The following is a 107986-nucleotide window of genomic DNA, read 5'->3' on the forward strand; positions in this document are numbered from 1 at the left end:
CATGTGATCTATATAGTTAATAATGTCATTTGTACTTGGATGATCGGAAAACATAATATTATACTGATTGAAAACTTTTGTGGCCATAAATCTTATTTTAACTATCAACATTCTTGGAATAGTTTAGTAGGAAGTTTCTCTGGAACTTTGGTGGAGCCTACTATGATTTTCGTGAGAAATCTACTCATATGTATATTTTGTGAACTCATTTTTAGACATATATCTAAAAATGAGCCGGATCCACTACTCAAATGGGATGAAAATGTGAGTATTAAACATCCATGTTAAATTATTTGTGTGGCTACATAAGTTTTGAATCAAGATAATATTTGTGTTTTCAGTTCATCTCGGCAGAAATGAATGGCATGTAGATATAATTGTCAACCCTAGAAAGGTTTCAAAACTAGAAATTTTCCCACGCACCTTTTCCTTTAATGCGGTGCATTTGAATCTTTGATCTGCTCAACTTTAAACTCAAGTCCTAAAATGAGCTCACAAAATGGATGACGGGTGAATGTACGATGTATATCAAGTAAAACATGTTGTATTTGATATCTTAAATCTAATTAAATTCTGTGTAGATTTTTTTGCAAAACTATGAAAGTGTAGATTTGTTTTCGATTTTGTTTGGAATTCTTTCTACCACTATATATATGGGTGTAAACGGGATTGGGAAGTATTCTTAGGAATTCTAAGACTTTCTAAAAGGATTTTAGGATTTCTAAAAGAGTAGAGCAATAGAGATATTAGAGGATTGCTCAAGTTTGATAAGTCCTTCCTCTGTATAATATCTTGTGTCTGTTTGATGATTTTAAATTGCTATCCTAAATCCATAGCTGTGTAATTCTACAGTCTAAAACTCAACAAAACATAAACATTGAGTCTTGTATACCGCTCACTTTCGGTCTCAGCTCCTGAAATGGGTTCACGATATGGATGGTCCGGGTGGACTTCTCGCAAACATCAGTGCGGACAGCGGGGATAAAATGCACGCATCATGGTAAAGCTTTTTCAACTCCAGCCACCACCAGCGTGGTACTGCAGGGGTCACTACTGACTTCCGAGTCAGCATGCTCGACCTCAGGCTCTGTGTTCGCTCGTGTTTAGCTTTTCAGACCGTCGATCTGTTCTTCCTAAAGTGGATGGACGACCAGAAATCTTTTTCAAAGCAATCTTCGGAACTTTTCAGTTGATTGGACCGTTCATGTATTTCTCATATTAACCATCCATTTGATGGACAGAAATCGAAAGGTTAGGATTCTCCCATACAGGAAGGCTTTCGAGTATCCTACATCCATGGCAGAGTACAGCATATACGCGTGGTCTGGATTACCAAGCCATGGGCCCCACTTACTGGAGCCGAAAAACCGTGTATAAGCCTCTGGTCGAGGATCCTAACAAGTCCTGAAAAACCTCTAGACTCTAGTCGTCATCAGTGTCTCGTCATTTCATACCTAAAACGGGGAAAGGGCACGATAGGAATTTAACGTTTCCTAGACACGAGTATGTCCTCGAGTCTTTTGTTCTTACCTTGTTCTTACAAATAACGCCCATGGTTAGGTGATCCACTCCGTTGATCTGTTTTTACTCATCATGGATGGACGAGATTCACTTTCAAATGGACGGTTAGCAAAATATTGCAGCAATGGTCCCAAAATTGAAGATGAGAAGGCTAGGATCTTCAAAAGCTCCGTACACCATGAGGATCCCCAGTCGTGGTCATTCCTGATCGTCGAAAATCATGGGGCCCACCATGTATGGGCCACATCCCACAAACTACTCAGACCACACGTCCCGCGAATTGAATTCCGAAATATCGACGCGACTTGCCTCTAGCCCCACGTCACAGACTTGCCTCTAGCCCCACGTCACAGGAAGTTCCTGTGGTCCGAAGCTACGTGGGCCCCACAGAGATGCCCGTGAAAAATCCACTCCGTCCATCAATTTCGTAAGACCAGAATAGAGCATGGTTTCAATATCAGGCAAATCCGAAAGTCAGGTGGACCGCACTACACGAAACAGGTAGATTTGAAACGTCCACCGTTTAAACCTTCCTGGAGCCGACCATGATGTTTATATGCCTTTCATAGTTACAAATATTATACTAATACAAAACTTCTGTGGACCCCACAAAGTTTCCAATGATTTCGTGAGGTGTGGTCCACCTGAGTTTTTGATCTGTATAAATTTTGTACCAATATACTATTATGGTCTTGTGAAAATGATGGACGGGAGTGGATTCCTCGCCCACATAGCCTCCGACCACAGGAGCTCCATGTCGCCGGCGGGCAAAGGCATGTCGCGTCCCCAAAAAGGAAGCGGATTGGCCGGTGTACCATACATCAGCTATGCAGCTGGTGTATTGACGGGTTCCATCATGAGCTATGCATTATATCCAAACCGTCCATCCATTTTTCGAGCTCGTCGTAAGGCTTGTAACAAGAAAAGATAAGACAGATCTAAAGATAAAGTGGACCACGCTGCAAAAAGCAGTGTGGGATTTAACTTCTACTATTAAAACCCTTTCGGGGGTCACAGAGGTTTTCGATCAACATGAATTCTTTTTTTTTTTTCCCCTTTCAGAAAGGTATTTTTGACGTTATGAACAGATTGGATGTAAAATAAACGTTACGGTGGGCCATATGAATATTTTAACGGTGAAAATCATTATCCTGCTTCTTTTTTTTGGTGTGGTCCATTTGAACTTTGGATATGATTCATTTTTTTTTGGCTAATTCTCTAAAATGATCTCAAAAATGGATGAACAGTGTGGATATAATAAATACATCATTGTGGGTCCCATGTAACTTTGATCTACTTTGAACCGTTCGTACAACTCGGAGCTCGAGGAGCGTCGGCGCTCGTCTGCGCACGACACGTATCTACACCAGCAATATAGCTGGTGTGCGGTACACCAGCCAATCCGCTTCCTCCAAAACATGGACTCTTGTCGGTGGAGACCACAAGATGGACGGTCCAGATCTCGTCATGCCAACTGAATCTTAAGATCAGGGACAGCTTTCCTTATCTATCAAAGGACACGGCGATCAACCGCTTTCAATGAAACAAAATCCCTTCCTCTCACCACCACCCGTCAGAGGTGAATACCACAAGCCCTATTGAAGTGTCATGTGAACCTCAACCAATATACTTTTTTTCCCAGAAACTGCCTCTCACACGTGTATTTAAGATAGATCCAAGCCATTCAATGAACGGCCCTAACCATTCACCTTCATTTAACAAAATCATTCATCAGACGGGCCACAAAATAATAGTAGTACTAGAAATCAACAGCAATCAATAATCAAATGCAAATACGGTCAACCCAATAAAATTACAGATACTGATTTTTCTTTTTAAATTTTTATTATCCTACGAACGTCTCAGATCTGTGACACGTGTTCCAAGTCCAATCATATCCCGCGTCGCGTTCAGTTCAATTCACGCGTGCGACGAAACATATAGATAACCGTACTTAGTAACAGGGAACTCAGCGGCACTGTTGTAAATAAAGACATGTCCAGTGTCATTTCCCTTTCTCGCCCCTTAACCCAGCCCCAAACCCGCGTCCCGTGGCAAGATTTCCCACACATGATGATACGTCCGTACAACCCCAACTCCCCGTCATACGGCTGTCTGGCACCTGTGGTCCCAAACTGGGACAATAACGACTGGGCAGCCCCTCAGCCAATCACCTGTCGACAGCGCTTCAAATCAAAACCACCTGGTTTTAAAAAACCACCTATTCCCATCTAAAACCACCGTACCTCTTCCCACCCCGGTTTTCCCCTCCGCATATATACCCCAACGTCTCAAAAATATCCTCCCTCCCTCCCTCCCTTGCTTGCATTCCCACCTCCAAAATCCCAAAAAACAAAAATCCATTTTCGAAATTTCCACAGGATTCGTGTCATGGGGAGAGGCAGGGTCCAGCTGAAACGGATCGAGAACAAGATCAATCGCCAGGTGACCTTCTCCAAGCGTCGTATGGGCCTCCTCAAGAAAGCTCACGAGATCTCCGTCCTCTGCGACGCTGAGGTCGCTGTCATCGTCTTTTCCACCAAAGGAAAGCTCTACGAATACTCCACTGATTCCAGGTACTTTTCTCTCTCTCTCTCTCTCTCTCTCTCTCTCTCTCTCTCTCTCTCTCGCTTTCTTCGTTTTTCTCATCGAATTCGATCCGATTCTGTTTGCGTTTGGCTGTCCCGAAATCGCGTTTTGGAAGGATCGCGATTCGCAATTTAGATGATTTGAGGAGAATGTTAGATAATTCGTTTAGATCGGTAATTATATAATTAGAATGCAAGATAAGTACTATTGCTTATCAGTTTGTGGGATTTTTATTTATTTTTTGTTATTTAAGTCAGTAGTATTTATAAATTGGCATTTTATTTATTTATTTTGTAAATTTGATAAGTTATCTTTTTTCTGATAAGTCGAAGTGAATATCAATTTTTTTTTTTTTTGGTGATTTTTGGTATTGTTTGTAGAGTGTTGGCTGGTTGTTTTATGATTTTTTTCTTGTTTCCGTTGATCGGGATATGTCTGGGGGTGTAGATTGCACGCGGTTCACGTTAGCGGTTGGATTCATTGTGCGCCGTTCTTTTTAGCATGCTTTTCTCTCAGTTTTAACCCGTGGGCCCGGGGTGCGTAGGTTAAGGCTTGGTGTTGAGCTGTGCGTAGGATAGAGACTGTGTCTCGTCTAAGTACTTCAGTAATCGCATGTGACGCGGAGTGCGATCGTGTGAGATTGTTTCATGGGTCCGTAGTTCTCGCGCGGTGCAGGTTAGCTATCGCTGGTAGCTGCAGCATTATGGTGCGCTCTTATCATCATCCATGATTTTCACTTTCTTGTTTGCTACTTTGCTTCCATTGATGCGCGTACGTATAGTAAATCTGGTGAACCGTGCTTACGATAGCGTACTAAGTTCAAATCTGCTTCTTTCTTTCTATCTTTCTTATTTTTCATTCTTTTTCGTTTCTCCTCGCAGTTCCCGCCATGGGGGACACGTCAGGGTGCGTAGGATAAGCCTTTGGTAAGCCCAGTGCTTGTGATATCATAGCCGAGTCAGGCGGTTGCTAATCATCACGTCTATTTCATTTCATGTTGCCAACTTGCAGGCATTTGTATTGATCTAGTGGTCTGAGTGTATCACCATGCATACAATTGTATGTGGACTCGTTTCAATCCGCATCATTTATCTGGACCGTCCAATGGGTCTAGTCATACATAGGAACTCTATACGAATTAAACTAATCACATGATCCAAACCGTCAATTCAGTGACAGGCAGGAATTGATGGAAAGGATTGTTTAGGTCAAGTCATGGTTGTTTGAACCGTTTGATTGCTTTGTTTTGTGCTCAGTAATTAAAGAATATTAGATTAGGTCTTACGTACGGACCAGATAAGTGTGTGAATGATGAAAAGTCCAAATGCCAACTATCCTGCTAGAGTAGGTTCACACGTGCTGGCCATTGTTCTATAATGCGGGTACCCGCGTTATTGCTCCCGTTCAGTTGTTGGTCCCCAGTTCGGGATGGCACACGTGTTGAAGTTCCAGACCATTCAGTAGGCATTGAGGATATGCGCAGCTTGCTTTGATCGCCTCACTTATTACATGGATGTTTGATTGTTAACATACAAAGTTGGATATGATTGATGAATTTAGTGGTCGTTTGGAAGCTTATAAATGAGGTTAATTGTAAATGATTTATAGGTAAATGGTTTATAAATGAGGTTAATTGTAAATGATTTATAGTATGTGTTTAAATGCTAAAAAATGGCTTACCCGGCAAAAAGCTGGGATTTGATTTATATGTTCTTCATTTACAGCGTAATAGTTATAAATAATAGGATTAGTTCTCCATTTACTAGACTCAAATAATTTATAGGCTCTCCAAACATAGAAAATCATTTATGTTTTATTAATTAATTATGATTAGATTCTAAGTTTTATAATTAGTAATTGTACAAATTTACTTGTAAATCATTTACCACTTATAGTCAAATAGGACCGGTTATAAATGATTTACAAGTGTAAATCATTTACCATTTAAACCATTTACAAGCATCCAAATAGAAACATTTATTCATGTTATGTTAATTAATTGTGATTGGATTCTAGACTCTATAATTAGCAATTGTACAAATTTACAATTGAATAATTTACTTGTAAATCATTTACAACTTATAGCCAAATAGGACATGTTATAAGTGATTTATAGGTATAAATCATTTACCACTTAAAATATTTATAGGCATCCAAATGACCCCTTAGGAACTAAGTTGTAAAATTTTGTGCAATATGTCAACATGAGGATCATCAAGATACTATGTATTGTGAGTTACATCAGATAAATGGGTTTGATGAAAGATACATGCCATGGTGGCCTAGCACGCAAATCTTTGTTTTGCACTCCATCCTCATTATTAATGTGTCCCACCTAGGTTGTGGACGTGGCTGATTTTGTCTTAAGTCCTATAGTCAAAGATAGAACCTGATGGATGAAGTGGATTTTACATCTACAACACCAACAAGGGTGTTTTAGGAACTGCTTAAAACATGTGTGGAGGATTGGGATCCCTCTCTCTACACCTGTTTTACCTGGTTAAACACCCAATAATGTAGGGTCCACTATATTGTATATGTAAATCCACTCCATCCATCAGTGGCAATCTTGTTTGAACCATTCATACAAAATATTAGTTGGATAAAAAACTCTGATGGTCCACACCAATGGAAACACTATAAAAATACTCCTAAAACCTTAAAATTCACTTGGTGTGGCCCACTTGAGTTTTAGAGTAGGTTGATTTTATTTTTTATTTTTATTTTTTTTCTTATCTTTATCTTGTTGAGTTATATGTAATTAACAGTTTTGAATCATTTGATCAGTACCATTCTTGCATACCCCCTGCCCCACCCACCCACCCACACACTATATTGTATACTGTTAACAACATCCGTCTTACTTGGGTAAACACCCAACAATGTAGGGTCCCACTATATTATATATGTAAATCCACTCCATCCATCAGTGAGAATCTTATTTGAAAGATTCATACAAAATATTAGTTGGTTTAAAAAACTCTGATGGACCACACATGGAAACAATATAAAAATGTTCTTAAAACCTTAAAAACCCTAAACCTTAAACAATATAAAAATGTTCTTAAAACCTTAAAGTTTTCTTGGTGTGGCCCACTTGAGTTTTGGCCCCCAAAAAAAAAAAAAAAAAAAAACCACCGCATGCACATGCATATTAGAGGTTTTGTGATATTATTTATCTTTATCATACCAATCTTGTAAAAGATTATACTAATCTACTCCAATAATTATTTTCTCTTACACTGGTTTGTTTCTAGGAATTAATGCTTGCACTCACTTATTTAATATACACATCCAACCATTCCATATTTGGTAGCTCAATCGAATTCTCTTGTCGTATTTCATTGCCCAATGTTGAAAAATGGTGCATGTGTCAACATAGGTGGGCGTATAACATAATGATGTTTTTATAGTATTCATGCAGTAGATGGATCATCCATGTGGTGTAATTGTGGCATGAGTTATGGATCTCACTAACTGATCACCGTCGATTGCGTACGCGTCTGGCATGTGTGATAGTGATCTCTCTTTAATGGTTGGATGTGGACTCAAATGGAGTTTCTATTAGCAAACATAGAGAATCACATGTATTTATTTAAAATAATATTTATTTTAATAATGCATTTTTTACACTGAGCAAAGCCTCGTTTATGCAGGAGTTGATCTTACTTTCTTTTATTACTTTCTTATGTGAGACTAAATAACAAAGCAAAGCATCCTAAACTGAACTGAACCTAAGCAAAATGGGACCCACTCGAGTAACCAATAACACTTCAAAGGTTTTTTCCGTTCTTCTATTGTGCATGTGGGATGCACGACAGACAGTATCTACGTGTAGTCTTTTGCATGATATTCACGTTCACGTTGCATGTGCCATGAAACAATACAAAATGGTTATAGGGTTACATGCAATCTAATTCTCCATGTGCATGATACTAGTACTATTCATTTGAGGGCTTCTATTGTGCATGTGGGATGCACGACAGACAGTATCTACGTGTAGTCTTTTGCATGATATTCACGTTCATGTTGCGTGTGCCATGACACAATACAAAATGGTTATATGGTTACATGTAATCTAATTCTCCATGTGCATGATACTAGTACTATTCATTTGAGGATACCTGACCCTAGACATCCTGGATGAAATAAGCCCATTTGTACGGCAGTGGATGTGCCAACGTGGCACACCTGTTTGAGATCCAAGCGGCCCATCAGGTATGCCCCGCCATAGATATGTCTACTCTATGGGGTCTAGAAACAAATAGATGGTAAAAATTTGGCCTTTTTCTTTGTTGCATGTTTATTCAATAAAGCACGCAATTTGATGTAGAGCAGGCGGCAGAAACTTTCATGGCAAAGATGGACCAGAGAAAGTACGAAGGTGGAAACGATCCAGATCATTAAAACCTTAAATCAATCATATCTCATAAATCAGGATAAGTTTTTCGACATATTATGTATGATTTTGGGGTAGGAGAACCTACTTAAGCCAACCAACCTCACTATGCTGCGTTACCCACGCTAGATTTGCAAGATTCCATCATATCGACAATCTAAAATCGTAGGAGAACCTACTTAAGCCAACTAACCCTGCTGTGCCAGGTTGCCCATGCTGGATTTACAAGATTCCATCATATCGATAATAAAATGTCCTATTTAGTTTCATTTTTACTATAAATACTAAATTTTAGTTGGAGTATAACTTTTGATCCTTTGAGTTGTAGAAGTCGTGCCCAACCTAAAAATGGCTTAGAAAAGTTAGGAGGATAACGTGCTTGGGCCAAACTAGACTTACTATTTTTGGCCAAAAACCATAAAATTTAGTAGGAATAGAGGTCGTTATAAATAGTAAATTTACTATATATAGTAAGTCACATTTTTAGGGTGTTTGAGTTGGAGTCTAAGTCTAAAACTTCGTCATAGGTTTGAGTTCCTTTTTTAAAGAGTTGTAATTTCATTTTTTTATTATCAATCAAATTATTAAGAATTATTCATGCTTTTATCCCTCGTAGTCCAAAGAGCTCTATGAGTTCAAAGTAGTTATCTACCGAGGAATACGGTGATCGACCTCATCACGTCCCTCCTTACGCCACAATCTGATGTTGGGATTTGGGCTGCGAAATCACATAGATATATATGGATCTAGGATAGCAATCTCAGAGCACCAAGCAATCACAAGAAACATAGAGATTCCACTATGAAAGCACAGATTACAAAGATGGAGGACTTACCTGGCTTGAACAATCCTTAAACATCACCTTTCTTTACCTTGCTTCACCCCATTAAAACCCTAGAGCCCCTTTAGAAACCCTAGAACCCTTTTAGAAATACTTAGAACCTCTTAGAATACCTCATAGTCCCGTATCCACCCCTATTTATAGACTTAGAAACAAGTGGAAACGAAACAGGAAGTAAAATTCACAAAATCTGCCTTTCCGCAAACAAATCTGCCTAAACCTTCGCTGACATCAACCAACCTCCGATGTCATCGAACAAGGACCAAAATTGTTCGGCGATCGGGGCCTAAAATTATTGAAAAATTCAATTTCATAGAGTTTACTTCGATGACATCGAACTGGCTACGATGACATCGAAGCTGGTTCAATGACGAAAAAGCTGGTTCGATGCCATCGAACCATGATTTACAAATTTAAGACATCTGTCAGTAACAATCTCCACCATGTCTTCAATCTCCAACCGTATAGTTTCTTGTCCCATTCTCTTATCTCTGCCTCGCATCATAGCTTCATAAACGCTTCTCGTGCACACTCCGTCCTTCTATTATGCCATCGTCAAGCACAGAGAAGTTACACAAAACTTGAACTTCTCTGTAGAAACAACCTTGGTGAGCATATCAGCTGGATTCACGCTGGTGTAAATCTTTTCCAGAGTCACTCCTTCTTCAAGCATCTGTCGGATAAAATGGTGACAAACATCAATATGTTTACTACGTAAGTGATAAACAGAATTCTTAACCAAATTGATAACACTCTTGCTATCATAGTTAACTGGCACGGCCTCCTGCTGAAGTCCCAATTGATTTATCATGCTTCTGATCCAAACCTTATTTAAATGCTTCCGTCACTGTCATATATTCTGCTTCGGTCATGTAAAGAACCACCACGGATTGAAGCTTCGACATCCACCTGATTGCTCCACCTGCTAATACAAACGAGTAACTTGAAGTTGACTTTTTTGAATCCACATTGCCTACGTAGTTTGAATCCACATACCCTACCAACTTTGCCCATTTTCTCAAAAGTTAAGACGTAGTCATTCGTACCTCGAATGTATCGAAGTAACCATTTCACCGCTTTCCAATGTTGATTACTGGGGTTTGACATGTATCTGCTAACAACACCAATTGCTTGTGAAGTATATAGTCTCGTACAGACCATGACATACATTAAACTACCAACCGCATTCGAATAAGACACATGAGACACTGTTTTTCCTCATTTGATTTAGTACATTATTCTGAGGAAAGCTTGAAGTGAACCGCGTGGGGAACGCTCACTGGCTTTGCCTGGTCTATCCCATACTTAATCAGCATCTTTTCAAGGTATTCTGCCTGTGATAACCAAAGCCTGCTCCTCTTCCTGTCTCTATGAATATCTATGCCAAGAACCCTCTTTGCAGCCCCCAGATTTTTCATCTTAAATGTCCCTCATAACTGAGTTTTCAGTATGTTGATTTCAGATATATAATGATTGGCAATCAACGTATCATCAACATACAATATTAGGATGATGAATTTGCCATCACTCAGTGTCTTGTAATAGACATAGTGATCATATTCACTTCGAGTAAATTTCTGACTCACCATGAAATAATTAAATTTTTAATACCACTACCTAGGCGACTTTTTCAGGTTGTACAACGACCTCATTAGCCTGCAAACTTTTTTCTCTACCCCTTTAATTTTGTAGCCCTCTGCTTGCTTCATGTAGATCTGCTCTTCCAACTCTCCGTGCAGGAATGCAATCTTGACATCCATTTATTCTAGATCGAGATCGTATTAGGCAAGCAATGCCAACACGAATCTGATAGACACTTGCTTAACCACCGGCGTGAAAATCTCTGTGAAGTCGATTCCTTCTCTCTGACTATAACCCTTCACTACCAATCTAGCTTTGTATCTATCATGTTTTCTTTTGAATAACCACTTGCATCCGATCGCTTTTCGGCCCACTAGAAGCTCCACCAGCTCCCATGTGTGATTTTTGTGCAACGAGTCCATATCATCGTCCATAGCCGCCTTCCACTGTTTTGCATCAGGCTCACTGAGAGCCTCCTGAATAGTAGACGAGTCTCCCTCATCTATAACAAGGGCATATGCAATATTAAAGTTGTCTCTTTATCTTGCCGGTAACCTGCGATCATGCGGTGGGTTCCTTCTCACGGGTGGCTACTCCACCTGATCATGTACCTCTGTCTGCGTATCTGTCTTTGCCTGAGTATCATCTGTGTCAATCTAGACGTCTACGATCAACCTTTCTGGTTCCTCTTGCTCCTCTTGTTCATTCTTGCGGAATAGAGAGCTTTTATTGAATCCGACGTCATGACTAGTGATGACCTTGCGTGTAACCTTGTCGAATAACCTGTAACCTTTCACACCAGCACCATAGCCAACAAAAATATACTTTTTAGCTTTATAGTTTAGCTTATCTTTCTCAACTAACGGTACATGAGAGTAAGCCTCACAACCAAATATGCGCAAATCTGAGTAGTCCAGCTTATGACCACTCCATGCTTCCTCTGAAATTTTACATTCAATTGCCATAGAAGGAGACTAGTTTACCAAATAGCAAGCTGTGTTGACTGCCTCAGTCCATATGTCCTTGCCCAACACAACATTACTTAACATGCATCGAGCCCTTTCCAAGAGAGTTCGATTCATTCGCTTACCCACACCATTTTGTTCAGGCGCATGGTGCACTATGTTATGCCTAATGATCCCTTCATCCTTCCAATATTCATTAAACTCAGTGGAAGAAAATTTTTCACCATTGTCAGTCCTTAAAACTTTTATTTTTCGCCCTTATTGTTTTTCCATCATTGCCTTCCATTGTTTGAATATGGTGAAAACATCGGATTTACGTTTCATGAAGTAAACCCAAACTTTCCTGGAGTAGTCGTAAATGAATGAAACAAACTATGACGACCCTCCAATGGAAACTTCTGGCGATGGCCCCCATACGTCAGAGTGCACATAATCAAGCACTCCCTTACATACATGTTTTTCAGTTTTAAAAGATAATCTAGATTGTTTACCATATATACAATGCTCGCATATATCTAAATCAGAATTTTTAAAAGCCAGAATCAAACATCGATTAGAAAGTACATTCATGCCCTACTCGCTCATGTGGCCTAGATGAGTATGCCACATACGTAGAGATGTAGAATCTACAATAGCAGTTGCCGCTCCATCTGATGAAATACTCCCGATCAACCTGTAAAGGTTTTTGTACTTTTGTACTCTCATAATCACGAGTGCCCCTTTTGAAACTTTGAGGACACCATCATTACCAGTGAACCTGCACCCTATAGCCTCTAGTGCACCGAGAGAAATCAGACTTTTCTTCATATCAGGAATGTGGCTGACATCAGTCAAGGTATGCTCCATCCCATCAAACATCTTGATGCTCACCGTACCAATAGCCACAACATTACAGGCATTGTCATTACCCATAAAAACCTGTCCACTATCGCATTCCTTGTAACTAGCGAACCAACTCCGATAAGGAGTCATGTGATATGATGCTCCTGTGTTAAGTATCCACTCATCTTTATGATTGTCGTGTAAGTGACTAATCATGGAAACAGACAGAACATCACCACCACTTATCTCTTCATAAGATGTGACAACATTGGCCTCATTGGAAGAAGCCACTGAATTTTCTTTCTTCGCTTTAGGATTTTTACAATCCTTCTTCATGTGTCCAGACATCCCACAATTCTAGCACTTTAATTTTCCTTTACCCTTGCCCTTGGATTTGGATCTAGGTCCAAAAGATCCTGTACTTCGCTCAGAATCTCTGTCCCTCATAATCAGTGCATCGGAAGATGTCCCCATGTCGTCATTTAGCTTTCTCATGGCCTTCCCTTTAAAGGCTGAGATAACAGTGTCAACACTAAGGGTTTTATTTGCGGTGCACATCGTGTCCTTGAATGACTCATAAGATGCAGGAAGAGAATTCAACAATATATATGCATGTTCCTCATCTTTGACCACTTCCTCCATATTCAGCAATTTACACGTCAATTTATTAAAGTTGTTGATGTGAGCATCTCCACCCTCTGCTATCTTGAAGGTATAGCACTGTAGCTTCAAGTGTAGGTGATTTTCGGAGGACTTTTTCTCATAGATGTTCTTTAACTTTGCCCACAAACTACTCATAGTTTTCTCTCTCAAAACATTATAGAGAACCTCATCCGTGAGACATAAACGGATGGAAGCTAAAGCATTACTATCAAGAGTTTCCCATTCTTCGTCTTTCATAGTAGATTTCTGCTCCTCAAGAGCCTTAATCTCGCCTTGCTTGGTTAATAGGCTAATCATCTTAACCTTCCATAACTCAAAATTATTTTTGCCTGAGTACTTTTCAATATCAAAGTTGGCATTACCCATTATTGCTAATCCTTTAGATTCAGATTTGTGCCCCAATGATTGCTCTGATACCACTTGTTAGGATTTGGGCTATGGAATCACACAGATATACATGGATCTACAATAGCAATCCAAGAGCACCAAGCAATCACAAGAAACACAAATTTAACATGGAAAACCCTTACGGGAAAAAACCACGGCACAAAGCGACAGAAAATTCCACTATGAAAGTATAGATTACAAAGATGGAGGACTTACCCGGCTTGAGCAATCCTCAAACCTCACCTTTCTCTACCTTGCTTCACCTCTTTAAAACCCTAGATCCCCTTTAGAAACCCTAGAACCCTTTTAGAGATACTTAGAACCTCTTAGAATACCTCTTAGTCCCGTATCCACCTCTATTTATAGACTTAGAAACAAGTAGAAACAAAACAGGAAATAAAATTCGCAGAATTTGCGTTTCCGCAAACGAATCTACGTAAACCTTCAATGACATCGAGCAACCTTCGATGTCATCGAAGAAGGACCAAAACTGTCCAGCGATTGGGGCCTAAAATTATTGAAAAATTCAATTTCATCGAGTTTGCTTCGATGACATCGAACTGGCTTTGATGACATTGAAGCTGGTTCGATGCCATCGAACCATGATTTACAGATTTAAGACATCTGTCAGTAACATCTGATGGATATTCACATGTTGGTTTTTCAGTTGGGTATATCAACACTGGGACTAACACGATGGAAGCTTGTATAGCATCTTTCTATTTTTGGTTTTCATTAAGCTTCGATATGATGTGGAGATTTGAATTATGAGTACGGACACCCTCTTACATGGGTCTCACATGCAAAATAATTAACTCTCTATTTTTTCTTTTTCTTCTTCTTCCTTTTTTATTTTTATTTTTTTTAAACCATCCAACCAACATATTACTGTTCGCATGGCACTTTCAAACTGTCCGAGAGGTCGGTCCCACCAATGGGGATGCTTGAATAAAATCTCCAATTTAAAATTTCAACCATTTGATTGTACAAAGTTTACAATAACATTTTATGTTTAAAGTAAGAGCTAAATTATTGAGGGCTAAAAAAAATCCAATTGAGAGCTTTATTTACTGTCTATCCATCATACAAAGTCACAAATCATAAAAATGATTTGGATCATTAAAGAAGGCCCGAGTTAGAAGACTAAAGTCCTAAGGTATAATACGTCGGGATGATTGTATCCAACTTTTAGAATGTATGTGCATTGTAACAATGTCGCTCTGCCTATGGAAATGAAGATGGTAAGCTAGGTCTGAAGGGACCAAAAGGTAGTGGAGCTAGGGTGTCCAATATTACGTAACGATAACGGTCGACACCATTTTGAGATACGCCCTCGCGATTCTATGACCGTAACGGCCGTTACGCCCCTTATGGGCCTAAAAAAAAAAAAAATACCTTTTTTCTTTCTTTCTTTCTTTTCTTCTTCTTCTTCTTCTTCTTCTTCTTCTTCTTCTTCTCTCTCTCTCTCTCTCTCTCTCTCTCTCTCTCTCTCTCTCTCTCTCTCTTCTTTTTCATTTGGTTTCGGAAAAAGAAATCGGAAGCGGATTGGCTGGTGTACCATACACCAGCTATATAGCTGTTGTAGGTACGTGTCATGCTAAGACGAGCGCTTACACTCCTCAAGCTCCAAGTTGTACGAACGGTTCAAAGGAGATCAAAGTTACATGGGCTCCACAGTGATGTATTTATTATATCTACACCGTTCATCTATTTTTAGAGATCATTTTAGAGCATTACCCAAAAAATGAATCATATCCAAAGATCGTCTGGACCACACTAAAAATAGCAGCGGAGATAATGATTTTCACCGTTAAACAATTCGTAGGGCCCACCATAATGTGTATTTTCCATCCAATCTGTTCCTAAGGTCAAAAAGACCTGAATGAAGAGGAAAAACAAATTTTATATTGATCCAAAACTTCTGTGATCCCAAAAAGGGTTTTAATGGTTGACGTTCAATCCCCCACTGCCTTTTGCAGTGTGGTCCACTTGATAATTAGATCTGTATTAGACGAGCTCATCAAATGAATGGACGGTTTCGATATAACACATACCTCATGATCAGACCCACAGGACTTGTTGACGTCAATACAGTAGCTATATAGCTGGTGTGAGGTACACCAACCAATCCGCTTTCAAAGAAATCGGACTGCGTACGAGTTACGCCCACGTGCCGCATGGGCCCCACCATGATGTATGTATTTTATCCATGTCGTCCATCCATTTTCCCACATCATTTTAGGTCATGATCCAAAAAATTAGTAAGATCCAAATCTCAGGTGGACCACACCATAGGAAACAGTGGTTATAGAATGCTCACCACTAAAAATTTCTTAGGGTCCACTGTAATGTTTATTTTCCATCTAACCTGTTAATTGGGTCACACTGACATGGATGAAGGGAAAACACGCATGTCAGCTTGATCTAAAACTTTTGTAGCCCCTAATAAATTTTTAATAGTGGACGTTTAATTATTGTTGTTTCTTATGGTGCGGTTATGGTGCGGTCCACCTAAGCTTTGGATCTGCCTCATTTTTGGGCTCATGCCCTAAAATTATTTGGCAAAATGGATGGACGGTGTGGATATAACACATTCGTCACGAGTGGGGCCCAAGAAACTTTGACACTCGTGTGCTACACTTCACAACCCGAGTCCCGCCTAATTAGGGCCCTTAAAAAATTTGTACATGAGACATGTATTAACTTAAAATTTACCAATTAAATTATGAACTGTAATTGTTAACTCACAATGCCAAAATCAAATTATTTGAATAATTTTAATTGTTAATTTGTGTACGCTTATTTTTTAAAATAGGACCTTTTGATTTTTTTTCACGATTTACTATCCAATAAATGTCCACCAATTCATAAGTGGGATAATGACAATAAATTGCATGAATTTGAGGCTGATTTGGGGCATGGATTGGTCCTCCAAGTCAGCCCCAAATTGGCATCGCCATCTACCTGAATTTAATTTCATTTTTTTAAAGAACTATTGGGAGAAATGATATCAAATTGTTGAGTATATAAATTAGATATTAAAAAAATTAAATATATGAATTTTGTAGTCAAATTCAGGTTATCCGGTTCATAAATTCATCAGACAGTTTAATACTTCTCACCAAAGAGTGGACCGTTACACCACCATAAACATGTTCCAATTTATAAATGAATGCATATTTGGAATGCTTAGAATATTCCGGATTTAATCCATATTTTTTCATATTTTTTTGGCAAAAAAAAATTGCATCGTTATGGACCGTTACGCCCCTGTATCGCCGTTACACCCCTGTATCCGTATCGGTATCGAAGGGCACCGTTACGCCAACCGATACCGATACGGGATACCTTGAGTAGAGCCATCATTTCACTATATATTGTGGAATGATGTGTTGACCGAATCTTCTCATCTAGTGATACCTATCTTTGATAATTGTGTAAAAAATTATTAGGAAATTCAATAAGAACGATTTGATTTTTCTTTTATATTTTTTATTTGATATCTTTTGTATATTCTTCCTTTAATTTTAGCTTAGATTTAATTAGACATAATTGATTGTGATTGATTATAATCTTCCTGATTAGGATCGTGCTCAATGAAATACACAGAAAATTCTCTCAAATTTATTTTTATCATGGTATTAGAGATAGGTTGCCTGGGCTTTACGCATTTAAGCACATTTATCTTTATCATTTTGGAGGAAATGCATTTTGACTACTACTTACCTCATCAATCGTATACCCACTCACAATCCGAATGGTAAAACTCCAAATGAAATACTTTTCAAAATTAAACCATCACATAATCATCTTAGGATCTTTGGATGTTTGTGTTATGCATATATTCTTACTTCTCTTTGACACAAATTTGTACTACGTGCCTCTAAATGTATATTTTTTGGTTATCCTTTTGGACAACAGGATTATTGAATTTATGATCTTGACCGAAAATGTATATGCACCTCTCGAGATGCCATATTCGTTGAGAACACATTTCCATTCAAGCCCTGATGCAAGGATGGGCGTGATGAGGTCAATTATCATCTTCCTCATGGGGATAATTACTCCGAATCCACGGAGCTTCTTTGGACTCCTCGTAGAGATTCCTCGAATCCATGAGGGAAAATAAGAAAATAGAAATTCAAAATTTGATTGATAGATGATAAAAACAAATTTACAACCCTTTAAATAGTGATACCAAACCTTGGAAGAAGTTTCAGAATCAAACTCCAACTCAAACTCCCTAAAATTCGTGACTTACTATAAATAGTAAACTTATTATTTATAGATGGCCATGATTCCTAATACATGGTTTTTGTCCAGAAATAGTAAGTGGAATATTTGGCTTAACCATGTTATTCTCCTAATTTTTCTAAGAACTTTTCATGTTGGACACAACTCCTAAAGCTCAAAGGATGAAGAGTTATAATCAAACTAAAACTTCCAATAAATAGTAAAGGAAATAAATTGGATTTTAAATCGTCGATCTGATTGAATCTCACAAATTGGCTAAAGTAGCTTCTCCTGCCCCAAAATCATATATGACACATCTAATAACTCATTCCGGTTTGCGAGATACACTTGTTTTAAGGTTTTAACGGTCCGGATCACTTCCGTCTCCAATCGGACCTTCTCTAGTCCATCTTGGACATGAATGTGTCCACGACCCGCTCTACATCAAGCTCCCAGTATCCATCTTTGACACATCCACTCCTGTCATTTCCATGCCAATCCTTGAGCCAACCCTTGATCATCCTTCATCACTACCAATCCACATAAGCCCTGATCTCGACTCTCTATCCTCCACTGTTCCAACTTCCTCTAGCCTTCATTGTTCTCATTGTCCATTCACTCGACTTGTCCGCCTTAAAGATTATGTTTATCCCACTCTACCACCAATCTCCTCTTCTACTTCACCCTCTTCACAACCCTCTTTGGGTACTCGTTATTCCTTATCAACTTCCTTTCATATAATTATTTTTCTACTAATCATGTTGCCTTTCTCTCCTCCATTTCTTATCATGATGAGCATACATTATTTTCTCAAGTTGTTAAACTTCCTCATTAGTGTAATGCAATGGCACTATAAATTACGGCATTAGAGCATAATCGAGCATGAATCTTACAACATTTATCACTAGGAAAAAATCTAATGGTAGTAAATGGGTGTATAAAGTCAAACATCATGTTGATGGTATAGTTGAACAATTCAAAGCACGCTTGGTAGCAAAATGGTATAATCAGGTTGAAGGTTTGGACTATCATGAGACATTTGCTCCCGTTGCAAAACTTGTCACATTGTCTCTTGGCCATCGCTGATATTCACCATTGGACAATAGATCAACTAGAGATGTCAACAACACTTTCCTCCATAGGTTTTGCACGAAAAAGTTTATATGACCATTCCACCCACTTTTGCGAAATAGGGGAGCAACATATTTGTCAACTGGACAAATCTCTTTATAGTCTCAAACAAGCATCAAGAAACCGGTTTAACAAGTTTTCCTTTGCTCTCAAAGAGGCTGGATATTGTCAATCCTTAGCATATTATTCCCTCTTCACTCATTCTACTGACACTTCCTTCATTACGGTCCTTGTTTATGTGGATAATATTATTGTCACTGGGAACAATTAATCTGCCATTACTAATTTGAAAGAATTTCTCCATGCCAAGTTTCACATTAAATATCTTAGTCCACTGAAATAATTTTTTAGGCATTAAGATGGATTGTTCTAGAATGAGAATTTTCTCAAGTCAACGCAAATATAGCCTTGGCATCCTTAAGGATAGAGGTCTTCTCAGAGCTCAACTTGCCACTTTTCTTATGGAACAAAATTTACATTTAACTATTGAACAAAGTGCCCTTCTTCTAGATCCTACTATGTATCGGTGACTTGATGGGCGTCTCATCTACTTAACCATCACAATACCCAATATTACTTATTTGGGCTCCAAGATACACACATTTTTGTATCTTATACCTTATGGGGTAATGTTTATAGGGAAACTGTAAGTTATTGATTGATGCACCCCGATGTGGTCGAACAAGACTGCAAAGGATAACTTAAATACACTAATTTTGAACTAATAAATCTTCTTGAATATAACTTTGATTAAGGTGATTCAAATGCAAAATTGAACCTTAATGAGTCTAATTTCAGGAAAAAAATAAATAAATTGAAAATAAACCCCAAACTCGAATGAGGTTGATTTTAAGATGATTGGAAGTGGCCTAAAAAATAGTCAATTTTAGGTATTTTGGAGTTCAAGAATTTTAATAATTTTTCCGAAAACTAAAATGTAATGAAATTTGTAAGATGAAAGTAAACTTGATAATGAATAACCATAAAATTTATAAAAATCAGCCTTGAATTAGAAATGCTAAAAACGTTGCAAGCAACAAACCTGTCGACATGGCAGATTTCTCCAACCACAGTGGTGCTGATGAACTGGGAATCACTCCACTGGTATGGATTAGATTCACTCATAACCAAAGAGAAATCACTCAACTCTTTTTGAAAATTTGTTGAAAATAATATATATTTTTTGTAGAACTCGAAAATGGATTCTCTTCTCATTGTAAAATAAGCCCTTATATAGATCAATAACACCAACCTCTAATAATTAAATTTAATGGTTTCATACAAATTGGTTGCAACAACCATGCGTCCTAATGTATTACTATATATGTCTAAAAAAAAGACCCACTTTCAATGTAAACAAAGTAAAAACAATGAAGGCTTTGAGGAAAATGATTTTCCGTTGCTTTTCTGTATTTGAGACAACCCTGAAGGGTTGAATTTATAGAGTTCTACAACGACTATACAAGGTAAAATGATAAATACAAAATATTCTATTTATACATTGTCTATCTATAGAATCGGCTATACAAGGCAAGGCATGTGGCCTGTCTAACATCCCCCCTCAAACTAATGCGGGTAATCGACAAGTAATAGTTTGCTAACTAAAAATGAGTGTCGTGCAGAAGTGAGGGACTTCGTGAGAATGTCGGCAAGCTGATCATGGGAAACGACATGTAGTAGCGAAATGAGCCGAGACTGAAACTTCTTGCGGATGAAGTGACAGTCAACTTCAATATGCTTTGTCCGTTCATGGAAAACCAAATTAGAGGCAATCTGAATGGCACTTAGATTATCTACATGGAGTGGAGTAGGATCTTGTAGATGACCGCCCAAGTCAGAAAGAAGCCCATGTAACCAGATAATCTCACTACAAGCTGCTAACATTGCTCTATACTTGGCCTCCGTGCTTGATTTGGAAACAGTGGCCTGCTTCTTATACTTCCAAGAAATGAGAGAAGTGCCAAGAAAAACACAGTAACCAGTGGTAGATCTGCGGGTGAGAGTACAACCGGCCCAGTCAGCATCTGAATAAGCACGAGGATCCAGAGAGGCCGTGGAGGAGAAGAACAAAGATCGATCCAGAGTTCCACATAGGTACCGTAAGATGCGCAATACTGTAGTCATATGAAGAGTTCGAGGAGCAGAAACAAATTGGCTGACAACTTGGACCGCATAGGCAATATCAGGACGAGTCATTGTTAAGTAAACCAGACTCCCAACCAAACGGCGGTATAATGTGAGATCTGCAAGGAGTTCACCATCGTCACGGCCATATTGAACGTTAAGTTCCAAGGGAGTCTGAACTGTCTTCTGATCCGTTAAGGAAGACAAGGCGAGAAGATCCTTGGTATATTTATGCTGGCTGACCAGGATTCCACGTATAGAACGTGAAAATTCAAGTCCAAGAAAGTATGTTAGATGACCCAGGTCCTTCATCTTGAAGGATGACTTCAGAACGTCCTTTAATACCGAGATGCCAATATCATCGCTACCAGTCAGAAGTAGGTCATCAACATAAACGAGAACAATGATGATTCCATGCTCAGTTGTGCGTAAGAATAAGGATGGATCATGACCACTTTGAGTAAAGCCAGCTCCTATAACAACATCATGAAAATGTTGGAACCATGCCCGAGGGGCCTGTTTGAGACCGTATAGAGCTTTCTTCAGGCGACAGACTTTATCTGCAGGGATTAAAGAACCAGGAGGAGGTTTTAAATATACTGTTTCTTGGAGGTCTCCATGAAGAAAAGCATTTTTCACATCCATCTAAGTGAGTGGCCAAGAGCGAACTAATGATACTGCTAGAAGAGTGCGAACAGTTTTCATCTTGGCCACAGGAGCGAATGTCTCATCATAATCAATTCCGTGTTCCTGTTTATATCCCTGAGCGACAAGTCGAGCTTTGTATCGATCCAATGATCCATCAGACTTGAGCTTCACAGAATAAATCCATTTACTGCCAATTAATTGGTGGTCAGGAGGTCGAGTAATAATGTCCCACGTATGATTATCATCTAATGCTGCAAGTTCTTATACCATAGCCTTCTTCCAACAATCATGACTGGCTGCCTGATAGTATGAAGTAAGAATAGATACAGTATCCAGGGTAGTATTCATGGCAGATATAGAGTATATCAAGCGATCAAGCTGTCGATGTTCACGAGTGGAACGACGTACCAAGATAGCATCCGGATCAGTTACGGGTACAGTAGGGAGAGTAGTAGGTGATGGATCTGTACGTGGTCATCATGGATAAACCTGCAATGTATAAGGAGGTGGACTCGACGCAACCAGAATGTCAGGAAAAATAGTAAGACCAGGAGAGTCTAGTGTGGGCAAAGGAGGACCAGATGAATGGAAGGCAATATGCTCAAGAAAAACAACATGTCGTGATACCCGTACACGACGAGAGACCAGGTCATAGCAATGAAAACCCTTCTGAGTTTTTCCAAATCCCAAGTACATACATTTTACTGATTTTGGGAAAAGTTTGTTACGTTCACGTGATGCCAAATGAACATAACATGCACAACCAAAAATATGAAATGTGGAATATGTAGGAAGAGAACTAGTGAGAACAAAGTAGGGAGATTTACTATTTAGAACTGGGGTTGGCAACCGATTAATTAAGTAGATTGAATGCATCATAGCTTCCGCCCAGAAGGAACGAGGAACATCATAGCTGTCATTAAGGTATTGATAATTTCAACAATATGACGATTTTTGCGTTCAGCCACCCCATTCTGTTGTGGAGTATCAGAATAGGTGGTCTTATGAGTAATCCCATGACCCTGAAGATATGTACGAAAATTTGTGGAGAGATACTCTCCCCCTGAGTCAGAGCGGAGAGTTTGAATTTTTACTCGAAATTGAGTGTCTACCATAGAATAAAATATTTTCAATTTTTCAAACACCTGTGACTTAGAGTGCAAAAAGTAAATCCAGGTGTAACGGGTGAAATCATTAATGAATATAACATAATATCGTAGTCGAGAGAGAGACATAATTGGGGAAGGACCCCAAACATCCGTAGGCACCAGTTCAAACATAGATGATGATTTTGTAGTACTTAGAGGAAAGAGAATACACTTACTTTTTGAAAGGCAACAAAAAGAACAAGAATAATCCAAATCACTTTTATTAAGATAAATATTCCCTAACATGCCAGAAGAAAAGAGCTGAATCAAATGATCAGAATGTGGATGACCCCAGCGAAAGTGCCAAAGTTTTCACATTTTATTTGCCGAACAAATATCCGAGCAAGAATGAGAGAAGAAACAACGAGCTGGAGTAATGGATGGGTGAAAGTCTGGCACGTATAAACATCCATGCCGTCTACCCTTCCCAAGTACCTTCCCCATTGCCAGATCCTACACAAAATAACAATTTGGAAGAAAGATGACCAAACAGTTATTGGATGTAAGTTGACCAACATAAATTAAATTTGAGGAGAGTTTAGGGACATGAAACACATCACGAAGGGTAAACTGGCGATGGTCAGAAGGAGAGAAAGTTAAGGAACCAACGGACTGTATGGGTAGTTTAGTACCATCTGTAGTAAAAATAGCCTAATTGTCAGTGTAAGGACGAGTATTGTGGAGATGTGATACATCACCAGTCATATGATTTGAAGCACCAGAATCGAAGAACCATGGAGAAGATGAGGTGATACCTGACATACCAGTTGCAGAAAGGGCCTGCACGATCTGCTGGAGCATCGCAGGAGTCAAAGGTGAGGAAAGACCTTCAACAGAACCAGTGGATGCAGTATCACTAACAGAAGGCTCGGAAGAAGTAGTCGCAGAAGTAGCAGAAAGAGCACGACCACGGCCACGACCTCGACCACCACGTCCACAGCCGAATGAGGATGCATAGGCACGTGAACGACAGTCCTAAATACCATGACCAGTCCTTCGACAATACGCGCACCAATCTTTGCACTGAGCAACGACATGTCCTACTTTATTACACCTGCGACAAGTTAAAGTAGTGGAACCAAGGTTTGGTGCATAAATGAATACAGTAAGTGCCAGGTCAGATGGTCCCTGAGATGTCCCCTGAGAGAGGACCTGCAGTCGTTGTTCCTCGGCTAATAAATCATTAATAACCGAATTCATTAAAGGAGTTGGGCGACGGTTCAGAAGAGCAGCCCTGCAATGCTCAAATTCCAGACACAGTTTCATAAGAAACTGTCTAACTTGCTCACTCTCGCGCATTGTATGGAATATTTTAAAGTCATTTGGGAATTCTAGATCCATCATAGCCATCTCTGTCCAAATTGTAACCATTGTAGAGTAGAAAGTTTGAATACTTTTGTCACCCTGAGTAAGGTGAACCAGATCTTGTTCCAGATGGTATAACCGAGCCGCATTATTCTGTTGATATATTGTCTGGAGATGATCTCACATAGCCTTAGCAGTGCGATGTGGCGTGAGGCCAACAGCTATTGATCGATCGACCGAATCAAGAATCCAGGTAATAATCCGTCCATTTTTCATTTCCCAATCAGCTATTTTGTCGGCATCGGTGGAAGCGGGGATAGTAACAGATCCATCAATTAGTCCCCACAAACCTCGACCCTTGAGAAAACTTTGAAAGTGGATGGCCCATAGATTGTAGTTGGTGCCATCAAAACTACATCGTGGGGCCTATATACAGGAGTCTTTGTCCATGTTAGGGAATGATATAAACCACGCCAAAGAAGAAGGTACCTTGCAACAGGAGGTAGCAGGGACGTGCGCAGCAGACAGCAGGGCCGAACGCAGTAGATAGCAGGGCCAACAGGGCTGTTGACGCAACAGACAGTAGCAGGGCATGTGCAGCAAGGACGTGCGCAGCCTGGGGATAATTGGACGAGCTTGGGGTGCGATCGGACGGGCCTGAAGATGGTCGGACGGAGCTGTTGATGCAGCAGGAGCGTACGCAGGGACATGTAGCAGGTGCGTATACATGATCGTGCACAGGGGACGTGTAGCAGGGGCGTGCGGACAAGCCTGGGACGATTGGACAGAGCTTGGGACGATCGGACGAGCTTCGTGAGGGCCGGATCTAACAGAGGAGGAGCTGGATCTGACAGGGGAGTGCCGGATCTGACAGACGGTGGTGCCGGTGATGAAGAAGATGCCGGATTAGGATCGGTATTGCTTTGATACCATGTAAACAAAGTAAAAACAATGAAGGCTTTTAGGAAAATGATTTTCCTTTGCTTTTCTGTATTTGAGACAACCCTGAAGGGCTGAATTTATAGAGTTCTACAACGACTATACAAGGTAAAATGATAAATACAAAATCTTCTATTTATACATTGTCTATCTATAGAATCGGCTATACAAGGCAAGGCATGTGGCTTGTCTAACATTCAAATCATGCCAAAGACTTTCCCAATACATACTTCAATTTCATATTCTTTCCTTTCCTATGCAGGCAACATGGTCACAAAGCCATGCATCATGAATGTATTTGGGTTGAAAATGATGGGCTGGATTTTCAAGCTTTGGCTTGATTCATGAATTGGGCTTTCCTCTTGAGTTAGGCTAGGAAAGTGTGCATTATTCTCCCATTCTTTGAAAAAACTCATCCTCGAGTTCAAGTTCGAAGTGTGATGCCTTTTGGAATTGGCTTCTTCTTTGATAGTTGATGATATAGTCTGGCAATTCTTCTTGATTTGCCTTCCTTGAATGTCCAATTTGATGTAGATCATTTGATATCATATTGTTGAACCCAATATGTAATTTCCTCTTTGTAGAAAAAATTTCATCTACTTCAATTACATTGTACAAACCTTCACTTAGGAGGTTGTTGGGGGACAATATGGTGGTGATTTCTTTATCATGCATTGAAAATTCTTTGTCACATCAAACCCTCTTATCTTTCAAAACCATAGCATTGTTGTCGTATATCTTCAAAACTTTACAATCTTCGATAAAAATACCGTGTCCAAATATTTCTCCAACTTTCTTTTCGTATGCAATATTATAATTAACCTTTTCATCAAAGGTGGGTGGCTTACTCTAATCAACAAAACTTTCTCCCACGATATTGGAGAAAGAGAACAAGAATTCCACCTCTTCACTATGAAATTCAAAGATGTTTAAATGTTGGCCCAAATTTGATGAGATAAGTATTTGATTGTTTTTAGATTCTTCCATTATGAATCGAACTTGCTCAAATACCACTTTGATGTAGTACGATGTAGTCGTAATGGATTGTCAAAATTGATAATTTTGGCAACCACAAAGTCATGTCGATGAACTGGGAATCACTTATGGGTTGGATTCACTCACAACCAAAGAGCAATTACTCGAGTCTTTCTTTTGCTAGAAATTTGCAAGAAATTATATATATATATATATATATATATATAAAATTTTAAAACTCAAAAATGGATTCTCTTCTCATTACAAAATAGGTTTTTATTTAGACCAATTACTCCAATCCCTCATAATTAAACTTGATCAAATCCCTACAAATTCATTGCAACAACCATGAGTTCCAAAGCATTGCTGCATATTTCCAAAAAAAAAAAAAAAAAAAAAAACTTATAGAATCATGCCAAGACTTTCCCAAGACATACTTCAATTTCAAATTCTTTCCTTTCCTATGCATGAGACATAGTCCTGAAGCCATGCATCGTGATGCATTTAGGCTGGCCTGGGCTTTCCCCTTGAACCAAGAAAGAAAATGTGCATCTTTGATACATTGACCTTTTTTTCCCCTACTTCTGGCATTGCGTGAGAAAGAGAGGGTGCACTCAAACCATTGTTTATTTGAGGTCAGATTCCCTATAACTGTTGTAGACCAAGTTTACCTACAACACTTTATCATATGCACATAAAACATATTCATGTGCATTTAGAACTTATTCATATTCTGTATATTATTGATGCAGGACAATTAACCAATTGCTCTAAAAGCTCAAACTGTTAGAGTATGGCGAATTAATCCCTTTTATCTCATAGCCCAGGCCCCACATCTCATGGGTTAGGACCTCGGCCGAACCCTCCTCGTGGGCTCATGGACCTCAAATCACATGGGCCGCCTACCCTAAGTGTGTCCCCGCATCCCACAGGCTACCCCACTCGAGCCCGGTGTGAAATGTGCATTAATCACTCCCGGTGAGGAGTCTCGAACACGAGACCTCCCCCGTGAGCCCCAAGTCACATGGGTCACCCACCTCGAGTGTGTCCTCGCATCCCTGGGTCACCCACCCCGAGTGTGCCCCTGCATCCCACACAGGCAACCCCACTCGAGCCCGGTGTAAAAATGCCCCTGCATTAATTATCATGTAAAACTTATTTATATGTTGTTAGGCTTATTCATTTTCCTTGCCTTGCCCCACACAAACACATACTGGCAGTATGGCACACTTCTGCAAGAACTGAGCGCAACATTGGGTAGGACTTCATGGTTCAAATTTGTTGGCCTAAAAATAAGGCCACTTTGCCCCTCGGGTGGGCCCAGTGCATAAAACAAAGGGATAGTTAGAAAAACTTTTTCCACTTTTTGTTGGCTTTGTGCACTCAACTTGATTAGATTTAAATCAAGATGATGTAAACAATGTCCTATTTAATGGAATGCTTGGTTGTTGCCTAGTGTGCCGTGCTATATTGCCACGTGCTTGTGGGTGGATCATGAATGGGTAGGGTTCCACATCTGTATGGGTTTGGCACACCTCTATGTTTCCGTATCACAATGTCAAAGGCCTTTGTAGTAATGCCAATTCATTTTATATAAAAAGGATGTAGTTGCAGAATTCTTCGAACTAGGTGTTGCTGCCACTCCAAGTCACACTTTGGAATCTCACTCCCATTCACACTTTCTGTGTATTTATACTTGTCTATATTTTAAAATAGATGCTTACACACTCCTTGGTGGTTGCTTTGTTTCTTAGGCCTCATTGAAGGGAAACTTATTATTTAATTCTTAAATATGTAACTATGCGCCTTTTCGATAATATTTGATTATTAAATATGCAAATAAATGCATTTTAGCATCTCTTGAAGTATCATTGAAAAATCCACAATGTTCCCATGTTTCTCTAATGTTTCCCTGAGTCAGCATTACATGCTCTTAAACCTCCATTAAAGAGAAACTTATTATGCATGCATCTTTTTCGCAATCATTTGATTCATAAATATGCAAATATGTGCATTTTAGCATACCCTGAAGTTTCATTGAGAAATTCCCCAATGTTTCCCTCTGTTAGCGATATATTTCCATATATGAACAATAATATCGGTGATATCAATACATGTTTCCATATCCCCATCCAGCAACATATGTAATGATACCGATACTAGAAACACTAGTTAGTGGAAAATGTCTTTCTTTTGTGAGTAATGCTGTAGTGCTTTCAGAGCACTATATATTATAGTGCTCCTTCCTACATCGGTTCGCGTAGGCAATCTAATTGATCGATCTTGTTAAATAGCTAAATTGTGCTAATGTTGCTTCAATGAGAAGAAGAAGAAAAAAGGAGATGAAAGATGGAAATAGAAATAATGAGAGAGAGAGAGAGAGAGAGAGAGAGAGAGAGAGGAGATGAAGAATGTAAGATGCTTAGGGCATATTAAAACCCTAGCCTTCTACTCTTATTTATAATAGTAAAAATGGCAATCTAATTGATCGATCTTGTTAAACAGCTATATTGTGCTAATGTTGCTACAATGAGAAGAAGAAGAAAAAAGGAGACTAAAATAGAAATAATGAGAGAGAGAGAGAGAGAGAGAGAGAGGAGGAGAAGAATGTAAGACGCTTAGGACGTATTAAAACCCTAGCCTTCTACTCTTATTTATAATAGTAAAAACGTGAATGATGCCTATGAGCCTTATTATATGAACTTGGGCAAAATGGGCATTATTTAACTATTAATGTTTCAATACTCCCCCTCAAGCTGGAGCATCCTAATGAGGCTAGCTTGGAACAAGGGCTAATATAATCAAACCTAAGAAAGAATGAAATTCTTCTCTAATATAATCAAACTTAAGAAAGAAAGAAATTCTTCTATTACATAATCAAACTTCAGAAAGAAATAAATTCTTCTCTAATATAATCAAACTTAAGAAATAAAGAAATAAAATTGCTCTGAAAATAGAAACTTGAGTTTGGAGAGGCACATAGAAAATTTCGTAAAAAATAAAATAAAAACATAGTGCAATGATGGAGATGATAGTGTTAGCTATGACAAGGGGCGAATAAGCAGATGAGATGTGGAGGAGATCAGGCCACCAATACCTTCAGGCGAATAAGCACTTCTATAACCTTCCTGATGTGAGCAACTGGAACAACCATTCAGCACAAATGAGTTCGGATCAACTATCTAGCTCAACCAAGGCTAGGTCAACTGTGCCCAACACATTTATTAGTCTGGACAACTATCCGAAACAAATAAGATTAGATCAATTGTCCAATAAACAACTAGTCGAAGCCAATTGCTTAGAGTAAACAAGCCTCATATAATCATAAGTTTGAACCAAAGTTGGGACAATCATCCTATCCAAACAAGCTCGAACAAACGATCTGGTATATAAACAAGAACGGGCCAACTTTCTAGTATAAATACTAGTCATATCACAAATATTAGCATGGAGCCTGAAACGAAGAAATTGCTAGGTCGTCAAAGGAAGTGGAGAAGAGACCAGCATATGTCACACAACCAGAGATAATCCAATCAAAACCTCCAAGCAAGCAGAGGAAAAATCAGTAAAGTCTTCAACCACTCATCAAAGAGGTTTAAAATCCAGTAATACATCAACCAGACTACCAAAAACTTATGGCGATCAACAAAGGTAATTCAAATCCAACAACACATAATTTAACATTTAAAAAATTCCACCTGCAAGCCACACCCTCTCATGAATCACAGCAAGTTGGTGAGAAAATATCACGCTCCTAATCCGACACCCTGGTATGCTCAACCCTGATCCCACACCCAAGGACATGACATGCATTATTCACTCATAAACCATAATCCACAAACCAACACATAACATTATTCCATAAAATATACACTTTCTTAAAATGAATCCAATGATCATTAATTAAAATATTCAAGTCTTAATCACTCTTACACTATAAGTCCTTTACAATTAAATCCAATGTTCTAAAGAAACTCAAATGAAAGTAATGATAGCTAGACACCTTCCCTCCACATGCTCCCTGACCACCCTTCTCCTAAAATTCATTATCCACAATAAAGAATGAGCTCGACAGCTAGTGAGTACATCTTGTACAAGTTTTTTGAAATAAAAACAGATCTAATCTGAATAAAACATATTTACCAAACTTTGTGAAATCTAATACAATACTTGAAAATCTAAGGACTAAATAAAGGAAGTTCTCAATGCCAACTCACATGAGATATAATCATGAATGAATAGATGCAAACTATGCAAGAGTATCCACGTGCATGATTTAAAATTCACTAACCATGATATCCAAAGAAATTCACATACGGCAAAAACAATGGATGAATGAGTAACTATGTAGAAAGTATTCACAATAATCAGATATTTAATCCCTTTGAACACCAAGGTCGTTTCACAGCAGTCAGATAACACTTTTCCAAAACAACTAACCTGGCTTGCATAGGTGGCCTGTTGCAAATCAACTATGCTCATTCACCTGACCTTGATCAATGGGTGAGTAATTTGTACATTAGTTGGTTAGACTGCTACTACACTTAGCCTACATAAGTGGTCTGTTGTAATCCTCATACGCTCATCCACCTAGCCTCAATCAATGGAGGTTATAATGATATGCACAAGATACATAATACAGTAATTCTAAAATAATATAAACTCATGAAAGATTCATAACCTTTTCCTACATACTTTCAAGTATCATAAACTCATTTTCCAACATCAAAATATAGCACTAATAAGAATGCAATGCAAATAGTTCGTCCTGAAATTTTGAAAAATTACACCTGAAACCTTGTATAGTCTGTAAATTGCAATTTAGTACAGGGGTATGCAGTAAACTAGAAATTGTAAATTTGTGCAGAAAAGCCCATGTAGAATTTCACAGAGGTCTCTGAAATTTTACACAACGGTGTTGGAAATCCATGGGTAGCGCAGACTCATGCTGTAACTTAAAATAATTACACCAAAACTCAGAATTTTCAATAGGTAATGTTACTAGTACATGAATTTCAGAAGAACTGGTTAAAAACTTTTAGGATCTCATTAAGAATTTTGAGTCAAGATAATAATTAAATGGTAGAAACAAGATAATAATTCTCAAGTACTACTTTGCTACCCAAGAAAGTTTAAGGGGCATGTAAGAATTGAGTCAAATTTCAAGAAAAAAAAATTGTGTAGGGAATTAAACCTTGGGGTAATCCTACAATTCACAGAGAAGAATTTTAAAATATAATTAACACTAAAAAAGAAAAGGAAACAAGGAAACAAGGTTCTCGTGCACAAAGAAAAAGAAAAGGCAATACCGAAAGGGAAAAAGCGAAGTAAATGAATGGACATGATCATGTCCAGCTAACAATTTGTGTTATACATTTTTTTGGGGGGCAAGACAAGGTAATAAAATCAACACTAGATCGCTTCTGCATTTTGGCAGAATGGGGAGACAAATATCCCCTTGACTTCGGATAATTGGCAATTTGCATTGAAAGTGGAGGAAGAAAATTGGGGCATGTGCCCCTTTCAGATTTTAACATTCATGGTTGGATGTGGAAGGCATTTTGAAGCTGATAGAAGAATGCTGGCATCCTTCGTGTTAGATGGCTTTGTGGGAATTGTTCTATTCCAAAGACTCAAGATGCGTAAGGTTAAGCTCAAGATATGGACGTTGCAGTAGCCGTGACGATTTCCTTTGTTTGAGTATGATATCAATCAACTCTCCTTCTCTTAAGTTCGTGGGGAAAAAGCTATCTATATAGTTTTCTTACAGCCCATTCCAAAATCTTATTCACCTTGACTGCAATGCTTGATGTCGAGGGATCTGAACTTGCTCATGGACAGCTTGATCATGCACTACTCATCTTCCCAAAGAAGTCTGCATTTCAAAAGCCATCTCAAATGTTTCGGTGAAGAGCATTTCCTAATGATAAGACATTTTATCCAGCTCTTTTATGATGAAGGATGGGTAGAGAATGACTCAATGGAGGGCCATCATCGCACAAATTTGTACCCACAACTTTATGACTGGTATCCATTTCTTGCTTACAAACACACACCTATTAGAAAGCTATTGATGAGTGTACAATGGAAAAATCAACAAATGGATTACTCACAAATGGCATTTTCTGTTAGACATGCCACATGCCTTGCCTTGTATAGCCGATTCTATAGATAGACGACGTATAAATAGAAGATTTTGTATTCATCATTTTACCTTGTATAGTCATTGTAGAACTTTATATATTCAACCCTTCAAGGTTGTCTCAAATACACAGAAAAGCAAAGGAGAATCATTTTCTTCAAAGCCTTCATTATTTTTGCTTTGTTTACATGGTATCAGAGCAATACTGATCCTAATCCGGCATCTTCTTCATCACTGTTACCACCGTCTATCAGATCCGGCACTCCCCTGTCAAATCCGGCTCCTTCCCTGTCAGATCCGGCCCTCATGAAGCTCGTCCGATCGTCCCAAGCTCTGTCCGCACCAAGCTCTATCCGATCGTCCCCTGCACACCAAGCTTGTCCGATCGTCTTAGGCTTGTCCGCACGCCCCTGCTACACGTCCCCTGCATACGCACCTGCGCACGCATATCCCTGCTGCATCATCTCCTTCTACATCTGATCCCTACTCCCTCTTCTTCTCCTGCTGCATTCGCATCATCTCCTGCTGCATCCGATCCCTGCTGCATCTGATCTCTGCTGCATCATCTTCTACTACATCCGCTCCCTACTGCCGCATCTCCTGCTACACCTACTACTGCACGTCCTGATCTGTTGGTCTGTTGCTCTTTTGCTGGTTGCTGTTCTAATTTATGGCTGCAAGGTACTTTCTTCTTTAGCATCGTTTTTATCTCGTCCTATCTATGGATAAAGACTCCCGTACAGAGGCCCCACGATGTAGTTTCGATGGCATCAACTACAATCTATGGGCCATCCACTTTCAAACTTTCTCAAGGGTCGAGGTTTGTGGGGACTAATTGATGGATCTGTTACTATCCCCGCTTCCACCGATGCCGACAAAATGGCTGATTGGGAAATGAAAAATAGATGGATTATTACCTGAATTCTTGATTCGGTCGATCGATCAATAGTTGTTGGCCTCACGTCACATCGCAATGCTAAGGCTATGTGAGATCATCTCCAGACAATATATCAACAGAGTAATGCGGCTTGGTTATACCGCCTGGAGCAGGATCTAGTTCACTTTACTCAGGGTGACAAAAGTATTCAAACTTTCTACTCTACATTGGTTACAATTTGGACAGAGATGGCTATGATGGATCCAGAATTCCCAAATGACTTTAAAATATTCCACACAATGCGCAAGAGTACGCAAGTTAGACAGTTTCTTATGAAACCGTGTCCGGAATTTGAGCATTGCAGGGCTGCTCTTCTGAACCGTAGCCCAACTCCTTCAATGAATTCGGTTATTAGTGATTTATTAGCCGAGGAACAACGCCTACAGGTCCTCTCTCAGGGGACATCTCAGGGACCATCTGACCTGGCACTTACTGTATCCACCTCTGCACCAAACCGTGGTTCCACTACTTTAACTTGTCACGGCTGTAACAAAGTAGGACATGTCGTCGCTCAATGCAAAGATTGGTGCGCGTATTGTTGAAGGACTGGTCATGGTATTCAAGACTGTTGTTCACGTGCCTACGCATCCTCATTCGGTCGTGGACGTGGTGGTCGAGGTCGTGGCCGTGATCGTGCTCTTTCTGCTACTTTTGCGCCTACTTCTTCCGAGCCTTCTGTTAGTGATACTTCTTTCACTGGTTCTGTTGAAGGTCTTTCCTCACCTTTGACTCCTGCGATGCTCTAGCAAATCGTGCAGGCCCTTTCTGCGGTCGGTATGTCAGGTATCACCTCATCTTCTCCATGGTTCTTCGATTCCGGTGCTTCAAATCATATGACTGGTGAAGTATCACATCTCCGCAATATTTGTCCATACACTGGCAATCGGGCTATTTCTACTGCAGATGGCACTAAACTACCCATACAGTCCATTGGTTCCTTAACTTTATCTTCTTCTGACCATCGCCGGTTTACCCTTCGTGATGTGTTTCATGTCCCTAAACTCTCCTCAAATTTAATTTCTGTTAGTCAACTTATATCCAATAACTGCTTGGTCATCTTTCTTCCAAGTTGTTGTTTTGTGCAGGATTTGGCAATAGGAAAGGTACTTGGGAAGGGTAGGCGGCATGGATGTTTGTACATGCTGGACTTTCACCCATCTGTTACCCAGCTCGTTGTTTCTTCTCTCTCTTCCTCGGATATTTGTTAGGCAAATAAAATGTGGAAACTCTGGCACTTTCGCCTGGGTCATCCACATTCTGATCGTTTGATTCAGCACTTTTTTCTGGCATGTTAGGGAATATTTATCTTAATAAAAGTGATTTGGATTATCCTTGTTCTTCCTGTTACCTTTCAAAAAGTAAGTGTATTTCCTTTCCTCTAAGTACTACAAAATCATCATCTATGTTCGAACTAGTGCATATGGATGTCTGGGGTCCTTCCCCAATATTCTCTTTCTGAACTACGATATTATGTTATATTCATTGATGATTTCACCTGTTACACCTGGATTTATTTTTTGCACTCTAAGTCACAGGTGTTTGAAAAATTCAAAATATTTCATTCTATGGTGGACACTCAATTTTGAGTAAAAATTCAAACTCTCCGCTCTGACTCAAGGGGAGAGTATCTCTCCACAAATTTTCGTACATATCTTCAGGGTCATGGGATTACTCATCAGACTACTTGTTTGGATACTCCACAACAGAATAGGGTGGCTGAATGAAAAAATCGTCATATTGTTGAAACTACCAATACCTTAATAACAGCTATGAGTATTCTTCGTTCCTTCTGGGCGGAAGTTATGATGCATTCAGTCTGCTTGATTAATCGGTTGCCAACCACAGTCCTGAATAGTAAATCTCCCCCTACTTTGTTCTCACCGGTTCTCTTCCTACATATTACACATTTCATTTTTTTGGTTGTGTATGTTATGTTCATCTGGCATCATGTGAATGTAACAAACTTTCCCCAAAATCAGTAAAATGTATGTACTTGGGATTTGGAGAAACTCAGAAGGGTTTTCATTGCTATAACCTGGTCTCTCATCGTATACGGGTATCACAATATGTTGTTTTTCTTGAGCATATTGCCTTCAATTCATCTGTTCCTCCTTCGCCCACACCAGTCTCTCCTGGTCTTACTATTTTTCCTGACATTGCAGTTGCGTCGAGTACACCTTGTCCATTGCAAGTTTATTTCCAACGACCACGTATAGATCCATCACCTACCACTCTCCCTATTGTACCTGTAACTGATCCAGATCCTATCTTGGTACATCGTTCCACTTGTGAACATTAACAGCCTAATCGCTTGATATTCTCTGTCTGTCATGAATACTACCCTGGATACTATATCTATTCCTACTTCATACCATCAGGCAACCAGTCATGATTGTTGGAATAAGGCTATGGCAGAAGAACTTGCAGCATTGGATGATAACCATACGTGAGACATTGTTACTCGACCTCCTGACCACCAATTGATTGGCAGTAAATGGATTTATTCTGTGAAGCTCAAGTCTAACGGATCATAGTTAGATCGCTCGTCTTGATTCACCGGCTTGCTCCAACAATTAGATGCATAGTTCCCAAGCTTGTTGCAATTATAGCACTAGATGTGCTTTGTACTTCGTCGTTCACACATCGATCTGCCTCTACCATTTCCTCTTCCATGGAAATTGGTATTTTTCTACTGGTTTTGGCCATGGCTTTATTGGTATTCGCGCTGTCTTAAATACACAGAAAAGTAAAGGAGAATCATTTTCCTCAAAGCCTTCATTGTTTTTGCTTTGTTTACATTTTCTGTGTCAAAATCAAGTTTTTGTCCAAAATTTACTATTTTCAATGAGTTGCCTTTTTTGCTATTTTAAAGGTTTTAAGAGTCCTGATGTGTCCATAGTCTTTGTTTTAATCATCAATGGGTTTTTACAAGTTTGCTTAGGATTAGACATCTTTTTACTATTTTTTAAATTTTTTATTATTTTATGAAAGTTTCTTATTTCAAATAAAAAGGGTCTAGGATTTCTTTTGCTTAAGCTCATTAGATATGTTGTGAGTAGTTGTTTCTATCAATAATATCATTTGTATTTTTATTTTTTTTATGGAGATTTTTCTTTTCTTATGGATTCAAGGTTATTTTTGAGAAGAAAACGGTTATATCTTCTCTTTATCCCATGCTCCCGCTGCATTATCATCTATACTTGGTTGAAGAAAGCAACAATTCTACCATCCTTGTGAATGTTAGACAGACCACATTCCTTGTATAGAAGATTTTGTATTTATCATCTTACCTTATATAGTCGTTGTAAAACTCTATATATTCAACCCTTTAGGGTTGTCTGAAATACAGAAAAAAGAAAAGGAGAATTATTCTCACCAAAGCCTTCATTGTTTTTTGGTTTGTTTACAAGGTGACCCCCTATCCCCTTTCCGGCCCTCCCTACGCTCGTCCGATCTTCCCCAAGCCTGTCCGCACGTCCCTGCGCACATCCGATCCCTGCTACACCTGTTGCGCTCGCACCTGCTGCATTCGACCCCCCTGCTGCGCTCGCCCCTGCTGCATCCGATCACTTCCGTCCGCACGTACGTCTGTACCTACTGCGTCCGCACGTACATCCAATCCCCATTACACCTCCTGCTGCATCCGATCACCTCCTACTGCGAACGTCCTACTGTCTTTGTCCAAACCCCTTTGCTATTCTGATCTGTTGCCGTTTGCTACTTGTTGTTCTGCTCTATTGCTGTTTGCTGATTGCTGTTCTGATCTGTTGGTGGTGATGTAAACCCTTTTGCTGATTGTTGTTCTGATCTGTTGCGGTTCTATTGCCTGCAACCAACTCTCCTGCTGCAAGGTACCTTCTTCTTTGGCTTAGTTTATATCTCTTCTTATCTATGGACAAAGACTCGTACAGAGGCCCCACAATGTAGTTTCAGTGGCACCAACTACAATTTATGGGCCATCCACTTTCAAAATTTTCTCAAGGGTCGTGGTTTGTCGGGACTGATTGATGGATCTGTTACTGTTCCCGCTTCCACTGATGCCGATAGAATGGCTGATTGGGAAATGAAAAATGGACGGATTATTACCTGGATTCTTGATTCCGTCGATCGATCAATAGTTGTTGGCCTCACGCCACATCGCACTGCTAAGGCTATGTGGTAGCATCTCCAGAGAATATATCAATGGAGTAATGCGGCTAGGTTATACCGCCTGGAACAAGATCTGATTCACCTTACTTAGGGTGACAAAAGTATTCAATCTTTCTACTCTACAATGGTTACAATTTGGACAGAAATGGCTATGATGGATCCTGACTTCCCCAATGACTTTAAAATATTCCACACAATGCGCGAGAGTGCGCAAGTTAGACAGTTTCTTATGAAACTGCGTCCGGAATTTGAGCATTGCAGGGCTGCTCTCCTGAACCGTAACCCAACTCCTTCAATGAATTCGGTTATTAATGATTTATTAGCCGAGGAACAATGACTGCAGGTCCTCTCTCAGGGGACATCTCAGGGACCATCTGACCTGGCACTTACTGTATCCACCTCTGCATCAAACCGTAGTTCCACTCCTTTAACTTGTCGCGGCTATAACAAAGTGGGACATGTCGTCGCTCAGTGCAAAGATTGGTGCGCGTATTGTTGAAGGACTGGTTATGGTCTTCAGGACTGTCGTTCACGTGCCTACACATCCTCATTCGGCCGTGGACGTGGTGGTCGAGGTCATGGTCGTGGTCGTGATCTTTCTACTACTTTTGTGCCTACTTCTTCTAAGCCTTCTGTTATTGATACTGCATCCACTGGTTCTGTTAAAGGTCTTTCATCACCTTTAACTCCTGCGATGCTCCAGCAGATCGTGCAGGCCCTTTCTGCGGCCGGTATGTTAGGTATAACCGCATCTTCTCCATGGTTCTTCGATTCTGGTGATTCAAATCATATGACTGGTGATGTATCCCATCTTCGCAATATTCGTCCCTACACTAGCAATCAGGCTAGTTCTACTGCAGATGGAACTAAACTACCAATTCAGTCCATTGGTTCCTTAACTTTCTCTCCTTCTAACCATCACCATTTTACCCTTCGTGATGTTTTTCATGTCCCTAAACTCTCCTTAAATTTAATTTCAGTTGGTCAACTTACATCCAATAACTGCCTAGTCATATTTCTTCCAAATTGTTGTTTTGTGCAGGATCTGGCAATGGGGAAGGTACTTGGGAAGGGTAGGCGGCATGGATGTTTGTACGTGCTGGACTTCACTCATCAGTTACTCCAGCTCATTATTTCTTCTCTCCCTCTTCCTCGGATATTTGTTCGACAAATAAAATGTGGAAACTCTGGCACTTTCGCCTGGGTCATCCACATTCTAATCGTTTGATTCAGCTCTTTTCTTCTGGCATGTTAGGGAATATTTCTCTTAATAAAAGTGGTTTGGATTATTCTTATTCTTCTTGTTGCCTTTCAAAAAGTGTTCCCTTTTCTCTAAGTACTGCAAAATCGTCATCTATGTTTGAACTGGTGCATACGGATGTCTGGGGCCCTTCACCAATTATGTCTCTCTCTCTGGACTACGATATTATGTTATATTCATTGATGATTTCACCCGTTATACCTGGATTTACTTTCTGCACTCTAAGTCACAGATGTTAGAAAAATTCAAAATATTTCATTCTATGGTGGACACACAATTTCAAGTAAAAATCCAAACTCTCCACTCTGACTCAGGGGGAGAGTATCTCTCCACAAATTTTCGTACATATCTGCAGGGTCATGGGATTACTCATCAGACCACTTGTTCTGATACTCCACAACAGAATGGGGTAGCTGAACGAAAAAATCGTCATATTGTCGAAACTGCCAATACCTTAATGACAACTATGAGTGTTCTTCGTTCCTTTTGGGCGAAAGTTATGATGCATTCAGTCTACTTGATTAATCGGTTGCCAACCACAGTCCTGAATAGTAAATCTCCCTACCTTGTTCTCACCGGTTCTCTTCCTACATATTCCATATTTCGTGTTTTTGGTTGTGTATGTTATGTTTATCTGCATCACGTGAACGTAACAAACTTTCCCCAAAATCAGTCATGTATGTATTTAGGATTTGGAGAAACTCAAAAGGGTTTTCGTTGCTATGATCCGGTCTCTCGTCATGTATGGGTATCACAACATGTTATTTTTCTTGAGCATATTGCCTTCCATTCATCTGTTCCTCCTTCACCCACACTATACTCTCCTGGTCTTACTATTTTTCCTGACATTCCAGTTGCCTCGAGTACCCCTCCTTGTCCATTGCAGGTTTATTCACGATGACCACGTACAGATCCATCACCTACTACTCTCCCTACTGCACCCGTAACCGATCCGGATCCTATCTTGGTACGTCGTTCCACTCGTGTACATCGACAGCCTGATCAATTGATATATTCTATGTCTGCCATGCATACTACCTTGGATACTGTATATATTCCCACTTCATACCATCAGGTAGCCAATCATGATTGTTGGAAGAAGGCTAGGGCAGAAGAACTAACAACATTGGATGATAACCATACGTGGGATATTGTTACTTGACCTATTGACCAACAATTAATTGGCAGTAAATGGATTTATTCTGTGAAGCTCAAGTCTGACGGCTCATTAGATCGATACAAAGCTCTGCTTGTCGCTCAAGGATACAAACAGGAACATAGAATTTATTATGATGAGACATTTGCTCCTATGGCCAAGATGAAAACTGTTCGCACTCTTCTGGCAGTATCATCAGTTCGCTCTTGGCCCCTCACTCAAATGGACGTGAAAAATGCTTTTCTTCATGGAGACCTCCAAGAAACAGTCTATTTGAAGCCTTCTCCTGGATCTTTAATCCCTGCTAATAAAGTCTGTCGCCTGAAGAAAGCTCTATACGGTCTCAAACAAGCCCCTCGGGCATGGTTCTAACATTTTCATGATGTTGTTACAGGAGTTGGCTTTACTCAAAGTGGTCATGATCCATCATTATTCTTGCGCACCTCTGAGCATGGAATCGTCATTATTCTCGTATATGTTGATGACTTACTTCTGACTGGTAGCGATGATACTGGCATCTCGGCTTTAAAGGAAGTTCTGAAGTCATCCTTCAAGGTGAAGGACTTAGGTCATCTGACATATTTTCTTAGACTTGAATTTTCGCGTTCTATACGTGGAATCCTGGTCAGCCAACATAAATATACCAAGGATCTTCTTGCTTTGGCCTTCTTAACGGATCAGAAGACAGTTCAGACTCCCTTGGAACTTAACGTTCAATATGGCCGTGACGAGGGTGAACTCCCTGCGGATCCCACCTTATACCGTCGTTTGGTTGAGAGTCTAGTTTACTTAACAATGAATCTTCCTGATATTACCTACGCGGTCCAAGTTGTCAGCCAATTTGTTTCTGCTCCTCGAACCCTTTATATGACTGCAGTATTGCGCATCTTACGGTATCTACGTGAAACTCTGGATTGATCTCTGTTCTTCTCCTCCATGGCTCCTCTAGACCTTTGTGCTTATTCAGATGCTGACTGGGCCGGTTGTACTCTCACACGCAGATCTACTACCGGCTACTGTGCTTTTCTTGGCACTTCTCTCATCTCTTGGAAAAGTAAGAAGCAGGCCACTGTTTCCAAATCAAGCACGGAAGCCGAGTATAAAGCAATGTCGGCAGCTTGTAGTGAGATTATCTGGTTACGTGGACTTCTTTCTGACTTGGGCGTTCATCTGCAAGATCCTACTCCACTCCATGTAGATAATCTGAGTGTCATTCAGATTACCTCAAATCCGGTTTTTCATGAACGGACAAAGCATATTGAAGTTGATTGTCACTTCATCCGTAAGAAGTTTCAGTCTCGGATCATTTCGCTACCACATGTCGCATCCCATGATTAGCTTGCCGACATTCTCATGAAGTCCCTCACGTCTGCACGCCACTCATTTCTAGTTAGCAAACTATTACTTGTTGATGACAAGCATTAGTTTGAGGGGGGATGTTAGACAGACCACATTCCTTATATAGAAGATTTTGTATTTATCATCTTACCTTATATAGTCATTGTAAAACTCTATATATTTAACCCTTTAGGGTTGTCTAAAATACAGAAAAAAGAAAAGGAGAATCATTCTCCCCAATGCCTTGCCTTCATTGATTTTGGATTGTTTACAGTGAATACCATGCTTAGCAACACCAACTGTTTCCATAAGAAACCGTCTTCTGTCCAAAATTGCCATAACCATGTTCTTAATATTTCTTGGTTCATCAATTTGAGAAATTTATCACCACCCAAATTACTTTTCTGATCGGGACGCATATCTCATTCCAGTCCAACAAATGATATTTTCGTTTTCTTCTGCACAATAAATACTATCCAATTTTCCAGCTTGCGAATCAGATGACATAATAAATTTCCACAAATGACAGTTTCTATATTAAGAGTAATATGTCCCAACAATCTAAGGTAATTTACCTTTCCCAGCTGATTGGGTGTGATGTCATCTTAGTACAGGTGCCTGTAATTCATTGGGTGTGATGTCATCTTAGTACTAGGATTTTGCGGAGCAGATATGTAGTAGTGCTTTCCATGGTGATTTTTTCAAGAAAACCAAGTACAATTTCTTCTTGAATCTTCAATTCCATCACCTCCCCACATCAAACCCTCTTGATGGAACCCACAACAGCAGTAGTAACGTACTAGAAGAAGAAGACAAGCAGAGACGGACATAAAGAGGCTTGAAGTGAAGGGTTTCAAATCAAGCCATGGGGATTGGACGTATGAGCATAATATTCAAGAAAATTTTGAATTTGTCTCTTCCCATCTTCCCTCATCAATAGATATTCATCTAAGTATTCAACCTTGTGATTTATCAAAATCAATTATATGGTGGTCCAAGCATTATGTCCAAAGGGCTAAAAGTAGTATCGAAGAAACAACGGATCATTTTTTGGGAATTTTGTATGTTTTCAAGGCAATCTGTGATGTAGAGCGGGTTGCGGACACTTTCATGTCCAAGATGGACCAAAGAAGGCCCGATCGGAGGCGAAAGTGATCAAGACCGTCGGAACATTAAAACAGGCATATCTCGCAAACCAAAATGACTTACTCGACATACCGTATATGATTTTGGGGTAGGACGAGCTACTTTAGCTAACCAACCCAGCATAGCAGGGTTGACCATGCCGAATTTGCGAGATTCCATCAGAATGACCGTTGAATTCCCTATTTATTTCCATTTTTACTATTTTTAGTAAGTTTTAGTTTTGTTATAGCTCTTCATCCTTTGAAATTTAGAAGTTCTATCCAACATGAAATTTTCTTAGAAAAATTAGGAGAATAAATAGGACACTTATTATAAATAGTAAATTTACTATTTATAGTAAGTTACGAATTTTAGGGAGTTTTAGTTGTAGTTTAATTCCAAAATTTCTTCCAAGGCTTGGTATCCCTATTTAAAGGGTTGTAGACAAGTTTATTTCAATCATCAATCAATTTACGAATTTTCATGGATACTATTTCTATTTTCTTGCTTTTTCCTCGTGGATTTGAGAAGTCTCTATGAGGAGGCTAGAGAAGCTTCGTGGATTTGAAGAAGTTATCCTTAAGGAAGACAGTGATCGACCTCATCACGTTCATCCCTGCGTCAATTGGTATCAGAGCGAGTACTCCTCTCGGACCAATGGCAAACAACGAAGGTATCAACTACAAACAACGAAGGTATCAACTAAAATCTTGTGGACGATGTTCCAAGGATTTGTTATCTTTCGGAAAGAATGGAAGCTTTCCACCAGGAGAGTCAGTTGACCATGCAAGGGCTGTAGGCAACCCTCAATTGTATTGCGGATGCGCTAATTCCGCCCCAAGCTCAAAGCGATGCTCAACCACCCGTAGTTGTTATATAGCATAACCCTGATTTCTATAGAGCACTTCTAGTGGTGAATTGTCGGACTACACCAGATAATTTGATCTTTAGTGACGAGAACCTTAATGAATGATTTGCCCGATGACCAATCTATGAGGGCGATCGTCTAGATCGTGCTAAAAGAGACTATTGAGGTAAGACCGAACTTCTTAGTTTTAACGGTTTATTATGTATAGAAGATTTTCTCGATTGACTAGCTGAAGTAGAAAGATATTTTGATTACATGGACGTGCCAGAGTATAAAAAGGTGAAACTAGTAGCGTTTAAATTAAAATCTGATGATTCTGCATGGTGGGAGCAATTACAACTCTCACATGCCCGACAGAACAAAGCACCCATCTCATCATGGCCACGGATGTAACGCCTTCTTCGATCATGATTCCTCCCTAGTTATTACGAGCAGGTACTATTCCAATAATATCAAAATTACCAACAAAGGAATCGAACCGTCATAGATTACACCGAAGAATTTTAGCAGTTGGAAACACGAAATGATCTGTCAGAAACAAAATCGCAGAAGGTAGCACGATTTATAGGTAGGTTGCGATCGGTGATTCAGGACCGAATTCAGATACACCTAGCGAGACTGGATGAAGCAGTTCAGTTGGCAGGTAGGGTAGAAACACAGCTTGCAAGAGTTCTTATTCAACCTTACCCTTCAACTCAGCCCCCCATGACGGGTCCCACACAGGATTCAATACTGACACGAGGAAAAGAACCAGTAGGAGAGCATCCTCAGCCTTCTGCAACCAGTGAGAGCGGCCCATCTAGGGCTCAATGCCTCGCAACCGAGCACTGAAGGTGAGGTTGCAGAAGAAGACCCTGGCTTTGATGAACATGAATAAGCCACTAAGGAATAAGCAGATGGCCATGAATGGACTGGCAAGGATCGTGGCGAATCTCTAGTCGTGAGGTGATTACTATACACCCTACAAGAGAAATTACATCCACAACGACACAATATATTTCGTACGTGGTGCATCGTCAACTGCAAAGTCTGTGATGTAATCATTGACAGTGGCAGTAGCGAGAACATCGTCTTAAAAGTGATGGTGGACAAGTTACAACTACCAACGACAAAACATCCTTCCCCGTACTCAATTAGTTGGATAAAAAAAGGTGAATGAGACCAATGTAACTGAACAATATACTGTCTCATTTTCAATTGGTAAAACTTATAAGGATCAAATACTTTGTGACGTGTTCAACATGTAAGCATGTCATATGTTACTCGGTCGACCGTGGCAGTCGGACCGTGATGCGACCCACTGAGGACAAGACAATGTTTACGTCTTGATCGAGGATGGTCGAAGGATAATCCTTGTCCTTATGGTACCAGAGAAACATCCTGAAGCTTCTAAAGTAGAGGAGAGCTCCCTCTTGACCATTTGAGATTTCTTGGAGGAATCCAAGGAAGCTAGCGAGGTTTACGCCGTAGTGGTAAAGGGTGAGGAATCGAAGCCCTTAAACATTCCTCCATGTTGAAGTTCATTACTGAACGAATTTAAAGAAGTCTGGCTCGAAGATTTACTCGATAGATTGCCCCCCATGAGGGACATCCAACATCACTTAAGCCTTGTCCCTGAGGGTAGCTTGCCCAACCATCCTCACTAACAGGTGAGTCAGAAAGAATGTCAAATCTTGCAAGCACAAGCAAATGAATTGATCTACACTAGTCAAGTCAAGGAGAGTAAGAGTCGAGTCAAAGAGAGCACAAGTACATGTATTCTTTTAGTTGAAGAACCTTATGTCAAGTACAAGAGAATGGATAATAAACATCAACGTTAGAAGTTATCTCAAGATCACAAGCCAAGTCCCTTGAGTAACTCGAGGACGAGTTTTTTCCAAGTGGAGGGGTCTAATGTAGAACGTGTCACAGATACATTCCTAGCATGGTTGGATCAAAAGAAGGTGGATTGTAAATTGATCATAACTTTTAATCCGGGTATCATTACGGTGCACCAGACCGAGTATCAAGAACCGAAACAGCACGAGAACTTGAGGACGAGTTCTTTTGAAGTGGAGGGGACTGATGTAGAGTGGGTCTCGGACACTTTCATGTCCAAGATGGACCAAAGAAGGCCCGATCGAATGCGGAAGTCATCAAGACTGTCAGAACCTTAAAACAGGCATATCCCTCAAACCATAATGAGTTTCTCGACATACCATATATGTTTTTTGGGTAGGACGAGCTACTTTAGCCAAACAATCTGGCATAGCCAAGTTTCGCACGCTAAATTTGCGAGATTCCATTAGATCGACGGTCGAATTCCCTGTTTATTTCCGTTTTTACTATTTTTATTAATTTTTAGTTTTATTACAACTTTTCATCCTTTGAGATTTAGGAGTTGTGTCCAACATGAAAAGTTCTTAGAAAAATTAGGAGAATAACATGGTTAAGCCACATAGGACACTTACTATTAGTAAATTATGAATTTTAGGGAGTTTTAGTTGTAGTTTAATTCCGAAATTTCTTCCAAGGCTTGGTATCCCTATTGAAAGGGTTATAGACTCGTTTATTTCAATCATTAATCAATTTACGAATTTTCATGAATACTATTTCTATTTTCTTGCTTTTTCCTCATGGATTCGAGAAGTCTCTATGAGAAATCCGGAGAAGTTTCGTGGATTCGAAGTAGTTATCCTTGAGGAAGACGGTGATCAACCTCATCACGTTCATCCCTGTGTCAATTTGGTATGTATTGTGCCAATTAATTCACCTTTTTAAGGTCAATTGATTTCAAATTTTGTTAGCGATAATTCATTCTGATAATGTCAAAGATGTTAATCATCATAATTATGGAGAAGTTAATGCTAACTAATTGCAGGGCTGAGAGAACCAAAGTAGGTGCATATCTCATAAGTTGTGGTCTTTTGGAAAGTTATTGGTGGAAATGAGATCGAAATGCCAAGGAATGATCGATAACATAAGATATGGATAAGGAAAACTGAAAAGCCACGTGTCGTTTTGAAAAAAAAAAAAAAAAGAGGAAGAAGAAGAAGAAGAAGAAGAAAAAAGATGTGCCACGAGGTGTGTACACAAGTTTGGAATCCATTTTAAGTCTGGAATAAATTTAAGGTAGTTTCTTCAAAAGGTGTCGTTTTACAAGTTCCTATGAATTAATGGATAAATGATCTTGAATAAGATATTGACGAGGTTAAAAAGGTTTATATGACACAAGAAATATGCTTAACAATGTTGAATCTACAAAAGTAGAGTATGATCAAGACATTGACATTGAAAATTCTATTTTCCTTTCTGAAGACGGAAAAAAATGTAGAATATTGAAAATTTGGAGAAGTTGATTGGAGAAGATTTTAAAGACACAAAAGGTAGGTTCCATTGAGCTCAAAATATCAAAGGTGTGTTTCACTTAGTTAGAATCTGCATATTTTGATCTCTTGAGTTTCAACTACTATATTATGTTCGGGAAAAGAACGAAAAATAAAAAGAAAAAAAAAAGAAAGAAGAGTAACAACAGGTTTAGTAAAGAGAATTTCATGATCAATGAAGAGAAGGATGCGAAAAGAAATATTTGAATTAACTTGAAGAGCTCCATGGACACAGAGGAAGCTATTGATGATTTTTACGTGATTGTATGGATGGAACACCATATGTCTTAACTATCAACACGTGGTGTTGGAGAATATCCAATAAGATCCATTGGTTGGAAGTTGTAGCAAACAGGACTTTCCTCATCCTATATTTGCATGTGTGTACTTGAATAGGAATTTACGGATTCCTGTGCACATACATTTAGTGGTACATCTTATAGCTATTTGGAGTTTATTGTGTCTATTTACAAGTTGTGTAAGGACATTTGTAATGTTGTCATCGGTTAGAGTTTGGTGTTACTCATTCATTGGTTTTGATGTCATATTAGTACGAGGGCTTTGTACAGGAGATACACATATTGTAATTGGTGATTAAAGGCATGGGTATAATATTCATTAAAATTGCCAATTTTTCTCCGCCCATCTTCTATCCTCAATAGATATTCATTACGCTGAATACAAAGCCACTTGCTCCTATGTCTTACATAGTTCACCAATCCCAAAAACTTCTCGAAGTTCTGGTCTTGATTCATCGGCAAATGAGCCCTACTCATGCTGTTAATTATTTTTGCCCAGCAGTTGCTCGTCGATTTTCTGACATTACTCAATGAGTCAGTCTATTCTACTAGTGAGTTGCTCCATCTCCGTTGGACTAATACACCTATCAAGAGGTGTGGTTAGCAATCCTTGCATTTTGTGGTTTGTCAAACTGGGCCATCAAGTGGTCCACGCATTGGATTCAAAGGGCCAATATCACAAACTGTCTTTAGGTTTTATTGGAATTGTGGTAATCCAATACAAGTGGAAGAAGAACTTGTCTTCACCCAAGAACTTATGCTAGCTTCGTAGCTTCTTTGTTACCCATGTTGATTTCCAAGAGATCACTTTTAAAAGGTTAATTGAGCTCCTCAAAACACTAAAGAATGAATTTTAGATTTATTATCTTTTGCCTGTTTGGGTTACAAAGGATAACTGTATATGTCTACTCGCATTGCAAAGGTTGGGAGTATCATCTACAAATTGCGAATGGGAGATTGATTCCCTCTGAATCCCCTATGAGACCCTCATTTCTTGTTGATGCAACCAAATGGCCATACGTGCCGATTGATCAAGATTTGAAGAAAAGGCTCGCATCTCACGCTTCACACGTGTGTACAAGAAAAGGACCACCTTCCCTTTTTAGCCATCATCACTTTCGATTTTTCTCAAATCTCTAAATTAGGAAATCTGCTCTTTCTTTCATATCTTTATTTTATTTTTAAGCAGGGAATAATCTTAAATATTTTCTTATCTAAGTATCTTCTATTTTAGGTATTTTCTTAATTATAGAATGCTTTGTTACTTAAGTGCTTTCCTATTTCATAGATTTTTAGATTTTATATTGTTTATTACAGATTGTAAGGTTGATTATAAATATGACCTATGTCCTATGGAATAACACAACTTGATCAATATTCTCTTTATGAAATTTTCTTCTTTTCTCTATGGTGGTTGTTGAAGGGAAGGAAAGTGATCTCTAGTTCTAGACTAGAGGACTGTTGAGCTTGCTCATAGTCTTGCATTTGTGATCTCTAGCGTCCGGCTATAGGATTGTTGGATCTTTTCCACAATTTTTTTATTTTCTTATTGATTTATTTGCTTTCCCTTTCGGGTTTGCATCAAATTGGTATTAAAGCAAGCTCTACTATTGGGAAACTGGAAAAAATAAAATAAATGTCATGGATAGGAAGATGTCCTCATGTGTCGTGCAAGACTCCAATGCCTTTCCATATCCATCGCGCTATTCTTATCCGAATTACTTCGATGATTAAGATCGCCATTCATATCATCTTGAGTCATACCCATTTTCATATGTGCCTTATGGGGATTCCTTTCAACACCCCTCCCTACATGTTGGTTATCCAAAAGCATCCTATCGCACGGAAATGTTAGTGACGCCTACGCATATTCAAAAGATACCGAAGGAGAGCTTGCAGGAGGTCAAGAAGGAGCTTAAAGCATCTAAGGAAGATATTGCAAATAAATTCAAGGAACTCAAGGAGTTTGTGAGAGCTTGCTTTGAGCCCTTGATTGAACGGGAAAATCTTTATAGGCTTCAATATATTTTATCTAGCATTCCAAGGAATGACATGGTTATGGATAGTGTGGCAACTCAAAAGGAATCTTCCTTTAGATTGGTTGATGGATCAATGGTCAGATCGGAGGAAATTCAAGTAAAACCAAAAGATCAACTGATGGATGATCCAATTGAGGAGATTTAAGGTTTGGCATATATGGACGATCCGATGGTCAAAGAGATATATAGTGCTATAATCATAGTGGCAAAATCCATATAGGTCAACATGATAGTACCATCTCAACATCAATCAAGGTATGCAAATCGAAAGCGGACTATGACGAATAGGTCACAATCGACGTCTAGAATGTGGAGGACCAACAAGAAACAAAAGAAAAGATGGTTCATGTTTCAATACCATATTATGCACCAGCTACTCATTAAGCATGTTGGTCTCCACCATCAACTACTAGCAAAGCCGAAGAAGACACGCTACAAACGAGGATCTTCGCAAGTGATTATGACTACCAATTTAAACTCGAGGATGAGTTGTTTTCGAAGCCGGGTGGAATTGATGCAACCAAACGGCCACACGTGCCGATTGATCAAGATTTGAAGAAAAGGCTCGCATCTCACACTTCGCACGTGTGTACAAGAAAATGACCACCTTCCTTTTTTAGCCATCATCACTTTCCATTTTTCTCAAATCTCTAAATTAGGAAATCTTCTCTTTCTTTCATATCTTTATTTTTAGGCAGGGAATAATCTTATATATTTTCTTATCTAAGTGTCTTTCTATTTTAGGTATTTTCTTAATTTTAGAATGCTTTGTTACTTAAGTGCTTTTCGATTTCATATTAAGATTTTATATCTTTTATTACAGATTGTAAGGTTGATTATAAATATGACCTATGTCCTATGGAATAACACAACTTGATCAATATTCTCTTTATGAAATTTTCTTCTTTTCTCTACGGTGGTTGTTGAAAGGAGGGAAAGTGATCTCTAATTCTAGACTAGAGGACTGTTGAGCTTGCTCACAGTCTTGCATTTGTGATCTCTAGCATCCGGTTAGAGGATTGTTGGATCTTTTCCACAATCTCTTTATTTTCTTATTGATTTATTTGCTTTTCCTTTCGGGTTTGCATCACTTGCCTATCCAACTTTTTAATCAAAGCCTCTGCCACAACTACGAAGAAGAACGGGGACAAGGGACCCCCTTCCCTTGGAACTTTAATCCCCCAAAGACGCCTTTCCTGTGATTCGTTCATGATCGTTGAGAATTTTACAAATGAAATTCACTCCATCAATATCTACACTTGCATCTAAATCCTAAGCTAGTGAAAATGCTTTTCCAAGAACTCCCAACTAACATAACTCTAGGTTTTTCTAAGTGTATTTTCTGTAGCACACCTTAAAATCTTCCTTTTCACTTCAAATCAATGTTTTCAATATCGATGATATCGACCAATATATCCCACAATATAATTTGTATTCCAAATGTGCGATACGAAATGCATAGGTAGCGTTAATATATCTCACATGTTCGATCCGTTGAGTATTTTTTATTTTATTTTTTGGTAAATCATATAAAATTAGTGTCAAATGGCTACAAATTCATGATTCTTCATGGTTTGCATGAAAAATCATGGATTTGGAGTTTTGATTTTAAGATTTGGGGGAGATGTGTTGAGTTACTGAAAATTGTGAAAAATAAAAAATTTCTAATTTCTCTCACATCAGCTATAATCCTTGTGTCCAAACATAATCAAACATGTAACTTGATTTAGTGATTCTTGATAATTTTGGGATTTTTCGGGGGAAAAAAAAAAAAAAAAAAAAAACCCTATTGCACTACGTTGGCACATTTAATATTGGTGTGGCCCATGCATTGTGTGGATTGACATGACTTACGTACTAGGTGATGGCCATGGCTTGGCCCTCCTTTTTCGTGAATGAGAAGTTGTACAAATGTGACAAATTAGTGGGAAAGAAACAGCGAACCTTCGCTTATCTAGATTTATCTTTTCCCAAAAACATTTATTAGGACCAACCTGATGGATGAGTTGTATCTTGCACCTGTCATTTATAGTGTGAACATGAGCTTTATACTCAACATGCTTACATCCCAGTGCCTTTTCCTCCTGAAATGGTGGGGCCCTGTTTGTGTGCCCCATTGTGATCTTTTGGACGAAATCTAACCCTTCGTTTTTATTCTTGATTTACTTGCCAGAATGTCAAGGATTCTGGAGCGCTATGAAAGATATTCCTATGCAGAGAGAGAGCTTGTTTTGTCGGGTCCTGAATCAGAGGTATACACCATAATCCACTCTCAAACCAGACCGTCCATCTAGTTGGCCTTGCCATGGATGGAAAATTATGAAACTTAATTACGTTCAACATTTAGTTTTTGAACTGTGGGCCACCCATGATAGGTCTGACTAGATGAGTGGTCCCTGTTGATGCATACCCTCACTAAAAGCTGCTTTTCTTCCCTGCTCTTTCATATGATCTTATATGGCCCACTAACTTTTCGTTGATCTAGAACATGCACTGTCCATTCCAAGCTAGAATCCGTACCATCCATTACAATCTTGGGTGGTTGCAATTTCGAAAATGAAATGCGCAATGGACATAATGAATGGTCTAGATCATTGATTAGGATGTCCAAGAGTACTGCTATAAATTATATAAATTATAGTGTTGACAGAAAAAGATTGCTTATCTTCTTAAAATGAGGGAGTTTGAAAAGGATACGGGTTGGATATCGCCGTTGCCCTGTATCAAAGTGAGTATAGGCATGACATGATTGGATTTAATTGGATGGTAGGCTGCCACCATAAATTGATGAAATCATGTTTGAAAGTTGTTTGGGTGGAGTGCATACCCAACTGACTGGATCTCATCTCTGAGAGCTGGTTTTTTTTTTTTTTTGTTAGCTTGTTAGTACAACTATTGTCATTTCACACTGCACTGTTAGCCACCCCCTCTAGGGAATTGATACCAAGGTATCTTTCACACAATCTACCACTTGAGCTATTGATCTGGGTGTTCTGAGAGCTGGTTATTGTCCAATCAAATCCCACCACAATGTGCTTGTACTAATGTAGGTACATACAGGGCAGGACTCAGTTGGCATTCTAATAATAGCAGGGTGACCAGTATCTACATTTCTCTCGCCACATATTGCTATGATGTCCTCCAAACAGAACCATATTTTATAACTTTTTTGACTTTTGTATGCCAGACAAAAATCGCCTTTAAAATCCCAGGACACCGACCCTAGGATCTAGTTCCTCGACAAGTCCCTCTCGAATAATTTCAATAAGAGTATTCTACCACTTATTGATTTGTGTATATATATTATATACTATAGTTGATGTGGGGTCCGCCGTGTTGTGTGCACAGGATCCTACCTGTGCATTAAGTGAGCCGGACCATCATTATTTGGTTCTCATAAAATCAGTTATATCTAAACATCAAATGGGCCACATCATGGAAAACTATGGACAACTATCCATTAACTATCAAATTCACGTGATGGCTCTCAAGATTGTTGGATCGGCCTGATTTTTAAAGCTCGTGTCCTAACATGAGCTGGACCAAGATGGACGGAGTGGACGTCTCATCATGGTGGGCTCAACACCTTTTGGGGGAACGGGCTCCCTGCAACACCTATGAAGTTGTAGGAAATTTCTCACGTATCACAGCTGGCGTTTTGTCGTTTGAGAAAAGCTTTGATACTCTGCTGGCACAAGTGAATGGATGATATGCAGCACTGAGAAATTGCATATTAAACTGTCAAAATTACTGCCCAACGTACATATGTCGTGAACTAAAGTTTTCACTTATATATCTAATCTAACTATTGGACAGTTTTTTTTTTCTTCTGCTGAAAGGTTATTTAACTATTGGACAGTTGAAAAATAAAAATAAAAATTAAAATTAATGATCTTATTTCAATAAACAAATGTTAGTAAATCGGAGGTTAATATTTTTCAACCAATCTAATTTTGAGACTTGTATGACATGGTAATAGTGGGTTTTACTATTTAGTCATTTTAGTTTTAGTTAACACATGTTACGTGGTCATTTTCAAAGTGCATGCCTGCCAAGCATCGTAACGTTTTGTTGCAATGCACCCTGACTTTTCTTCTTTTTTTACACACGCACTCGCACCCCACATACACCCTTGGACTCACATCACAATGTGATTTCACCATAATAGATACTCAAACTCATGACCTCATATTGAAACTCTTGTTAATCTACCACTGAAGCATGAGTAAGGACCCACCCTGAGACTTTATTGCAATAATATGTGCCACGACTTGGCCATTAGATTTTATTTTTTGAAGGACCCAAACTATTTATTTGATAAGACCAAGTGACTTAACAAATTCTCGGATTCAACATTTCAACTAGGGCTGGCAACGGCCAGGTTAGGGCTTAAATTTGAAATGGTGAGAGCTAAGTTTTCAGGCCAAGTTTAAAATTTAAATTTTAGGCCCAATTCATTGCCAACCTTATTTCCACCCTTTGACTATGTTGTATTTAAAAGGTTTTTAAATAAAAATTGTGTTTCAAACTTTTTCCATTGTTTTTTTTTTTTTTTTTTATTGCAAAACATGTTGTCTTTTAGTAACTTTCTTTGTCCCACATAAAAAATGAACATTGGAAATTTCAAATATATAAGTAAAGTGAGCTGTATAAGGCTTGAGTGTACACCAAGCCTAGCCAAGATGAGCTAGGTCCAAGTGTGGGTGCGGGTCTGGGTTAATGTGCCGACTGTGAGACTACACTCGCATCTTCAATTTTACACTTTTTTCATCCAGAGACGTAACTATTCAGGTGGTCGCATCGGTTGAGTATAAATCCAATTGACTTGAACATTTGAAACAGTGCTTTAAACACCTAATCAAAGTCTTTAAATAAGCTTTTAATCCTAATTAGTTTCCATTGCATAAAAAATCTCTACCCCTCTACCTTCTAAAAAGTTTTTGGTTCATTGTTGTTTCTACAATTGAGTTTGCCGCTGAGATAACTCATTTTGGGTTTGAGTTCTGCATGCCGGTTCGAGCCCATATACAGTGCGTGCACCACTTAGACCGAATCATAGTTGTATCCTGGAGGCTAATTGTTGCCCATGACTTTTGTTGCACTTGGAACGCGGTTCGAGGAGGGAAAGTTTGGTTTCAAGCCTTGTGACTCAATCACGCATCGACTTAAAACAATTAGTCTTCTTTACTTTCATTTTTTTCCTAATTCATTTATGTTTTCTATTTTCTAAAAATCCATCTATTGTTTTCAACACGTATCTAACAGATTATACAATGGTTATGGTCTCCTTTCTGGTTAAAAGCAAAAGAGCCAAATTCTCAAAGGATTTGGATTCTCAAAACATTTTTAGAAGGTGCAATGGCCTAAGTCGCACACAGTGTTACATGGAAGAAGAATAGAGGACAGAGAGAAATTTGAAATAAAAATAACGGGTTCAATTTTGACTTAAATAGTCAATATCTCAAGGTGTATTTGTTACCATTTTTTGAATATTATATACTAAATATAAAAGAAAGGAGATGACAAATTATCTTCACGGTAAAATAAACTCACTTGTCCTTAATTCAACACGAAGGTTTGTACCAGTATTTAATAGATATCCAATAGTTAATGCTGGTATGCCTCGTAAAAACATTTCAAAAGGACAAGTACAGGAGGGCAGACAAAAGTACATGAGGCTATAGATGGCTTGATTTGGAAATGTTATCTTCTCTCTTAACTATAATGTCCAGGAATATAGAACCTATAGGTGAATGGTGTCTTTCCTGGAGAGACTCTTGTCTCTTCTGGACATCCACACACCAATTCACATAATACAGTCATTTTGTCATGAATAGACATTACTTATTTCTTATGATAGTTATTTTTATCTCTTTTGAATACAATAATAACATAATAGTAAAGAATTGTTATCATATGTGACACATGTAACTACCACGTAGATCCTAATCAACCCAACTACCACCATGTATACGATATGTGGCAGACAACACCATGTGTACAGTCATGTGTTAGTGCTCAATCAATACTCTAGATAGAACCGTAAACACTATTGGGTCAAATTTCTGGCTAGACCTTAGTCAACTCCCTATTACACTATAATTCTGATGTGTTCGTACCAAGTGCACAAAAAAACAAAAAAAAAGCCCAAAGATACCCAAGCAACCCTGCACCAACATTAAGCATACGTAATATATATATTTATTTACTTTCTAAAAAAATATTTTTATTGTTGAAATTTTATTCTTCTTATACACCGTTTAAAATTTTGGGGCCCAATTTTTATTAAACAGAGTCCAAATATAATTTTTATCGAATATTTCTAGCCTTTGATTTGTGGAGGCATTTTTACTAAAATATAACCATTGTACACTTGTGAGAGAAATGCTCTAGTGCTCCTAATTGCTTTAGTTTAATTATATAATCCAATCAATTGATCTAAATTATCTGCTAAGTTTAGAACAAAAAATTACATTGATGAGATGATCCAATCCATCCTTGATTTGGAATTATTTTCTATGGCCATACTTTTTCCAAACCATGGATGGGATGGCTAGGGTTGCCTAACAAAAGTGATTATTAGAATCATAAGCAATCCATGGCTGCAATTAGATGGATCAAATTGTTGACCGAACCAAAAAATAATGTGTCAGTGATCAAGTGATGTTGACCGTTCAATTAAAGACCATTGATTGAATGGTTAATATTTATCAGATTAGTGTAATTCTTGCATGGTTGCCCATTAAATGCATGTTGGACCTAACGAGCAGTCTAGATCAATGGATTGGATATCCCAATGCAACTAAATGCAACCAGGAGCACCATAATTTGTAGTGTCCTGAGAGCACATAACTTTATAGTGCTATGAGAGAAATAGGGCGTGTCTCTATTTTTAATTCAACCATCCAATAAATGCATTTTGGGTGACTAAATTAGTCTTTAAACCTTTATGCCCGGACCCATAACATGAAAGGTTCCATCTGATTAAGTGGTAGGAGGGAACTGGATTTCGTGTGACCCAGAAAAACCCAAGTTCGGTGAGGCCCTGACATGAGTAGATTTGATTGAGCTACGGGGCTGTCAAAGGTTAGCCACAAAACCAGATCTTGTGAGGCTGGGAAACACCGAGCCTAGTGAGGTGAGGCTCTGATTCGGCAAGATCTGATTGACCTGCATGCTACTGTTGGAGAATGGGTCATGCAAAGTATATTTGAAAGTGATTTGGCAGGGTGTCACATAGCGATGTACCAATCCAATATAAGGCTGCCGTCACACGTGAGGTGGACCAATCACCTCACGTATCACTACTCACTGAATCCGGTTCTGACAGAAACGGAGAAAGGTTAAGACACCAGAAAGACGGGGAAGGGTATGCCAGTTTCCTGCAACAGGAAGAAGATACAGATATCCCTCGAGGCATGCGCTGTTGGGACACCATAATGTTACACGTGTTTTATATCCACGTTGTTCATCCATTTTGACTAGTTTGTGGGTCCCACTGTCGTTAGATCACAGTCAGTTGCCATTGGATATTTTTAATATCCGTCCTTCCAATACTGTCAACCAATCCCAATACTGTCAACCAATCTAATGGTTGGATTACCATAATTTGTGTCGAGTTTTATAGAGTACGTGCATCATTCCTCCAGTCGGAGTATCAAATAAATTTTTGAGAGATGTAGTGCTATACCAGCTGCATTTGGACAACTAAGACGGTCCAATCGATTGATACAGGCTGTTCATTTAGTTCAGGGGGACATTTCATGGACTACCATCCAAAACAGTATATGGTTCTAAAAAAAATATTAACCATTTGATCAAACTGTATCGAATTTGAGCGGTTGATATCACTTACACAAAATCGGTCCAATCAACAATTTCATCCGTCTATTCGTTGGTGCCCATCCTGGATTATTTGTGATCACTTCTGTTAGGCAATTGTAACCATCCCATCTACGGCTTCCAAAACAGATGGCTGTAGAAAATATGCCCAAGTCAGAGATGGATTGGATCATCCAATCAGTATGAATTCTGTAACGTTGTCTGTGAATTGTATTATGTATTTAATGGACTGATGAGATGCTATCGTTGAACTGTCCAAATGAACTGATGCAATTAGGAGTACTGTATAACTTATAAGTGTTCTGAGACACCGGAGCAATTCTCTAATTTTAAAACAATGGAATTTTATTGTTGAAAGTGTTACCAAAAAGTGCCTGGCGATTTCGAAATTATGAGAAGATGCTTCATAGAAGTTGAAATGACCAAAATATCCTCATTTCCCTTTTCTGCTACAGAGCAGTCGGGTTAAGGATTGTGAAGTGACGTTTGCATGACATACAAACCTTCCAACAGGCAACAGGTGTGCCAATTACGATGATAGCATGCTGGGTGTTTTTAGGCGACAAAGTAATGAGGGTGATTCGGTCATTTCATCCGCTGAAAAAGCACGTTGATGCTTGCCAAACGTGCAGGAACTTTTTGGTAAACTCCGAACTCATGAGGTATTATGCCGTAAAAGTCCCTTTAAACAGAGGAGTCGCTTTTCCAGTTGCCAGGGCCACTTTCCAGCTACCGCTGATGAGATGCGGGTGCTGGAAAAGTTCTCTGGGCCCCACTATGATGTATATGTTTTATCCACCCAATACATACATTTTGCCAGCTCATTATCCATGTGTGAATCAACTCACAAGATCTACCTTGTTAAGTGCTGGATTTAAATGAAATTATTATCATATTAGAATATGGTAACGTAAAGGCCGATGCATAACGGTAACAATGATTATTATACATTATGGAAAAGATATTCATCATATGATCACGCAGTTTTTTTTTTTATGAAATAAGTTGCAATAGGTTCGTTTAAGCCTACATTAGGATATGAATAGGTTTGACGATTTAGATCTTTTCTATAAAAGTAGCTAAAAGAACTTTCATCCCTAAAAGAATAAGGCCCTTAAATATCCTAGCATAGGACGTGGGTTAGTTGGACGTATGATTGGATTTTACCCATTTGATCATGGTAATTTTTCAATGGTCCAAACTGTTTAAAAGATGGGCCTTACCATGGACTGTGATTTCGATTTGTCATTTTTTTCTCTTATAATTTAAATTCTCTCTAACCATGGATGAGCAAAGACTTGAAGAAGTTCTAATGTATCCCATGATAATAATTGTTCGGAGTATCCCCAATGTTATCCATATCTCTAGCTTAATATCAATGATATTGATAGTATAAAAAATTCTAAGCATCTACAATATATCACTAAGTATCAGCAATACTTTTTACTATATAAATTTTAGGTGTCCCATGTATTACCAATCAACGATATATCGATCATATCACCAATGTATCGATATCGTCAAAAATATGTTTATTAATTTCATTTCAATTTTTTTACGGGTACACGGTTGTATGATAAAAGGCATGGTTGTGTGTGTGTGTGTGGATGGGTGGATGGATGGATGGATGGATGTGTGTACCCTAGTGGTCTCCTACACACCAGATCGTAAATAGCTTGTTTACAATCTTGAGGTCTAGCTAGTTCAGGTGGGCCCTAACGTGATGTGTATGTGAATTTCACTCGGTATATTACATGCATTACCCCACATTAAGCCTACGACCCAAAAATCATGATGATTTGTGATTCATGTGTGCCACACTTAAAGAAAAAGTTGAGAGAGACATTTTTCAATGTTTTTTATCAGGGTCCACCATGATGATTTTGTGAAATCTATAAAAATTGTCAGATGCCAAATAAAAATTCAGGCCTATTCATGATTCAAATCAGCAATGCTAAGGAAATAGTTTGGAGGGTGGGCGTCTCCCTCTACACTATTTCCAAACGTGTGGTCAGCCTAAATCAGGGACGAATGTTGTTTTTTTAGCTTTAGAACAAAAATTAGGTTAAACACATGATGGAAGGCGCTGATTTTTGAAAAGCATTAAGTCGGGGCCACTGGCAGCCAACCCCTTGGGCGTGTAAGGCCATTTATGTGTAATGCCATTTCTGTTTTCATCCTAACATTCATTTACTTAAATTTTAAGAGGTGGGCCAAAAATCAGGTTCATCCATGATTCATTTGGCACACATGATTGGAAACATTGTACAAGGCGACAATCACCCTTTAAACCGTTTCTATTGTTGTGGCTCACCTGAATCACGGATAGCCTATTTTTTGCCTTTTGTCCTAAATTTATTTATGGCATCTAACAGTTTGAGGTGATTTTAGATAATCATCACAATGGACATTGCAAAAAATCAACTAGGGCCGCCAAAATAATGTATCAGCCTACTTTTTTGGTCCCCATGTAACAATTGGAGTGGACTTCACTTGCACAGCACAGTGGGGCCATAAAACGTCAAGGATGTACGGGCATTCCCCTCCCTAACTACTTTCCTTGGTATGGCCAATAAGAATGAGGGATTGGGCAGGTTTTCAAGACCTATATCTAAAACTTGGTCATATATCTAATGGTCATAGCTAGTGGAATTCATAAATATATCATGGTGGGCGTACTTGAGCCGGCAACAATTTTCACAGGTAAATATTTCACAATCTCGCCAGCAGGAGTCCAGGACTACATAAATGTGTGTGTGCATGTGTGTACATGCATGCATGGATGGATGGATTACTTATGCATCTCTCTCTCTCTCTCTCTCTCTCTCTCTCTCTCTCTCTCTCTCTATATATATATATATATATGATTGGATGGATACATCATTTTCCCAAAGTTTTCCTAATGTTTTCCTGTGTCAATGTTACATGCTTTCAATCGCCATTAAAGAGAAACTTATTATTTTTTTCCTAAATATGTGAATATGTGCCTTTTTTATTATTTTATATATATATATATATATATATATATATATATATATATATATATATATAAAATATCTAAATCGGAACCACATATTATTTTAATTTTTTTTTTACCAAAAGAAAAGTATATTCATTTCAAAATGGACTATACAGGAACTAGACAGATTTTCGGGCTCCCACAAACAAGGGAGCTTATCATATGACTAAACAAACAAACTATCCCACTGGCCAACCCTTACGGTTTCTCTTTAACCGCCCCTAACCCAGATTTATCTAACAAAACTAACCCTCTGATTTCTCTAGGGAGATCAGCCCAGACAAAATAAGTCGAGTTGCCTTGAGTGGCACTATCTAACCGGGCCAATCTATCAGCCGGACCATTTACCTCCCTAGGAATGTGGCAAAAGGAAAATGAACCACTAATAATAAGCTCGTCAATCCTCTTATGCCAATGGTCCCAAATCCAACTAGGATGAGAATTCCCCTTCACAAGATCAACCACAAATCTAGAATTTGATTCCACGAAGACTCTGGAGAGTCCCACGCTTCTACACATGGAGAGGCCTTGCTATATGGATCGTAATTCTGCTCTATTGTTAAAGCCCACCCCGAACCCCACCGAGAAGCCAAAGATGAGGTCTCCGCCCAAATTCCTGCGTATCCCACCACCACCGGATGGGCCCGGATTGCCTCTCGCCAACCCATCAATATTCAGCTTGGCCCAACCAACATGCAGCTTGATCCACCTCACTACCTCAAAACTTGTTTTCGGCGAGCGCTTGGCCTTATCTGAGCAAAGGGAGTCCAACCACCATTTCACCCTGGCGATGGTGGTTGCACTGGAGACAGCCTTACCCCCCATCCGCATAGAGTTCGTCGCCCTCCATATCTCCCAAATTATGAGGTTGGGCACCAACTTTCTATACTCTGCATTGTTGTTCCCACCCAACACAATCTACAATCCACTAACCAATAAACTATTGGTCAGTAGAGATGTGGCTTTTAGTGAGGAAGAAGCTTGAAAATGGAACGATGAAGAATCAACCAAAGATATTCTAGTCGAAAGAACATGAAGAAAGGCATGACCGTCAAGAGCAAATGCCCGCAACACCTTCTTCGACCGCATCATCAGTACACAGAAGTCCAATAGTACATTCCATCACTCCTGAAAGTACTCCATCAAGTCAAAATTCGGTCAGCTCGTCCTCACCCGTGGCACCTATAAAAATGAAAAGCTTAAGCGACATCTATGAGCAAACTGAAGAGGTCAATCTTTTCTACCTGTATGCAAATCATGAGCCTCTAACATTTCAGGAGGCCATAAAAGAAGAATGTTGGAGAATCGCTATGAAAGAAGAAATACATACCATTGAGAGAAATGACACATGAGAGCTGACTACGCTTCCTAATGGCCAGAAAACTATTGGCGTGAAATGGGTGTAGAAGATCAAGAGAAATGTTGATGGTGAGATCAATCGCTACAAGGCAAGGCTCATAGCAAAGGGCTACAAACAGAAGTACGGGGTGGACTATGAAGAAGTCTTTGCTCCCGTTGCTCGCCTTGACACTGGGAGGATGATTATCTCACTTGCAGCCCATCACAGTTGGATGATCTCCTAACTGGATGTGAAATCTACATTCCTGAAAGGAATTCTGGAAGAAAAGGTCTATGTTGACCAACCTGAAGGCTTTGTTATGTAAGGGGAGGAACATAAGGTGTATCGACTGAAAAAAGCCCTCTATGGGATGAAGCAAGCTCCATGTGCTTAGAATGCACGCATCGATAACTATCTTCAAGAGAACGGCTTCGCCCAATGTCTATATAAGCATGCAGTTTACATCAAGAAGAATGCTCATGGCGATATGCTTACAGCGTGCCTATATATTGATGATTTGTTGTTTACAGGAAACAGCCGACCGATGTTTGATGAATTCAAGAAGGCCATGTTTAAGGAGTTCGAGATGACCGACGGAGGTCTCATGTCCTTTTTTCTGGGCGTTGAAGTGAAACAACAACATGGTAGTATCTATATATCTCAAAAGAAGTATGCCAAGGAATTGCTTGAAAAGTTTAAGATTGTCGATTGCAATGCCGTAAACACGCCTGTAGCAACGGGCTTAAAACTAAAAAAAGACGGAGAAGGAAGAAGTATTGACTCGACTATGTTCAAGAGTCTAATTGGAAACCTAAGGTACCTCACAATCACAAGGTCGGATATTGTCTACAGTGTTGGGCTTCTAAGTAGGTAAATGGAAGCACCAAAAGAATCACACTAGCTAGCTGAAAAAAGAATCTTCAGGTACGTTAAAGGAACAATGGAATTCGGTCTTTTCTATCTATACGATGATGAAGCAATATTGTATGGATACTCAAACAGTGATTGGGGAGGTGACCAAGATGAAAGAAAGAGCACCACTGACTACGTATTTTATCTCGGAACGACTGCTTTCATATGGAATTCGAAGAAGCAGAGTGTGGTCGCCCTGTCCACATGTGAAGCAGAATACGTGGCAGCATCGTCCACTGTTTGTGATGAAATTTGGTTGAGAAACCTACTAAAGGAGCTGAAGCATCCGCAGGAAGGATCCACAGTCATATATGTGAATAACAAATCGGCAATCGAATTAGCCAAAAATCCGGTGCAACATGGAAGAAGCAAACACATTGATACCCGATATCATTTTCTGAGAAATCACGTGAAGCAGAAAACGATAAAATTAGAGTATCGTCATACTACGGAACAGGTGGCGAATATTTTCACAAAGGCATTACCGACAGATGCATTCAAACGACTAAGAACGATGCTTGGAATGAAGCAGGTTTTGGTTTGAAGCGGAGTGTTGGAAGTCCAAACCAATCCCGTCGGATTCTCAAGGAGAGTAAATGAGGAAGCTTCCAGTAACAGAAGCTTTCCTCCATGCGACTGTTCAGTTCCAGATACAGAATCTTTTAGATATTTTTTGATGTTTGTTACAGTAGTTAATACCATGCCCCTATAGTATATTTTAAAGGGGTATTTTTGTCTTTTCACCTTGGTGAAAAATGTCTATATAAAGGGTTCTTGTAGTCCGTTTGTAACCAAGACTGCAAGCTTGTAAGCAACAGTAAAAAGCAAAGTTTCTCTTCTCAGTTTTCACGTGTCCAGTGAGTTTGAATCTAAGGCTTTGTAAAGCCAAGAAAAGCCGTGGCTTATATAGCCAACAGTTTCAGCCGCCGAAGTTTCGATGCTACCGCTTTTTCATCCGCCACTGTTATAATTTCTTGCTCTTCCCCACCAAGATGATGGTGGGTTCCAAGCTTCACCGCTCCAGCATAGGATGATGGAGGCCTACGGTTCTGGACGGAGACTGGCTGCTCCATTTGCGGAGGAGCATTTTGGGCCACTGCCCTAGGTCTGGCTTCCTTCACCGACGCAATCCTTCCGTCTATACGTTGTCCATCCAGCATTCCCATGGCCGCTCAACCTTCAGCTTCGTACAGGAAACGTCTGAATGTGTATCCCCTGGAACGCCTTGAATCAGGGAACGTGGGGATGTAGACGTCTAGGATCTTGCCATATCTCTGAAAGATAGTCCGCAAATCATCCTGGGTACAGTCGAACGGGAGATTACTAGCAAAAACGATGAATCCATTTTTCTTCTCATCGTTTCTTCTCCTGCCATTAGATCTCACCCTAGGAGATCTACCTCTGCTTTGCTCTCTACCTCGTCCATGTGCTCCTGCACCTCCGAATCCTGAGAAACCTCTGTTACCGCCCCTGGATGGGGCTCGCCCTCTCTCACGCATCTAGGGCGACCACTTCCATGCTCTCTCATATATATATATATATATATATATATATATATATATATATATTGGCATTTCCTAAAATATTATTGAAAACTTTCATCATTTTTCTCATGTTTCTCTAATATTTCCATGAGCTAGCATCACATGTTTTTAGACCTCGTTAAAGAAAAACTTATCACCTATGTATCTGTTTTTTTGTAATTATTTTATTCCTATATATATATATATATATATATATATATATATTATAGCAAGCATGTGCAGATTTAGGCCATCGGGACCAGCTAGGGCTCCAAGGGATGTATGGATTTTATCCACACCGACCATGCATTTTGCCATGTTATTTTAGATTATGAATCTAAAAATAGGCATATCCAAGGATCAAGTGGACCACGAAAATGGGAATTAAATGCTTGCCTTTGAAAACTTTTTTGGGTGCCACAAAAGTTTGGATCAAGCTGATAGTTACGTTTACCCTTCATCTAGGTCTCTATGACCTTATGAACAGGTTGGATGGCAAATAAACATCACGGTCGGCCCTAAGAAGGTTTCAAAGGTGGATGCCATTATTGCCTCTACTTCTTGTGGTGTGGCCCTCTTGAGCCTTGGATCTCCCTCATTTTTTGGCTCATTACCTAAAATGACATGGCAAAATGCATAGACGAAGTGGATAAAAATGCATGGATGATGTGGATAAAATCCATACATCACGGTGGTCCTCGGAGCCCTAGCCTTGGCCAAAAAGTGGGCCAATCCACTGATGAGCTGTCAATCATGAATTTTGGGGATTAATATTTACATGGTGGGACACGTTTGCCAAGTATGCTAATTCCATATTCAAAGTTCAGATTACCAAGCTCTTATGTAACTGGAGGTTTGCTTAGGTAACGCACGTGAGCCATTTACACGCCAGCTTAGGTGTCACCTGGCACACATGTTCAGGATCAAAGAACGTATATCAAATGGGCCCCATACTGCGGATGCCCTTCGCCACTACGTAAAAGTATGGTAGATCGGGTGTCTTCCACATGCATTGCACGAGCACTTTACTGGTGCTAGACACACATTTTCAGAATAACTGTATTAACAGTCACGATGAATTTTGATCTTAATAGGGAAGCTGGTGCCTTGAATATGGCAAGCTTAAGGCTAAGGTGGAATCTTTGCAAAGAAACCTCAGGTATGGACAGCCTAACCTACTATTATAGTCATATCTAAGTTAGTTATCAAGCACCCAATCTCAGTAGAAACTCAAACATGTGCAACATGGACCACTGATATTTTAAATAAAAAAAAAAAGTTCACTGGTCAGATGTTGTCCAATTTTCTAATTGGGACTCGTTGAGTGCTGGCCATTGGCCAACAAATGAACAGTCCAAGTTTCGTGCAAATGCCATGTGTGTGACATGAGTGCTTGATAATTAACTTTGATTGATACAGTATGTGAATGGAAATGAAGCTGTTTTTGTATATTTTCAGGCATTTTACAGGGGAAGACCTCGACACCTTGAGTCTCAAAGAGCTGCAACAGTTAGAACACCAGCTTGATGCTGCATTGAAACATATAAGATCAAGAAAGGTGGATTATTTTTTATTTTTTTTAATCCGCTTGTCATTCCTTTCTGATTTTTTCTCTAAAATGATCCGAAGGATGTGAAATGCTTCGGAAATGGGCGGCATGATTTTGGCCCATGTGAATGGACAATGAAAGGGAAGGCGGTTAACCATCATAAGTAGCTAACTGGATGTTCATCTAAAAGTGGGCAAGGAAAAATGGGACATAAGTCGGGTGGTAGAACCGTCTCTCTGGAGGATACTTGTTACGGTTACATTTTCAATCAAGATCGTTCATCTAGATTCACCACCGTGGATGGAAAATGTTTTGAAATGGGCATCCAATAATCCTCGCCAGACTTCATGGTGACGGCTTAAAAGTAGTCAATGTTCAACATTTAGCGCAGGAAAGTGAACTGAAGTGATGGATATGATTGTCTGACAGAAGTGAATGATCAATCTGTGACAACATGCTATAATGAGAAAGTACTAGCCCCTTCCCTAAATTACAACTATTAAGTATGTTTTGGATTGCACCCTTTAGTTTTTAAATGTACATTGTTGGTCTAGATTGTTTTAATCTTGCAACGGAGATTCTTTGTACTTGTCTCTTCTTTCTTTTTTTTTAGTAAAATATTGTTACCGTTATTTGAAGGTCGTTGCATGCCTATAAGTTTTTTAAGTTGTAAGCGACTTTTACTTAAAAATGACTTTTAATGACTTTTCATCCTCAGCTGTATAAAGTTCCCTGACAATTTTTCCTTTAAGCAAGGTGTACCAAATCGGTTACGTATTGCCCGTATCAGCCGATACGTAATGGTAACGACCAATTCCGTTACGCAATACAGGGGTTGAAACAGTGAACCCCCCCAGATTTTGTCTCGAATTGGTCATTACGGTAGGTGTAACGGCTGTTACGCCCTATAACAGCTGTTACTACCCTGTAACGGTCTAGGCGTAATAGTTATATGCAGTTTTTTTGTCTTTTTAAATTGTGGTTTTTTCTCATTTTTCAGCACTTTTCTTTTCCAATTTTTTTTTTCTAAACTATACTACAAATTTCGACCACTCTTAATTTGAATTTGAGGATCAAGACAAGTTATTTTAAGGATTTTGTTAAATCGAAGCTCCATGGGCTATTTTTTGAAAAATCTTAAAACATAGTTATTTATACATTTTTCTTTAATTTCTATTGTTATGATTGAATATGATGCATTATTCAAATTAGAACATATGAATGTGCATTTTATAAATTATTTAACTGATTTTTTTTGTATTTTTTATTTTCAGACTATTTTCGTTCAATTTTTAAAAATTAGCAAACACCTAGACATGTGAGATATTTTGATATTAAATCAATTCTAATATATCTATCATTGGTATTAGATAGTTAGAAAATTAATTCTATGAGTTTTGTAGTCAATTCCAGGTTGTCAGGTTCATAAATTCATCAAACCACTCAATATAGCTTTCCCACCAAAGAGTAGACCGTTACACCACCATAAACATGCTCAAAATTATAAATGAATGCATATTTGGAATATTTAGAATTTTATGAATTTAATGAAATTTTTACTCTTTTTTTTATAACAAAATTTTTTTTTGACCGTTACAGGGGGCGTATCGGCCATTACAAGGCCATAACGGTTAATACGGCCCGTAACTATATAAGTAACTATGAGCACCGTTACGCCCACCATTACTGCAACGGTACACCTTACTTGTAAGTGACTTATAGGGGTATACTTATCGGGGTATTTCCTCCTTCAAACACCACCTGTAAGTAACTTATTTGTGAGTCACTTTCACTTTCAGAACTACTACCTGTAAGTAACTTATTTGTGAGTCACTTTCACTTTCAGAACTACTTACCCGTAAGTCACTTTCCACTTACAGAACTTACAAGCATCCAATCAACCCCTTGAAAATTTTCAAAGGCCACTAATAGAATGCGATAGGTGGAAGGGTCCACTGAGGTACTGTCCAAATCAACAGTTTAACCTGCCACTTGAACTGTGAAGCAGTGGTTCTAAGACATCATTTATAATGGCCGGTTATGCTTACAAGAAGTTTTTTTAAAAAAAATGTTACAATGGTTGGTCCTTCAATCATCTCCCTTTTAAATTACCTTAGAATCGGACATCATAGTTATAAAATGGTAGCACCATTTGTCGTTATGTTATATTTACGTAATAATGATCTTAAGACCTTGTTATGTAGTTTATTAATGCATGCAAAATCTCTTTTCTAATGCAGAACCAAATCATGTTTGATTCCATTGCGGAGCTTCAAAGAAAGGTAAGATCCCAGACACAACATATTCTTTTATTTCAAGTTACAAAATGAATTTATACTTGCGTTGCTGCCGGTTTCAATGAAATGGAAGGGCGAAAAAAGAAACGAAATAAATAAGTTAAAAGACATGCAATGCTGAGTAGTTTCAGTGTAATCACATCCTCAGCAATTGATGATTCTGGTAATCTTATCAAGTGGACCTCCTCTTTGGCTCGTAGTTTCAGCATAATCACATCCATTGCATTGAAGGAGGCGAATGGGGCGTCCGATGCTGGTGGGGATTCCCTTCCCCTGTCTAAGTTTTTTGTTTTCGTGTAGTTGGTTTTCTCAGTATATCATGAAAAAAAAAAAATCATATGGATCATGGTTAGCAATTCTGGCTAGGGCAAAAGTATGGTATGATGGAATTCAAGTACGAAAAATGTGATTAAAAATTCCAATCTAAAAATTAGAAACTTGAAAAATTGAAGAATATGTTTGGGTACAAGATGATTTTGCTTGAAAAGTTCATACCAAAAATCTGGCTATAAGTGACTTTTAAGGTTTTCTGGTGGAGAAGTTGGAGATTATGTTTTGTGTACATTGATGAGACAATTTCAACTTTACAAAAGAAATGCAGCTTTAAAATGGAAGGTTAAAGCCGTGTTTGGTAGACACCTAAAAGAGTTGATCTCATTTTAGCTAGCAGTAATTGTATTATAGATCTTGATCTCTAATAAATAATGAGTTCATATTAACAGTAATTATGTGTTAAATGTCAAGATTTTTAATACATAATTACAGTTAACTAAAATGAGATGAACTCATTTTTGGGAGTTTACAAGGCCAAAAATTTTAATATGGAAGTCAAAAGGCATTTTAAATGAAAACAAGTATAAAATGTATTAAGTACACATTTTATATGTAGGCCAAATTGTGCGAATTAAACCATATCTTTTGAATTACGCACTGGATGGAAAGGAACCTAACAGAGGAATTTTACAGAGGAAACAAACAGAGTATTACGTAATGGTTTGAGAAAAGAGAGAGACAGTGATGAATATGATTTCCTTTTCCGAGGTTTTCCGAGAAAAATGTAGAAATTGATGTCACCCATTAAATAATTTCCAAGGTCACGAAAGAGGCAAACCAATTGATTTGGATTCCTTTCCAAGGTTTTCATATATTAGTATCTCCAAACCAAACAGAAGGATTATGGTTGAATTCTACAGTTCCCCATTTCCATGGAATCCTCGTTAGTTTTCTGTATCCACATTTTAGGTGTCTTTTCTCCAAAACAAATTTATGTTTCTTTCCCGTTTTTCTGTAATGCTAGTCTCCGAGAAGACGTTTGTTTTCCTATTCAATGCTTAGGCATCTAAGATAATTTAATTATGGCTCACCATGCCTTTCTGTTAACTTTCATTTCTTAGTTGCTAATGTGACTGCTACCGAAGCTTTGATGTCAATGGATGGATGGATGTTGAAACAAACATGATGGGAATTTGGATATATGACTTAACATGGATATCATTATCTGTTCATAACATGTTATTCGTGTTAGTGTTATGGTTTTGGTGCAGTCCACAAGAACCCCACTTGAGAAAGGGCTGACATCTGGAGGAAGGACCACACATGGTCATCTCTAATTTGGTTGGATTTACGGTTCTTTGTAGTTTCAAGCTTTTGTAGGATTATTTGGGCCCTTTTTCTTCTTTTTTTTTTTGTTTAGTTAGAAAGTCATAAGTTTGTTAGAGTTAACCACTAATCACTAGGATCAGTTAGAAGTTAGTAAATGTTGTTCTATAAATACAATGTTTGAGATATTGCCAGGGGCTTTTGGAATTTTAAAATAAAACTTAATTTTCTCTTCTAACTAGAGAGAGAGAGAGAGAGAGAGAGAGAGAGAGAGAGAGAGAGATTCCCCTTCTCTTGCTCTTGTTGAGGTTGGGTTCGTTTAACACTCAAGAGATTCGTGGATTGTCCTATCTTGTAAGATTTCCGATGGCCTGTGCTAGAGCGGCTCACTGATGTCAGATTCCATGCCATGGGCGGCTGCACCGTGGGTTCTACCCACCCCCTCCTGCATCAAGTTTTATCAAGAAAGTTTTCACGCAATTATAGCACTAAATATCATACGAAACTAAGTTGACTAGTTGAGTCAACCAAGTCGTCTCAGTTTTGGTGGACAGTTAAATGAGTCATGAGATCGAACCAAATGAGAGTTGGCATGGGTCAGACCGGTTTCGGTCTTTAGTTGAGTCACACCCCAAAACATTATTTAAAACCATGCACATAATGCTACCAATCTTATAGTATCACCACATGATGTATTTTTTTTAGTTAGTTTTGTGAATGCTATCTAGTACTGATTGGTACACCAACAATGTGTGTACATGGCTCCACCTGCATTATGTTGAAACCATCTCCCACTATGGGCTGTTGGTGCTTGGTGGTGCAGGGCAATCCCTGCATATTTTGAAGGAGAAATGCACAGGGATTCCCTGCACCACCAACTAACAATGGTGGATGGTTTCCACAAAATGCCCATGTATCTGTTCATGTGTTACCATGTCTACGCTCGATATTTCCCTACTTATTTCTTTCAACTCTCCACGACATCTCTTCATACTGCTTTGACAACAAAAATCATAATAGGATTGTTTAGAGTTTGAAAACAAGAAATGTAGCAAAACTAGAAGATGGTAATGGATTTATAAGATGGAACCTGTTAGTCAGTCGGGGGGGTGGCAGTTCTGACTGTTTTGAAATAATAGCGAAAAAATTCTCATCATAGTGAATCCCATACTCTTCAAACGCCACTTAAAATATTTTTTAAACCGCCAGAACTGCTAACACTGACTAACAGTCTCCATCATACAAATTCATTACCATCCCAAACTAGATTTCCTAGTTTTGTGCTATGTTCCTTGTTTTCAAATTCCGAACAATCCTACTGTGATTTTTGTCATCAAAGCAGTAAAGAAAAGATTTCATGGAGAGTCTTCAATGAAGTATGGTAAAACATGAGCAGATGGGACGTTTTATGTGTTGCACGGGGTGTGAAGGTGCATCTAGGCTAAACCAACCACCCTTTATAACTAATAAATCCAATGTAGTTTTTGCAAGCCTGGTGCTTGCACAAAAATATGATTGTTGTTTCTATGTGTATGTATGCACCCAAAAATGTGCAAGGCCAATCACTAATGGTACATACATGCATGCACACATGTATGTATGTATGTATGTATGTTTGTAAACGCTATTATGACTAGCCTGGCAAGCATATACGAGGTTATTACACATAACAGTTGTGGCCGTGCACAGGAGAAGTCGCTGAGGGAGCAGAATAACATGCTAGAGAAGGAGGTAGCTTCTGTGTTATTTCACGCATGAAACTCATTTCATTGTTTATCCTTTGCCTTTTTTTTCTGCTAGTAGTAGTAAAGAGAGTGAGTGATACATGCAAACAGATTCAAGAGAAGGAGAAGGCAATGGCCCAGCAGGCTCAGTGGGAGCAGCAAAACCAATCCCAAAGCTCACCATCCTTCCTGCTTGCAAGCCCACTCCCCACTCTAAACATTGGGTATGCTCTCTCTCTCCACTCTAAACATTGGGTATGCTCTCTCTCCACTCTAAACATTGGGTATGCTACATTGGGTATGCTCTCTCTCTCTGCAATGGCGGACTATACTGTATACTGAGAGCAAAATACATTGATACAATGCAGCACATATCACCAGGGAAATGAAGTGGAAGAGGAAGGGGCTCGGCCCCCAGCCCGGACCAACAGCCTCATGCCGCCTTGGATGCTACGCCATGTCAATGAATAAACAGGTGTGCAGAGTGCATTTTTTTTTTTCTTTATTTTTGAAGTATTAGTGTTCGTAGTGGGCTGTGGGCATAGGCATGGATATGTGCATACATGGGGAAATGAAAGTGTAAGGATCGAAAACTGTAATCTCACTCCCCATATATAAATATCCTATATTAGATTGATAAAACATGCTTCATCAATCAAAAAGTGGGCCTCGATTAACTTGTAAACTCACTTTGGATTTTTTGGGCCCTTTTTTTTTCCCTTTTGTGTGTGTGTAAGTGTGTGTGTGAAAACCATCTCTACATGTCCTGCACGCCCCCCCCTCACTCTCTCTCTCTCGCATGCACTTACCTCCTAGCTTGAATATATAGATCTACACCTAGCAGTTTGCTATAATACATCCCCACAATGTCATATGATATGTCAGGACTAGCCGTTGGACTTGGGGTCATGTTTGGTGATCCAAACGACTTACTAGATGGGCTTCGTTGTTTTATTTCTTAGGACTAGTAGTTTAAGTTGTAGAATATGACTCTAGATCCAACACTGTCTTGGCAAACAATATGTAAGGATGTATTCTAGCAAACTTCCCCCACCAATATTTATTAGCTATGTGTGCCCCAGAAAGCTAATCTTTCACGTTTTACCTCAGTTATTTTTTGTTAATGCCATGATATTTTTCGCCTCAATTAATTATGTTTGTGGAATTCATAAAACATGTGGATATATTATAAGTTGAAAGGGAGAGTTTCCCCTAATTGTCCAATAGGAATATGACTTTAGACACAATAGTCACTAGCCAAGGGAGAGAAGTGTTACATGGATCTCAGCACCCCAAGATCCATGACCATATAAGAAAGAGTGAGTAATCCATGAAAGATATATTAGCGATCAAAAATCAACAATGAGTTGATGTTTGTGCTTTTTACTACATAGGACCTTGAATGTTCAAGGAGGTGAGTTTTTAGGTTTAGACCTGGTTGAGCACTTGCAATTGACCAGATCATGTATCAGCTTTCACTAGTCCTTAGAACTGAGGTGTAAGCCAGCACCTGAATGGTAGACAAGGTGTGATTGAAACGTTGAGATCTTGGGTCCAAAAAAAAAAATGTTAAATTAAAAAGAAAGAAAGAAAAAACAGAGAGAGAGAGAGAGAGAGAGAGAGAGAGAGAGAGAGTAATGGATAAGATTATTTCATAGGCTTGATCTTTAAACATAAGCAAACCTTATTGGGGCGCAATAGATGGATGGACCCGATTGATTATTCATCTTCTCATTTTCATACGGTTCCTTGCTAGTATCAGTATGTTGGCATGTTTCTGATATCTGAGTTGCACATAAGGTGTACTAACAAGCTGACAAAAAAAAAAGGTGTAAAAAGGACTAGGAATGGTCCCCGGCCTGAAAATCTGGCTAGTGCACTAATCAGTTTGGCCACACCTATGCATTACATGGACTATTCATCTTTTCCCATTCTATCTTTTCACGGTACACATGCGACCCACCTGAGTGAATCAACCTGAGCTTTTTGTCAGTGGCCCACAAGATGAATGGCCCTGATCTTGTGAATGTCTGCCACGTGTACTGACATGAAGCCCTGAACGGGAAATTCTTGTATCCAGATGCCCATCATCAAGCCCAACCACTCATCATGTGGGCTCCAATCACGTTGAATGAAGATCGTTGGTTATCACTTCAAAACCGTCCATTTTATCCGTACGTGGAGTCTAGCTGTTAAATGGACTGGGAGGCTCAAGGTTATACCAATTGGATGATCCAAACCATACTATCAAAGCGTGGAGGAATGGATGGTCAAGATCAAGCAGAGAAAAATAGATCCAATCAGGATCTTGGAGCATGTATTGTGGGGCCCACCGTGGATAGCTTATGATTCCAAAGAAACAGAGATGATGCTGCTATCTAATCTATGGCTCGGAAGACAATTATTATAGCAAAATGACCAAGATACTGAGGGTTATGATCATCCCATCAGTTTTGTTTATTTATTTATATGTTTATTATTATTATCATCGTGGCCTGGTAATAGTCGCATGGAATGAATGGGCGGTCCAGATCAATGGCTGGACTGCTAACGTGCCCATGGCCCACCTTAGACTTTTTTTTCCACACATAAAGAGGTTACGTTCGCTTATTATCTTTGGGTTTCTTCACGGGTGGGAGCGACGGATCCACATCGTCCATCTCATGGGTCCCATCCATGGAAAATCCACTTTGATGGATTCCAACTTCTGGCCATCTACTGACAACACTGTTTAGTTGAACGGCTTGGATCTAATAACCATGTGGGCCAGGCTAGCCCTGATGAGCAGGCCGGCTTCATTTTTGTGCTAAGTGGCTGGGATTGGATTGGATTGACCTTGCCTTTGATGAGACATGGCCAAAATATCAAGCTGATTGAACAATCCCATCATTTGATTAGAGGGGAAGAAAATGTGTAAGGTCAAGATGGAATGTTAGTACATACAAACAGAAGATGAGCCAAAAGCATTGTTAATGGAAGGGGAGTGGTATCCCAGTTAAAAAGAGTTTTTCTCTTTTCTTTGTGAGGTTCCATCTTTGAGATTGCCATACTCCTTTAAAAGGTTACCAAATGCCTTGGTAGATAAGACCTTTAAAAAAAAAAAACAAAAAACTTTCTAGGAGACTTGAGTTTATTCATTCGATCTATCCTCTTCGTCTTCCCTTATTTTGGTCTAACTCTTTTCTATTACCAAAGCCCTGCTAGAAAAGCAAGTGATGAGCTTTCTTTGAGGTAACTCCATTCATTTGGTTGGCTGGGATTTGATTTGCAATCCATTCATCTAACATATCAGCCTTTGTAACAGCATTTCAAAAACCCAGTAACCAGACTGGACGAAATGGACAGGGACCAGTTGGAACCAGAGCCAGCGATCAAGACAGACTGGGTCACCTTAAAACCCACCCAGCTAAGTGGGTAATAATTTTGTAAGAAAAATGCAACCACATCACTCAAAGCTTTGAACCCCATGACTTGGGCTGGGTTTTCAAGGTCCTCAGGTTGGGTTCTGGTTGACAGAATTCAGGACAGGTTCAGTGGTTTGGGAACGTACAAATGTGCTTCGGTCGGACTGAGTTGGGTCGAGTATACAGGAATTTGGGATGGGTTGGGTCCTCTTGGGTCTGTTCAGGCTCAGGTTGACCCTCAACCCAACACAACCTGCCCAAGTTGCACCCTTACTTCCAACATATTCACAACATAGACATTTTGATCAAACCACCCAAGTTCTCATGATTGACAATTTGCAAAAGAGGAATGATTTCTTCCGAATGTGTCTTATGCATTACCAGGACAAGTCGATGAATCATCTATTCATCCATTGCAAAAAAAATGTTTCAATCTTGGCATGGCGGGGGCAAAAGAAAAGCAGGGAAGAGGATATTGCGTCTATGCTTGTTGGCCAGGATTTGAGTCCTATGGATGGAAAGAATCAACCGATGTTTCAGGAATCGCAAAAGATCACCAGCGGAGATTGGTTTTTTGGCAAAAGAGCTGGTCAAGGAATGCACTATTGAATCTAAGTTGATCGTGGTGGATCAATTGAAAATAGCTGGTCAAGGAATGCACTATTGAATAAGGTGCATTCCTGCACGTTTAACTGAGAGAAGTGATTACTTCAAGGTCACAATTGAAAACGAAAGGTTTGAACATATAATAAGAAGTTGTCATACAACCGGTAGTCGGTAATCAGCACTCCCCCAATGATATCATCATCAGCTAAGCCGACATTTGGAAAGAATTGCTGGTGAAGCAGATTAAACCAAAAGACCAGATTGAAACATAAAAAACAATGCTGCACCTCAAGTCTTACTACCCCTATGCGGATAGTAGATTACAAATTGGGTTTAGCAAATGGTTTATGAATACAACAGCTGTTTGACTGTTTATGTTTGTTTCTTTTTCTTTTCTTTTTTTCAGTTACAAAGAAGAGTTGTGAAACACTAGACCTACTAATAAAACAGAGACACTGAATGATGATTTTTTTCCCTTAACCTGCAATGTGCAGATGGGGCACTGAATATATTTAAAAAGAAAAAAATAAAAATCAAGGGTGCAGCTACTCATCTCACATCATCATCTCCCTGCTAACCTCCTCTTCCTCCTCGCAATCGCAGTTGCCACCTCCATCAAGCAAATGTTCCCTGAAAAATACAGATGGACAACCTCTTTATTTTTAAATAATTTTTTGAATAGTAAAAAGTAGACAGCTGGGCCTCCCTCCCATTTTTAAACATCCACTTTTTTTGTACATCTGACCCACCTGCTGAGCAGACGGGTGACTTTTATGGCAGCTAACATTCACAATGGGGCCCAGCTGATGAATGCATGGACCATGAAGAAGATTCTCAATCCCCTTTGAACAAATTTTCTAAGCAGGGCTCAGAACAAAATACTGAAAAGAAGAAACAGAAATGAAGAAACACACAATCTGAAAATGCAAACAACCCCCTACGGCTGCTGCTAATTCCAGATCCCTAAGTTTTAGAAATGGCTGTAGATTACAGTTTCTCAGAGATGTAAGTAGATCTTTTCTTCTTTGTTTTTTTTTCCTTCGTCTTTCTTTACAAACAGGAATGGAAGTTGAAAGAAGTTATTTAGTTACAAGTATGAATGGATGAATTTAGCTTCTTAGGCAAATTGTATCTGGATTTCAAGGGAACCCAAATCCATCTGAGGCATGCATCTGGAACAGTGAGGGATTTCTGCATTGCATGGGATCCTATTGTTCTGCCCCTCTTCCCACCCAGATCATTTGAGGTTTCAACCTGAAAAGTTCTAGATATAAATTTGGGCAAGAAAAGCAGTGCTGGCCAACAACCTTTTCTGGATATCCAAATGAAATACCCCAAATAGCTGACCCTCGACTTTTTCTACAGATCCAATTGCACCCTGCTGCAACTGGATATGGATTAGAGAAGCAGACAATTAATTAAAAACAAAAACCTCAAGATTGTAGAAGTTCGCAAAGATAACTAAACAGTTGGGGGTTCACTATGCTCATAAAATCTGACTGACATGCCCTGTTCCAGTGTGTGACCAAGTTTAGATGACCTTGGGCCCAAGAATTGGGCCAGCCCACTGAGCAGGTGAGCTACGCATGCATGTTGATTGTAAGCATGGTTTTAAGACTCGGACTAGTAACATGGTTCTGATCAAGTTCGACTCATCCAAGTCCCATGCAACTCGTCCAAGTTGACTTGGACATGGTCAGGCCTGATCAACTTCAATACCATGAGTCACCCCTGAATCAGGAGTATTGACTCAACTCAAGTTTGGGTGAGTCGGTCCGAATCCCTGAGTCTTTTACCATGGTGGAAGCAATTGTTATCTTTCTCAAATCGACCATTGCTTTCATACACATTTTGATGCAAATTAAAATCCACAAATTAGCCAAGTGTTTAACCCTCTCATCCATCCTGGCCCTTGATTTATCATAATCTTAACCATCCATTCTTAATTGAATAATCACAATGACTAGACACCCTCAAAACATGCCACAATGTGACATCTTACCCATAACTTGGCAGTAAAGTGAACAATGTCAGAATTGCACAACTTTGGGCCCTATTTGGCAGGTGATTCGATAGGTCACCCAACAATACAGTTTATGACATCTAGACACTTGATGCTCGAAAATTAGTCCTATTAACAATTATGGGTGTGGGCCTACGGCCCAGTAGGATTTGATTATGGGACTACAGCTAGACATTATATTTGTTGTATTAGGGGCAGTTTCATCATATTTGCTTCTTATCACTTAAAATATAATAGAGAGGGAGTGGGGGCACGTAACCCTAGTCACATCTTTTCTTCTCTCCTCCTCTCTTTCTTCTTTTTTCCCTATTTGGCAGGTGATTCGATAGGTCACCCAACAATACAGTTTATGACATCTAGACACTTGATGCTCGAAAATTAGTCCTATTAACAATTATGGGTGTGGGCCTACGGCCCAGTAGGATTTGATTATGGGACTACAGCTAGACATTATATTTGTTGTATTAGGGGCAGTTTCATCATATTTGCTTCTTATCACTTAAAATATAATAGAGAGGGAGTGGGGGCACGTAACCCTAGTCACATCTTTTCTTCTCTCCTCCTCTCTTTCTTCTTTTTTCCATCTCTACACAAGTCTACATGGTAGTAGAGCAAAGGTTAGAAGTGGTTTGGGCCCCATAATCCTCTCCATTCCACCCCAAGTTGTTGGATGTAGATTTGGGGATCTTCTATAAATGTAGGGGACTGATTGGGCTTTAACGGAAAGCATGTTACTTTTTTATTTTTCTTTTTCTTTTTGCCCGTGAAGAAAACATGTGTCATTCTTAAAGTTGTTCGTTTGTGTTGGTTGCCTTGTGTAAATGCAGTTTTTGGTTGAATATTCTTACCCATAAAGTCATGTGCAAAGTAGGAATGGTTTTGACATGGATTAGAGCAATTCTGGGCAAGAAATTTTTGTGTTATATGATTTTGGATGTGTAGACGTGTGTGGATCTACCTCTAAGATCAGTGTTCTTCACTGGTGTTGAAGTTAATTGTGAAATGCGTACGGAACCCAAAAGTGTAGTTGTTGGTTCCTCATCTCTTAAAGAAATACAAAGACCCTCCAATGCATCAATTATTTATGTGAAGTTGAATGTGAAGAATAATCTAATATGGGCAAGTCTATCAAGGTATTCCTCTTAGCCCGCAAAAAGGATCAGTTCCTCACGGATCCTAAATCAAAGGAATTTGATCATAAATACAGACAATGGATGCATGAGAATGCCCCATATTCGATCTTGGTTGTGAAATAGCATGGAATCTGAAAAGCTCTAATATAGTATTCTTAAACACTGCAAAAGATATTTGGTATACTGTAAGGATGATGTACTCAGAAAAACTATTTTCCATGTGTGTCAATTATATGAGATCTTCGCTATTCAAAAGGGGATATGACTCCTTGTGAGTACTTCACAAAATTGATTGAAATGTGGGAAGAACTTTCCATATATCATCGTATTACCTTAAATGCCACCTTCATGAAGAAGCAGTGGGAAGATATGATGATGAGGACATCACGTACACCCTTGCGTATGTATCACAGGAGGAGGTGGGCCACACTGATTTCCTTGTGGCTAGGCGAGTATCCGTGATTGTGCTAAAGACCCCATGTGCATGTGCGAGCATCTAGAAGACCCCACACTGGGAAGATGCCATGGGCTGCTTTATGGAGTGATCTAGGTCGTTGGATCGGAGGGACATGACGATTGGACCGTTGGATTACATGATCGGGCCATTGATCGTGGATCGTCCACTTTAGTTTTTCTCAGCTTTTATCAATTTATAGGATTTAGTTTTGTTTATGTTATGTTTGGACACCATTATGAGTGTTTTTAGTTGACTTTAGTTAGACTGGGTCTATTTTTGTCAAAATTCACAAAATATGGTGTTAATTGTAATTTTCGAACTTTCTTGGATCTATAAAAAAGGGTGGGAGTGTGACCTTCTCCCTCAATGTATTTTGTAATTTAAAAAATTAAATTTTAAAAAAAAAAAAGAAGAAGAAGAAGAAGAAGAAGAAGAAGAAGAGGAGGAGGAGGAGGAGGAGAAAAGCTCTTACTTTCTTCTTCTATCTTCATGCGATTTGAAAATTCTTCCATGAGATTTGGAAGGGAGATATTGGTGCGAGGCTAATCTTCATTATCGGAAGTGCGAGGTCTCCATCTATCCTCACACCACCTTCTCTTTTCTTCTCCATCCAGGTATTTTCTTCATGTTCTTCATTCTCTCAAACCCAACTTTCCCATACCCATCCACGATCCAAACCCTAACCGACCTAAACCCATCCACCTCACGCCACACATGTGACCGTACAGCCACACGTGTGAATCCCAACTTGCCCCTTTTGGTTACCCATCATCACTATATCAAAACCCCTTCTCTTCCATCCCCAAAACCCTAACCCTAAACTTAAATTACCTAATTTTTCTACTTTCTCAAATTACACAAACCCTAATTTTCACCCTAAGTTGTATTAGGTTTTCTATTTTGAAATAGACTATACCCTATGCTAATTGGATGTCCCTACATCCATTGGATCCTAGTTTCTTTTTATTTAATGATCTTGTGTTACGATATTGGTAGCTTAGGCTAGGATGATGCATGATGTTCTTTTGATTTTCATGATATTTGTGATGATTATAGCGATATTTGTATTTTTTTTGTTAAATATCTTAATTCAGCTATTTGATCTCACATGTTATTTGGTCCATGCATCGATCCTGCATCATATGAACATAGTGAAACTTCTGTCTAGACTGCCAAAAGAGTACCAATCGGCAAAAGATCAGATTTTGGGAGGACCTTTTATTCCCTGGATAGCAGAGATTTATGTAAGGCTTTAGAAAGTCTCCTTGACAAGTGAATTCGAGAATGTTCATGTTGATGCATTAGATAAAACTACATCGGTCACTTCATTCAGTTGTTTTAGTTCACATGGAGGTCGTAATGGACATGTTGGTGATGCAGGACATGAAATTCAAATATGATGTGCAAGATTTTCAAGCTTTAGATTACACACTAGTTCAAAGACAATCACACAAAATTCCACATCCCACATAACGTCAAGCACTCAACAAGGGAAATCTATGCGGGTCCAGGACTACACATGCTAGGGCTGGATTAAGTAAAACTATAGACCAAACAATGCTCAAATGAGAGTAAATTCATCCACGCATGCACAAAAATATTTCCCTAATCCAAGAGATTCACAGGTTCAATTCGGGGAACCCTAGGGTTAAAGAAAATGGATAGAAATTAGAGATTTAGGACAATCTAGGGTTAGGGTTAGGGAAATCAGGTGAGAGATGAGTGAAAGAGAGGAGAGAGAGAGAGAGAGAGAGAGAGAGCCTGTAACCAACCCACGCATGTGGACAGCAGGTTGGGCCGGATGCACGTGCGCTGATGGTTGGCCGCACGTGTGTGGGGCCCACGAACCAAAAAATGCCCTCTTGGGTCTGGTCGGCCAGCGCTGAGCTTCAAAACCTCCAAGATTCAAATCAATCCAATGCACGGTCTGGGCGTGGTGCTCCGCCGAAGTTTCAGCCCTCCTACAAGGACAAATTCTGGAATTCTACTGAAGAGAGGAAAGTTGATGCAATAAAGATCAGATTTGTAGCGTAGATGATTGTGGGAGATGAGAAGGGTGGACGGTAGAAGATGGTAGCAAATCGGGATAGATATGACTTCGCACCACGGTAGTTAGCCCTTCAAAGAAGGGAGGGCTTGGCACCTAATTAGGTTTTCAGAACTCGGAAAGGAGCAGGAAAGTGCAGCAATTTTTATTAATCTTCATTAAGAAAAAAAGGCCTACAAGGGGTGCTTATTTAAAAAAAAAAAAAAAAAACCATATACCCCTAAAACTCGCGCCATGTGTGCAATTTATTACTTAGCGATGAAATAAACCAAAATAAAAACTAATCAAAGAAATCTAAAGCGTCCATGATACTCTAAATAACATTAATAAGCAAAACCTAAAATATGAGATTAATTCGACTAGTGGGCCACGATCATGAGATCCCATGATGGGCTTTACTTGACTAACGGGCCCACTCCAGCAAACCAAAACTCAGTCTTCTAGCTAGGAGACCCTCCCTGGATGTCGTTATCGATCCAGATCGACGGTGGGGCCTTCCTCCTCCTTGCGTACGTACGTAGGAGGGGCGGCATGCGCGTGCGTGTGCGCGTGCGCGTGATGTCCCCATCAGAGACTGATCTTGGACAACTCTTTGGTTGTGAATGAGATCATCAATTCACGTCATAAAGCTGGGATTCCTGATGTAGTATGCAAGTTGGACGTGACTTCCACTTGACCAAGAACTTCTAAAACCCGCTTTCCGACACAGATATTATCTAATGGTCCAGAATATCCTCTATTTCCTCTCTAGGTGTGGGAAAGGTAGGTATGAGAGATATAGGCTGGGAAAATGGGTCGGGAATGGTAGGTATGGGAAATAGAGGCTGGAAAAATAGGTTGAGAGGGGTAGGTATGAGAGCTAGGGGCTGGGAAAATGGGTCGAGAGGGAGCCATGGATGAAAGGAAAGGTTTGGGAAACCAGGATGGTTAGGTGACAGGCCGGACAATGTATCAGTGGTTCCCTGAAATGCAACTAGATCCTCCACATTGAATGTGGGACTAATTCTCATGGAAGGTGGAAGATCTACCTCATACGCTTTAAAACCGTTTCGTTTTATAATTTTGAATGTTCCAGCGCTACGCGCATGTAATTTATGAACGGCTCCCTGAGAGTACCGCTTTGGCCTGATGCCGACCATCACAGAGTCTCTTACATTGACTTCCTCGAAACGTTTATGTTGGTCTGTAGAAAGTGAGTAATGTTCATTACTAGTCATGATCTTCTGCCTGATTTCTTGATGTCATGAATGAATGTGATGCGCAAAAGACTCTGCAAACTCTAACGGCTTATGGGACAGTGACATAGGGATAAGATCAATAAGTTTCCTAGGTTTATAACTAGTAGCGACTTCAAAAGGACTTAGACCTGTGGACCTATCGACAAAACTATTAAACACAAACTCGACTATATATAGTACGGTGTCCCACGTCCTGGTGTGTTGTATATCCCTCATAGGGGAAAACTCATCCGGTAGATCATCAGGAAAGATATCACAAAACTCATCCACTACTGGAATGGCCTCAGTAGGTAACTCTACACTAGCCTCTTGACCACCTGCCTGAGATTGGGCATCTTTTCCAATGGTGGGGTTTGTCCTGGTGGAGGTCTCTAGTTGGGTAATGTGCACATCAAGTTGGTCAAAGCATTGGTCTATATGTTGTTCCCAGCACTTACCCAAAGACTCAAACTGCTGGGACAGCTTGTTTAGTGACTCTTGCAATTGTTCCATGTTTAGTGTAGGGTGCAAACCAAAACCATAACCTATACGTATGGGCATACGACTGCTAATTCCACCAAAGGACTTCCTACTATGACTTTATGCAACTAAATGGGACTAAATGATCCTATGAGACTCTATATGAGGGAAACTACGCAGTGCTACCAAAATTCAGCAATATAGTTGTCAAAATATAAGAAAGTTGAAAAAAAAAAAAAAAGAAACAACCTAGTTTCTAAAAACGAAAAAGGAAAGTTTCTAAAAACAAATTAGGAAAGTTTCTAAAAAAACAAATTAGGAAAGTTTCTAAAAAAAGCAACCTAGTTTCTAAAAACGAAAAAGGAAAGTTTCTAAAAACAAATTAGGAAAGTTTCTAAAAAAAACAAATTAGGAAAGTTTCTAAAAAAAAAAAAAAACCTAGTTTCTAAAAAAAGAAAAGTAAAGTTTCTAAAAATGTAAAGTAAGTTAGCTTTTAAAAAAGAAAAAGGAAAGGAAATCAGTTTCTAAAAACAGATTAAGAAAGTTTCTAAAAAATTAGTTTCTAAAAACAGAAAAGGAAAGTTTCTAAACATAGAAATAGAAAGCTAAGTTAATTTCTAAAATAATTCAAATAAGGGGATAACAGAAAATTTCAGCAGCTTATGTCAGGGTTTATGGACCTTTAAACAGCCATATATGATGAGAATTGATGCATAATGGACATAAACAACTAAACCCTGAACATGTAATGCATTCCCCTATAAGAACCCTAAGCTCTGATACCAAATTTGATGCAGGACATGAAATTCAAATATGACGTGCAAGATTTTCAGGCTTTAGATCACACTAGTTCAAAGACAATCACACAAAATTCCACATCCCACATAACGTCAAGCACTAAACAAGGGGAATCTGTGGGTCCAAGCCTACACATGCTAGGGCTAGATCAAGTAAAATTATAGACCAAACAATGCTCAACGGTGAGTAAATTCATCCACACATGCACAAAAATATTTCCCCAATCTAAGGGATTCACAGGTTCAATTCGGGGAACCCTAGGGTTAAAGAAAAAGAATATAAATTGGGGCTTTGGGATAATCTAAGGTTAGGGTTAGGGAAATCAGGTGAGAGATGAGTAAAAGAGAGGAGAAAGAGAACCTGTAACCAACCCGCGCATGTGGACAACAGGTTGGGCCTGACGCACGTGCGGTGATGGTTGGCCGCACGTGTGTGGGGCCCACGAATCCAAAAAACCCCCTCTTAGGTCTGGTCGGCCAGCGCTGAGCTTCAAAACCTCCAAGTTTCAAGTCGATCCGATGTACGGTCTGGGCATGGTGCTTTGCCGAAGTTTCAGCCCTCCTGCAGGGCCAGATTCTGAAATTCTGCTGAAGAGAGGAAAATTGCTGCAATAAAGGACAGATTTGTAGCGCAGATAATTGTGAGAGATGAGAAGGGTGGATGGTAGAAGATGGGAGCGAATCGGGATAAATGTGGCTTCGCACCACGGTAGTTAGCCCTTCAAAGAAGGGAGGGCTTCGCACCCAATTAGGTTTTCAGAACTCGAAAAGGAGCAGGAAAACGCAGCAATTTTTATTAATCTTCATTAAGAAAAAAAGCTTACAAGGGGTGCTTATTTATAAGAAAGCCCTATACCCCTAAAACTAATCTCCATGTGCGCAAACTATTACTTGGTAATGAAGTAAACCAAAATAAAAACTAATCAAAGAAATCTAAAACATTCATGATATTCTAATAACATTAATAAGCAAAACCTAAAATATGAGATTAATCCGACTAGTAGGCCATGATCATGAGATCCCATGATGGGCTTTACTTGACTACCGGGCCCACTCCAACAAACCAAAACTCAGTCTTCTAGCTAGGATACCCTCCCTGGATGTCGTCATCGATCCAGATCGACGGTGGGGCCCTCCTCCTCCCTGCGTACGTACGTAGGGGGGCGGCGTGTGTGTGCGTGCACGCGTGATGTCCCCATCAATTGGGCATGGTGCTCTCCATGGTAGTAGAGGTGGTAAATTCCCAAGGAGAGGTAGAGGCGGTTGTAGTGGTCAAGGAGATCGTGCGTGCACTCATTGTGGCCTAGCAAATCATACTGATCGTTTTTATTAAGATCTTCATAGAAACCCCCCAAAGAATAATCAAGCCCTTGGTGGAGGATGCTTCTTCCAATGGTAGATCCACCACTCTTCCTTTATCTAATTCTAGTAGTGATCATATTAGTGTTTCACTATCACAGGAGAGATGTGTGAGTTTTCTATCTTTTACTGGTTCCACATCTAACGATGCTCCCACCACCTCTACAACCACTTTGGTTCAATCAAGTAAACCATGTCTTTTGTTGTCTTCTGCCTCCTCTTGGATAATCAACTCTAGGGCATCCGACCATGTCTCTAGTAATAGTAATCTCTTTTCTTCCTTTAATTGTGATTTACCAAATACATTGGTTACTATGGCTGATGGTACATTATCTAATGTCTTTGAAGTTAGTACTGCTCAGCCTAATGTATCAGTCTCTGTATCGTCAGTTCTATATGCACCCAAGTTTTCATTTAGCCTTTCATCTATAAGTAAACTAGCAAAGACTTTGAATAGTGTCCTTCTTTCCTTCCTATTGTGTATTTCAAAACCTCAGAACGGGTAGGACGATTGGTGGAGGTTGTGAGAAGAATAGTCCGTACTATTTAGAGAGAAAACTAGTAGGTGCGGCAATTTCCTACAAATTCGGCAATTTAATGGTATTGCGTTTAGGACAACCCTCTCTCCAAAATCTACAAACTCTCATCCTATCTCGTCCCAAGATGTCAAAGTTAGAGTATGTAGCATGCGAGATTAGTAAACATCATAGAGTTCTATTTAGATTTGATTTAAGAAGTGATGTTATGTTTAAATTAGTCCATAGTGATACATGAGGACCAGCTCGAGTGCCTAATTTATTATGTTTTCTCTTTGTTGATGATTACTCTAGGATGACATAATCTAATAAAGCATAGCATAGGTCCAATATCTTTCATGTATTTCAGAGTTTTTATAATGAAATAAATAGTCAAGTTGGTGCAAAATTGTGTATGTTTAGGTCAAATAATGCCCTAGAAATCGTCTCAGCTAAGTGTATTTTTCTGAGATATTCTTGTACTCAAAAGGGCTATCAATGATATTCCGCCACTCGTAAGAAACATTTTATGATTACGGATGTCACCTTCTTTGAAAGTGTTCCATTCTACACTAAAGATGAGCATATTGTCAAAGCCACATCTATGGAAGCTCCCTTGCTAAAGTATTTCCTTTAGAATTTGATATTCAGATGCCATCGCCACCTGAAAAGGATTTCACCAAACTAATTAAGCAAGAGGAGAAAAGACCAAGCATTACAAACCATCCCTCTTCATTCTATACAATCGACTACTAAACCAACTTAGATCTTAGTTCTTCTAAGTCTCCAAAGGTTGCCGATCATCTCCCTATTGCAATCTAAAAAGGTAAACATTCTTGCATTACTTATCCTAATCTCTAATTTTGTCACCTTTACCCATTTCTCTACAAATATCGTAAGTTTGCCCTTACCTTCTTTGCTCTATTCATGCTTGAGATAATCCATGAGGCTCTGTCAAATGAAAATTGGAAAAGAGCTATGGATGAAGAGATGGAAGCAATGTACCCCAATGATACTTGAAAGCTAACCAATCTTCCTTCAAGAAAGACTCCATTCAAGCCTTGAAGGGTGTATACAGTTTAGTTCCTGCCTGATATGTCAATTAATTATTATAAAGCCATGTTAGTTGCTAAGGGATGTACTCAAATTTACGGAGTAAATTATCTGCATACATTTTCATCAATGGCTAAGCCAAATTTCGTTCAGGTTGAAATTTTTTTCTTTATATATATGATCATAGAGTGTCCCCGCCCCTTTTTAAGGCGAGATTAATCCCTGTGGATGCACGGGTTGTAATATCACTAGCTACAAATCACGATTGGCCTCTCTTTCAGCTGAATGTGAAAAATGCATTCCTCTATGGAGATATACATAAAGAAGTCTACATAGAGCAACCTCCTAAGTATGTTGCTTAGGGAGAGTCATCTAAAGTTATCCAGGTTAAACAAGTCTATATATAGGTTGAAGCAATCATCATGGGGTTGGTTTGAGAAGTTTAATAGTGTGGTTGTACCATTTAGATTAAAAAGAAGTAAAGTAGATCACTTAGTCTTCTCAAAACACTCTACCTCTGACTACATAATACTTGTTTTGTATGTGAATGATATTATATTGACTACTAATAACTTAGAGGGTATGGAAAAGCTGAAGTCATATCTTCAAACTCAGTTTTGGATCAACGACATTGGTATTCTTCGATATTTTTGGGCATTGAAGTGGCAAGAGCAAAAGTTAGAATAAATCTATGCCAAAGAAAATATACTTACCATTTGTTGAAAGAAACAGGGACATTAGGTGCCAAACCAGTTGATACACCAATGGACCCTTATCTCAAACTTGAAACTAGAAAGAAAAACTGTTAAAAGACCTTGGTATGTATAGGAGACTTTTGGCAAACTCATCTATTTGACCATCACCGGGCTTAATATTACCTTTTCAGAGTGTGATGAGTCAATTCATGCAAAATCCAAGGACATCACATCTAGTAGTAGTTATAAGGTTCCACAGGTTTTTTCAATGTTCCCCTGGGAAGGTTATCCTATACAGAGCTCGTGGTCATTTTCAGGTAATTGGTTATCCATATGCAAATTATGCTAGAAGGTTGACTACAGGTTGTTGCACCTTCCTAGGCGATAATATGGTTACTTGAAAAAGTAAGAAACAAAACGTTGTTGCCACTAAAGATGATTATAGGTTAATGGCATATACGACTTATCAACATATATGGTTGAAATCTCTTCTCGAAGAATTGGGATTCAAAGTTTATGTTCCAATGTCTTTACATTATAACAATCGAGTTGCAATACATATATCCAATAATCATGTGTTTCATGAGAAAACGAAGCATATAAAAATTGATTGCCATTTCATTCGAGACAAGATATCTCAAGGACAAATCCACACACCTTATGTTTCGTCTCATGATCAAATTGCATATTTTTTTTTTTTTCTTTTTTTTTGAAACAATGACAATTTTATTGATAAAAGGCCGCAGACTAAAGAAAACAAAGAACTGAAAAAGAAACACAAAAGATAACAAACAGCTACATGCTCTTGAAAAAACGCAGTTCAACAAACTTGTTTCCGAACTGGACATGCAAGACATCTATGCTCCAGCTTGAGGGAGAGTATTAATGGATATGGGTATGGGGCATATTTGGTTATGGGCCTACGGCCCACTTATTGCTTAGTTTTTTTGGTATTGGAATATGCTAGACATTATGTTTATTGTATTAGGGTTGCCTTCTATCACTAAAATATAATAGAGAATATAATAGAGTATTAATGGATATGGGTATGGGGCGGATTTGGTTATGGGCCTACGGCCCACTTATTGCTTAGGTTTTTTGGTATTAGGGTTGCCTTCTATCACTAAAATGTAATAGAGAAGGTCCTCTCTCATTTCCCACCCATGTGCCGAATCTAGAGGTGCATGCGTACTTGCCAAAACATCTTGACCATTGTCGTGGTTTGCCTTTGACAATCACAAGTGAATAGATAAAATACGAGCAGATGATATGAATCTCATCAATAATGTCAAAAAGGTTCCAAAGTAAAACATACCTCAATCTTTCACAGAGGCGGACCAAGGCATCTGATCCAGTTCTGTATGCAACATCTTCAATCTCCGAAGCATTAGATATAGTCACGCTGTCAGCAAGCCTGAATTCACATAACTCCTTCAAAGAGTATGCATCAGTTAATACAGCTGAATGACCGCCACCAGCTGCCAGTTTCCGCACTTCCCCAACGCACCTGCACCAGTAAACTTCATCAATTCAGTATATAATTGAGAGCTTTGCAAAACCCACATGCATGTTACATCCAAGCACACCAGGTGAGACCCACTGTCTAGATCACCTGGAGCAAACGCCACAACCATCAACTAAAAAGGCAGCTGGTTTAAAAATAAAAAAGAGTTGATGAGTGATGGGCCTGATTCTTAGGTCAGATCATCTACAAAGTGGCTGATGCGCAGCTCAGATGTCCACCACACTTCCAGGCAGCCATGTGCAGAGTGGTGTCCATGTGTGTGCACGCACATGATTAGCAAAATTCAACCAATGATGAATATATTGTTAGAAGGAAAAAAAGAAAACAATAGAAAATATGAGGTCCATGAGGAAGCTAAGCATATCATAGTGACCACCCTACCAATCAATAGGTGACGGGTACCAAGCGTATGTAGATTTTTCATTAGCTGCCTGACCATAGCTATTATAACCCCACCCACGAATCCTTCCATCTTTCATGGAAACAAGAGTGTGAGAATGTCCGCATGCGACGAGTTGCACACCAGCCGGTACGACCAAGTTGGGGATATTCCGAAGCAGCATATCTGACTCATTAGGAGTGCATGAAAAGAATCCATTTTGGGGACCAAGCCCTAATTGCCCTGCTTGCCCACCACCCCAAGCATATAATGCTCCTTTTACAGTTACAGCACATGTATGCACACCACCACATGCAATGTCCTTCACGACCATCCCATCAAGGGCAACCACTCGCCTAGGCAACAACTCTTTATCAGCAGACTGAAGAGAGCAATGCCCAAGCTGACCCATACTTCCTAGCCCCCAAGTATATCTGAAAAATTCAAAGCAAATTTCAATGTAAAAAAAAAATAAAAATAAAATAAAAAAGAAATGCAAGTAACAAGTGTACTGACATTCAAGTTTGAACATTCTCCAATATGAAGATGAGATACACAGTCCATATTTCAGCAGCATACAAACCATAGAGAAGCTAGCCTCATATAGAGGAACTTCACAATGATCAGATAATTAGCATACAAACCTGGTGCAGGAAAATCTTAATATACACAAAGTCTTGTCACCAGATAAGAATAGCACATGGATGCATAAAAGATATTCTCACAAAATATCTGCTTTTTTAGAAGTCTGAAATGGCAGCAGGGTTGACCGTAAAATGGCATAGGAATGAGAAATAAATAAATAAATAAATAAGAAGAACCACCGATTGTTCAAACGGTAACTATTTCTCGCTAAAAGAAATTGCATGTTACTAGAAATCAAGATTCGATGGAAAAAATGCAAGGGAATGATACACAGGATGAAGGGAAACAGAACAGAAAAATGATTTAGAATCTTTACAAATCTTGGTTGTGTGAAGTCTCAACACACAATCTGGAAGAGTTGCACTTAGAACAGTGAAGCATTGTACCCCAAGAAAAACCAATAGCAGGTTTCAAAGAGTTAATGGAAAAAATTCATTCGTTCATTCAACTATTCATAAAAGAGTTTTTACACGCATACTTTTCCCAAAGCAAAAGAAACCTTTACATAATCCTAACCATCCATTAATTCTAATTCTAACCATCTATTTTAATAAAATTCAATAATGACAATAATATCTCTAAATCTCATCACAAATTGACAAACAAAGGACTTCCTTGAGTGGATCATAACCAGTGTTCGAAGTATCCGTATCGCTACAAGTTTCGCCAGCTAGGGATATGGAAACAATACCGATTTCGCTGATAATATTACCGATATCACCAGAAATGTGGGGAGACATGGGGAAAACAGTGAAATTTTCAATGAAACTCTAGGAGATGCTAAGATACACATTTGCATATTTAGGAATCAAAAAATTGTAAAAAAGAATGCATATATAATAAGTTTCCATTTAATGGGGGCTAAAACACAAGTGTTGCTGTAAGAAATGAGTCCAACCATCCCATCCATCCGTCCAACCATCCCAACTATCCATCCAACCATCCATCCAATCATCCAACCTTCATCAAACATCCATTGATATTTTAGAATATCGACTAAAATATCACCAATCTCGATATTTCACTAAGAAATTGTCAGCAATTGGAAAGGAAACAAAAGATTGTGGTCTCGATATCGCCCATGTGATAACGATAATATCACAATATTATCGTTGACAAATTAAACACAACATACAACCATGCGCCCATATATTTTTTTTTTTAATGAAATGGAAAATAAACAGATGTTTGGTGATATAGATACATTGGCAATATTATTGAAATATCACCGATACATGAGCGATACAAGCGACACCTGGAATTTACACAGTAAAAAATATTGGCGATACATTGGCAATACAAGCAACACCTGACATAGTCGAAAATATTGGCGATACATCACCAATACGTAGAATTTCTGATACTACCAATGTTATCGGTATTGCTACCAGTGTTATCGGTATCCCCGAGCTAGAGATATAGATATCAAGGATATTTAGATAATATCGGTAATACTTCGAACAATGATCATAACTTACTCAATTCATATTAGAATTGCATGAACTTGGGCTCCTTAAAGGCCTACTACATAGGCTTTCAAAGGGGACCAACTTCATGTCATTCAAATATTTTTAGTACCCGAAATGTGACCCACAAAATAAGAACGAAAATAATGAATTTAAACCCCAAGAAATTAATCATGACATCAAGTATGTTCTTTAAGTATAGATGTAAGCATCAAGGATACATGCATTGGATCAACCTGACAAATCTCGCTATTAATTTTAGAATTGAATACAACAATATCTTTGTACTAGCATGTTATATTTACAGTAACGTGGTCCAGCTCAATTTAAGATTAATGGCGATATACATTAGCAGAATTTTTTTGCAACCATATATAAATACTGAAAGATCCTACATCTTCCTACATCATTGCTACCTAGAACATGATGCTATTCCTATAGATGTTGAGATAACACAGGAATATTTCAATGGTTAACTCATGCTCAAGCACAAAAGCATGCAATCAAAGAACCACAATCTAGGTCCATAAGCAATGTTGTCAAAATCTTACGATTTACGATTTGAGTCAAATCTTAAGCAAAACAATTTGAATCCCACCTTTGAATCCCTTTTTATATGAATCCTAAGATTTTTTGATTTGAATCCTACGATTTACTATTCGAATCCCGATTTACGATTCAAATTATGCATGTTCTCTTCTATTTTAAGCTTCATATGGCTTTCATTTTATGTTTTTAAATCGGTGGGGGCTTTAAGAATCATTTAGAAAAAACCTTTAAAAAAATGAATCGTTTAGAAAAGACAAATTATTTTATTTTGTTCTTTACAAGAGATTAAATGATATATATTCTCTTCAACGTTAAATTGTGGAGTTCTTAACTAGTCAAAACACCAAATTGATGTCTGACTTATCTAGAATGTTTTTATAGATGGTTACGATCATGTTGACTTATATGTATTGTGGAATGATGGTTAGCAATCAAAATATCTTTTTTTCATTGGTCTACAAAATCAAATGCCGGTTTTCAACGTGATTCTACATTCAAGCAAGTTAACAAGAACATAAATTATTAAAGGATCCTCGTATGTTTTTAAGGAAAATTTCTTGAAAGACTTAAAGATAAGAATCCTTTAACACTATCATGACATGGTATTACTTGGTGCATGTTGATGGCAAAAGGATGATTGCTGATTTTTTTTTTCCTGATTTATTTATATTTTTCATATTTTTAAGAAGATCATAAGAAAATCTTACAATTTACGATTCAACCTCTATTACACGATTTGCAATATGATAACGATTTTGACAACATTATCCATAAGGTAGATTAAAAAAAGCTATGTTCAAAAAGAGTTTTACAAACTTGAGATGATCATCATCATCTAAGCCCTATCCCAATTAATTGGAGTCAGCTACATGAATCACGTTCCACCATTACACTCTTTCAAGGGCCGCGCCTTCAATTAGACCATAGGTCATCTAGTTTGTTCTTACTACTTCCATCCACATCCTTTTGGGCCTTCCCCTTGCCCTTTTAGAGCCTTCAACTTGTATTAGCTCATTCCACAACCATCAAGTCACCAATCCATCATCTGCATGCAAAATTCTCTCACAAATATGTGCAACTTGCACAATAAATGAGTGAACTACAATCACAACACTAAAGAGAATACACACACAATAGCTTGTGGGGACATGTGCAACACATGCAACACAATGTGAGTGAATTACACGTACAACTCACAACAATTGAGAGAATATACACACAGTAGCTTGTGGAGATGTGTGCAACACGTGCAACAGAATGTGAGTGAATTACACTCACAACTAACAACAAGGGCCTCATAAAGGAAGAGATAATGAACTAAAAAGGAAAGATTCACTACTTGTAAAATCCCTTACATCAAGTCAAGCATTACGTCGAACACTTTCACGGAATAAGAATATCAACTTCATAATCACTATCAACATGATTTGGCATTGCATTTCATAGCCCCATAACATTAGAACAAGAAGGAATAAAGAAATTCCAGCAAAAAAAAAAAAGGTTCGACGGCACCCACTTCTCACGAAACACGTCATAGCACACCCGAATCTTGACGAAATTTCATTATTCTTGTTTCTGGTGATTGCACATGATAAATCGGACCTGCTCCATGTGGAAAAGTCATCCAAAAAAAACCTTCAGAATAACAAGAAAACCAAAATCTAGACTTTTTCCAATTTTTCTCTATTTAACTTCTCTAAAAATGCAAAAAATAAAATAAAATAAAATAAAATAAAAATCATCATTATTCCTCTAAATCAAGATCTAACCAAATCCCATATTTTCCTGCTCCAAAAAGACTACCTAGCCATACACTGCTGACATCATCCATACATACCCGCTATTATAGGCTGTGACCAAGTCCCGACAATCATAGGCTCCAATACCAAGTAGAAATCTGTTATAGAAGAAATCTATGGGAGAATAAGAGAGAGAGGGGAGAGAGAGAGAGAGAGAGAGAAAGAGACTAGGGCGCGCGCATGCGCACACACACATTAACCTTAAAAGAAAGATAGAATGCTCCACAAGAGTACATGGCATGCATACACACACACAAACAAAATTACATGCTTTTCCACATCCTCATCATATTATCTATTAATGCTACTCCTAAGTTCCCCAAGATGCATTCATTTCTACTTCTATCCTTCCTCATCTTACCACTCATCCATCTCAACATCGTCATTTCAACTACATTCATCTTATAAGCATGTTGTTCCTTAGCTACCCAATATTTTGTCACATAAAGCATGGCTGGTCTTATAGCTATAAAACTGTCCTTTCAGTTTGAGTAGTACACGATGATCACATAAAAGAGGCACATCACCATTTCTTCCACCCAGCTTGAACTCTATGGCCAACATCCTTCTCAAACTCTCCACCCTCATGAATTATTGACCCAAAGTATTGAAAGTGGTCATTTTGGGAAACTTCTTGGTCAACGATCTTAATAAATTCCTCATTTTTACTCCAATCATTACTAAACCATATACTCCACTTTAGTCCGACTAAATTTAAATCCTTCATATTCTAAAGCACCCTTCCGTAAATCTAGCTTAGTGTTTATGCTCTCCCTCATTGTCGATCAAAACATGTCATTTGCAAACAACATACACCATAGGATCTCTTCCTGCAAATGCTTCATTAACTCATCCATAACCAATGCGAAAGGTATGGGCTCAATGTTGACCCCTAGTGCAAGCCTATAGAAATTGGGAGCTCACTTATCTCTCCACTAGTGGTCCTCACATTTGTTATTGTTCCCTCATACATATCCTTAAATTATATCAATATCTCCTCTTGAAACTCTTTTCTTTCCCAATGCCCACCAAATTAACTCTCTAAGGAACCTACCATATGCTTTCTCTAAGTCAATAAAGATCACGTGGAGATCCGTCATCCTCTCCCTATATTTGTCCGTCAATTGTCCAAGTAGGAAAATAGCTTCAGTGATGGGAGCTCACTTATCTCTCCACTAGTGGTCCTCACATTTGTTATTGTTCCCTCATACATATCCTTAAATTATATCAATATCTCCTCTTGAAACTCTTTTCTTTCCCAACGCCCACCAAATTAACTCTCTAAGGAACCTACCATATGCTTTCTCTAAGTCAATAAAGATCAAGTGGAGATCCGTCCTCCTCTCCCTATATTTGTCCATCAATTGTCCAAGTAGGAAAATAGCTTCAGTGATGGACCTCCCAGACATGAAACCAAACTGATTTTCTGACATATTCATCCCATGCCTTAGTCTTTGCCCAATCACTCTCTCCCAAGTTTCGTAGTATCACTCATAAATTTAAATCCATGATAGTTAGCGAAATTCTATATGTCTCCTTTACTCTTATATATAGGTACCACGGTGCTTTTTCCTCAATTTATCTGGCATTTTCTTCGATCTTACAACCTTGTCAAACAACTCTGTCAACCAAAATAGCCTTATATGATATCTCCCATACACTTTCAAAACCTATTGGTATACCATATGGTCTGAGGCCTTTCTTGTATTCATCTTTCTCAAAGCTTCTTTCACTTCAAATATCCTATTCTTACGGAAGTATCTATGGCCTTTGACATCATTTAAGTTTATGGTTCCTTCTACCCCTATGCTCTTAGAGTGGTTGCTATTTAACCAGTTTTGAAAATAGCTTCTCCGACTTCATTGATCTCATTGTCCTTTACTAGTGCCCTCCGGTTATTGCTCTCAATGCATCTAACATGATCTAGGTCCCTACCCTTCCTCTCTCTCATTTTTGTAAGTTTGAAGACATCTTTCTCACCTTCTTGTCCCCAATCTATTATAAAGATCATAATAGGCCTTAATGTTTAGCCCCGCCTGCTATTTTATTAGCAATCTTTTTAGCATAGCTTTCTAAGCTTGAGATGGAAATCTTAAAGAAGATTATTGGCTTTCTTTCTTTTTCTTTTCTTTTTTTTTTCTTTTTTCCTTTTTTTTTTGGGCGGGGGGGGGGGGGAGGATGATTAAAAGCAAAAATTTCTCAAACCTGAATTACTTAAACACTTACATCAAAGAAAAATAATTATAAATAAATAAAAACTTGAACAGGCATGGTGTCTGACCAAATCAACTTTTAAGAAGATAGTGGCTTGATTATTCATACATAAGAAATTACAGGAAGCTTATTTCCCATAAATGTGGTTTTCTGAGAGCAGAAAGGGTGACAATCCATGGTGGAAAGTGATTTGCGGGTTTACATTAGCAACCAGGAGACTAATTTCACTATTTGGATCACAAGCTGGAACCTGTGTCAACCTGTGAGGGCATTGAAGACTACAGAGGTCACTTCAGCTAAGATACCCAGATACTCACATCTGCCAAGTATATCATGTCAGGCATGACACGACAATGATACTCATACAAGATATTCTGGTACTTTGTAGAATTTTTTTTAAATGGATCCTACCATCTCAGGTTCATTGTGTTTAAAATCCTAGGAATTTTCTTGTATTCTCATCTCTCAGATGCTGTAAAAAAATTGAAGTGATGTAAAAGCTCATAGTTTCATGGGATACATGCTGGAATGACTGGAAAACAATACCTTACTTCATCATCATCATCATCAAAGCCTTATCCCAGTTAATTAGGGTCCGGCTAGAACAATACCCTGTTTAATAAGATTAAAATTTAGTTTCGACCCCAACTAACTTGGATAAGGCTTAGATAATGATGATGAATTAATTCAAACGAATGGGTCAGCTGTTTTAAGAAAGAAACTCATTGATGAAATGTTTTTAGTAATAATGATTGTTATATACATCATGTGTGCCGTACAGCCCACCTGGACGGTGGATATGGGCTTAGCCCGTCTTTTATCTCATTGCCTAGGGTTTTAGATTGATTCATTTTTTATCATTGATAAGAATTCCTGTTTAGGACATAGTTGGAATTTTTGCTTTCATTAATAGCGGCAGCAGGGGGCTGTGGGCTCTTTCGCATGTTTCAATCTCTTTAATATATTAATATAAGTCAGCTGCTTCTAAGAAAGAAATTCAGATGTCGTTTATGGGCTCTCATATTCCATTCCTTTTTTCCTTCAACTCTTGACCATTTGCAACTAAATTGTTCCGTTAGTTAATTGGCACAACAACCAGCTACTATACAAGGAAAATGAACATCTGACTAGATTTATTCCTCGAATCACGAGCCAGATCTCCCCCTGTTTCCAGCCTCAAACAAGAATGGATGAGTGGGCCACAGTTATATGTTAAAGTCCATGGTGTGGCTCGCCTGATGAGTGAACGAGAATACTATTAGGTGCCAGAAGATCTTCATGGATGGGCCCACCACTTGAATGGCTCAAATTTCCCATACATACGACATGACGGTGGTAAAGATGGCTGCATGCTAGGTTAGCATGTTGTTGGCTTTGAACACTTATGGGTGCTTGAAAACCTAGGTAAGCTAGTAAGCTAAACTAACAAGCAAGTGGTACATACAGCCATAGAATAAAATGTATGAAGCTCTGAGAGAAAGGCTGCTCAATGTTTCATTTATTAGGACTTATAAATAAAAATGTATCACAAAATAATAGGGAAGGATCTGGTTTTAAACTATATCTAAGATAGTTACCAGACCTCTATATCTATATACGCCACATACATGTATGAGATACAGAGTTCATCTGCTGGACCGTGTCATGGATGAGCCATAACCGGGAAAAATAATCAGGTGACCTTAGCCACAATTGAAGGATTTTTGAGATATACAAATAATTATTAGAGAAAATATCTTTCAAAAAAAAATATTAGACAAAATATCTTTCAAAAAATTTATTAGAGAAAATATCCAACCAAAGTTCCTCATACAACAGGAAGAAGTCCTCCGATTGACAGCTAGGATCATATAAGAGTAAAACCTATCATGCACACCTCAGCATGTGAACCATTCGTTTATTGCAGGCATGCGACATATCCAGATACGAAGTGATTATGGCTCAGATCTCATTTATGCATGCCATGTGTACAGAAATAGATTGCTTGAAAACTGCTTTAATTTTATGCCAATTAGCAGGGGCCACAAGTGTATATCACTAGCAAATCACCAGGTTAACTGTACATAAGCAACCAAGCCAGTGAGTGGTTCCCCTATGTTCATCAATTGGGTATGACAAAAGGGGGGGGAAAAAAAAGAGGTATCAGAAAAGTATGATGTCAGTTGGTTAACTATACATAAGAAACTGACGTAAAACACAGACTGGTGAGTTCAGATGCACTCCTTTTCCTTTGTATTCACTCATCCACCAACTGGGATGTTTTTACTAGAAGATCTTTCTAAAATCTTCAAAAACGTTATTTGTGTCATGCGGAAAATCCACATGTTTCTCAATAGTAGAATCTCCAGCTATCAATGTCCTTTCAGATCACTTACACCTCGCCACTTTCTGATATGGCTGCCGAGTGGTACTCCCCGCATGACACTTGGGTAATCTTCACAAGCTCAGGGGCTTCATCAAGGAACCTCACATAGGCATTTAAAATGCGAGCTCCTTGCAGTCCTTCGCAAGTAAAACCTCTGCCAAGCTGACCACACTCATTATAGCCTGGTTTATCAGAACAGTAATGCAACTCTAATTAATATTTAATTCTTAACACAAAACCACAGTAATATTCAGGGGTTTATTCTCCTAGACAGTTCATGCATGGAATAGAAAAATAGTAAACAAGTATATAATATATTTCAGATTAGGAATTAAACAAATTTACGCTTGTGATTAAAATCCTGGAACTACAGTGCAAGCTTTTCTCAAACAGAGAAGCAAAAGTAGCACAAAAAATCCTAAATATTGATACAAAAGACCAAGGCTCTGTTTAGTAGCAAGAGACATATATTGTGGTAGGCACACTTGCAGCAAAAGGCATAATCATTACACCTTTTTCATTCATTTCATTTATCTGTAGTGCTTAAGAGGAAAAAGTGATCAATGAGAAAAAAATTGCACAAATGTAAATTAGCATGATCACTAGAAGAAAAAGAATGAAAAGGTGTAATGCTTGCACCCCTGCAGCAAATGTTCCTACCACGATATCATTTTATACCCAGCTACCAAATGCAGCCAAAATAAAATAGTAATGAGTATATTATGACATTACCCCATGCCTGTAGTAAGCCATCATCTGATAGAGCCATCACATGAACTGCCCCACAAGAGACTTGGCGGACAATCTGTAATAACAGATATTTTATTATTAGAACTTTTCCATAGGAAATAGTGGAGACATCAATGAAAGACATGCATATAGCTCACAAACCACAACCATGACTCAACAAAACCATGGGCTAGGTTAATATTAAGCAGCATGCAAAATATGAAGGATGTTATTCAAATGCTGGCATGTTGCAATAATCTAAATTATAGATGACAGGGAATGACATGTCAAATTCTGCTGAGAGGTGGAAATAGAGGCCAGCAAACATGAACAACAACCTATGCAGTAAAATCCTCAAGACATCATATTTTCTGAAAGCAGTTAAAGGAAGGTGCCTCAAGTCGAATGCCCAGGAACCACCAGAGGACCAAGTTGAATGGTGTAACAATTGCTTAAACTATTACATCCATAACTTGCCATGATGTAGCCTATTCATATGAATGCATTTGCTCTGTTGATGTAAAATAGTTTTCTGTTGAATTGAATAAAGGCCTTTTCATTTCTGACAAAAGAATATGATAACATACTTATTCATTCATAGACGGATCAATTGTGAAGTATATCAATAGTGGGGTTTCGGATACAGGAAGACAAGTGGTTTGGGCATTAGAGAGAGAGAGAGAGAGAGAGCACAATAATGCTGGTGGGATTGAAGTTTGCAGGAAAGCAACATGCCCAACCTCATAAAATTGTATTTGTATCCTTGTCTCTCTAACGGTATAGATGTCAAAGTGCATAATAAGCTAAGACGTCAAAGGAACAAACTCAGGCATAGAAGAGTATGAAGAGAGAACAGATGGAAAAAAAAAAAGGAACCCATAAAGAAAAGTTTGAGCTTGTTTTTTCCACTTTAAGCCTTCAGGCATCGAGAAAATATGACCAAAATTTCCCTACAAGAAAAAGATACAGTGGTAATGCCACACAACAATAAATCCAAAACAGCTCGGATTGGCAAATTTAGACTTGACTGGCTTGGCCCAGCTTTGGCAATTTGACATGGTATGGTTCATCTAGTTAGAAAATAATGAGAAATAAAGGAATCAAGTCCAAGAGAAATAAGGGAAATTCCCACTGATATGCTGAAAAAGAACCAACTAATAAAAAAGAGGATGAACATTTACCCACACCAAGCCTCTGAGCATAATAAACATATTTCATCAAACTTTGTTTCCTTATCAGTTTTAAGGGTCTCAGTTTTGCTTCTATCCCTTAATGTTGATTGTTTGGCATCAATGCCCCAAGTAATAAGAACTTTAACGTTTCACCCATGAAATTAAACTAAATAATCCGATCCATAATAAAAAATACTACATTGCTAATCTTCCTCTTAGAACCCAGTCATGTATCTCTCTTCGGCTGAGGGCATTAGTGAAATCATATTGTATTAGGTGGTATGGCACATGCGACACGTGGAGCAAGGGGATAGAGAAATGGGAAGAGATCCAGAGGGGAGAGAGAAGTTGAGGGAGGAGTTGGGGTTACATGCAGGTACGAGTCACATATTGGAAACTTCCCTGTTCTTTCCCTTGCTATGTAGCCCACTCGAGTCCCAATCCACCTAATTTTTGGGATGACATCGTAACATGATCTGACACAATAGATGTACATAGTGGATGTCACACAACCATCGGGGTGGGACCCATGGAGCCTTTCCGACTGTTCTCCCCAATTAGATGGTGGACTTCTCTCATTGAAGAGAAGAGATCGTTGTCCGCTACAACCATTAAAAGAAGTGCAAGTAAATGGGTGCAATTCATGTTGTCCCTTATGCAATAAAATCTCAACCATTCTCGAACAAGCAGCTCAATTTAAATAGCATGCAAAGTGTAACCATAACACTAAGTAGCACACTGAACCGCTTAGGGTGTAGAGTATGCTATATGCCATGTAGCGTATTGCATTGGTAGCACATGCTACAATGGAGTTCGATTTTAAAGCCCCAAAACCTTAAAGTTTTGGCTCCAAACTTTCATGTTTGTTTGGCATGAATTATAAAATGGTAGTGAATCATCCCCCTCACAAGTGCCACTAAAGTACAGCCGACCATGCAAACTGTGGGTCCGACCATGTACCGAGCACATCCCTATAACCACACCCATCATGCAATTGTAATCATATACAGGAATGCCAAGTGTACGGCTGAAGAGTTATAACCATTTATTAAAGTGTAAAAGTAAAACTAACATACAAGGCTAGCCCTTTTAAAATAAGGCTTTTAAAAGAAAACCCCTAATGCTTCAAGCCCTTCAACCAAACTTCACTGCTAACCCCAAATTTCTTCCTTCCAATTAGCTCTATCCAAACTAGCAACGAAGACAAAAAAATTTAGACCCCTTTTTATGTCCGTACAGCTGTGGAGCTCAAGTTTTTTTGTTTTTTTTTCTAATTGATTTAAAGCTCAAAAGTGGTAAGTTCTTCCTCTTAATTTCTGTTAATGAGTTTTATTTCATTTTGGATGTAGATTTAAGGTATTTTTTGGCTTTTTTCTTTCTTCTTTTTTTTTTTCCTTTCCTTTTAGGAAGCTGGTTCCTATGCTACGTTGTAGAATAAGCTTTGCTCTACAACTCTTTTGTTGTGTGGGGGGCCCTACTTTGATGAGCATATGGCATGGCATCCAACCCATCTAGTCCATCATGTGGGCCACCACTACAGTGATTTTTGGAGTGGTTGTGCATTGTTTTTGGTGTGGCAAATGTGATGATTGGATAGGATTTTCTTTAATTTTTATATGGTGGTTGTGCATTGTTTTCTATTTTGTGGCCCATTAGCCAACCTGTCCAACTGAGCAAGTTTGATCCAACCACCAAATGGGTGACCACACTATAGTGGAGGGTGACTATCAATTTTTTTATGATTGGATGGACCTAATTTTTGCAAAATCTCAATCACCCAGTTACACATGGTGGGCTCCACAAAGTCAAGTCCCATTACCCTTTTTTCTATTTTTCTATTTTTCATAGTTTTCCAATTATTTTAATTAAAAAAATAGTAGTATTGCGTGGCTTACGCTACGCACTATAGAGCACTGAACACTAGACACTATTTAAAACACTGAAGCAGCTACATCGTTATAACGCATTTATCATCTATTAACGAATGTTGTCAAGACTATGGTGAGGGCAAAATTGTCCAAAGCTATTCGTGTTATATATAGTAGAGATAAGTCTTCAACATAGTAGTACATGTTCATGTCTATAGAGTTACTACCGATGATAATGTGACTCGCTTGGAAATTAACATAAATGATTACAGATCAGATACAAGCCTACAGTTTCCATATTTTTGATAGATTTCTAATTCAGAAGAGCAGACTCCATTTCTCCTTGAAGCTTACAACACAGCAACCAAGTGTCTAAATTGACTTCAGGCTTAATGCCATATCCTGCCTGACAATATGTCTTGCAGGGTATGTTTGTGAACATTTCAACAGGTTTAATCAAATTCGGCATCAATTCCAGCATCAAGAGTTTCAAGAGTAAACAGCAACTAATTCTTCATCATCATCATCAACATTGCAGACCTATCCTATCTACCTCGAGTTGGCTTTACAAACAAATCTTGTTTCCTGGTCAATTTTATTGAGGCTCTATCCTCAGCATAAGTTTGACGACGGCTGGCGGCTGCCAACCTGCAGCCTTCCTTTATCCAGACTGGGGACCAGCAATGAGAGCACAAAACTCCCACAGGCGCAATATAGTAGACTATTACATAGGTTGATTACACTGAAGCACTATCTAATAGTTTATTACATAGGTTAATTACAATCAACAAGTTTTTTTAAAACCAATTATATTCATAATTTCACCATCTAATATGTTTTCAGTAGATAAAAAACCATTATTACATGTTTGCAACACATCAAGAGAATATTGCTTATAAGAATCTCTCTCCACAAATCGCCGCTCTAATTTACAACACGTTTGAAAAAAAAGAAGAAGAAGTTTGGATGCAGCCTGCTCAAACTAAGCCAGTGCTCCATCAATATCCAGCCAATATTCAAATTATCGATCACAAAATTAAATTAATCAAGCAGAAAGAAATAAAAGTATACCGTGTTTGGAGTAAAGGCTCCCCAAAAAAGGTGCGGATAATTGGATCCCTGACAAGATAAAAAAGAATTGTAAACTTGGAAGATGAATACAACATATAGAAATGACAAACCAAAAGAGTAAATTTTGCACCTGATTTTGCCCCCAAACCCAAATTCTACTGGTGGATACATTTCCATCATTTTCACGAGGTTCTGCAATGGCAGCTGTACAGTGTGCTCCACAAGAAACTGATTTCACAAATTCTGTTTCTAATAGCTTTACTTTTTGGGGGTATTTCCTACCCTCTTCAGTTCCATCTCCCAACTGGCCAAAGTCATTGGAGCCTGTGTTCAATGATAAAGATGATTAAATGATCACTCATAGATTAATCGGAATTGTCACATAATGAGACATAACCACTCCACGCCCAATAGAATGAGAGAAACATAGCATATTCATTATGACATCATGTTGATGCAGTCAGATTTCAAAGAAAATTACTTTTGAATATAATGATCATACATACCAGATTTCAACAGTCAATAATAGTGGTAAAACACACACAGGAGTCACTAAATCCCCCCTCAATCTGCTTCCGAATAACAAGCCCTCTCAAAACTACTATGGTCCCCATGCAGCATGGTTCTGAATATTCGTAATGGGGGGTGTGTATCAGCCCGGTGATAAGACATAGGCGTCGTATATCGGTATCGGCCCATATCAAAATGCAAGGGCCCATTTTGTTTTTTTTTTTTTTTCCTCCTTCAAAGTCAAAGAATCAAGGAAAATATCAAAAAGAAAAAGGAACAGTGAGATACTAAAGAATATATCATTGCTTTGTGTTTTGGACAGGTATATAATGTTGTATTCGACCACTCTTTGATGAGAATGGTCTATTGGCTTGACCAGTTAAAAATGGAACAAATGAGCCTCAATTAAACACATAGACCAGTTAAAAATGAATCAAATGGGCTCCAATTAAACACAAATCAAGCATGATGTGGTAAATTAGGGCCCATTAAATACAACAAAGGAAGATAAAAACATGAAGAAAAAAAAAAGGTGATGGCTAACAGTTTACACTTGTTTCCAATTTTTTCCATAATGGTCTATTTCACTTCAATTCATTAAATCCCGCTAAATCTTGTGTTTGATCCCCAAAAAAGCCTAAATCTAGTTTGAATGACTTTCTAAACTTCCTCTACGGTTGAAATGCAAAAAACAAAGAAGAAGCAGAGGAGGAAATTTGAAAAGAAAAAAAATCAATTTTTGGCCTTGAAGGGCATATCGGCCTGTATCAGCCCATATTGGCCATATCAGCCAATACAGCTCAATATGGCCCATTCTTTTTTAGGGTGGGCCAATTCGGCCCCATATCGCATATCGTATCAGGCCAATATGCATAGATGCAGCCCTATTGCTCAATATGATAGCGATATTCAAAACTATGGGACAAACAATCCATGGTCATTTATCTTCTCTTCAATCTGCCTGTCCATTTGGATTTTTTCAGGTTTTTCTTGGGTTTGAGCAGTAAAAAACTGACATGTCTGTTTACTGTTCCAGCCACTAAATGTTTTTAGCTGCACCAGATGTCCAGTTCAAGTCAAATATACAATCCGACAAACCAAAGTTTCTCTAAGTCCAAGCAAGATATGTACTGAATAACCAATACTATGCATTAAAATATGTACCAGTGATAAATCAAATCCCGAATTCAAGCAATGTCAAAGCTCCAACTTTTAGATCAACTAGATATTATTTTTCTCCAACACCATAAAGACCTTATCAGTAAGCTACATGACACAACAAAATTTCAAATTTTGAGTAACAATGGTGATCAAAGTCATATATGGAAACTTAGATTAATTTGATGGCCAGGATTGATGGGAGCAAGTAGAGCAAGGTTTAGGGTAGAAGAACCCATACATTAATGCCTCTGACACCATGTCACCTAAAGAAAAACTCTTGGAGAAACATTTTTCTCTCAACGTCAATCAAACAAGATAGTAGCCTCTACCAGTCAACTACTCTGCACTTCACTAATACAAGGCGAAAGATAGAAACATATAAATTATAGTAGAGCTTCTAAACTTCCCTAAACAATATACAATATTTCAACAAATACCACAAGACAGTTATGATTCTTATATCATTCCAGTTCCACAAAGCTGTTCTTATTTGAACAATCCAAAATCAAATCTTATGCTCTTTTTTTTCACATGCACACACACTCACACCGTAGTGGGATATCACTACCTATGGGTACTCGAACCCTAGACCTAGTGTTGAAACTCTTGTGAGTCTACCACCGGAGCAAGAGTAAGGACCCAACTACTTGTCTTTATTTTTCCATGGAATGGGCTCACTTCATGCACGCTCTAGAGTATGGAGCACGTGATAGGCTGCCACCGTCCTATCAGGGAAATACTACAGTGCATAAAAGAATCATTCCCTGCAAACTCCAGCTTTCTTGAGAGTTGAGAGTAGGGATGTCAAATCTTATGCTAAAGAGATGGAAAGATGATATACAAGTTAAAACATCCTATGCTAGACAAAGAAAGGTTAGATTTTAGGCATGAATGGACAAGTTCCCAAAGAACTACAGTTCACTCCATAAATCACTAGCTCATGGGCTGGACAGCCTGTTAGAAGAGAGAACGTGTTCCAACTCTTGCAACCTGGAATGGTGCGCCATGGAGGAGGCATGTCTTGAGTGAGCCACACTATGGCATTATTTGAATCACCCTATATCCAAATAACCACAATGACTCACCTGGAGACATGATCTTTGTTCCATAAAGCCAAAACCTACTACAACTTGATTCCATGATGGATTACAAATGGCATGGCTTAGCAAATATGGCACTGCTTTTGGAATTGGAAGATGGCACTCCCAAGACCCACCTATCCAAGGTAGGGATGAAACTAGGGCAGGTTAGGTTAGGTTGAGGGCCCCAACCTGACCCTACCTCAGGAGGACCCAACCCGCAACCCACTCAACCTAAATTCCAACCCGAGGTGTCCAACCAAAACCCAACCCAAATTCCTCTATACCGAACCCTAACCTAACCCAAGCACGTGATTATTCCAAACCCAACCCGAAGTTGCTAACCCCGAAAATAACCCAATCTCAAATCGGGTTGGAGATTTCCAACCCTAGCCTGAGCCAACGACCCTGACAACCCGACCCCAAGTCAGGTTGGGCCAGTCGTGTTCAGGTTGACCTGAGCCCAAGCTGCAGCCCTAGTCTGAGGTCAACCACTACGGATAATACTCAATTTCAATGGGATTCTACTGGCAGAAATCACCCATATCTCCCTGTCTGATGATCAGATTGAACTACAATTAGATTACCCACAGCTAATTCGACTGTGGATGCAAGGCTAAAGAAGCTTCCAATTGTAACCCAACAAAACTCCAGTAATTACCATTGCTAGCTCTGAATATGACTCAAATAAAAATTCCATCATTTCTGTCCCAGAATGCCCCATCAAATAGCGCAAGAAGACAATATATGGAATTATGGATATAACTGTCCGCTTCCAAACAATTGACAACATATCACCCAAAAAAGGGACGAAATGCAGGACAAAAATTTTCAAAACAAAATTGTGTGCCCAATAACAAAAGAGACTAACCCCACAAGAAGAGCAACCCATCAGAGGCCACAGCTGCGGTATGCTCGCGGCCACAAGCAATGTCCAACCACCGTGAATTCGCCCCTCCCGAGCACTTGAAGAGCTCAGGAGGGAGACGCTTCGGGATCCTCAAATGGCATTCCTTTCCCTTCCGACCTGTTTGCCCACATTGGTTATAGCCCCACACGTAAATCGCGCACTTGGTTGGGAGACTCACAGACTGGAATTCGCTGAAGAGTTCGTCGATATCCATTTGCAAGGAAAATGGAACCTGAAAATCATGAAAAGAGAAATTAAACTTTAAGATTGAGAAGAAAAAAAAAAAAAAAAGGATGAGACCCATCTGTGCGAAAGAAGATTTCTTTAGGAAAAGAATCTTTTCCATAGCTTCAATCACATGTCAAGGGCATGAATCTTGAATAACAAACAGAATTGGGAATTTTCAGATAGGAAGAAAAGACTATTATTAGATTCAAAGGACAATCTCCCACATAACTCAGGTCGCAGAGAAGGGCATAAAATTATAACAAGCCAAGCCACGCCATCCAAGCTCAGGCCTGACCGAAAGAGGAAAGAAAAAAGGTCAACGCATCCAAAGGCTCACATCCAGCGAGCTCTGGAACAATATGCCACAGGCTCACTGCGCATGTTAGCAATGCCCCAGATACTCCGGCACAGATCAGCACAGCCGCCAGCTCAAAAACTTCTCTTAAGAACAAAAGAAGACGATGAATCTCATCCACACGCATGTATAGCCCTGCTTATCTACAAGCCAGCATGCATCGCAATCTGTCACATGTAAGCAAGATCCGAGCATTCCATGATGTGGGCCACAATGTCTAGATCAACTCCCCCCCCCCCCCCGCCAAAAAAAAAAAATCAGGCTCAGTTCACTCAAAAGGTGGGCCAAGGCATGCAAAACAAATGGACGGCTAGGAAGAAGATGCCTTATAGGACTTCCGTTTCTTTCTTACACTCTGGCCGACCTACCTGATTTTCAGAACAGATGATCTCAGCAAAGTAGCCCATCTCAAGGAAATCCCGGATCTTGAACACACGTGCCAAATGAGCAGGGCTGTAGATGCGTGTTGTCATGGCAAACATCTATCCCTAAAAATGATAGGGGAGGAATTTGAAAACCGAAAGCAGAGAAAGGAAAAGAAACGAGAATTCATGATTTTTTTAGGGTTTCTTTGGTTGCACCAAATGTCGTGAAATTTTGCACCGAATTAGACTGATTGATCATGAAATTTCATAAGAATTGGTGCATCCAAACGCATAATATTAGGTTTCCTAATGTACCAAAAAAATCAAGAATAACAGAATATTGCAGAAGAAGAATACCTGAGAAAAAGAAGAACTTCCGAAATGTTAGGATATCTGGAGAAAGACAGGAAGCGGATTCTTCTCTCTCTATTTAAGAGAATCTTCTGGAACCAGCGAATGCCGTTGTAACTGAAAAAACGTGCTTTTCCCAATGGCCACAGTATGCACGTGTCACTATAGGTACACAGGTGCACGTGTGGGCTGAGATACGTGGGTCCGGAAATAATGCACGATGGACGGAAGCAGATTGGGTGGTGACCCCAACACCACCTAGCTGTGGGTCCCACTGTGATGTATATGCTTTATAGCCACGCGATTCGAATCTGGATCCTCTCCTTCCCAAAAATTCCTATTTTCCTATGTGAGGATTGAATTTATCAGCACCATTGCATTAGATGTGTTATAATGTTGTATGACTAAATTGCAAAAAAAATAGTAATTTCCTATTTATGACAGGCACATGATCGATGCCGGATTGAAATACATCCCATATTTTAAATTTATGACAAGCACATGATCCATGCCGGATTGAAATACATCCTATATCTAATCTGGGTTTTTTTATTTTTTTAGGGTTTTATATATACTCTATCTTAGCAAAGTAAATAAAAAAGTATATATGACATGCAATATTACGTATCCCTTAAGTTTGTTTGGTCCATCCTTATTAATATCCATGACAACCCTTTGATGCAGATGGTTGATTATGTTGGGCTT

General features: G+C 38.9%; 2 protein-coding genes across 8 annotated transcripts; one reads left to right on the forward strand and one right to left on the reverse strand.

Annotated features, from left to right (window-relative positions):
- The first annotated feature begins 3836 nt into the window (after positions 1-3836).
- LOC131219430 (agamous-like MADS-box protein AP1) lies at positions 3837-71443 on the forward strand. 3 transcript variants are annotated; one of them, XM_058214553.1, is made up of 8 exons: positions 3837-4097; positions 51124-51202; positions 64680-64744; positions 65044-65143; positions 67375-67416; positions 70720-70761; positions 70866-70978; positions 71123-71443. In XM_058214553.1, exons 1-8 carry the CDS (start codon positions 3913-3915, stop codon positions 71223-71225), a joined length of 729 nt encoding a protein of 242 aa, XP_058070536.1. In that variant the 5' UTR covers positions 3837-3912; the 3' UTR covers positions 71226-71443. The 3 variants fall into 3 exon arrangements, with proteins under 3 accessions (XP_058070536.1, XP_058070537.1, XP_058070538.1); XM_058214554.1 differs by lacking the exon at positions 70720-70761; XM_058214555.1 differs by lacking the exons at positions 64680-64744; positions 65044-65143; positions 67375-67416; ... (1 more) ...; positions 70866-70978; positions 71123-71443 and adding an exon at positions 57306-57689.
- A 3582-nt stretch (positions 71444-75025) lies between these two features.
- Positions 75026-107423, reverse strand: LOC131219431 (ultraviolet-B receptor UVR8). 5 transcript variants are annotated; one of them, XM_058214559.1, is made up of 10 exons: positions 107288-107423; positions 105944-106214; positions 102453-102646; positions 102323-102370; positions 98215-98287; positions 97493-97664; positions 88447-88878; positions 87856-88047; positions 83280-83524; positions 75026-75394 (listed from the first exon to the last, which is right to left on the reverse strand). In XM_058214559.1, exons 2-9 carry the CDS (start codon positions 106194-106196, stop codon positions 83425-83427), a joined length of 1464 nt encoding a protein of 487 aa, XP_058070542.1. In that variant the 5' UTR covers positions 106197-106214; positions 107288-107423; the 3' UTR covers positions 75026-75394; positions 83280-83424. The 5 variants fall into 5 exon arrangements, with proteins under 5 accessions (XP_058070542.1, XP_058070544.1, XP_058070539.1 ...); XM_058214561.1 differs by lacking the exon at positions 107288-107423 and adding an exon at positions 106435-107233; XM_058214556.1 differs by lacking the exon at positions 107288-107423 and having other exon boundaries at positions 105944-106428.
- Between the last annotated feature and the right edge of the window lie 563 nt (positions 107424-107986).

Source organism: Magnolia sinica, chromosome 11 (assembly GCF_029962835.1).
Source record: "Magnolia sinica isolate HGM2019 chromosome 11, MsV1, whole genome shotgun sequence".
In the NCBI taxonomy this organism is placed as follows: domain Eukaryota; kingdom Viridiplantae; phylum Streptophyta; class Magnoliopsida; order Magnoliales; family Magnoliaceae; genus Magnolia; species Magnolia sinica.

Bases quoted from the DNA above. Each gene is read 5' to 3' on its own strand.
- LOC131219430 (XM_058214553.1), top strand. From the start codon at position 3,913: ATGGGGAGAGGCAGGGTCCAGCTGAAACGGATCGAGAACAAGATCAAT. The intron at 51,203-64,679 runs GTATACACCATA...TGATCTTAATAG, and splicing joins TGTCGGGTCCTGAATCAGAG to GGAAGCTGGTGCCTTGAATA. The intron at 64,745-65,043 runs GTATGGACAGCC...GTATATTTTCAG, and splicing joins TCTTTGCAAAGAAACCTCAG to GCATTTTACAGGGGAAGACC.
- LOC131219431 (XM_058214556.1), bottom strand. From the start codon at position 106,328: ATGGAAAAGATTCTTTTCCTAAAGAAATCTTCTTTCGCACAGATGGGT. The intron at 102,371-102,452 runs GTGCAAAATTTA...TTATCTTGTCAG, and splicing joins GGGTTTGGGGGCAAAATCAG to GGATCCAATTATCCGCACCT. The intron at 88,048-88,446 runs GTAGGGTGGTCA...TTACTGGTGCAG, and splicing joins TACCCGTCACCTATTGATTG to GTGCGTTGGGGAAGTGCGGA.